The sequence below is a fragment of the Saccoglossus kowalevskii genome, chromosome 17, assembly GCF_978046115.1.
Source record: "Saccoglossus kowalevskii chromosome 17, keSacKowa6.1, whole genome shotgun sequence".
Classification (NCBI taxonomy): Eukaryota; Metazoa; Hemichordata; class Enteropneusta; family Harrimaniidae; genus Saccoglossus; species Saccoglossus kowalevskii.
This window is the reverse complement of record NC_140657.1, coordinates 18,512,616-18,656,794: the sequence shown is the minus strand read 5'-3', so window position 1 is coordinate 18,656,794 and position 144,179 is coordinate 18,512,616. Positions and strand designations below refer to the sequence as shown.

At 34.7% G+C, this 144,179-nt stretch overlaps 3 protein-coding genes across 3 annotated transcripts; 2 read left to right on the top strand and 1 right to left on the bottom strand.

The window, feature by feature from the left end:
- The first annotated feature begins 30,730 nt into the window (after positions 1-30,730).
- LOC100376014 (mucin-6-like) lies at positions 30,731-37,332 on the top strand. The gene is made up of 8 exons (XM_078009810.2): positions 30,731-30,868; positions 32,157-32,238; positions 32,723-32,829; positions 33,043-33,114; positions 33,606-33,741; positions 34,196-34,443; positions 34,739-35,055; positions 37,055-37,332. The coding sequence occupies exons 1-8, from the start codon at positions 30,830-30,832 to the stop codon at positions 37,065-37,067; spliced, it is 1,014 nt and encodes a 337-aa protein (XP_077865936.2). The 5' UTR covers positions 30,731-30,829; the 3' UTR covers positions 37,068-37,332.
- Positions 37,333-48,559: 11,227 nt separating this feature from the next.
- LOC144353215 (uncharacterized) lies at positions 48,560-51,301 on the top strand. The gene is made up of 4 exons (XM_085492073.1): positions 48,560-48,700; positions 49,124-49,371; positions 49,547-49,863; positions 51,098-51,301. Exons 2-4 carry the CDS (start codon positions 49,225-49,227, stop codon positions 51,108-51,110), a joined length of 477 nt encoding a protein of 158 aa, XP_085348199.1. The 5' UTR covers positions 48,560-48,700; positions 49,124-49,224; the 3' UTR covers positions 51,111-51,301.
- A 4,100-nt stretch (positions 51,302-55,401) lies between these two features.
- On the bottom strand, positions 55,402-139,733 carry LOC100375869 (ATP-binding cassette sub-family A member 2-like). The gene is made up of 45 exons (XM_085492111.1): positions 139,372-139,733; positions 130,609-130,702; positions 116,961-117,072; positions 115,059-115,216; positions 112,611-112,732; positions 111,437-111,691; positions 110,299-110,397; positions 108,995-109,096; positions 108,023-108,085; positions 106,439-106,918; positions 106,048-106,176; positions 101,861-102,125; positions 99,177-99,456; positions 97,906-98,020; positions 96,835-97,025; positions 95,566-95,716; positions 93,479-93,683; positions 92,396-92,578; positions 89,851-89,921; positions 89,437-89,543; positions 89,191-89,322; positions 87,518-87,598; positions 85,579-85,775; positions 84,357-84,563; positions 83,712-84,041; positions 78,270-78,650; positions 76,934-77,569; positions 75,210-75,405; positions 74,149-74,254; positions 72,567-72,742; positions 70,429-70,603; positions 69,613-69,728; positions 68,496-68,643; positions 67,426-67,549; positions 67,050-67,182; positions 66,742-66,862; positions 65,957-66,028; positions 65,244-65,350; positions 63,753-63,894; positions 63,043-63,177; positions 61,923-62,026; positions 60,935-61,136; positions 59,952-60,092; positions 59,668-59,826; positions 55,402-58,368 (listed from the first exon to the last, which is right to left on the bottom strand). The coding sequence occupies exons 1-45, from the start codon at positions 139,435-139,437 to the stop codon at positions 58,336-58,338; spliced, it is 7,602 nt and encodes a 2,533-aa protein (XP_085348237.1). The 5' UTR covers positions 139,438-139,733; the 3' UTR covers positions 55,402-58,335.
- Between the last annotated feature and the right edge of the window lie 4,446 nt (positions 139,734-144,179).

Below are 144,179 nucleotides of genomic sequence, written 5' to 3'. Positions count from 1 at the left end.
TCATATCGTGTTGTGTATAGTTATCAGCGTGAACAAACATTAAACCTATCATATCGTGTTGTGTAGAGTTATCAGAGTGAACAAGCATTAAACCTATCATATCGTGTTGTGTATAGTTATCAGAGTGAACAAGCATTAAACCTATCATATCGTGTTGTGTATAGTTATCAGAGTGAACAAGCATTAAACCGATCATATCGTGTTGTGTATAGTTATCAGAGTGAACAAGCATTAAACCTATCATATCGTGTTGTGTAGAGTTATCAGAGTGAACAAGCATTAAACCGATCATATCGTGTTGTGTATAGTTATCAGAGTGAACAAGCATTAAACCGATCATATCGTGTTGTGTATAGTTATCAGAGTGAACAAGCATTAAACCTATCATATCGTGTTGTGTAGAGTTATCAGAGTGAACAAGCATTAAACCGATCATATCGTGTTGTGTATAGTTATCAGAGTGAACAAGCATTAAACCTATCATATCGTGTTGTGTAGAGTTATCAGAGTGAACAAGCATTAAACCTATCATATCGTGTTGTGTATAGTTATCAGAGTGAACAAGCATTAAACCTATCATATCGTGTTGTGTATAGTTATCAGCGTGAACAAGCATTAAACCGATCATATCGTGTTGTGTATAGTTATCAGAGTGAACAAGCATTAAACCGATCATATCGTGTTGTGTATAGTTATCAGAGTGAACAAGCATTAAACCGATCATATCGTGTTGTGTAGAGTTATCAGAGTGAACAAGCATTAAACCTATCATATCGTGTTGTGTATAGTTATCAGCATGAACAAGCATTAAACCGATTATATCGTGTTGTGTATAGTTATCAGAGTGAACAAGCATTAAATCTATCATATCGTGTTGTGTAGAGTTATCAGCGTGAACAAGCATTAAACCTATCATATCGTGTTGTGTAGAGTTATCAGCGTGAACAAGCATTAAATCTATCATATCGTGTTGTGTAGAGTTATCAGCGTGAACAAGCATTAAACCTATCATATCGTGTTGTGTATAGTTATCAGCGTGAACAAGCATTAAACTTATCATATCGTGTTGTGTAGAGTTATCAGCGTGAACAAGCATTAAACCTATCATATCGTGTTGTGTAGAGTTATCAGCGTGAACAAGCATTAAACCTATCATATCGTGTTGTGTAGAGTTATCAGAGTGAACAAGCATTAAACCTATCATATCGTGTTGTGTAGAGTTATCAGAGTGAACAAGCATTAAACCTATCATATCGTGTTGTGTAGAGTTATCAGCGTGAACAAGCATTAAACCTATCATATCGTGTTGTGTAGAGTTATCAGAGTGAACAAGCATTAAACCGATCATATCGTGTTGTGTAGAGTTATCAGCGTGAACAAGCATTAAACCGATCATATCGTGTTGTGTATAGTTATCAGAGTGAACAAGCATTAAACCGATCATATCGTGTTGTGTAGAGTTATCAGCGTGAACAAGCATTAAACCTATCATATCGTGTTGTGTAGAGTTATCAGCGTGAACAAGCATTAAACCTATCATATCGTGTTGTGTATAGTTATCAGCGTGAACAAACATTAAACCTATCATATCGTGTTGTGTAGAGTTATCAGAGTGAACAAGCATTAAACCTATCATATCGTGTTGTGTATAGTTATCAGCATGAACAAGCATTAAACCGATCATATCGTGTTGTGTATAGTTATCAGAGTGAACAAGCATTAAACCTATCATATCGTGTTGTGTATAGTTATCAGAGTGAACAAGCATTAAACCGATCATATCGTGTTGTATATAGTTATCAGAGTGAACAAGCATTAAACCTATCATATCGTGTTGTGTAGAGTTATCAGAGTGAACAAGCATTAAACCGATCATATCGTGTTGTGTATAGTTATCAGAGTGAACAAGCATTAAACCTATCATATCGTGTTGTGTAGAGTTATCAGAGTGAACAAGCATTAAACCTATCATATCGTGTTGTGTATAGTTATCAGAGTGAACAAGCATTAAACCTATCATATCGTGTTGTGTATAGTTATCAGCGTGAACAAGCATTAAACCGATCATATCGTGTTGTGTATAGTTATCAGAGTGAACAAGCATTAAACCGATCATATCGTGTTGTGTATAGTTATCAGAGTGAACAAGCATTAAACCGATCATATCGTGTTGTGTAGAGTTATCAGAGTGAACAAGCATTAAACCTATCATATCGTGTTGTGTATAGTTATCAGCATGAACAAGCATTAAACCGATTATATCGTGTTGTGTATAGTTATCAGAGTGAACAAGCATTAAATCTATCATATCGTGTTGTGTAGAGTTATCAGCGTGAACAAGCATTAAACCTATCATATCGTGTTGTGTAGAGTTATCAGCGTGAACAAGCATTAAATCTATCATATCGTGTTGTGTAGAGTTATCAGCGTGAACAAGCATTAAACCTATCATATCGTGTTGTGTATAGTTATCAGCGTGAACAAGCATTAAACTTATCATATAGTGTTGTGTAGAGTTATCAGCGTGAACAAGCATTAAACCTATCATATCGTGTTGTGTAGAGTTATCAGCGTGAACAAGCATTAAACCTATCATATCGTGTTGTGTAGAGTTATCAGAGTGAACAAGCATTAAACCTATCATATCGTGTTGTGTAGAGTTATCAGAGTGAACAAGCATTAAACCTATCATATCGTGTTGTGTAGAGTTATCAGCGTGAACAAGCATTAAACCTATCATATCGTGTTGTGTAGAGTTATCAGAGTGAACAAGCATTAAACCTATCATATCGTGTTGTGTAGAGTTATCAGAGTGAACAAGCATTAAACCTATCATATCGTGTTGTGTAGAGTTATCAGCGTGAACAAGCATTAAACCTATCATATCGTGTTGTGTAGAGTTATCAGAGTGAACAAGCATTAAACCTATCATATCGTGTTGTGTAGAGTTATCAGGGTGAACAAGCATTAAACCTATCATATCGTGTTGTGTAGAGTTATCAGCGTGAACAAGCATTAAACCTATCATATCGTGTTGTGTAGAGTTATCAGAGTGAACAAGCATTAAACCTATCATATCGTGTTGTGTAGAGTTATCAGCGTGAACAAGCATTAAACCGATCATATCGTGTTGTGTAGAGTTATCAGCGTGAACAAGCATTAAACCGATCATATCGTGTTGTGTATAGTTATCAGAGTGAACAAGCATTAAACCGATCATATCGTGTTGTGTAGAGTTATCAGCGTGAACAAGCATTAAACCTATCATATCGTGTTGTGTAGAGTTATCAGCGTGAACAAGCATTAAACCTATCATATCGTGTTGTGTATAGTTATCAGCGTGAACAAACATTAAACCTATCATATCGTGTTGTGTAGAGTTATCAGAGTGAACAAGCATTAAACCTATCATATCGTGTTGTGTATAGTTATCAGCATGAACAAGCATTAAACCGATCATATCGTGTTGTGTATAGTTATCAGAGTGAACAAGCATTAAACCTATCATATCGTGTTGTGTATAGTTATCAGAGTGAACAAGCATTAAAACGATCATATCGTGTTGTGTATAGTTATCAGAGTGAACAAGCATTAAACCTATCATATCGTGTTGTGTAGAGTTATCAGAGTGAACAAGCATTAAACCTATCATATCGTGTTGTGTATAGTTATCAGAGTGAACAAGCATTAAACCTATCATATCTTTTTGTGTATAGTTATCAGCGTGAACAAGCATTAAACCGATCATATCGTGTTGTGTATAGTTATCAGAGTGAACAAGCATTAAACCGATCATATCGTGTTGTGTATAGTTATCAGCGTGAACAAGCATTAAACCTATCATATCGTGTTGTGTAGAGTTATCAGCGTGAACAAGCATTAAACCGATCATATCGTGTTGTGTATAGTTATCAGAGTGAACAAGCATTAAACCGATCATATCGTGTTGTGTAGAGTTATCAGAGTGAACAAGCATTAAACCTATCATATCGTGTTGTGTAGAGTTATCAGAGTGAACAAGCATTAAACCTATCATATCGTGTTGTGTAGAGTTATCAGAGTGAACAAGCATTAAACCTATCATATCGTGTTGTGTAGAGTTATCAGAGTGAACAAGCATTAAACCTATCATATCGTGTTGTGTAGAGTTATCAGAGTGAACAAGCATTAAACCTATCATATCGTGTTGTGTAGAGTTATCAGAGTGAACAAGCATTAAACCTATCATATCGTGTTGTGTAGAGTTATCAGAGTGAACAAGCATTAAACCTATCATATCGTGTTGTGTATAGTTATCAGAGTGAACAAGCATTAAACCGATCATATCGTGTTGTGTATAGTTATCAGAGTGAACAAGCATTAAACCGATCATATCGTGTTGTGTAGTTATCAGCGTGAACAAGCATTAAATCTATCATATCGTGTTGTGTATAGTTAACAGAGTGAACAAGCATTAAACCTATCATATCGTGTTGTGTATAGTTATCAGCGTGAACAAGCATTAAACCGATCATATCGTGTTGTGTATAGTTATCAGAGTGAACAAGCATTAAACCTATCATATCGTGTTGTGTATAGTTATCAGAGTGAACAAGCATTAAACCGATCATATCGTGTTGTATATAGTTATCAGAGTGAACAAGCATTAAACCTATCATATCGTGTTGTGTAGAGTTATCAGAGTGAACAAGCATTAAACCTATCATATCGTGTTGTGTATAGTTATCAGAGTGAACAAGCATTAAACCTATCATATCGTGTTGTGTATAGTTATCAGCGTGAACAAGCATTAAACCGATCATATCGTGTTGTGTATAGTTATCAGAGTGAACAAGCATTAAACCGATCATATCGTGTTGTGTATAGTTATCAGAGTGAACAAGCATTAAACCGATCATATCGTGTTGTGTAGAGTTATCAGAGTGAACAAGCATTAAACCTATCATATCGTGTTGTGTATAGTTATCAGCATGAACAAGCATTAAACCGATTATATCGTGTTGTGTATAGTTATCAGAGTGAACAAGCATTAAATCTATCATATCGTGTTGTGTAGAGTTATCAGCGTGAACAAGCATTAAACCTATCATATCCTGTTGTGTAGAGTTATCAGAGTGAACAAGCATTAAACCTATCATATCGTGTTGTGTAGAGTTATCAGCGTGAACAAGCATTAAACCTATCATATCGTGTTGTGTAGAGTTATCAGAGTGAACAAGCATTAAACCGATCATATCGTGTTGTGTATAGTTATCAGAGTGAACAAGCATTAAACCGATCATATCGTGTTGTGTATAGTTATCAGAGTGAACAAGCATTAAACCGATCATATCGTGTTGTGTAGAGTTATCAGAGTGAACAAGCATTAAACCTATCATATCGTGTTGTGTATAGTTATCAGCATGAACAAGCATTAAACCGATTATATCGTGTTGTGTATAGTTATCAGAGTGAACAAGCATTAAATCTATCATATCGTGTTGTGTAGAGTTATCAGCGTGAACAAGCATTAAACCTATCATATCCTGTTGTGTAGAGTTATCAGAGTGAACAAGCATTAAACCTATCATATCGTGTTGTGTAGAGTTATCAGCGTGAACAAGCATTAAACCTATCATATCGTGTTGTGTAGAGTTATCAGAGTGAACAAGCATTAAACCTATCATATCGTGTTGTGTAGAGTTATCAGAGTGAACAAGCATTAAACCTATCATATCGTGTTGTGTAGAGTTATCAGCGTGAACAAGCATTAAACCTATCATATCGTGTTGTGTAGAGTTATCAGAGTGAACAAGCATTAAACCTATCATATCGTGTTGTGTAGAGTTATCAGGGTGAACAAGCATTAAACCTATCATATCGTGTTGTGTAGAGTTATCAGCGTGAACAAGCATTAAACCTATCATATCGTGTTGTGTAGAGTTATCAGAGTGAACAAGCATTAAACCTATCATATCGTGTTGTGTAGAGTTATCAGCGTGAACAAGCATTAAACCGATCATATCGTGTTGTGTAGAGTTATCAGCGTGAACAAGCATTAAACCGATCATATCGTGTTGTGTATAGTTATCAGAGTGAACAAGCATTAAACCGATCATATCGTGTTGTGTAGAGTTATCAGCGTGAACAAGCATTAAACCTATCATATCGTGTTGTGTAGAGTTATCAGCGTGAACAAGCATTAAACCTATCATATCGTGTTGTGTATAGTTATCAGCGTGAACAAACATTAAACCTATCATATCGTGTTGTGTATAGTTATCAGCATGAACAAGCATTAAACCGATCATATCGTGTTGTGTATAGTTATCAGAGTGAACAAGCATTAAACCTATCATATCGTGTTGTGTATAGTTATCAGAGTGAACAAGCATTAAACCGATCATATCGTGTTGTGTATAGTTATCAGAGTGAACAAGCATTAAACCTATCATATCGTGTTGTGTAGAGTTATCAGAGTGAACAAGCATTAAACCTATCATATCGTGTTGTGTATAGTTATCAGAGTGAACAAGCATTAAACCTATCATATCTTTTTGTGTATAGTTATCAGCGTGAACAAGCATTAAACCGATCATATCGTGTTGTGTATAGTTATCAGAGTGAACAAGCATTAAACCGATCATATCGTGTTGTGTATAGTTATCAGCGTGAACAAGCATTAAACCTATCATATCGTGTTGTGTAGAGTTATCAGCGTGAACAAGCATTAAACCGATCATATCGTGTTGTGTATAGTTATCAGAGTGAACAAGCATTAAACCGATCATATCGTGTTGTGTAGAGTTATCAGAGTGAACAAGCATTAAACCTATCATATCGTGTTGTGTAGAGTTATCAGAGTGAACAAGCATTAAACCTATCATATCGTGTTGTGTAGAGTTATCAGAGTGAACAAGCATTAAACCTATCATATCGTGTTGTGTAGAGTTATCAGAGTGAACAAGCATTAAACCTATCATATCGTGTTGTGTAGAGTTATCAGAGTGAACAAGCATTAAACCTATCATATCGTGTTGTGTAGAGTTATCAGAGTGAACAAGCATTAAACCTATCATATCGTGTTGTGTAGAGTTATCAGAGTGAACAAGCATTAAACCTATCATATCGTGTTGTGTATAGTTATCAGAGTGAACAAGCATTAAACCGATCATATCGTGTTGTGTATAGTTATCAGAGTGAACAAGCATTAAACCGATCATATCGTGTTGTGTAGTTATCAGCGTGAACAAGCATTAAATCTATCATATCGTGTTGTGTATAGTTAACAGAGTGAACAAGCATTAAACCTATCATATCGTGTTGTGTATAGTTATCAGCGTGAACAAGCATTAAACCGATCATATCGTGTTGTGTATAGTTATCAGAGTGAACAAGCATTAAACCTATCATATCGTGTTGTGTATAGTTATCAGAGTGAACAAGCATTAAACCGATCATATCGTGTTGTATATAGTTATCAGAGTGAACAAGCATTAAACCTATCATATCGTGTTGTGTAGAGTTATCAGAGTGAACAAGCATTAAACCTATCATATCGTGTTGTGTATAGTTATCAGAGTGAACAAGCATTAAACCTATCATATCGTGTTGTGTATAGTTATCAGCGTGAACAAGCATTAAACCGATCATATCGTGTTGTGTATAGTTATCAGAGTGAACAAGCATTAAACCGATCATATCGTGTTGTGTATAGTTATCAGAGTGAACAAGCATTAAACCGATCATATCGTGTTGTGTAGAGTTATCAGAGTGAACAAGCATTAAACCTATCATATCGTGTTGTGTATAGTTATCAGCATGAACAAGCATTAAACCGATTATATCGTGTTGTGTATAGTTATCAGTGAACAAGCATTAAATCTATCATATCGTGTTGTGTAGAGTTATCAGCGTGAACAAGCATTAAACCTATCATATCCTGTTGTGTAGAGTTATCAGAGTGAACAAGCATTAAACCTATCATATCGTGTTGTGTAGAGTTATCAGCGTGAACAAGCATTAAACCTATCATATCGTGTTGTGTAGAGTTATCAGAGTGAACAAGCATTAAACCTATCATATCGTGTTGTGTAGAGTTATCAGAGTGAACAAGCATTAAACCTATCATATCGTGTTGTGTAGAGTTATCAGCGTGAACAAGCATTAAACCTATCATATCGTGTTGTGTAGAGTTATCAGAGTGAACAAGCATTAAACCTATCATATCGTGTTGTGTAGAGTTATCAGGGTGAACAAGCATTAAACCTATCATATCGTGTTGTGTAGAGTTATCAGAGTGAACAAGCATTAAACCTATCATATCGTGTTGTGTAGAGTTATCAGAGTGAACAAGCATTAAACCTATCATATCGTGTTGTGTAGAGTTATCAGAGTGAACAAGCATTAAACCTATCATATCGTGTTGTGTATAGTTATCAGAGTGAACAAGCATTAAACCGATCATATCGTGTTGTGTATAGTTATCAGAGTGAACAAGCATTAAACCGATCATATCGTGTTGTGTAGTTATCAGCGTGAACAAGCATTAAATCTATCATATCGTGTTGTGTATAGTTAACAGAGTGAACAAGCATTAAACCTATCATATCGTGTTGTGTATAGTTATCAGCGTGAACAAGCATTAAACCGATCATATCGTGTTGTGTATAGTTATCAGAGTGAACAAGCATTAAACCTATCATATCGTGTTGTGTATAGTTATCAGAGTGAACAAGCATTAAACCGATCATATCGTGTTGTATATAGTTATCAGAGTGAACAAGCATTAAACCTATCATATCGTGTTGTGTAGAGTTATCAGAGTGAACAAGCATTAAACCTATCATATCGTGTTGTGTATAGTTATCAGAGTGAACAAGCATTAAACCTATCATATCGTGTTGTGTATAGTTATCAGCGTGAACAAGCATTAAACCGATCATATCGTGTTGTGTATAGTTATCAGAGTGAACAAGCATTAAACCGATCATATCGTGTTGTGTATAGTTATCAGAGTGAACAAGCATTAAACCGATCATATCGTGTTGTGTAGAGTTATCAGAGTGAACAAGCATTAAACCTATCATATCGTGTTGTGTATAGTTATCAGCATGAACAAGCATTAAACCGATTATATCGTGTTGTGTATAGTTATCAGAGTGAACAAGCATTAAATCTATCATATCGTGTTGTGTAGAGTTATCAGCGTGAACAAGCATTAAACCTATCATATCCTGTTGTGTAGAGTTATCAGAGTGAACAAGCATTAAACCTATCATATCGTGTTGTGTAGAGTTATCAGCGTGAACAAGCATTAAACCTATCATATCGTGTTGTGTAGAGTTATCAGAGTGAACAAGCATTAAACCTATCATATCGTGTTGTGTAGAGTTATCAGAGTGAACAAGCATTAAACCTATCATATCGTGTTGTGTAGAGTTATCAGCGTGAACAAGCATTAAACCTATCATATCGTGTTGTGTAGAGTTATCAGAGTGAACAAGCATTAAACCTATCATATCGTGTTGTGTAGAGTTATCAGGGTGAACAAGCATTAAACCTATCATATCGTGTTGTGTAGAGTTATCAGCGTGAACAAGCATTAAACCTATCATATCGTGTTGTGTAGAGTTATCAGAGTGAACAAGCATTAAACCTATCATATCGTGTTGTGTAGAGTTATCAGCGTGAACAAGCATTAAACCGATCATATCGTGTTGTGTAGAGTTATCAGCGTGAACAAGCATTAAACCGATCATATCGTGTTGTGTATAGTTATCAGAGTGAACAAGCATTAAACCGATCATATCGTGTTGTGTAGAGTTATCAGCGTGAACAAGCATTAAACCTATCATATCGTGTTGTGTAGAGTTATCAGCGTGAACAAGCATTAAACCTATCATATCGTGTTGTGTATAGTTATCAGCGTGAACAAACATTAAACCTATCATATCGTGTTGTGTAGAGTTATCAGCGTGAACAAGCATTAAACCTATCATATCGTGTTGTGTAGAGTTATCAGCGTGAACAAGCATTAAACCGATCATATCGTGTTGTGTAGAGTTATCAGCGTGAACAAGCATTAAACCTATCATATCGTGTTGTGTAGATTTATCAGCGTGAACAAGCATTAAACCTATCATATCGTGTTGTGTATAGTTATCAGCGTGAACAAGCATTAAACCTATCATATCGTGTTGTGTAGAGTTATCAGCGTGAACAAGCATTAAACCGATCATATCGTGTTGTGTAGAGTTATCAGCGTGAACAAGCATTAAACCTATCATATCGTGTTGTGTATAGTTATCAGCGTGAACAAGCATTAAACCTATCATATCGTGTTGTGTAGAGTTATCAGCGTGAACAAGCATTAAACCTATCATATCGTGTTGTGTAAAGTTATCAGCGTGAACAATCTGTTATACACAATAAATAATCCCAAAGGTTTGACAAGATCTCCTAGGTGACAAGAAGAACGACAATATAATTCTTACACAACACCGGCGACCGGTTGCAACATATGTTGTACTAAACTAAATGTTAGTGCCACAACATCTCAATTGCCTGTCCACGCTACTGTGCACCTTATTCATGGTCATCGTATCTACCCGTGTGCCAATGCGATCCTTCTACCGGACGCAATATTTGCTACTCAGAACACGGTAATTCAGATATATGGCCACAACTCATTATCCTCTACATAGGAGCAGTATAAATGTTTTAGCCATTATTATTTGTTGATGAAACTAACAGACTATTTATACACAAAGATTGTGGACAGCCTAATCAAAAAACTTGTGTGTGTTTGGGCATAGGCATTATTTTTTTTTCATTTCATTGTTGGCCAAATCTATTTTAAATTTGCCAAATTGTGAATGTTCAGTCACTTGACATGTTATTTATATCATTTATGCAGAAGATTACGTCATTTCATTACATTGTAATCAATGAGCATTGTATACGAATCAAACACATACGTAAAATAGTTTGTAGCCGATAGTTTGTAGTTAAATTCCAGTCTTATTAAACCAGCGATTTTTTTCATTTAATCCTATTTATTTTATTCATTTGGTTCAATTGCTATAGAAACATTTTGTCCAGAGAGGGCGCATCTTGGCGTATTCCACGATAAAGTGAAATTGGGCAAGAAGATTTTATGCTTTGAACTAAAAATGACAAATATTTAATGAATATAGCACCGTTGCAGGCGGATATACTGCGATAAATTGCACAATTCACGTCATATATGGAGAACGGCGAATTGTGAAATATCGAGTGACATGACATGACCGACTGGTTCAATTGCCACAGCAAAACGTCACCTACAGAGGGTGCATCCTGCCGTATTTCACATTTAAAAATGAAATTGGAGCAAGATGAATTTAGTTATTCAAAAAAAGACATTAATGAAAAAAATAATGATTTGAGCACCGAAATTAAGCGTCATTAAAGCACTGAATGAGCAGTCGTCATATATCGTGTCAAACGCCTTTATAGGGTTAGGGCTACAAAAGCAGTGTTGGTTTTCTATATCCATCACCCCACATTTTTCAACAATTATTATCTCCTCCGAGAAGATATTGATATTTAATCGTTATTAAGGGAGAATAATAGCATATAACCCAAAATATATTGAGTTGGCATAGTATATTCTTTGACGAATCTGTTTAGGCGGGAAGTGTTGCCATACAAAAGACTAAAGGCCTTTCGAATGAAAATTCAAATGTTGGACTTTGGGATTTGGAATCCGTTTTCGTTTTGAAGTAAAAGAGATGAAATTATTCCCAAAAAATACCTTCTCCGCAGCGATGACTTTCTTTTCCACGACTGAAAAAAGTAATATGCATCTACTTATGAACCGATTGTATCATCTGTCGTATTTTTGATTGCGTTCCTGACATGTGCAGAGAGTCTAAACTATTGCACAGTCAGTTTCAATACTATGAATATATAATGAGAATACAGTTGTAATGTAACAAATCACAATAGACTACAATTAAAGAAAATCAAAACTTGATTCAGAAATAGAAATAGTTTTCAATCAGTCTAGTAAAAAAACACAAAAAAGTGAAAAGCAAAAACCTAGGGAATTAACTTAATAAAATTAACTAGGGAAAACATCAAATCTCAGACAAGCATTGGCAAATTACCCACCAATAAACACTGCCGAATTACTAGAGATGAATTCTAGGCATAGTGTCTAGATTACAGAATAATGCATTGTTAGATCAAGATGTAATTGACATGAATACGGAGAAAGATAAGTATTTTCTAAATCGACACCGATACCGATAAAAACTAGTTTCATATAATTATGGGCGGTTGGTTCAAGTTAATTATGCGCTGAATTTAAGTGATACATTTCTCGCTGGTCTAATTTTTAAAAATTGTCAAGACATTGTTAACACAGTACAAATTAAGTGTCAAGATTATAATTGTTATTATGATTCTTTAGATATATCAACACTATTAACAAATTCAAGAATTTAATATACGGATATATATATATATCAAAAAAGCTCTGCAACATGAGAGGGAAATCTGCACGAGCGCCTACGCATGAACATAGAATATGGGTTAAAAATTCAATGACACACAAACACAACTCATGGCAGACAATCATCATAATATTCGTCAGTAACAAATCTCAATAATATTCACTGATGTGTATCCATGTTTACAGCGTGTGAATAAATGCGTGTTAATTCTAGAAGTTGTTAAGATTATAGTAATAACAGTAGAGATAGCTATGGCACGACTGGAACAACGATACAACTGATGTTTTATTTTATATATATATACTTAAACACATGTCGCACTCCTGCGTACAGTAAATGTAAAAACAGTATAGGTAACTCACTGATTAAATACAAGTTATTAACCCTCTCTAATATATAACGAGCAAAATATGTTTACATTGTATATGTTAATAAGTGGTTAGATGCATGGCAAAATTAAAGACTGCATCAAAATGTTTTTCAGCCAAAATTGAAATATTTTCGAAACACATACAATGGTTTATGCTTAAGTTAGGTGGTTCATTTTATGATTTAATATCCGGTGGTGTAATATGCTGATCTACAAAATGTAGGTTGATGACCCTTTTACCTATTTATCGAAAATATGTGTATATGTATTGATATGTATTGTGCAAATCGAGTGGTATACCCGACTTTGGCGCGGAAGGGGGTTGTATTATATTAGTACTATTTTCACATAGGTTTTAGCTACGGAAACAAATCCAACCTGCAACGGCGCATTCCGGACGCATCCTCTGTAAAATATAATGGGCTCCAGAACTAGCATATCATCAATTGAGATACGACAAGCGGCGTGTTATGGGAATAATAAACCGTTTTTTTTTTATATCAGTTGCCTGCCAAACAGCTTCCATGGCCAGTCGCGGCCATCGCTTTAACTTAACACACCTTTCTACCCTTTCAACGTTTTACAAATCAGTAAATACAATATACATCCGTTCACTCCTTCGGACAGCGTCTCTCACAAATAGGATATTGCAAATTATACTTTCTCTATCTGTTATATAAACTGAAGTTCGTCGTCTATAAATTACGTACACAAAAGAGGAACCTTTAAATGACCATTCGTAGCCATGTTTTATTTGTTATAATAATTAATATTACATATTGGCGAACGGCGCGAGTTACTGCGCCCACAACGATGGCAAACTGATAGAACTATGTGTTCATGATTATGCCAGATCATTCAATTATGTGAGGCTCCTTACATGTAGTGAATCATAACCTTCGTATTTTTTTTTATTAAAGACAAACGAAATTATCCCTCTCGAACTGTTTCACATTTACATCGTTTGTTAATTAGCCACACTTTTCTAACCCTGTAAATCTATGTGTTTTAAAATTTTGCACACGTGTTTTTCATAAAATTGTTCAATATTGTTTGGAGTAAAACATTACAGTGCTTATAAGCTTGTCTCCACTTTATAAACACTTAAAGTGTAACTGAATTGGGCCAATTGACTTTTTTGTGTGCAAAAAATATTTATAAACAACATTATGAAAAAAAATCAAGTGAAAATGGTATATAAATTGGGTAAACAGTCAATGATATTCCAAAACCGGGCCACGCCCCCCTCTCCCGTCACCTTCGAGTTTTTTCGGCATTACGAGTGTTGCCGAAATGGCGCCACCAACGGGACCATAAAGCAGGAGATTGCTAGCAGACAAGATTGTTAACCATTTTCCATACGCAAGCGTTTAGTAAACCAGCATACAGTACAGTTCTCGCGAAAGCTTTGGCCTTTGTGGCATCATTGTCGCCTACGCATGGCTTCATTGTCGCCCCAGCATCGCATCATTGTGGCATCAGCTTCGCGTCATTGAAAATTGAAGCTGTGCTCGCCTCGCTTATTTTGTGGCATCATCGTGGCCTCAGGTTCGCAGTCTCATGGCATCAACATGGCATCAGCTTCAAAGTATTGTGACATGAGTATGACCTCATTATTTTCACACAGTAAAGGAAAACACATGTAAAGAAGTTCGATATATAATCGATTTGAAATTCAGGGCGGTAAGGGGAATAAAATAATAAAATAAAATAATCAAGAGTAAAATGACATTTTACTAAAAAGATATCTTGTTGAATTATTTTAGTGTTGCGAGTATTGGGCACCAACAACTTTGTGAAGTAAATTACAATCGGCAAGGTGACGAGTGTCGTATTGGCTGCAAGGAAAATTGTGATAAATTTAAATCACACGATGCAATCGTCGTTCGGATACAACAAAATTTGCTATATACGAAATGAAACTGTTCTTGTTATAAAATTACCTTTTTTTCACTCATTTCATTTGCTGGTAAGAGAACCGATCCCATGCCCGGACTATTAATACATGCAAAACCCACGTACGCTGCCTGGTGCGTCGGCGTTGTCGCCAGTCATCTTGATACAAAGTTCCAAAACAAGTGCGTACATTCCCACCTATGATTGGATGATTGTGATGGCGTCGGTCTTTGATAAAATTTGACATCCAATTTTCAAAATTAAGTCACGATCAGCATGGACGTATTTGGTGACCAGCCGATGAACAATTTGAAAATTATGATTCACACGGAAGTCCTTCGATACTGAAAATCGTCGACCCCAGCCTAGTCTGGTTTATCTTATTTCCCAACTCACAAAACTGATTTGTATCTCAGCCCTGTTTTTTTTTCTTTTTTTGAACTGAGGTCAAATCCCATCCGTTTGTCAAAACATGGAGCTCCATGGTCAAAATATGCCGAGGTTTTTTCAGTGAATAATTGTGAAGCCTGTCACAGCGCAAACAAACTTAGTGAATCGACGCCGGAGATTGGATGGTACGACGACCCTTCAATTTGCATCAAATATGCTTTGTTACAACACCATTGATTCGATGAGAGTCACCTGATCGGGGCACGACCTGGGTCACAGAACCATATTTGTCCGTATTAGCGACAGAACTTTGCGAGAGAATCACACCCACATTTTCATCCATTTTTAGCGCGGAAGTTGCCAACAAATGTCGAAAAACTCATGAATTTTATGGATTCGAATAAAATAAAGCTAGCGATTGGCAAGACTGGTTAATAATATATCCCCCGATGCTCTTCGATTTTTTTATTTCAAGGTGAGAAATGGATAGTTGAAGTTCCATCGATTTCAAGGCGACTATTCCACTGCAATAACTCTACGCACTGTTGTAGTTTCGAGAGGTAAAAAAATATATAATAAATAGTACTTGTTTCATTATTTGGTTTTACAGCAAATTACGGAACATGATCCCGGTGAATTGCTATAAATAAATGCTGATTGTGTTGAATGGCGGACGTCGGGACCGTTTGGAGAAACCAACGGGGATCGATATTCCAAACAAATTATTGGGACACGGTCGGTGGACCTTTCAAACAAATGAAATTATTAACGAAAGACGAGATTTTTCTAGATATATACGAACATATATATACCAAATGTATGCAAAATTGACAAATACACAAAGACGTGTAATATTATGCTTTTATGGTCCTTCGGCTTGTCTTCTCCTTGGGGGGGGGGAACAACAATAATTCGAATTTACGGCATCAGTGGACCAAAGCCGTCAAGAACACCAGGAAATATTGGAACGGACCTTCTCCTCATAACGTTATCTGCAGTGCCCGAATCATTTATCAGTACGTATCATTTACGCCCGAATCATTTATCAGTACAATTTCATTTGTTTCGATCTTGCAGTTGTAGGTATTCGCGTCCTACCGGACGCACACAAATTTACATTTTAGAGTGCAGATTTTCTAACATTATTGATACATTGTTCAGGTGGAGTTTAATAAAAATAACAACGTTAAGATTTTCGGTCACGATGTTCAAACTCTGTGCCTGTGCCTTAATCGGGTGCCTGAATCGTCATGGTCATTTTGGGGAGGTACACGATCACCCACATCGCGTATTTTCTCGCAGGTTCAAACCTGTATGGGCCACTTTGTCCCTGGCACTGTAAAACAAAATCGTGACATCTCTCGTTGTCATCATATTCCTCGATCTCATAACTCTCGTCAGACGATGATAAGATAGATTTCGTGTCGCTTTCCGAGCACTGCATGCGTATATAGCGGCCATTGTGAAACGATGACAAGTTCCCCCCGTGACGTCACAAATCACCCTTGCATGCTAATTAGGTTCTCTAGCTGAAGCCTCGTTCTGAGTCGGCCAAGAAATTGGACGTGGGCGTTTCCTTATCCAGAACATTATTATTGATCGTTTATTTAATTTATGTACATTTTTCACTTGGTTTTTTTTTCATAATGTTGTTTATAAATAAATTTTGCACACAAAGAAAGTCAATTGTCCCAATTCAGTTACACTTTAAGTGGTTATAATATGCACAATTACGAAAAGTGTATATTATGAAAATATTTGTAAATCAGTTTTTTGAATTGCAAAATTTTGGGGATGTTTTTGCATATAAGACATTATGTAAACTATTTCCACCAGTAACACGTATTGAAAAGTGTTCATTGTCACATCACTTCAAAAGTGCTTTTATTATACACATATTTTTGTGTTTTCACTGTGTGTTCATTATCACAACACTTTTAAATTAGTAAATAATTTATTGATTATAATTTCAATTTTAAAAATGCAAATTGTCGATCCTTATAATAATACTGCAACATTGTGTGAACCAAATGTGCGTACTTGTTATCATTATGGAGAGCGGTAAAAATCGAAACAAAAAATAGTGAGTAAGTCTATTTGTGCTTTAATCAAAAGTACGTCGGGTTATTACGCTTCAAACACTTTTATATGTTCCATTAATAGTTACCCCTAGCTCCAAGCGATCCTTCTTCCATAAGCAACGGCTCGAGAAACTTTTGTTTGTATTTAAAAAAAAAATTATTTTGTTTCAATAATATACATATACAACACAAAATATTATATTACATGGTGGTATATGGAAAGAAAAATTATAGAAAGAACAAAAGGAAAGAAAAAAAGTAAATAAATACAAATTTGATCTGATATAACAATTACATTTGCCCCCTTATCTAGTGGTTCTCATTGATGATAATGGATGGACTCTTTGTTTTTGTTTATTGCGATTTTTAGTTCAATATTTCTATTCTAGATGAGCGCTGCAGGTGCATACATATTTTTTAAATAATAAAATAGAATGATTCAGTGATATATTTCCAGTTTCACATAAACCTATCCTGGGGGGCGGTGCTACGTCACAGACGTTCCACGTTGCTAAGACGCGCACCACTGTACCACGTATTTATATGAGCGTTGTGCGCGCTGCTGTGGAACGCCGGTGGAGCCAGTGAATATTCGAGAAAACAACACAAACTCAACTTTGAAGTAATCCTGAACAACCAAATTCATATATGTTACACACGTAGGGCTAATCTTGTTACACTGTTCAGGGGACTCTCAACAACCATCGCAAAGTACCGTTTTCTGCGAGTTTTTGATCTTTGTTTTCACCGCGAGGGTTGCCAGGCGGTAGAAAATGCCCGGATGTCCGCCCCCGAGGATAGTAATATTTTTGACATTACAAAAAGTAGTAGCTATAAGTGAACAATCGCTTTGCAACTGTTTCCACATTCTTTTTACAACAATACAGTTAACAGTGGGGGAATTGATTATTTTCTATTTATACAGTTTTACATTAGTTGTTAGAACTCAATGTAGAAGTTCGTATTAGATTGCTGTCTTGAAATGTAGTTTGAAAATTACATTTTGTTTTATCCCATACAAATGTTGGAAGTCTTTGGCAATATTTGGCTCTTCAATAATGTTTTGACACAAAGATTCAAACACATTTTTGCTTGTCAGTGTACTAATTACAACATACTTAGAATTCCATTCAACTTTGTTTTGAAAATCAGACCACTCATGGGTATTAGCATGAATGTTCTCTCTTCAATATTCAGGTATTGCAGAGATTAGGCCTTGTATAGTATGGTATTCTGACAAAGTGATACATTTTCCCTTTCAATATTGCCAGTCGTGAGTTTCGATGGAAATCAATTAGGTGTATTTTCTTAATATATTTTTTCTTGCTAATAACTGTGCACATAGACTGTACGATAGCCAATTTTTAGAAATCTATTGTTCAATTTCAGATGTTGTTTTTGGAGTGTATGATGTCAAAAGATGACAATTCCCGGATAATATCATAGTAAAAAGGTGGGATTTCATCATAGTTGCAAAAAAAACACATGATCCCCAAACTTTTTCATTAGTCCCTTCAATATATCCTTCCATCCGGTTTGGCTATCAGAAACAAACCGTTTCATCCACATAATCTGTTGTGCTTTAAAAAAGGAGACCACCTCAATCATATTTAACCCACCCCTTTCAATATCCAAAATAAGGATGTTTCTTTTAATTGTATTCTTTTTTCATTCCAAATAAAATTGTAAATAATAATATTGATTTTTTTATAATTGATTTTGGCACTGGAATCATTGATGCTAAATATATGAATTGGGAAAGGTTTTAAGGATCTGTATTTTACCAAATATTAAGGGTTTTCTTAGACCGTAATAAACATACTGACTTTAGACTGTTAATTTTCTTTGTAAAATTTTCTTCAATAGACATGTCAGATGCATAGGTAAAAAAACTTTCAAAATTGTTATTCCATTCGGCCATTTAATATTTACTTTTTCTTTTGGTCTGTGACCATACACCAACAAAAGTACCTCACTTTTATCCTGATTTAGATTTAATCCTGAACATTTTCCAAATGTGTTAACTGTATTGAAAAGCGGTATCATTGAGGTAGGCTTGATTCATCACTAACTTAATGAATTTAAATCTTTTATAGCTATAGGATGATTTCGAATACTAATTGCAAGTAATTCCACCACTGTTATAAACAGACAAGGAGACAGGGGACCCCCCTGCCACACACCTTTTGCAAAATGTTTTACCCACTTTATTACCAAAATTAAATTTGTGATCAGGTGAATCAAAAGCTTTTTTAAAGTCCAGTGAAAACCCCGTGCCTATTTTGATATCTAGTTAGTCACATTACATCAAGAACTGTGCGAATTGCATCACCTATAAAACTGTCCTTCACAAACGCACATTGGTCTCGGTGAATGGTAGCTGGCAGGATGGCATAAATGCGTTCTGCAATTGCTTTAAAGGCCATATTAACATCAGTATTAATGGTCTGTAGGGATTGGTCTGTAATGTTTTATCTTTGCCTTTTTTGGCAATCCAGTCTTTGCGAATCTGTTAACCGTCTCTTTATATGAGAGTAATTCAAACTATTGTTTAAATGTGAACTAATAATGTTCCAAAATGTTAGATTAAATTCAGCTGACATCATTACCCGGTGTTTTATCCTTTGGTAATAATGTTAGAGCTATAAAACATTCTTTGAAAGTTAGTGCTCCCTCACAAAACCGCTTTGCTTCCTCACCTAGGCAAGAGATGTTCCTACTATATGAAAAATGTTGAGCACCCAGTTCTGATTCTATCAATTAATACAGGTTTGCATACAGGTTTGAATAGAAATATTTAATATAGGTAATAATGTATTCAGCATTTGTTTCCTCAGTATTGTTAATGTATAAGCGTTTCACAGTTGTTTTAGTTTTGTTTGATCCAAATGCAGAAGAAAATAACTGAAAAAAATAACTTGTAATGATTACATCTAGATCGTATAATGGAACCCTTTACTTTATCATTCCAGATTTTCTATCTTCAATTTTGTCGCATAATATTGTTCTGTTTTAATTTAATTATCAAGATGATTTTCCAAGTCCTCAATTAAAATTTCCAGTTTTTTTTTGTGTTTTTTTCTTGAGCTTTTTTTTTGAATAAGTCATTGTAAAACGTCTTATTTTTTACTTGAGATACTCCCAGGAAATCATTGGGTCTTTTCCTGACAGCTCAGACTCCCAATCCTTGATTTGATTTGTTAGATTTAGGACATAATTCCTATCTTCACACAAAGAATTATTAAATTTCCAGTAAGACTGCCCATGTCTGCCCCATGATTCACCCTGAATACAGAGAATAATAGCGGAGTGATCTGATGAGTGGTTTGATATCTACTGACCTTACAAGATCTTGAAGGGTATTAGAAATAAGGCGCTTAAGGTAGCGAGAAGGTTTTGTGACGTTTTTAAATAAAACATTCTCTGTCTGTTGTCTCGTTCAGAACAGTAATTTAGGTTATATATATCAAAAGACTAAGTATAGAGGTGCAAGTTCGCGCAAACTGGACAGACATTGTTTACATAATTATCACGTGACATCAAAAATGGCGAACCTTGTAAAAATGACTAAGTCCGCGATTGCGAGAGCACACTGCGGAATTTCCTGGTGAAATTTACGTCGTGCATTGTCCGTAATCAAGTCCATTGAAATGCGTCTCCGATAATCAAAAGACCTATTATTCCGATTTCTATGCAGGTTTGTTTTTTGTCCCCAAATTATTTCATACTTGGCACCTTTAACAGACTATTATTCTGTGACAAAGCATTTTCTTTAGAAACCCAGACATATTTCGCACCATCATTATCCTTTGAACGATAACTGCGAGTTTGATTGTCCTAGTCCGAACGCACTTGATTTGGCGGCGGTCCCAATGAGTCGTACTCGATCAAAACTTCAACTCGAGAAAAACGCGAAAAACAGTTTTGGTTAATAAAACACTGTAGATTTGCTGCATTATTATAAATATACACTAAAAATGGCCAAACATATTAACCACTGATATCATAGAACTCATAAAGAGTGTCAGATAATGAATAATTTCAAGCTCGAGCGTGAAAAATGAAGAAAACTGCTGGCATTTGAGTCCGTACTCCAGGAACGTTCGGGTTTTCCATTGTTATGCAAACGAACAACGAGGGATAATCCTCTGACAAACATTACTGTCCCACTGTACACGCTGACAGTTTACAAACAAGCTAATCCTTCAAGTGTCTCTGATAAGACATCTAAAACGGTTTTCATGGTGAAACAAAATGGCCGATGTTTGAAAAAAATTGCGACACTGAGTGGCAGATTTTTCTTTGCCTCGTCTGTCAACGCTTTTTTTCTTTTCTTCGCCATTGCGTTAGAAAAAAAATGTATTAGTAAAATAGAATATTGACTTGAAAAATAAAACGATCTAAAAGAAAGTTATGCAAAGTTACAGTACTCCTTCAGTTTCGCACAACCTCCCGCCCGCTTCCGCTTTCCAGTCACCTTTTTCTCTCGCTTCTGCGACTGCTTGTGAATTCGACCGGGCAATTTCCGCTTTATTTTCGACCGCGCAAACCCCGAAATATCACCGCCCATCTGCTCGCTCGCGCGCATTTAAAATTCGGACTAACAGAATAATTTCCGAGGTTCACATTGTCTTATAGTTGTCTTTCTGGTTTTTATAGATGTTGAACAGCTGACAAAACTTCAAATACTTTTTGTTTTAACTATATATAATTATATGCACGCAACCTGACCCTTTGACCTCGATTTGGCTTGGACTGAATATTTAATTTTAAAGAATATTCTGACGTGAAATACAAAATATATTTCAACACAAGTACGACATGGTTGTCTGGGGTTTCTTTCCTGGTTGTTGAGTCTTCGCAATGTGTTTTGTATAATTATTGTTGTTTTCCCCCGATGCTGAAGGACCGTAAAGCTAAATGGCAGTTACATGCATGAGCTGAGTGAAAGAAAATATTTCTAAGCCTAAAATAAAACCTAATATTACACCTTTTTGTGTATTTGTTAATTTTACATATGTTTGTCATGACAGTATGTTTGTAAATATCTAGAAAAATCTCGTCTTTCGTTGATAATTTCGATTGTTTGTTTGGAATGTTGATCCCCGTTGGTTTCTCCATACTGAGTTTAGAAAGGGCGTCGATCAACACCGTGACAATCAGCCGAGAGAAGACAAACATTGACCGTAATTCATGGGGATCATGTCCGTAATTTGTGGGCTGAAACCCCAAATAATTAATCAAGTATTATTATTTTAATATATATTTTATTTGACATCGCAAAACTAAACCATGCCCGAAACAGAGCTAGAGTTGTTCGCGGTGAAACAACCGCATTGAAGACGATGCAACTTCAACTAGCCATTTCTTACCTTGAAATAAAAAAAATAAAAATTCGAAGAGCATCGGGGAAAATATTAATAATCATCCTTATCAATCGTTTGCTTTATTTTATTCGAATCCATGAAATTCACGATTTTTTTTAACATTGTTGGCAACTTCCGCGCTAAAAAAGATTGAAAATGTGGGTGTGGTTATTTTGCAAAGTCCTGCTGATAATACGAACAAATATGGTTCTGTGACCCAGGTCGTGCTCCGATCAGGTGACTCTCAGCCAATCAATGATGTTGTAACAAAGCATATTTGACGCTAATTGAAGGGTCGTCGTACAATCCAATCACCGGCGTCGATTCACATAGTTTTTTGTGCTGCGACAGGCTTCAAAATTATTCGCTGAAAAACATATATTTTGACAAACTGATGGAATTTGACCTTAGTTCAAAAAGAAAATACTAGGCTAAGATACATTAGAGTTCACGCGAATCAGTTTTCTCTGCAAGTTGTGAAATAAAGTAAACCAGAGTAGCGTCGATGATTTTCAGCCCTGGAGGACTTCCGTGTGAATCCTGAGTTTTGAATTGTTCATCGACTGGCCACCAAATAGTTATGGCTATAACTAAATTTGACACGTTTTTCTTTTAAGCCCAATAAATTATTCATACATGTCAAGCTCTGATTTTTGCAGGGCATGTAGCCGTTCTTAGTCGAAAATATTTTTGTGGGAACACTTTTGCGGTACGTATACGGTATATACCGAGCTCATTCAATGATCGTGACTTAATTTTAAAAATTTAATGTCAAATTTTACCAGACGTGGACCGATGTGGATTTGGTATCGTTATTTTTGGAATTAATCACTAACATTTCCTCGTTTCTCTGCTCTGTCAAAAGGAGTTACCTAGGCTTTTTGCACATAACTGTCACATTAAATAAAAAAAAAATTACATCTAGAACAAGCACCCAAAACACGTAACAAGAGGTCCCAGTTCAGTTGCTTTCACGATACAAGTGTCATACAACTACTAGATTTGAAGTGTCGTACAGAATTTAATAATTGTTAATACTAGTTGTATGTTCACACTTTACTATCAAAACCACCATTTCGACCACCCATGTGCCAGTTTTCAGTGTTTGGGCGAGCAATCAATGTTTTCAATGAGCGAGCGAGCGAAAAAAAAAACGCGATTAAAATGCGGTCGCTTTCCGGTCGGACAAGACCGCGTGGTCGGAAATTAAGCGATAAGCGGTCGATGTAAAAGCGGAAGGTTGGGCGAAATGAGTACTGTATGACCATGTTTCTCCGACGAATATCGACTGACAATAATGCTGACAATGGACGTTAGATAAACACGCATTGTTTGCAACTGGAAGCTTATCTCCCGTTATATCACGGGGAAAAAATCTCTTTCTCTCGGGGTCTCCACACTTGCAGGGGGAAACTCGTCTCGTCTCTATATCTCGTCCCCTTGAGGTACGGGATCGGGAAAGTCACTTTAACTTTACAGTCAAATAAGACACATACAACGAAATACGTTTCAACTCTCGTCTTAGTCGATCTTTTGGAGCACTCTATAAGACACAGCGCCCTGGGGAAAAGTCCCCAAGACTCTCGCAAGGCTGAACCAAGACTCGCCCAAGACTGGACTCCGTCAAGGCTCGCCCCAAGACTCTCTCGGACTCACGACTGCCCAGGACTGCACTCGACTGCGTCTGTCGTGGAGTATTCACCAAGACCAACTCAAACTCTCTTTATTCATTTTCAAAACTCTAACCAATTACAAAGCAGTAAAAAGACTCTAAGGCGTAAACTTCAATCATAAAGCCAATCACACTAAGTACTGAATACGTCATATCTTTTGATTAATCGTTCACTACATTAATAACTACGGATGTCAGAATAGCGACGGTATCTTGTAATTAGTTCCAAATCACTGAGCCATGTTCCGTCCAAAACTTCAAATAGACCTGAACGATGACAGACATAACACAGCAATTCGCTAATAATCAGTTAATTAAGTCGACCAACAGATACGCGAAAACAAATTCATGACACATCCCTTCACCCAAACTGAGATATGCCTCTCGGCATTACACGTTCATAAATCAAAGATACCGTCAGCCACTCATCGTCATACAGGTTAAAAACAATACTAATAATAAAAGGTATAAATCAAAAAGAGAAAAACACACTAATTAAGTACAATGATTATAAAGTCTAAATACAATGGTTATAAAGTCACAAATATCAACGGTTATGAATCAAAAAACAGGGGAAAGGCTTCCAATCGACTCACTTTTCTCAAACAGTTCGCTGAGGTTACCCTTCGCTGCACTTTCTCCGTTACTAAGGTTACAAACTATATATCAAAAGGTCAAAAAAACTAAGGCGTGGCGGTGTAACCAAGCGATCAGCCAATCGCTGCAGTCGACAGCATGATCACGTGATTACCAGGGATGCGTCTCTCGGTTAAAGCATTGCAAAGCGGTAACTAATAAACAATGAATAAACAAGCTATTAATCAAACTCCTTTCATATACGCTTATAAACTTCAACTGAACTCAAAAGTCGTTAATCTAAACAAAAGTCATACGGCGTGGTAACAGAATGCAAAGACAAAGCCGCTATATAAAACACATTACTCCTCTGGCAAAAAAGACGGGAAAAAGACTAAAACGATAGAAACTACTGAATTACATATAATCCTGTCAATCATGAACAAAAGCTTGCGATATCAAACAATACGTATATAAGCGCACCAAACTCTCATCTCAAAAAGACATTAAAAAACGTTACAAAGTGCTCTCAACTCAAAAAAGCGTCAGAAGTATTCCGGAAAACAACACATAAACAAAAACAACTCTTAAAACGTCGATATCTCTGTACTCGACAAATCTCAAAACTCTGAAAAACACGTGGGGGCATTACTCTCCCCCTCATAATCCGTACTCATAAACTCATTAAAACACCATAAAAATTCACAAAACTCAAAACACTGTGTTGCAAATACTTGTCCACTGAGGCGCGCTTAAATCGTTATAAAGGACCTCGAACGTCACTAAATATCAGTTCAAAACAAAGATCTGGGCGCTTACATACATACAATTCAACATCACAAAAAAAAAACGGTAAAAACACTAGAAAAAACCAGCAATACATTACATTACTGAGCAATAGGGTTAGGGTTCTGGAAAAGAGTTCAACGTCCTGAGTTACACAGTGTCAGTTACAGTGTCCAGCGAGCGGTTCTCTAAGCAATACACAGATAGCTAAAGTCAAAGTCTATAAGCGTCTCCTCTCTTGTCGCGTTAGTCCGGGGTCGTTCTTTCTCTTCTTCCTGCCTTTAATGTCGCTCAATCCTTAATTATACAGTCCTATCCGGTACTGGTCCTTCCGAAGGGGTTCTGAAATCTTCATCTCTTCAGCGTTGTACATCGGTGCCATACTGGTAACGGTGTTAGTCGTCGAGCGCGGTTTCTGAGTCGTCTCTGCCATGGAGCTGTTAGTTCGGTTCACAAGAAAGACACCTCTTCGTCATTTCACTTTTCTTCACAGGATGTCAATGTGTGTTAAACACCTGCCCGTGTTCATCCAAAACGTATCACGGGGAAAAAATATCTTTCTCTCGGGGTCTCCACACTTGCAGGGGGAAACTCGTCTCGTCTCTATATCTCGTCCCCTTGAGGTACGGGATCGGGAAAGTCACTTTAACTTTACAGTCAAATAAGACACATACAACGAAATACGTTTCAACTCTCGTCTTAGTCGATCTTTTGGAGCACTCTATAAGACACAGCGCCCTGGGGAAAAGTCCCCAAGACTCTCGCAAGGCTGAACCAAGACTCGCCCAAGACTGGACTCCGTCAAGGCTCGCCCCAAGACTCTCTCGGACTCACGACTGCCCAGGACTGCACTCGACTGCGTCTGTCGTGGAGTATTCGCCAAGACCAACTCAAACTCTCTTTATTCATTTTCAAAACTCTAACCAATTACAAAGCAGTAAAAAGACTCTAAGGCGTAAACTTCAATCATAAAGCCAATCACACTAAGTACTGAATACGTCATATCTTTTGATTAATCGTTCACTACATTAATAACTACGGATGTCAGAATAGCGACGGTATCTTGTAATTAGTTCCAAATCACTGAGCCATGTTCCGTCCAAAACTTCAAATAGACCTGAACGATGACAGACATAACACAGCAATTCGCTAATAATCAGTTAATTAAGTCGACCAACAGATACGCGAAAACAAATTCATGACAGTTATATCAGAATCGTCAACAACAGAGTATTATCAGGGGTAAAATCTTTTCCTCTGGGGTTCTCCACACTTGTCAGGGGGGAAACTCGTCTCGTCTCTCTATCTCGTCCCCTTGAGGTACAGGATCGGGGAAGTCACTTTAACTTTACAGTCAAATAAGACACACACAACGAAATACGTTTCAACTCTCGTCTTAGTCGGTCAATCGAGCACTCTACCAGACACAGCGCCCTGGGGAAAAGTCCCCAAGACTCTCACAAGGCTGAACCAAGACTCGCCCAAGACTGGACTGCCTCAAGGCTCGCCCCTGGACTCTCTCGGACTCTGTCTGTCGTGGAGTACTCGCCAAGACCAACTCAAACTCTCTTTATTCATTTTCAAAACTCTGACCAATTACAATGCAGTAAAAAGACTCTAGGGCGTAACCTTCAATCATAAAGCCAATCACACTAAGTACTGAATACGTCATATCTTTTGATTAATCGTTCACTACATTAATAACTATGAATATAAACTGTCAGAATGGCGACGATTATCTGGTAATTAGTTCCAAATCACTGAGCCAAGTTCCGTCCAAAACTTCAATTATGCCTTGACGATGACAGACATAACACAGCAATTCAGCTAATAATCAACTAATTAAGTCGGTCAAGAGATACGCGAAAACAAATTCATGACAGTATACAGATAAGATGTTATCATTTAAACCCTTTCAAAGATAAACATTATGCAAATATCCACGAAACGCCAGTTGCAGTCTTTTCTGCTAGTGTTTTAAAACACTAATTTGAGCAACGTTATTTCGCAATTTCGATCTTTTGTAAACCTGGGGTGATGTATCAAGGTCTAAAGTAACCGTTTTATCAATTTTTGAAAAATCAAGAAAAAAGTGAAAATTTCCCTTCTCGCTACCTTAATTGGATAACAAAAATAATCGAGATCGACACACATACAGATAAATTCAGAGTGGATTCGAGTTAGCTTGATCCATGGCGTGATTGTCATAATTATAACATCGTATTAAAACTTTATTTGGTGGAAACCATTAACCATAGAGGGTATATGGTGGAAACACATTGACCAAGCTGCAAGCATGGAGGTAAAAAAGAACAGAGGTGTGAATTCGACATTCAACACCAATCACCAAACAATTCAGAAACTTTTAGCCTTCGAAAATGAAAACAGTTAGCAGTGTGTAAGGGCTGTGTAATTTCCTGTTTGTCCGACGCTTCGTTTTCGTGTCACTGTCAAAATTAGTGCTACCTTTTACTTAACAGGGACTAAATGGTCTCTATAAAACGATAATCAGGATCGCAAAAAAAAAAAACTGATTTGAAACACTTGCCGGACGTCTCTCTCTCTCTCTTCTGAAATCCGCCTCGGTGATCATGGGCTGGTCCGGAATCTATTTCTTTCAAAAGTGTTGCGCCATGTTTACATTGTCGGCGTTTCTCTTTAAACCTAGTCGTTTTTTTATCGACGAGGACAGTTGAATGAATCTAAGGTTAAGTGATGTCGCACCTTTGGATCGATTAGAAACGTGTGAATACATACACTATGGCTATACGTTTCACTGCAACTGCCCACATCACAACATCTAAAAACTCTCTCTCTCTCTCAAAAAAAAAAAAAAAAATAGACAAAAAAAAAAGAAAAAACGCCGACCGAAAAATGTATATCGTTTAAAAGTATACTGAACGACCAGTGTTATTACGGCTCAGGGGTATGACTTCCTCCCACATTTTGTCATTTGGTGGCGCACTTTCGGCGAGAGTCGGAAATCCGGAAACAGTCGACCGTTTCACGATAGGTGGGCGTGGCTACACTGCCAGAAATATCCCAAATTTACTTGGATACGAGTAATCATTTTCAGCAACAAAATCAATAACTACCCTTTTCAGTGTGACACAGATCTAAAATGGGAAACGTGAGGGTTGGCATTGCACAGGCACTTTAAGTGACGGGTCGTTTTTCAAGTATTGATCGATTTTCAAGCAGCGGATCCTTCTACAACGGGCCAATAAGTATGTATATATGTATATATGAACCACTGAAACATAAATTGGTTTGATCATAGAGCTCAATGGTTTGACAGTACTGGGAATATAATATCGGTTTTTCCATAGTCCCTCTATCCAGCCAGCCGGCAGCTCGTATGCAAATGAGGTTTTACAGCCAAAACAAAGTAAGCTTGGACTTTCAGTTGCGAGACATGACAAAACAAACGCAGTCAGTGACACATTGTCTAAGTGACAAAACAGTGGATTTTAACCTCCCTGAATACGTCTGAAATGCTAAATCAGTAAAAAGTAAACCCAGTGAAAATTAGTCATTTTACAGTACTAGTTTATAATAAGAAACGTTATTGCTCCTTTTAAATTATCATAACAATAAACTTGCTCACTGTACACATATAGGATTCTATTTAACACTATTTTGTTTGTGTTTATTATTTTGTTGATGATGAAGTGATGAACTATATCAAGGCAGAACAAACAGCTTTGAGGAAAAATGATTTAGATAAATTGTTAATTTATATTTAATGTAAATAAACACTTCAACCTGATATATACTGTGTATGTTATTGTTCACCTTGGGAACCTTTTAGGAAAAGATATGGTAATCAAAACATGGTAATAACAAAATGCATGGACCTTGAAGAAATACAAAATAATTGACAAATTCATTTAAAATGGAAAATTTAATGCCAAATTCAAGGTCAGTGGCGGATGACCTTGGAGGTCATGGGCCAGTTGTGTGAGACCCTAGTACACTGTTTTACACCTCCTGACTCAAGAAATATGGGTATAGACGCAATTTTTGTCACTCAGTTTAACAAATGATTGGTGCTGTTCGCATATGTCTGCGGCTTCTCAGACTAAAATTGTGTCTTGTTAAATTTGCAGCTGAAACTAATTGTTGAGAGTCTTATTTTGTTGTGAACTTTGATTCGAACAGTATCCTCATAAATTGTATATGTGCTTGTAGCCCATGATCTTATTTTGCTACCACGGGATAAGTGTCAACAAAAACACCACTGCCAGCTGGTTTGTTTGCTTTCATTTTTTATATTATTATGATCAATATGTGTTTATGTGCAGGCCTGCCCACTGACTGTATCCCCGGTCCGAGTGACGGTTAGCGTTCTTTTGTCTCGAATCGTGTTGCGGGTAAACAAACCTTTCACACCCGGGCCAGAGAAATTAGGAAGACAGACAGATAACGGTACCGTCCGAATATCCGGTAATATCCATAAAAATTACGTGAAAAGTTGTAAAAACAAAGCAATGACGATGTCAAAAATAGTGACTGACTGCGTACTGATCACGTGACAATGCTTCGCGGATACCCGCAACGCGCCTTTGCCAGCGAAGAAGACCAATTCACACATAATGCAATAGCCGTTCCCGGACCGGGAATAGACGGACTGTGGTTTTACAAAACAAATATACTGCAATTATCAAGCGCCACAAGTGAGCAAAATTTACGTCGGTTGCAAGTAATGCGGTCGATATCAGACAAAATATCAATTATAATGGAGCATGATAAATTTAGTTGGTCCGCAGCCATTAACGACATGTACCCACCCAAATATAGAGAAGTTATTTTCCCTGAATACAAATTATAGAATACTAATAACCAGTTGTTTGTGTAGTTAAGCACATGTGCTCGTATTTTTCAATGAAACTGAAAAGAAAATTACAATACGTTTCGTTTTGGTTGAGCTCGTCGTCGCATATATTGCAAGCCTCTACCCAAGCACAGGAAACCTATTACTCTCAATCGGTGGTCTTAAAAAAAAGATGACACGAAATTTGGTTATTTACACAGGGTGTGCACTGCAAGCCATAATTGTATTAATCCGGCTATATAAATTTGCCAGACAGCATTATATATAACTGACAAAGAAACATATGTACAGCTGAATATGCCAATAAGTATATAAAGAGAATTATCAACAATTATTCTCATAAGATACGTCGTCGATTCGCAGCACTACGATAACAACCATGGTTCGTTTTATAGTGTCCATCGTCGTCAGCTTTGCGGTAAGTACCGTTCAGATCTCAGATTATTTTCATCGTATCCATCCATGTCATCTTTGCGGTTAGTAGCGGTCGTATCTCAAATTATTTTATCTTGTCAAACCTCGTCATCTTTGTTGTAAGAACGTTCATTTCTCAGATTTTATCGTCTTCAGTCTTGTGGTCTTTGTGGTAAATAATATTTGTATGTCCCAGATCGTTTCATCGTTTCCAACCTTGTCATCGTTGCGACAAGAACATTCAAATCAGAGATTATAGGCTGACAACATTTTAGATTTGGCATTTCTATGAACAGCGCTCATCACTATCATTCGATTTGCGCTTCATCTTTTTGTGTTAAGCATTATTATTATACATCTGTCACCGTAAGTTACAGTGTGCCGTAATTTTGCGGTATTTTACGTACGGGGTGTTTTCATCTTACCATAAGAAAATGCGAATTCCAAATATATAAGCGTAAGCGTCCTCTAATTATAAAAAAACATGGCTGCCATCGGGGATTGACCGGACTCAATACAAAGAAGTTCGCTGATTTTGTTCTAAACATTTAGAATTTCGGCATTCCCATGATGTATCCTTGGAAGGAAAAGATGTATAATAATAAGGTTATCACGAGAATGCCTCAAAGTATGCACTCAGACAGTACGCCCCGCATCGATCTCCGCTGCACGATAATCCAGCTGTACTGTCTTCGTGCCTACTTTGAGATATTCTCGTAATAACCCCATATTCACTGAAAATATTGATATATTCTTTATGTTTGTTGGAGATTGTTCCCTATTGCAATAGCATAACCGTATCGTTTATATTGGAACCACAAATTATGTTGTAAAGTGGTATCCGATTATGCATACTTCATGCATATATTCATCGGAAGATTAGTTGCTCATTCCGTCATACTATTTTCTATATTAATGGTTGTGGGTTTGAAATGTTTCCCCTTTCCGACAAGAACGCAAGCTAGTTTGTTCTTAAATTCACCATCAATTGACAACAATGTGGCGTGATTCAAAAAAAATCACATTAGTAAACGATTACTTTCAAGTTTCATTGTTCACACAAGACTACATACATATACTCCTCTCCTATATTTGAACATTAGAAACAAGCTCACGTTTGCTAACTACTTGCGAACCATTTGTTTATTGCCAATGCTAAGCGTTTTCATGCTCTCGATTAACAATACCGATATCTGAAATAAAGAAATAGGTACCATCAAACAGAATTACATTGCCGCGTATCCGTACCACCACCAGTGCAACAGTTATTAATTATTTTTTCTTGTTTCCAGATTGTTTGTCATTGTACAGCGAAAGTTGTAAAACGTGCGGAAGGAAACCCGCATGACCTCATGGTCCCCGGCCAGGGACAAGGTAGTACATCTCTGGTTATGTTTGTTGAGAGTTGTGCGCACTGGCGTTTACCTCAGTCTCCGAAAACCTCAGTTTGATTGAAATATTGGAGCTCCGAAGTTAGCATGCAATGGAAGAGGATGTGTTTAATCACTTTACGAAACACGAAGTTCATAGCTGTAATCTCTTGTGTTGACTTTACTTTATAGTACAAGTGTACATGTCTTCCAAAGTTCAGTATGCAACTAGAACTTCAGATAAGAATAAGCAACCTTGTGTGTATGTTTACTCATTTCCCCATTGCTGCTCTAGTTCCAGGATGCTTTCATATAACACGGATAAAAGATCATGTCCAGTTTCAAAATGCAAAACATTGCCTGATATATATCACCATGTGTCGTATAGTTTTTGGTGTTAATATTTTGTTTATGATATATTACCCTTGTGTTTGTCGTTTTTCACAAATTTCAAATTGCAATCTCTTATGATTTGTTCTCGGTTACAGCTAGCAAGTGTTTACAGTGTAAACTCTCTGATAAAATGAGCTTAGCAGAATGCTTGATGAAACCAGCAACTGATCCTGATAAATATGAAATATGTGCAACCTCACGTGTGAGTGTTTTGAATTCAAATATAACTATTTATTTGATCCGCCGATTCGTCTCGACAGTGAGCAAGGCCTACGGCAACCTGATAAATTCTGAGTTCAAGCAAACATCGCTAAATGGAAAAAAACACCATATTCCTGCAATGCATACTTAAAACATAATATATTATGTCACTTCCCTCTTCTGTTGGCGTTAAATAATACTGTTTCTTTTACAGCCTGAATGTATGACTCAATTATGGCAACAGAATACTGGTTTGGTATTTATATCTGAATGTGAACAAATAGAGGTGAGTTCTATATTTGGTATTATTATGCATCTGTCACCGTAACGCCATAATTTATTTTACGGGGTATTTACATCCTACCATATAAAGAAATGCGAATTCCAAATATGGAATGATTACATTGCTGCTACCAGGGTTCGACCGGACTCCATACAAAGAAGTTCTCTGATTCTGTTCTAAACCTTTTGAATTTCGGCATTTCCATGATGTATCTTTGAAAGGAAAAGATGTATAATAATAAGTTTATACGAGGATACCTCAAAATGTGCACTCAGACAGTACGCAAGTCGTAGTCAAAAACTGTCGCATCAATCTTCGTGCAAAGTTGACATTTAAATCAATCGACGAACGCCATTTTATTGACAAGATTGAACAGCAGATAGTAGAGTTTCAAATACAGTGCTGGCATTGACTTGCAAACGATTTAATCTCATTGTTAAGTAGCGAAATTCGAAATCAGTGCTAGTTGCATCTCAGTCACTGCTTTCTTTCAGGCTTGTATCGAAGAATCCGAAAATGAACCACATTTTAATGAATGTGATGAAGCGCCAATCTACGTGAAGACCAAGTGTCGATATTGCTGTGATAACAACACAATCACCCAAGGGTATTACTGCCCACCACCACGAGGTAATTATATTATGTTTATTCTTTATTGGAGTTTTACACTGAATTTGTGTCCTTTTGTAAGTAATTTATAATTTTCACGTTCATACGTTATTTCTTCTTGTGAAAATTCAACTATATTGCTCATTCGTCGCAGTCACCAATACAAACCGAGGGGTATATGTCGTTACCATATCCTAAATAGCGCAAAGCATTATGGGTAACCACAGTCTTGCCATACAATGCAGATAGTTGAACAACATGTGTAAGGACAATGTGTTTATAGTACGCGAAAACATAACCTGGTGTACAATTACCCACAATGCATTGTTGTATCGCAAATTATATATAGAATTTGTATACAATTACCCACAACGCATTTGGTAACGTGTGTTTACATAAGGTTACCATATCATGATTTGTTAGTCACTGTAAGTAGCCAATAATCTCTGCCAACTTCTGTACTCATTTTTCATAGCTGTAGTCAATTGTACAGTCTGGGGAGATCCACGTTATAGTACCTTTGATGGATACCGATACCACGAGGGCGGGGACTGTGATGAGTATACGCTGTTGCATATGAATTGTAGTTTGCATGATCTCAAGGTTAAAATAACCGAGTTAAAAACCCGAGAACATTATCGTGTGGAGACCCTCATACTAGAACAGCATAATGAACGATTAGTACTTGGTGTTAATAATGGTGTAGACCCTGTCACATTCACGGTGAGTATTTCCCTGTATCCACACAAAATAATTGCTGCAGCTTAATGATTATTGTGAGCACTCATTAAATTACACATTGATCCATTTCTGCGTATAAATGTACTTTGTACTATGTATAGTGTTATTGGCATTGCACTTTGTTGAAATCTGTATGCGAGTATGGATTTGGATCAATAGTTGAATATGTAAGGGCTTCTTAATTTGTATCACCATCAATCGTTTTGTTCAGAACTATTATGAACATTTACATTCAAGTTCACAGCCAAGCTTATCTATCCTCTATTGTTGTGTTTAGCTGTTTCCTGATAACGGTCCCCCAATAGATGAGGACGATTTCCCAGGTTGGCATGGAGATTACAACCAATTCTTATTAAGTAAACATGGCGACTCTTACCACGTGACAATGGATGTCGATTATGATGGTTTCTACGATCTGGTCGTCAAATGGGGCGTCAGGAACGTGGAACTCGAACTCTCGCAGCCCTACAGTGGTTGCTACAACGTACGAGGTTTATGCGGAGATTCCAATGGTACACCAGAGTATGAATTGGTAACACCAGCTAATACGAATGCAACAGATGATTATGAATTCCATGAAAGCTGGGGACAAGGGTATATATAATTTGGTTGATATTTCTGATTAAGTTTGTACAACAAATACACGATGTGCAACTACGTTGACAAATGTATTTATATAATTCATATTTACCTGAATTTTTTCTTGTTTACACACGTTTTTCAGTTTGTGGAAAATGATTTGGTTTTGACTTCATGCTTGTCTGTCTTAAGAACTGACAACCTACTATCACGTATACAAGCTTTTGGAACATTCCAGTTTCCTTGTTCACTCAAAACACTTATTGCGCCTAGTTTAATGGCTAGTATGCAAGTAGTCAATTTTTCTCATCCACAGTCAATTGCACGAAGGGTACAACTAAGGATACTAAGCACAAAAACAACTTATTTGTATAATTTCTGTCCAATTTGTCGCCACCATGGCATTTGAATTGGAAATTGCCGAAAAGCTGTAAACATTAATCACACCATCTTCGCTAGCCAAGGTCTAAGTTTATTATTCGGCCAAGCCTCTAAACAGACCTTGGCAGAACGACCATCAAATATGCGTATTCTAACAGCGCCCCCAGTAATCAGTTGCGGCTAATCATTATCCAATCAGTTTGTGTGTTATAAATCCCTCTTTGGCATTTCATTTTAAATAAAATGGCGGCGCCCATGAATCGTGATATTTGTGATGATAAAACTGCGAAGGTTTTCGGTGTTGGTGCTCTCAAGCCTCATCAGGTACAGGCAATCGACTCAGTTTTGTGTGGGAAGGATGTCTTCATAGCGACAAAAACAGGAAGTGGAATTTTGTTTTATAATTTGGTACGTCCAAGCTGATTGGGCGCCTTGTTCACTGCTTAAAGGCCCAATTCACTTGCCCTGGGCAAGTGTGAATTGGAGGTGTGATTATGCTAATGAGTGTTGTTAATCACTTGCATAGCCTATGATGCATCCTGTTTCAGCGGTCCAACATCACGTGACTTTGATTGACAGTAGTTAATTATTCAAGATTAGTAGCGCGTCCCTTTCCCCGGTTCGAGTTTTTGACTTTTATCCGCCAAAATCTCAGCTCGTACACTATTTATTGTCATAAATACTACACACAGTCACTGCTGTGATATTCATAGTCGCATGCATCCACTTTGGCATGACATAATCGACCTGTAAGTTCGAGAAAACGCGCTATTACCGGGGCTTGGCTGGAGCTGTTTACTACAGTGTGACAAGCAAGGAAATAATCCCTCTATTGTTTAGGACCGTATTTATAGTATATCTGGGCCTTTAAGATACGCAACTAGCCTATGCGATCCCGCACGGTATCGTGTAGAGGCCTATAGGTCGAAGACACGGGACCGTGCGATTCGGACGATGTGATCACACATATACTGAAATTTAGTTCAGATTGCTGAAGCTATCTCATCGACGAATTTTTGAATTTTCTGAAAACACCATTATGCTTTCCACCTGACCGCAGTCACCACTGTTGCTACAACCACAAGATGGTGGATCGCTACAAACTGTGTATACATATTCGGGAACTTTGTCAAAAAAACTACGATACGATTTTTAATTCAAGCCTCAAGCATTTGCTGAGTAACAATTGATAATATAAATCGTCGTAGAATTGACTATGAAATGGGGGTCGACAACTGACATGACAGCACATATTTAACTGTTCAAAAACTTACTCTCACTCCCCCACTAGACCTATGTAGTCTGGTTTAAATGGTATGTTCAGCTGGGATCACAGTTTCGAGTACAAATACAACCTTGTGCCCAGTTCCCCCATTACAGCATCACTCACCACAATAACACAGCTGACATCACATTGTAGTTAACTCATATTTTTATTTTTTTATTGTTTGTGTCTAACCGTAATCACATGAATTCCTATTACATGTGCAATGTGTTATAGACTCATTCTATTGACATTTTTAAAGTCTTATTTCCTTGCACTTGAATTCATCCATGACTGATATATATATATATGATTTGTGTCTTTATCTTTACGATGACGTAAACATAACAGTTGTTTCATTATTTTCAGTTGCCCGGTATAAAGATGAAAGAACAGCGCTATGATGTTCTAAAAGACCTGTAATTCGGATTTCGATACATACAGTCAAATATTAGAGCTTAGTAACGTGTAGATAATGTTACGTTTGACGAAATATCTGGCCTAGAATGAGTGTAGAAATAATAAAATCTGGAGAAAAAATTCTACTTTATTACCATTTATGTGTTCCTGGTTTGTAAGTGTTTGTGGTGCATGTTACATATATAATGAGTTGAGTATAACTATAAATTCTGTATTCAACACTTTTTTACCATTGTTCAGTGGTATATAAGATTATATATGTTGAAGGTTATATGTTCCAGAAGATATCCTTGTGGAGCCTTGTATATAATAAAAACATGTACATAATTTAATCCCAGCATAGAACAATAATCTAAAGGAGAAAAATCCATGGGTCGCAGACCATTATCTGCCGCTATTTCGATTTTAAGAGTTTTTATTATCACGTGAAAACCGCGGTCGTCACTGGATCTCTGGATTTGAGTAAATCTGCCCATGACTAAAGTAAAATGCACAAAGACTCAAGATGGTCTTTGTATACACTTTGTATAAAAGTATACTTTTTGGATTACAATAAAACGTATGGTTCGTATGTGGTAGATTTTTTAAAAATATTTTACAAATTTCTATAAACGCTCTCTTGTAATTAAATTCACAATTATAACTATATTGTTTCACTATAAAGCGTAGCATTATATTGAACTGTAAGCAAAGAAGTAGCTTTTACCAAATGTGGGTTGTAAATCGAATGAGCCTCTACTTGACAGGTATGCCTAAGAAAAATATATGTGCACACAAGAGACCATATACTCGTTTAAAATACTGCAAATACAAAGAAATATTCAGTCTTGAACACATTATCCTAAAGTATATTTCTGACATGTAGAAATTATAAAAAACAATAATTATTCGTACGCCAATGGACTCATTCCATATATTCTTAACAACGTGACACTCACTATAGTCTGATATGTCAGAGCTACATTCACACCAAGGGAATTGTTAGGAATATCAGAACTTTTTATTTAACTCCTTGAAAGCTAAAGTCAATATTTCGTCACTTTTCCCCTGAAATAAATATAATTGTTTCGTTTGTTAGTTCTGTGACCAGACAAAAATTATGCCCATAATATCCACAAATAGAATGAAATTATGAAAGAATATTAAAAAAATAATGGGCTAAATGTTTCACCAACATTTTGACAGAAACAATCATGTTTGGATGCGATAGTTTTTTTTTTATATCACGTTTGATTCTCTAGATATTCAACATTTACTAGACAACATATATTGTTAGAAAGTAACATGAAAATGCTTCTGAATTTGTGGAGCTTTTTTATTTATCATTCTGTTACATGTAATCACAAATACATCTGTAAACCCAAAGTCATTTTAAATTTCCGGACACAATGATAGCGCCCTCGAATGGCATATTTAATTAGTTCTTTCGATGACGGGCATCGAACTAACAGTACTTCAGAATCTGTCAAAGAAAAGTAGAAACTATTGTGGAATTCCAAAAATTAACTCCATTTATCTGTTACATAAACACACAAACACATACTATTGCCACGATGTTACCGCTTTTCGATACACATAACCTGAATGGAACCGAGATGCTTTAAACTAATTATAATATAGTTCTTACTTTATATTGACAGATTCAGTTGTACAAATGTTACAAATGTCTCTTTATCGATAATTTAATACATCATCTCAAATGTATACATTCGGAAAGGATTTTATGCCTGTCATGGTCAAATATACATACAAACAAATGAAATTTAATTTTCGCTGCATGAGGGCATATGGACCTTTTTTTTCAAATTCGTGTAAAGATCATTATTTTATAGTGATATGATTCCCGCTTTCAATTAAGCAGTCAGTCAGTCAGTCAGTCAGACGACAGTCTGTACTGTATAGTAAATTGTTTAGTGTCACCAAAAAATACAGATGCCAGTATTTTGTAAAAAAAATCTATATCCATGGAACATAACTTATTTTATATTGAGCTGTGTACACGTTTAGAGACCGACACAATTAATCTGATATTGCCGCATTGCTTATGGCTATGTAGAATTAAGCTTAGTTTTTTTCCCGGGAATTGAAACAGACTTCAGTAATTCAGGCTTCGTTCGTACGTGCATACGCATCTGTTCGTCCGTTCGCCTGGACTCATCTCTCGGGTATGTTTCTCGGACGTGCCTTGACCAGTTTGGTTATAACTTACTGTAATTACAAGTGAAGATAGTTTGCATGTGACATGGTTTGAGGATTTTAATTTTAGTTCCACAAATCGTATTTCTTACCTGCCATTTTCCATTTTTCAAAGATACCTGGGCCATTTTCATGAAAGTTGTATATATTGGCTAATAGTTGCCCAACTAATTGTTTTGTGATTATTCCAAATATCCGACTTATGGCAATTTTTATCTTTCAGATTTGTATGTCTGCAATCATTTATGTAATATGTTTTGACCAATTTGGTTTACACAAGTATTTATTTTTTTATTTTATACGTATACCTCATCCTTTGTTGTTAACAATAGGGGAAAATGCCTTGTCACATTTTTGCGAGGTCTTCAATAACATTGTTCCTATTATTACGTAAAACTTGTATTCTATTCGAATCAATGCAAAATATAAAAAAAAATGCTGGGTTTACAAACAGTAATTTCAGTACCATCATTTGTTTTAGAATTTTGTCAGTTTTCTCAAGAAAATCAGTCATCTTTTTGAGACAGATGTTTCTTGTATTTTCTGAATAAAAATGTTTACCTAAATGTTAAATGAATGACGTAACTACTACATGTAATTATTTTCCTGTTGGGAACAAAATTGATAATTACATTAAAAGGATTTAAGAAAAAAAAATGTTTTTTACCAAGAAAAATAGTGATTAAAATCTATCAAATATAAATAGCAAATATACTCAATGTAATCCCTGAACAGAACAATAGACGAAATAGAGAAATAAACCTTCGAAGAATTTGATCGCTCCGCCTTGAATTTATTTGAAGGCATATGCTAATAACGTAACACATCATAAAACGCGGTCGTCACTTAAACTCGCGCGATCTTAGTACTATACCTGACAGCAAGTATGACAACTGACATGACGTAGTATGAAATATTTATGAGCTGATTAAAATAGTAATGGCGATCGTATTTTGTAGGGTAACACAACACTACCGGAGATTGAACAAACAAATTAAACCCCCTACCCTCTAACTAAATTTTGATGTAACCGTTAATCTCAATTTCCTATACAAATAACCACTAAATACATTTCCGTTATGGAGTAAAGCGTCCATGATTTGTATTTCAATATATATTTAGCGATGATGGTTTGGTATCTAAGGTAAGCAGCCAAGTGACACATATCATGGCATTAACAATTCAACGACCTCTAAATCACACCTGAACAAACATATATTGTTACGTTTGATTGTTGTTATTGTTTCAGTTGTGTGGCAACTATCTCCACTGTAATTACTATAATCGCCACAACTGGCAGGATTAACAGGGATTTAGTCACACGCTGCTAACATTTTATATTCATCAGCAACGATTTTTTGTGGATTAACCACATATATGGCTATGGAAAAATAGAATGAATGACAGCTTTGAGTGGCGTTGTCATGACATTGAATGCAGTAATATGTGTCCGGTAGAAAGGCGACAATAGCATGCAACACCAAACTGGTGGAGCGAAACAGTCTCAACGTCAACAATATTCACTTTATACTCGCATATAAAATACTAAAGCAATCGTGTTGGTTATTTTCGAAAAAAAGCAAAAAAAATCCATCTATATGGTTAATGTGAATTGGGCAAGCCATTTGCATTATGTTGCTCAATAAAAAAAGACTCAAATTCCTTACTGAAATATCTTACGCTGTTGTCACAATATGTATTCATATGATGGAGACTGGCCCAAGGTATATATAATATTTTTTTTATTTGGTTTTCAAGAAGAAATATGTACAAGAACCACCCGAAAATAGCATCACTATCACATGGCGGACGAGTAAAATACGATGACCACGGAAAATCGGCATTACGAATACTAGTAGTATCACTAGACTATGTGAATATTGGAGCTTAAAAGTATGTTGTGATGACAATCTTATTGAAAGTGCCGTATGGAATCTACTTATTCTGCATTCACTAAATGTATTTGTTCAAATGTCCCGGTCGATCGTTTTTTTTTTTGTTTCGGTTGATATTTTTAACTACCAATGATAACAATTCCCACCTAAAAACCTTAAAATATGTTTCTGTTCATAAATTATATACAAGAGAGGACAATGGTGACACTTTGGGGACCTTTCACAATGATTTATTCCCAGGACAAACGAATCTATCAAACAAAAATATCTATTGGTGTTGTGATGTGACAATTATAATTGGATGACAATGTCAGATAAAACAATACAGAGCTTATTTACCCCATCTCTTTCAATCACTCAATGTAAAAAAAAATTGGCGTCTGAACGATGGAAAATGAATTGTCTTTAGATGCTTTATTCATAATGTGTAATGTATTTATGGTGTGAAATTGTGAACATTGATATATGTATACACTATGTCACCATTTCTGACAATCAATGAATGCTCCGGGGAATATATACTTGCCCATTAACTTTATTTTGTTCAAAATTAACATGCATTGGAATGCAATTTAAGGTATCCTGCTCTATAGTTTGATAAGTATAATAATTTATTCAATCAAAGTATGTTATTTTTATTGATTTAGATGCAATTTTTTTATTTATTTAGTTGATATTGGATATTAACATTCTGCTAAAAATGTTAACCATGTAATCACGTGTTAATTAAAAATGAATCGCCTTTTAAAGCTCAAAAGACCTAGTTATTACAGAACATTCTTTAAAATAAACAAATTAGGTCGTTAAAACTAAATTATTGATATATTTCGAAATGCAAACACAAAAAATAATGAAATGTCGACATTAGAACAAGCTATTCGTGATAAATTCCCTTGTAACAAATTTTGGAATTTACGTGTAAAAAATATAATTAAAATGCAAATTAGGTCATGAAAATAATGATTTTAAAACCAAAAGTCATCTATCAAAGTCATTATAGTGTATTATTTAATTGCACATATGTTCTAAATTAAACTTTTTCAAGTTTATTATTCAATACAATATAGAGACTTTAAAATAGGATTTACATAACATTAATTTATTGGGGATTTTTTCGTATATTATAAATATATTTTCAGTCTATCATCTCTGTCACTATTCGGTTGTTTGTCTAATAGTAGGCTATCAACTGACACTTAATAATGATTTCTTAAATGTTAAGCTGTCAATAGTGAGTAACAGGGGTCTGTCAGATCTAACTATTTGTAAATATTTAGTATTTTGAATTTTGGCAACCAGTGTCAAAAAACTGACACATGTATGTAAATATGAAGTCACATTCAGTCCATTATCTAATCACGTGAATTATAAATCTTTGCGCTCTCGTCTCCAAAACAGTACGTAACACTCAGTTATTTGCCGTCAAAAAAGCATTGGCAATGTCAATCACTGATACACTAAAGAAAACAAAATATTTCTTTCTAAAGTTGAGTTTTCGTAGCTTTTGTTGCATGACTTGTTGCATTTTACAATCCATATACAGGCCGTCGCACTTGTTGACAATTTGCTCGCGACCAGTGCACAATGCACGTGACTGATCAACAACTGATCGTTCGCACGATAAGATAAAAGAACGGCGTTGTGTTGTTATTAAATATACATATATGTACGTTATTAAAACAGCTTATGGAAAACATTTTGTCACAATAGATCTTATGAGTTAGTATGACCGACAATTGTTATCGGACTTGACGTCATAGTACGATGGCCTAAAATGTTTAATTTCATGATTTACTCATTAGAATAATTAAAGCGTCCAAAATTACGATCTTACATGAACAATGAGCCATGGAACTATGGAACGTAGTAATCTGGAGGATTGAACGTATTTAAAAAAATAGAGAGGTATGAAATGTCTTGCTCGTAGCATCACACATGCAGAAAATCACATTAAAAAGAACTTTCCATGTATGGAAACAGTGTATCTTAAACACAGATTGAAGAAGTTAAACCCTTTGCAATTAGTTAATAAGCTTAGAGACAATACATGGCCCCAAACTATAAAGCTAAAACCAGCTCAACAACGACGCTTGCTGTTTGTTTGGTTTGTTAAAACAATTAACAATCACAAGGTCAGAATTGTTGCGCCGTGAACATGGTGTTCTGGGTTTAGAAAAGGATAGTGTGCAAGAATATAGTAGATCAAAATAAATAGGGCAGACATGTAGTAGTTTCAGTAATAGGTGATATTTGGTCACCATATCCATATTTTAGGTCAAATAGACTTGGTCGAAATAATTTTTCTAACCTAACCTATTATTTGTATTGAAAATAAATAAAATGAATGGATGGTAGAATATATCACATGACCACTGGAAACATTAAATGTCCCTATCCGTAAAATTGTCAAATAAATTCTTCTTCTGTGTGCAGGGGCTACGCGATCCACGTCATCATCTTCAACTTGTTTAACCGAAACATTAACAAAATGTATTGTCCCAGGTTACAATCGTTTTTACAACTGTCACTTTTCATGGAGACATGGTCAAATATAACAGCTTTACACACGGTACAGGGTTAACATAGAATTATTTCTATACGTCGAAAACAGTCACATATGGATGGCACATATACATGCGTCATCCCCTAAACAAGGACAGAAGACTGTCAATGAGACGTGGGTAACTGTAACCTGCAATGCATATTTCCATGGTAAAGTTGAAATGCGTGCATGGCCTTTACTATATGTGATACCTTCAACTCCATTGTATGAATTAACAAAGCTCAATAATAAATTGAATACATTAAACCATTATTACCATTGGGTAAGGTACAACATTTTAAACAAACTATATTGTTTCTCATTCTCATGCATTGAGATGTAATTTAGAAATACGTTATTAAAATTGTTATTATAACGCAATATTTGACATAATAAGTACTATATTGATGAAAATTTCACGACTGACACTGGTAAATGCAAATTAGCAAGGTCGGTGCTGGATTACACTGACGTGAATGGTTTCAATGTGATACATGGCAGTCGGCAGATGTTGGTCCATGCAACAAATACGTAGAGAACTGCACGTATGTTCAAACATGCATCCAATCTGATACCATGCAATGTTCTTACTATGAAAATACTGTGTATCTGTGTAAACCTAACGTCCTTAGGGGTAAAAATGTGCGTTACTGACTGTTATATTGCCAAACCGATCTCACTCTAATAATTATTCCAACTCCGTCATCTTCTTCAAATTCACAGAGTCAACACGTATATGGTACCTTTGATCGTGGATTACAACATAATTTACTATAGATAAGAATACTTTACATTTGGAAGACAAAACACGCTTAACTTATGGATTGCATTCGGTCATAATATTACTATTAAAGGTCAGATCGAACGGTTAGGACACTAACCCCCCTCTAGTCTGATCAGTATAACCAATGTGTCTTCACATATTGGGATGAGAGCATTACGTAACATTGTGAGACGATACCATATAATATCAATACAAATATAAAATATGTTTATCAATATTTACGACGTTTACGACTATGACTGTCCGAGAAGACATACATAAATGTGAACAAAATTCACAGGAAAGAGAAATCGTTCTACATATTAATATATGGCACCGATCTCAACGATTTAGTCCCACACTGCAAACGCTATATATTCACCTGATATTCACATATGAACCATTGACACTATAAATGAATCGGGTCAAAAGTTTACGAGAGTTGACTTGCGTTCGTCATCCCCAAACAAGGACGGAAAGCTGCCAATGTGATACATCACACATGTGAGTCTCTGTAACCTGCGATATAAACTTGTGTAGTGGTTCAATTGAATTACACGAAACGCCGTTCTATTTTATTTTACGTTTCATCGTGCCTTATCTCCTAACTTCACTATATCTTTGTATACCGTTCTTCTGTTCTGAGAGTCACGCCATTATATGATGTCATAATTCCTTTATATGATGTTCCCGTCCTTATATTATGATATCCCTCGGTGATTTATAATGTGCGCCCGTTCTTAATATACATTGCTGGTTGAAAGAATTAGAGGATTTTACCCACCATGCATAGCGACTGTATTTTTGTTACGCCTAAAATTAAAGCTCGTTATAGATTTATAGATTGTGACATTAAGCTCAAAACACTCAGATTTAGTCACACAAATTTTATTAATCACACACATTAATAATCAAAATATTATGTGTAAAGTTGTTGTGATTAATTCATATGTCTGTATTTCCCAAAATATTTTCAATTAATTTGTTCTGCTTCCACAAACTTTTCAAACATGACCACTGTATACTGCTATGCCACTGTATTTAGGAAATTCGGGTCACACAATCTTATATTGACAGGATAGTTGCTAAATAATTAAGTGACACTGGTTATAAATTGCCGGGTCAAACCGAGTGGGAGTCCTTGCCATTTGCATTCATAAATTATATATTTAAATTAGGCAAAAACCCGGGACAGACTTTGATTGACACATTTTTGGCACGCTCTGCCAGACCATATCCCATATAACATGGATTATCAACAATTATTCTCATTAGAACCGGCATCGACTCGCAGCACATCGTTGTCAATCATGGGTCGTTTCATCGTGTCCAGCCTCGTCATCTTTGCGGTAAGTAACGTTTATGTCTCAGATTGTTTTATCGTGTCCATCTTTGCTATTCTGCTGCAAGAACGTTCATATTTCAATTCCTGTCCTGTCTCGTCCGTTCGTCTCGTCATTTTTGTGTGAGTATTATTGCTATCCCAGATTTTGTTAGTGTACTCGTCAATGTTGCTACAAGAACTCTCATAATATCATATTGGTTCACCGTGTCCATCATTGTCATTATTTCGGTAAGTAATGTCCGAATTTCAGATCGTTTCACCGTGCCGGGCCTCGTCATCCTTGTGGTAAGTAAAACTCATATCGCAGATCGTTTCATCGTGACCAGTCTCGTCATCCTTGTGGCAAGGATCATTCATATTGCGGATTTTTTCATCGTCACCAGCCTCGTTACAATTGTGGTAAGTGACGTTCATATCGCAGATCGTTTCATCGTGACCAGTCTCGTCATCCTTGTGGCAATGATCATTCATATTGCGGATTTTTCATCGTCACCAGCCTCGTTACAATTGTGGTAAGTGACGTTCATATCGCAGATCGTTTCATCGTGACCAGTCTTGTCATCCTTGTGGCAAGGATCATTCATATTGCGGATTTTTCATCGTCACCAGCCTCGTTACATTTATGGTAAGTAACATTCATATCCCAGATCGTTTCAGCGTCACCAGTCTCGTCATCCTTGTGGTAAGTAACATTCATATCCCAGATCGTTTCAGCGTCACCAGTCTCGTCATTCTTGTGGTAAGTAGCATTCATATCCCAGATCGTTTCAGCGTCACCAGTCTCGTCATCTTTTTGGTAAGTAACATTCATATCCCAGATCGTTTCAGCGTCACCAGTCTCGTCATCCTTGTTGCAAATAACGTTCATATCGCGGATTGTTTCATCATCATTAGCCTCGTTACATTTGTGGTAGTAACATTCATATTGCAGATCGCTTCATCGTCACTATAGTCTCGCCATATTTGCGTATGTAACATTCATATCATTTAGTTCCGCCTCGTTGTCTTTGCGTTGTATTGTTAACTTTACCTTGGATTTACTGACAGCCATACGTAATATTGTCACTTTTTTCAAACCGTTAATTAGCGCTTCTTCCGTTTGTGTCAACACTCCATCAATTGACTGAATATATATATTTAATTGTGTATTGTGAATTCTATGTAATAACGTAACCATATTCTTTAGATTGGAACCACACACTATGTTGAAAAGTTGTATTCAACTTCATTCATATTTTCATTGAATTTGTTGCCATTCCGTGTTACTGTTTCCTATAATTGTGATTATGGGTTTGAAAAATGTCTTGGTTTCCGACAAAACTGCAAGGCAAAAAATGTGATGTGGTTCAAAATGTCTCTCAATATCTATAGATAAATGGTGTAACACTACTATTTTTTGGATTGTTTTCACTATTTCAGTTTTTGCTATGTATGCTGATATTCTCACGTCATCGTTCAACAATACCGATACCTACCTGCAGTGCAGTTATTTATCTTTTTTTCTTGTTTCCAGATTGTCTGTCAATCTACAGCGAAAGTTGTAAAGCGTGCGGAAGGAAACCCACACGACCTCATGGTACCCGGCCAGGGACAAGGTTGTGCACCATTTTCTTAATGTTATCATTATATTTGTATTGATTGTGCTGTTGCTTTTAGTAATAATTCAATACTTATCGTGCGAGCCCGCGTTGAATTTTCAAATATATCTCTGTAAATGCATACTGACTTACTTCAACTTGCATTGTCGTGTCGGCTACAATAAAACGATCTCATATGATATATGTTCTCGCTTACAGCTAGCAAGTGTTTACAGTGTAAGCTATCTGACAAAATGAGCTTAGCCGAGTGCTTGATGAAACCAGAAACTGATACAGACAAATATGAAATATGTCAAACTTCACGCGTGAGTAGTGATTATTTTATGTGAATGCCGTACCTTAGTTTCGCAATGGTTGATGGGATACATTCATTTTTAAATTAGTCAAACTTCTTCAAAATTTAAGACATTGCTAAATGGAAAAAAACACCTTACTCCTACAATGCATATTTAAAACATAATATATAATGTCACTTCCCTCTCCTGTTGGCGTTAAATAATACTGTTTCTTTTACAGCCTGAATGTATGACTCAATTATGGCAAAGAAATACTGGTTTGGTATTTATATCTGAATGTGAACAAATAGAGGTGAGCTCGATATTTGGTATTATTATACATCTGTCGCCGTAACGCCTTAGGTTACAGCGTGCCTTAATTTTGCGGTATTTTACGGGGTATTTTCATCCTACCATATAAGGAAATGCGAATTCCACATATGGAATGATTACTTGCGTAAGCGTCTTCTAATAATACAAACAAACAAACATGGCTACCACCAGGGTTTGCCCGGACTCCACACAAAGAAGTTCGCTGATTTTGTTCTACACCTTTTGGATTTCGGCATTCCCATGATGTATCCTTGGAAGGAAAAGTCTATAATAATAAGTTTATATGAGGATACCTCAAAATATTCACTCAGACGGTACGCAAGTCGTAGTCAAGAACTGTCGCACCAATAAAAACATCAATCGACGAACGCCATTTTGTTGACAAGATTGAACAGCAGATAGTAGAGTTTCAGATACAGTGCTGACATTGACTTGCAAACGATTTCATCTCATTGTTAAGTAGCGAAATTCGAAAAGAATGTTAGTTGCATCGCTGCTTTCTTTCAGGCTTGTATCGAAGAATCCGAAAATGAACCAAATTTTAATGAATGTGATGTAGCGCCAATCTACGTGAAGACCAAGTGTCGATATTGCTGTAATAACAACGTTACACTATCACCCAAGGGTATTATTGCCCACCACCACGAGGTAATCACATTATATTTTATACACTGAATGTGGGTCTTAAATGCGAGACAAACAATATTTTCATATTTCACAATGGCAGATCAATATGAGTACTTTGACAATATTTTTTTATTTAACACAGATTCACCAATACAAACTGCAATATAGATCAGTTATCTCTTCACAAATAGCGTGATGCCACATGGACATCCATGAGCCCACAATGCACTGCAGGTGGATGAACAACACTTGTACATACCTTGTTTCTCAATGGCTTGGTGGACTATGGTTATTCCTAACATGAAAATGTCAATCGCAAATTAGATATATAATCGCACACAACACATTTGATCACGTGTCAATACATAAGATTAACATAGTGCATTATGGGTAACTGTAAATAAACAAGACTCATGTTTCATTTCTATCTTTGTTTTTTCACAGCTGTAGTCAATTGTACGGTCTGGGGAGATCCACGTTTTAATACCTTTGATGGATACCGATACCACGAGGGCGGGGACTGTGATGAGTACACGCTGTTGCATATGAATTGTAGCTTGCATGACCTCAAGGTTAAAATAACCGAGTTAAAAACCCGAGACCATTATCGTGTGGAGACCCTCATACTAGAACAGCATAATGAACGATTAGTACTTGGTGTTAATAATGGTGTAGACCCTGTAACATTCACGGTGAGTATTTCTCTGTATCTACACTGCTATTAATATTCAAGCACTGCTCTACTATTTCATGGTGATTGTGAGAACTCTGAAATTACATTTTTATGATCATCAATTTTTTTGAGAGAGAGCACATTCAAGTTCACAGCTGAGCTTCTCTAACTTCTATTGTTGTTGTTGTTTTTAGTTGTTTCCTGAAGATGGACCTCCCATAGATGAGGACGATTTCCCAGGTTGGCATGGAGATTACAATCAATTCTTGTTGAGTAAACATGGCGACTCTTACCACGTGACAATGGATGTCGATTCTGATGGTTTCTACGACCTAGTCGTCAAATGGGGAATCAGGAGAGTGGAACTTGAACTCTCACAACCCTACAGTGAATGTTACAATGTACGAGGTTTATGTGGTGACTCGAATGGTTCCCCGGAATATGAACTGATTACACCAGCTAACACAAATGCAACCGACGAAACCGAATTTCATCGAAGCTGGGGACAAGGGTAAATATAATTTAGTTGGTATTAAATTACAAATACGCGAAGTTAGGCATTAACCAGTGACTGCAGTGACAATATTTAATAACGTATTTTTAGTAGTATAATTCAACTGCAGCCGCACACACATATTTGCACAAATCGCCTGTACATATTTTTGGCTTTACTGCAAGTCATTCTGTCTTAGTAAATGCCAGCAGCCCACATGCACGATTTGGGACAAAAGTAGTGTTGTTTCCTTACCCTACAAGGAACCACTTATCACTCCTCGTTTAAAAAATAGCGGGCAATTTGTCTCACCCACAATCCATTGCACGAACAGGACAGATACGCCAATAAAGACGAGGTCAGTCTCTTCGGGATTTTTCAGACCTATTTGTTTTCACCTTGGCATTCGAATTGAACCACCAACAGGATCTGAAATTGACTACACCTGTACTTTCATTGAGTGCCGGTGCTATTCATCAGCAACAGTTTTGATTAATCTTGGAACACCAATATCTCTCCACCGCCACCACAAAATGGTAGATACAGACCGTGTACAATGATTCTGGAATGATGTGTGTCGAAAAAAAAACGATACGATTTTTATTTCAAGTCAGAAACATTAGAAGTGTTGCACTTGCTACGTTTCTTCCGTTTACAAAATGTCATCGTTTCCTGAAAATAAATGCGTTGACAACTGGTGGTTTGCGTTCGAATAAATCTCACCTATTTGAGAGTCTGACTTAATTTATCACAGCAAAATGCTGCAATTGAGACCCAGTCCCATTACGAATAACACCGTGTATCTATTTATTCCATCGAATCATCACTAGCTACAATAAACACACGAATTTCATATTAGGGTTAGCTCGTATTTTTCATATTTTTAGTTTTTTGTGTTAAAAATGACATATAAACTCCCATTAATGCAAAATTTATCCAATGGCCATATCAAATGTATACTGTAGAATACTATTTTTGCTTGGAATTATTTTTCGCTGAAGGAATTAAAGATTCAGTAAAAAATAAAACCCAGCAAATATACTTTTTTTATATTTTACATTCAACTCTTGAAATATCAATGAAAACAAAATCCACACAAAACACCCAAAACGTTTTTCAGCGGAAATTAATTTCAGCTAAAATAAAGTATTCCACAGTATTCATAGAATATGTCCATGAGTGCTATTCATAATTTTTGTGTCTCTATCTTTGTGGTGACGTGATAATAACATAGTTCTTTCATTATTTTCAGTTGCCCGCTATAAAGTTATTCAGCCAATTATCAGAAGGAACAAACCATTTAGGTTTTACCTCACCGAGTAATTCGAATCAATGCTTACAACCAAATATTGAGTATTAGTTATATGTCGTTAATATTAGATTTCAGCAAAATCTGGTCCTGAGCGAGTGTACTGGGTGTTATAGAAATTATAAAATTACAATTTGGGAAAAATAACCGCCTCATTGTCATTCATGCATGTTTTGTTTGTAAGTGTTTGTGGTGCATGTCACATTTATGGTGGTGGGATATTAATTTATATTCTATTTTCCAGATTTTGTCAAAATGCACACATACTACTAGGGTTGAACTGATTTTCTCCTAGTTGGAAGTGAGTTTGTCATTTCCCGTTTTATACCATGTTCTGTAGCCTCATGGCTACCTTCCTAGTATTTGTTTGTTCATTCCATAGATCGTTGAAAACATAACAACTAACTGACAAAAACAAATACACAAAAATAAAATAGGCGACTTTTCCATTAGTGCATCATTTTGAATAATAATGGGTCAAATGTCACATGAGCAACAAAAGCATCTCTAAGGAATATTGACTTCCCTCTAGCAAACAAACAAGCTCTAAATATACTAGCATATTTTATTTATACCAAAATAAAGGAGGTAAACACTAGTTCTTCGACATTTAACTTTCTTAGTTATAAACACCCAAGCTGTTTTGAAGTATGGTAACCGTATAGAAGCCAGTGATAAGAATCACTACATGCTGCGTTTAGCAAAACACCACCGTTACAACACTAGGTTGCAAGAATAGTGGCTTTGTTTGTTTGTTGAGAAAAGGATGATTTTTCGAGGAGGTAGCCCAGATGAATTACCCACAAGCAGGGTTGTTGGAATGTAAATGTCCAAACTTGTGACTGATGAGGATGAATGAAACTTTAATAGAGCCAATGTACAAAATCAGAATCAGATAATGTTGACGAGTGTTGACCTTTATTTCGGGCAAGGCAAAACAAATATGTCACAAGGAAAGAAAGTCACTCGAGAGACATTATGCAAGCCTAACATTGGGACACACAGGAAAGTGATAGAAGTGCACTGTTTGAAAACTTCTGTCACATAAAAAAAGAAATTTACAAACACGGAGTTGCAAAAAGGATCAAAAAGTGGAACAAACTTGCATTTTCGAAACTTCAACTGGGACATGTGAGTGGAGCTCTCAATAAACGATGAATTGTTGTGCCACTTTGTTATAGAGTGGTTACCGTAGTTGTCATTGTCATTGTTTCGTTTCCTATCTTGAGCACTGCATAACAGTTTATTAGTACTAGTGTGTTTTATCATACCTGCCTGTCCTTCGGAGACTAAGTACCTTCCAATGCATTTCTATTTTAAAGACAGTACACACACACACCTACAAACAGATATTTACTTATCCATTTACAGACTCCTAATCGTGAAAAAAAGCACAACCTGTCATCTGAGAATACAATAAATGTACGTTTAATAATCGCAAGCATACTAAAGTCTTTATTTGTATGTGTTCAGAAAAGTTTATAATGCTTGGTACTCACAAAAGGATGACCTTAGGGACAATCTTGATCTGTAAAGTTGACTATATTACACAGGATGAAACTCTATTTGGCCAAGACTAGTGCTACCCCAGAGTTGGTCACTGCGCATAGAACACGCCTGGTGCATAGCACAAAGCTAAACATTCCACAAAGGGGAGTGTCTGTTATTATAATGGAACAGTTAATACCAGATAGTTGTGCTATGCTTTTTAGATGGGTCTTAGAGACTAAATTCTGCTTGCTCTGTTGAGTTTCTGGATGTGTAGTTTTTAGAGAATCTGGATATCCCAGACCAATGGCGCTAGTGGGGGCAGGGGCCATTTCGTACTACAAAGACCTGGAAAGGTAATAACTTCTCCCTAACAGGGATTCAACAGGGCACCAGACATATTTCTAATCTCAACCATAGTTTGAACTCCCCGTGGAATTGGTTTTATGTGTAGTTACTATAGATATTATTATTTGAGCAATCAGTCTGATTCTTATATGACGATGTGTACTGCTATCAATTATGTCAAATGAAAATAGTTTATCATTTCAATATTGAGACATTTTAGGTAAGATAAGTAACTAATTATCTGTCATACTGGGAAAGTGACTTGTTTTATCACCCTGCCAATACTGCGAGAGAAGGATAGTAATATCTGCATCGTTCAGCTCATGGTTCGTTCATTATTTATCAAAAAAATAACTATATTCAAATAGTGGTAGTGATTAGCTCGCGACAACATAAACTAGTCTAGTGTAATTTGGTGTAATAAGTTAGTCGAAATTAAATATGAATTAAATATGAATTTCCATATGATTAAGAAGTTTTGTGGGTATAAGAGTTTGATTGAGTTTGCTGAACCAAAACAAATATTATGGATGAGGAAAGTTTATAAGAAGTTCGCACCATTTCCCTGGAGCCAATGTGATCAGACAATATGGCAACTCACCCACACCATTGCAAAGTGTATGATCTCTATATAAGAGCATAAAACACACAATTTGTACAATACATAAGGCTGTGGAGATGATAATTTGCGATGATTGTAAAAATTGGAAAGGAACTTGGAAGGGGAATCATCACTTAAAAATCATCGTGCATCATCTAGAATCTTTCACTGATGAACCAGGCGTAACTATAATTACTATGTCGACACATTTATATATGGCGATAAAATAAAACTTTTTCTAATATATATTTTTTTTTAGTTGTGACAAATATATTTAGTATATTGTTTGTAACTTTGCAATATACAGCACAAAGTTCTAATTTATAGATATCACTGTAATGCACTGTCACACGCAACGTAATATTACCGTAATTGGTATAGTACAGGTGTGATGGTTCAAATACCAAAATGGCAACAGTAACAGAAAGACTTCCCTGGCGTCGATGATAAAATACGAACACGAAGCCAACAGATGAGGTTTCAACTGGTACTGGTAGTATTATACTCTGCAAACATCAAGTACAATAACGCGGTAAAACTCCACTACTCCAATAACTAGATACTTAAACTCCAATACAATTCAACGAGATCTCCGATCTGATCTCAGTGCTGAACAACTCCCCTATATATACCCACACTGTCTATAAATAGACCATTACATCGGCATACATAATGAGTCTGGAACTTACTACAAATTTCTAGAATGTTCCATTACCTTCTATTGCCTCCTACAGTGTTCTATTACCTATTCAATCATTTTCTAAAAAAATATAGAATATTCCACCCAGACATAGTACGGTTCTAGAACATTCTCAGTGACACAAATAAGTCGTACGCGACATGCACTTCTGATATATTATCATATTGTTGGAAATGTTAATATCTCGGTATCAACAAGGAAGCTTCATAATTTACAATACATGTAGTTAATGTAACTCACAAATAAGTACCATGGGTCAAACATTATGTTGTATTACAGCTAACAAAAGCTTTCTTTTTATTGTTAATGCAATATCAACACTAACATTTACGAATGCTCCATAAAGTTGTAACTGACTGCCTCTGTTGTTACAGCGTCATGAATAAAATTAAGTATGCTTTAGTGGATGCCATAATAACTCAGGCTTTACCTGAAAACCAGATCCTTAGGCAAAATGGTAATTTAGGAACTGTGTTTTTCTTTTGTAGTTATCTGCAGGTATTGCATAATCGCAATTATTACATAATCATTTCTCTGTAATGATGGACGAAACAGATGTTGCAATTCTCAAACAACTCATTACTTCCATAATATGCATTGCTTATATAAATTTAGTCTAATTTAAATATGTGGTGCATGGAAATTAGTATTCATTAGTAATCCAGAAGCTAAATGAATCCCTACCCAATGGTAGGTGCTGTCTTTAGATACCCAGGTCATGTAAACCAATCTATATAACCAGAGAGATTTATGAATCGTCCTAATAAACCTTAATTTGACATTAAACAAATCTAATACAAACTAAGTAGATTTGTACTTGCATGATGGAAACTATTATATATGCGGTATTGCTGCAAATTCTATTAAACAGATTTTTTTTATCTAGAGTTGTGTGAAAATCTTCAGCAACTTAACTATCAATCTGTATCCTATGTATGTGCAAGGCAGCCACGAGCAACCCACTTTTCATTGCATTTGCCAATAGTGAGCACTGACTGTTTCTGTGTGACATACTATTTTGCATATGAATGCAAAAACGACCAACATATTATTATTATTATTGGTACTCATTTTTTCTCAGCTTAAAGGAAGATGCGTCAGAAACAAAACTGAATCAGTGCATATAGTTTATTTATTGAAATATTAAACACAATAAAATAGTACAATTGGTCAATAGGTTTTAACATCAAAATATACCACTTAAACCCAAATATATAGAAAACGAGTTAAAATGTGAAACACATTAAGTATCAGCACTCAATATGTATTTGAAGTTTCTCAGAATATTATACAGAATGTTATTTTTAAACAACTTATTTAAGTAAGGTGAATTTATACCAATGAACGCCCATGAATGCTAAATATGCTTGTGAAGCTTAAATAATTGTGTTACCAAAATAAAAGCTGCATAAATAGCAAAGCTGTATATTCTTTCTCTGGAAATTAATCACAATAAGCTATAGATATGCTATTTGTTCTCATGTAACAAAGAGCTAAATGTAAATCAATACCAACTTATTGACCATTCAATACTGCAAATGTCAAAACTTAAATCACATGCTATTCAAAAGCAAAATAGTGTTGCATGGGAACAAATAATTTTTTCTTATGTAAATAACCATCTGCATCCAAAATAGGCAGATAATTCCCGAGTTAGATACTCACTAATATATTTTACTCTAAGCAACTTTAAGCAATGTATTCTGACCAATCAAAATGAGTGTATCAGCAATGAAAGATAACAATAGTGCTGCCTAGTTTTCAATCTATAAAGTTCACATTGTTATTAAGATAATAATAGTAATAATTTCAGTATCAGTATTTATATCAACCCACTGTAGCCAGTCAAATTCCAGAATCTTACCCTGTAAATTTAATACAATTTAAATACAAAATGTAAAATTGTTCATAAAATCATTTCAAGTCGTTGTTTTAAATATTCTAGAACCAACAAAATAATATACACAAAAACAAATAAAAGTCAGGAACAGACAAAACAACCAAAATTATTATTAGAAATTTTAAATATTCATTATTAAATTATATATCCAACAACAGACTTGTACCCCTTTAACAAATAAATTTATGATGCATAAATCTTACGTCATTGGTTCAAAATAAATATGAAATTTAAATTACTTTTCCCGTTTATATACTAACATTGTTAATTGTTTCAAAAAAAGAGTTACATGTGAATTTATTCAAATGTGCAGTTGGTTGACAATTGGTTTAACCTCAGTGCCTCCATCACTATGATGAATAGACTGAAGTAACATGAGCACATGTTATTTGTAAAACACAAAGGCGGCTTTGCAAAGTTTTAAATTTTATACCTTATTACTCTCAATATTAACTCATAAATGAACTGTTAATTATCTGTTTAAAACAATAAATTGAATCAATCAGGTATATATAGAGTACATCAATTCCCATAATTTACAAACATGATAGGTGATGTGACCTCCCCAAACCCCGCCCCCATCTGAATGCAAACACAATCCCAACACAGCTATGTGTGTGGTAACCTAGCAACCAGACAATTTTGTATGTTGTGAATAGCTATTGTCACTGCAGTATTTTAATATTACTGTGTGTTCTGGCAGTTGCCAATAACTGTTTTGATTGAGATATTTTATGACCAACAGCAGTTAAGGCTGGTTATAAAAGTGTAAATGATGCAAAATAACATAACTTGAGATTTAAAAAAAAATGGAAATATGGCATATATTACAAAGTCTTATCAACAATCCAACACTATTTAAAACACTATAAGATGGTAACAGATAAATTATGAAGACTCTAGTGGTTAAATATTGCCACAAAACTGCCTGGTTGAAAAATATTGTTTTGTTTTTTAGAATTTCCCAAATGTTTTTTTCTTTAGCAACAGTATAGCTGTAACTATCAACCTTTTTTTTATAAAACATTTCCTGTGTCATTAGTGCCAATCTGTAACAGTCATTGCCGAAATATGAACATTGAAAACATACATATCATGTATGCTGTGCCATCTATTGAAATCCAGTTTTGTCGAGTGAACATCAAAGATTACAATACAAGATAACAACATATCTTTGTCCCTGGTGAAATTCATCGCCTCTCAAGTCTCTCTCTGATGGCCTCTCACTGATAATTTTATGTGTCGTTTCAGATAATAATGGTGTGCATCGTGCATCGTAATTTTCCACAATCCCCATCACGTGACGTATTTCAAAAAAATGTTGATTACTAGACCCTTAGTATTGCATTCTATGTGACATATACCTTTGCTCATGAAAAAAAAAAACTATTGCCGCCTTCAGCAATTCTATATAATTTCACCTGAAATGCACTATTATTCAGCGATTTTTAAATGGTAATTTTGACCCCTATTTCAGTGCAATTTTCTAATATTGGAACTTTACAAGTAATTGAAGCAACTATCAAAAATCAAATTTGGTATCAGTGTTGTTGCTGTAATAAGTTGTTGGTTTTGAAAATAAATCTTAACACCTACATTACAGCTATTAGTTTTCATGACTTAAAGAAGTTTTATCCGAATTAAAGATTATATATCATACTTTAATTCAAGTTCATACCATCAGAATAACAAAAATGAAAATAATAATTAAGTCATCGGATGATTTTTTGAGATACAAGAGTCCAAATATCATGGAAAACGATCAAAATTTGTCATTTTTACATTGGTTTCTATGGTGAGATTATTTATTCATATCTCAAAATTATCTCAGTGATATGGAATGAAAAAAGTTGTACATTATTAATGATATGTAATCTAACATTATGAAGTCATTTCAAAAACTTGACATATAATTTAGAGAGTTTCCAGGGTGATAATATATTTCTATTATATTATAGGTGTATCTCCCATAATGCATTGCAGATATGTGTAGTGCTCAGATTGTTTGAATTCAAATTGAACTGGCCTAATCACATTATATGGTTGTGAGTGAAGCTGCTGATACATAGTGGTTTTGTAGACATGTTGATTTATTCTTGTTTACTCCTATCTTGAACAGCACAGAGGTGTGTATATCTCGGTAGTTATACAATTTCCATATTGAATGCAAGGTGACTCTGTAGTGGAAAAAAAGAATATTACAAATTAACAGTAAAATATTATCAAAAAGTCATTATAAAAATGATAGTCCTTGTCAATACTTTAAAGTGTTAGATGGGATCTATAGCAACATATACATTGTTTATTGACACAAAATTGTAACATGTGCTATGCGGTGAACTTTGAGCACCTTGAAATCGTATATGAAGTCACCAAGAATGAATCTAAAGTAAAGGTTTGAGATGTAAAGCTTGATACAGAGAAACCAGTAGGAACATAGTAAAATAATAAATAGCCACCAGTCGGCTATTTTGAAACTGATCTTAAAAAAGATAATTATGTGCAAGTATTGCCACAATATTATTTTTTATTGTTATCAGCAAGTCGTCTCTGAACATAGCATAAATATTACAACCTTGCCTCTTGAGAGTCTTGATACAAACTGAGATGAAGACAAACTAATGATTAACAATCTTTTTTATTGCATGGCATAAAAGTCTTGAAACAATGCAATAATATATCATAGAACATACTGCTAAAATTTAGGTGGGAACAATTCTGACCAAATATGGACAAGAACAATATGTCATTATAATTACATAAAAAAATCAATTTTTATTCATGTTTCTCAACTCTGGTTCTCATTATCAGCATTATCAATGTCTTTATTCTGTCCACTTATTTCTATGTCTAAAGATGGGTTATTTCAACCAAATTTCACCCATTTCATCCCATTCCATGCCTAGTGGGATTGCAAAAACTACAAAATTCTTTAGACGAATATCTATCAAGCACACAACAAAATTGTTCATTTCATCAATTTCAAATTCTGAAGAATTTGTAATCATTTCGGTGCTAATTGATAATGTACAAGGTAGAAGTATCAATGTGCATCGTCAACCAAATTTAAACAACATCCTGACAGCCGATGCACCTCTGACCTGCAAATGGTCATTAGATTTAAAGCAGGAGGAGCGGTAAAACGCAAAGGCTCATGGGTAGACGCTTGTTTGTAAACAATGACACACTATGGCCATCAGACGCATGCGCAGGTAATGACTCCCCCGCTTTAATCAAAATGCAATACACATATAAACTTGTTTTTGTCTTTCTACCAGTTCGGACATTAATATCCATTAAATAATATCAGACACCAAAATTTGTTATGTAGCAAAAAATGAAATTTCTGTTTTTTCCATGACTGACAGATAAAGAACCTAAAAACAACAGCTAGATCATATTTTTAACCTAGCAGCCAGAAGGACAAATTTTATTCAAGTAAAATCTAGAATAAATTAACTTAAATTTCAACTAACCTCACGTTCATCAAATCTGACTGTAAAGTCTTCACTATCTTCATCTTGTAAGTATTCTTCATTCAATAAATCTTGTAATTCTGTCGGTACTCTTCGTGTTATGACAGGTGAGTCATCAGCACCACCTTCACATTGTAATTTAGCAAAGTTAATAAATACCTGAAAATAAATAAGAATAGGTAGTGAGCCCTCTAGGCACTTGGCAAAGTATGCTTTTGTTTTTATGTACAATGTAACCTAAAAAGAGCATACCGCCTAGGATGTTAGGTTTTATTGATACTTACATTATCCAGTGTTGTTTGACTAACTGAGTAGTCTTCAATATTCAATAAATCTTCCATAACTTTCATTTGTGAGAATATAGTAGCCAGAGAAACATTATCTTCGCTTTTCAAATCGTATTGCACCATATTATGATGTTTTTCCTGTAAACAATATTAAATAGTATACTGTAAAATACTTTATTTTTGCTTGGAATTAATTTTCGTTATTTTCGCTGAAGAAATGATTCAGTAATAATAAAATCCAGCGAATATACCTTTTTTTTCCTATATTTTATATTCAACAGTAAATAAATCCTATACAAAACACACAAAAAGTCTTTTGAGCAAAAATTAATCCCAGCTAAAATAAAGTATTTTACAGTATTAGTTTTATAGACATCATATCATAATCACACTTTTCCAGTGGAGGGATATGGATACAAACAGTAGAGTCACCTTATAATGTCTTGAGGGGTGTGGTGGACTACTACAAAATCTCTAATTTAAGCATCACTCTAATTTAAACAAATAAATAAACATTGGTAGTACACATAAATAATTGTTGTCATGTTGAAATAAATTCCTCAAGGCTCTTTTCAGACAATAAACTTCCTTGGAATTTATAGCAAATCACCAAAAATCTCAGCAAAGTAACTCAATTGGGGCTGGAAATGTTTTATCATCAGCACACATTCTCCTTATTTTATGAGCTGTATTATGTTCTATGATTATGTCAGTTGTTGTTTTAGTAAGATCTCGTAATCATAAGAAGTGCTATAAGGATTGTGGGGCTATACTATATAAAATATTTGAATGTCTGATGTTACTGTTTATATGTCAGCAATGTTCAAACTCCAATGATTTTCAGGATGTTTGCCGATTGTATCTGCTTCCCGTTCACAAACATTCCTTCGCCATTCATCACCATGCTTCAATCTTATATATGCTTTGTATACTTGAATTGTTCAAAGCTGCACACTATATGCATATTTCATTTGTCTTACCTTCAGTATGGCACTGGGGAAGTTCCTAGCAAAGTATCTGACAACAGGCTGTAAATTAGGCCGGGATCCTCCTTTGACTCGAATAGTGATAGTGTAACCATCACCAAATCTATTCTTTAAATGTTGAATACTGCCCAGACATTTAAAATGACCATTGACCATAATAGCTAGACGAGTACATAAGGCTTCACACTCTTCCATGCTAGAGACAGACACAAACAAATGCATTATTCAGACCTAATCACAAATGTCAATGTGCATGCATACAATTCTAAACTCACTGGTGGCTTCCATTATGGGGAATAATTCAATAATTGGAATCTATGTAGTCATGTAAATAACATGTTTTTAATATTTTTAGAATCCTCATCCAATTCTCACTAGGAAGTACAGATGACATTTAAATAATGGTGTAGATAGAAATATAGATAATGAATAAACTGATCAAATTATTTTTTTTTTATATTCTCTCTCTTAATTTTCCTTCCTTCCTTATATGTAATGTAATATTTTGTGTTGTATGTTTATATTTTTGAAACGAAATAAAAATATTGTTTAAATATAAAAAAAATAAATAAACTGAATAGGGAATCTTCAGAATATGTTTGGAAAGTGGAACACAGTAAAGAAAACACTGAAAATATAGTCACAAGAAAGCCATAGAAGTATCTTAACTATGGTTTTTCATTAAATTTTTCCCTATTTTAGCAAGTTATCAAATACAGTTTAGTTGATTGACTGGTAGTTTCATATAACCTTTTCACCACCAGACCTTCGTGCCCAAAATTTTTCTGCACTTTTTTCTTAATATATTCTTCAATATTTCTGTAAATGAACCCGAATTTTGGAGCCAACAGTCAAAATTTGAGTAAATTTTCTGTTTTTACTCAAAAATAAAAAAAAATGCAGACTATAAACTGGATTATTTTGTGAATTTGTGATGAAAAGATGGTGAAGATAAACCATAAAACTTAAATTACTAACATACCTGTGTGACGTCAGAATGACGGATCTGCCACCTTTAATGATATTAAGTATTAAATCCCATAGAAATCGTCTAGAGTGAGGATCCATACCAGTTGTAGGTTCATCCTATGGAATTACATGCAGGATAAACATTTAAAATTATGACAAAATGTGTATTCTTCAACCCTTTGAGCGCCGAATTTTTCCAACCAAAATTTGTATGCAACATTTTGCCTATTTTCAGGTATTTTTTCAGAATACTTTCAATCATTTTGGACAAAATACACCTAAATTTCTATTAGGTATGGGTCTAGATCAAAATTTTTAAAAAATCATATTTTATTTTATGAATGGTTTGAATGTTGACTTTAGCACCTGGTTGACTTTGGTTAAACTGAGACTTTTATTAACAGCTAAATGATGCATGTTTAAATAATACTTTTTTACTGAACACTCATGAAATAAAAAAAAATGAATATGAATTCAACACTTTTAACATATTTTTCCAGTTATTTGTGCATTTTTGTTATTTTTTAAACTATACATCCAGTAGAACTGAAGTGATAATTCAACTCTTTGAACACTTAAGTTATTTATCACTTTTCACAAAATAAACCTGCTTTTGTCCAAAATATAGTTTTTTTTTTAATTTTGATTAAAACTTGTGATTAATTGTCATTAGGTTCAATATACACTTTAAGGGGAAAAAATTTGGAAAACGATGCACCATGATTTTAGAAGGCAAAGATGATGGTATCACAGAATTAATCCTTTGACTGCCAGATATTTTACCCTCTCAAAATTCAATGCAAATATTTTCACATTTTGTAAAATTGTCAACAACTTCCTCATTATTTTGTTCCATACTGACAGCTTCATATATTACTTTTAGTTTTTGACCAAAAAGTTTGTCAATTCTTGCCAACATTTCATGTGGGGAGGAGCTCACTGCACACAAATTGTTGCTGGTGCCCAAAAGTTGAAAAACGTGCTCAACTGAATAATACAACAGTCAGTTCATCAATTTGACTTGTTACCAAAAACAAGGTAATTTTTATAGAAGTACATACTAAACCATATCTCTGCACAAAACGGTGACATGACTTTCAAAAAACTTGAGATTGTTAGATTGTATTACTCACCATAAATATAACAGGTGGATGTCCAAGTAAAGCTATAGCTGTTGAAAGCTTTCGTTTGTTTCCACCACTGAAAGTACCTGCCGGCTTATCAGCGTATTGCAACAATGCCAACTTACGTAGTGCCCAGTCAACCACCTGATAAATAAACACAATATTGTCAATTTTCAGCTTTTTTTGTTTGTTTTTTGCTTCAACACTAATAAATATATTTAAATTCTATCCTTACACAGCAGTATGTACTGTAAAATACTTTATTTTCACTGGAATTAATTTTTGCTGAAATAACTTTTTAGATGTGTTGTATGGAATTTATTTTCACGAATTTTTAGCGGGTTGAATGTAAAAGATAGGAAAATAGGCATATTCGCTGGATTTTATTTTCACAGAAAAATTCCTTCAGCGGAAATAGCGAAAATGAATTTCAAGCGAAAATAAAGTATTCCACAGTATTAATTTGAAAAGTTTGTTTACATTACACCATACTGGAAAGAAAAAGTCAGTTCAGATATATTGCCAAACATAAAAAAAAATGAGAATATTGTCACTTAACATTTTAACCAGAATAGATTCAACCGAACGCACCTACAAACAAGATACCAAACAGAAAATATCAAATGAAAAGTTGCGTACTTATCTAAAAACTGAATATAAAATATAACTATGCAATTCTGATAGGCCAGGGTCATATAGGACAGCAACATAGTTATTACCTGTTTTTGTTCATGATGGGGAATTCCACGTAGTCTGGCATACAACATCAGATGTTCCTTAGCTGTCAATTCATCAAACAAGGCATCAAATTGCGGACAGTAACCAATATTTTGATGGACACTATGGATTTCTGTAGCTATGCTGTAAAACACAAATATACAAAACTGTAAATCTCATTTTTTGGAAACTGCTAGCAAAGATGGTCTGTTTTCTAATACTATTACCCTTGTGGGCACCATCATTTTTTTTGCCAAAATTTGAGTGTGACATTATGCACATTCAATTTGGATTTTTATAATTTTTTTGGTAATTTTGGACAAAATAGACAAAATTTTTCATTGGATACATTTCTTCATAACAATTTTTGCAAAAATAAGGAAAAGATTATGCAAATTTACTTTGTGTACAGTGACAAAAATTTTCAGATAAAAATTCATCTGTAGCTCAATAGAATAGGTCAAATTTATGTTATATTTTTTGAAAAATTAAAGTTCATTTTGTTGGCACTTTACATTGACTAAAAAATGCTGTGATTATTGAAGCATTGACGACTGCAGTCATACTTGGTCAGCCATGATAATTGTGAAATCTCTAACGTTGATACAAAATTTTCATGACTAGTCTAAACTGCCCTCTATAGTTAACTGATACTTTATGCTAATGATAGTGTGAATTGTAAGCTGCCAACCAATGAGAAGGCAGGATTTCTTGTTGATAATTTTTCAAAGTGACACCAGACATCCCCCAAAAAGCAGGATTGATTATGAAAGGAATGATTTCAAACAACTGCTGAAGAAAGCAAAAACCTATTTAAATGTTTCAATTGAAGTTGGTGCATGGGGTTGGAATGATAGCCAGTAGAGTGGTGTTCAGCTCTTACAATACAATAGAAGACAATAGAAGACATTCATGTGTTTACTATCTGTTATGACTGACACTCGTATGACAAACATGCTACAAACTGGAGCCAGTTTATTTGTGTATTTTTGTTTTAAATGACATCAGTCAAGGCATGTCAGCGATATGGCCCTGGAACAACATTTGTTAAAATAAAATGTCTACCAGTCGGCCATTTTCTATCCAATCTGATAAAAAATGATGTGCATTGAGGATTCATTATGTTCAATGAACATACCAAGTTTGAATGAATTACGTCCATTCACAGCTGAAATCCAGTTTTCGATTGGCAGAAATGCTCAATGAATTCAATGAATTTTTAGCACGTAACTATTTATTGTATACGATATCATGAGTGTGTAAGATTTGAATGTAACTGAATTGGCACAGGCATGTCTGTGATACAGCTGCATGGACGGACGGACACATGCACAGATGTGAAATTTTAGGTCCCCGTTTTCAGACTAAGCGTAGCGAGGACTAAAAAAGAAATATCATAAAAAAATAAATAAAAGTATATATACTAAAGTATACATTAAGCTTTTTTAAAAAAATAAATGAAATACATAACACAACAATTTGTTGTTATTTACTTGTGTCCATTGAGAAAAGCCTCTCCACGTGTTATGAGTTCATCACCAGTTAACATTTTGAACGTAGTTGTCTTGCCAGCTCCATTTACACCCAAAAGTCCAAAACACTATAAAAAAAATAGCAGTTCATGAAAAAGTGATATACAGTATTGGTATTAAATGCAAATGTATGCCTATGAGATGCAGTCAGGAGTGTGCCCTAAATATTTGTCCTTAGAGTAAGAAGTGAAACATCAGTGCAAATAGCATGTCTTTAATGAATGAAGTGCGCCCTCAGTGCAAGAAATGTGCCTTTAGGGAAAGTGTGTCTTCAGTGCAAGAAGTATGCCTTTAGTGAAAAAAGTGCGCCCTCAGTGTCAGAAGTGTTCAGTAAATGCATCCTCAGTGCAAGAAGTGTGCACTCAGTGTCAGGAGGGTGGAATAAGTGCATCTTCAGTACAAGAAGTATGTAGTTAGTACAAGAAGTGTGCCCCCAAGTGTAACCTTCTTTAAATATTCAGAAAACCGAAAAATAAACAGAATTCATCACCAATAATCTGGGATAAGTTGAAATACCAAAAAACTCTACAACTAAATACATTATTTGCATGGTATTTTGTATTTATTATGTTCAATGATTATAGATACTGCATTGTTAGTGCCATATATAATGTCAAATATTCTATCTTAATATACTCAACAAAGTGAAACAAAACAGATAACTGTATACACACCTCTCCTTGTGGCACTCCTAGACAGACTCTGTCAACAGCAAGATGTCTACCAGACCTTCTGGTTTTATAAACCTATTAAAAAGGAAATAGAATCAGCATAATTACATTCCTAACTTACATCTAATATGGTTTATGGTATGTGCTAATTGCAAAATGAGCAGAAATCATTACAACAGAGCTCATTGTTTCCTGTCAAGTTTGTGAACTTAAGTACAATTGCTCAAGGCACCAAAATAGTGAAATTAACTGCCAGTGAAAATAATTGATTTTACAGTACTATAGACCTAGTCAAATACAAGGCTAACAGAGACCAAGTCTTGTATTTAACGAGGATCACCTTCACAAAGCAACATCTTTATAAAAAAACATATTATAACAATTATTATTATACATCTGTCACCGTAACACGTGCCGTAATTTACAGGGGTATTTTCATCCTACCATATAAGGAAATGCGAATTCTAAATATGGAATGATTATGCTCATAAGCATCCTTTAATAATAAAAACAAACATGGCTGCCACCAGGGTTTGACCGGACTCCATACAAAGAAGTTCGCTGATTCTGTTCTAAACCTTTTGGGTTTCGGCATTCCCAATATGTATCCTTTGAAGGAAAAGATGTATAATAATAAGGTTATTACGAAGGTACCTCAAAGTATACACTCAGACAGTACGCTGTCGCATCGACCACCGCTGTGTGTCGGTCGATACTTCCTCTGTACTTTCTTCATGCATACTTTGAGGTATCCTCGTAATAACCTCATATATTTCAATATACCCTACCTTTGTAAGATTGTGAAGTTTGAGTAAATCATTATCGGCATCTCCTCTCATAACACGCTGTCGTTCCTTAGCAACATCCTCATCTTCATCAGGTAATGACTGTCGACTCAGTAACAATTTTCTACAAAAACAAATGATCAAAGATTTGTTGTTAGCAGAGCTTTTTGTGAGGGGGATAAGTCAACAAATTATTTAAATTTACTTTATGATTATCACATCTCATAGCAGAGACACAGATATTTTATGTGTTTTTTTATATTGTTTTAAATACAAAACAGTAATGCTTAATCAAAACTTCACAGACTTACCGTGGTTTAATGAAAAATCGATACTCAATGAGCAGCGTTAAAACAAAGAATACAAGTCCTTCTATTGCCATGACAACCAGCATACGAGAAGTCAATTGCCATTCAAATGGTGTATGCATTTTATCAAAAGCCCCTAAAATGACAGAAACAATGGTGAGTCCCATACAACAATAATTTGTACATTACAAATATTTTTAGATGGATGCACCATTGCTGGTGTGCATGTATGTGTATTATTTTATTATATATGTATATATATTTATTATATGTTAAATATATACGCAGTGAATATAGTAAATAGTAACATAAGTTATTTATCTTCTAAATCCTCTTTTTTTTAGTGACTATGCATGGATGTGAATTAAGTTAGAGATACCTATTCTGTAGTAGTATTCATTGAAATAATCGTTATAAGCAACATCCATCAATCCTCTTCCAAGGCAATAGTTAGGAAACATCAAGAATATAGCATTTAATGTGGTCCCAATTTGCTTTAAATCCTACAATGAAACATACGCATATCAGGAAAACAAGCAAGTATGGGAAGAAAGCTATTGATTGAGTCTTTGTACTGTGTTTTTGTGGTAGCATAAAAAAGTTTCTAAATTTTTTCTCAGAGTTCCGTACATGAATTTGGTTAATGTACAAGTGCTAACTGCAATGACATACTATAATTTCCGAATGGTAACACCCAAGTTCCCCTAGTGTTAGCGAAAACACTGTTGTAGAATTGAAAGAAGTCACTTTTCCACAATCTAACATTATTTTATTTATAATATCGTTGCTATTATGAAAATATGTGTTGGTTTACATGGTGTATCAAGTTTAAGTATGTTTGTATAGTGTTTTTGACTTGCCAAATGATATAAAAATATAACTGACTATTGCTTGCAGTATATTTCATCTAAGCATATATCAGGCCTTATGTGGTCAAGTCAATGTAAATGTAAAAATACATGGGGCTGATATTGAAAGCATAGTTTTTGGCTGAAATTTTTCTAGTGTCCAGCAACAGCTTTTTTAGATACCATTATTTTGGGTATAGATTTCAATACACATGTAGATATTTGAACAAGATGAACCCAGTATTATGATATTCACTGGCTGGTATTTTAACTATAGTTTTTATTACATGCTTTCATTACCATGTAAATTCGATACATGAATTAGAATAGGGGTATTTTGCAGTCAGTGATGTAATTGACTGTAATCACTTGTATGGACGTACAACAATCGTTGGATTCTGTTAACCAATGATGCATGTGATTTTGTTATGGAGTAAACTTCATGGACAATGTATATCCTCTTCAGAGGCACATACTACATACTACATCGGGCAAATGATCTGCGCTTCGCTTAAGACACCTGTACTTGAGATTTCAAACATAGTAAACCATTGCTAGAAGTTTTTGGGGGATTTTAGTATTTTGTGCCAATCATACTAACCTTGTCATCTGAGAATAATTCGAGAAAGAACGCTGCCACCACAGTTGTTATCCCAGTGAATAGGTTAATAACAATCAAAAACACATACGCAGTACTGGGTACATCAAAATAGAATGAAGCAGTGTACATCATGGGTGTGATAGACCATCTGAGGGCAAAGAAAAATCAATTTAAATGCGGTCAAAATATATTCTCAATTCGCTATAATTCAAGAAAGCAAAATTACATTTAGGTAAATTATAATGGCTGTTACAAACTATTACAAAGCACACTCAATATAACTTAACTTATATATTTATTATGTATATGTATTTTTATATATACTTTATATACGGTAATAATTGCGAACAATCTTAGAAATGCTAGTTTTCATTTCTCGCTTGAAAGAATGTATGTGTTTTTGACTGTCCGAAGAATTGCTTTTTTTTTTTAATAATCAATTAGTCAAGTTATTTTAGGGACGACGTCAAAAGATCGATGTCGGATAAAAAACTTATTTGCTTTAGTTTGGGGGTGGGGGGTTTTGACCTCAAAAAGTTTCTATCCAACAAAAACGATTTTATTTTTTAAGTCAAAAAAATCTTGGAGTATTTGTAATTCGTTTTTTTCTCTATCCAGTCATGGACAAAAATAACAGAAAATGAAAAAAAAAAACATCCAAGACGAGAAAATGGGTTGGTCCGAGTGTAAAGTTTGTTTACACCCACCCGACACCCAACTGCTATGCCATACTACTGTCAGATTATCAATTTGTATTTAATGGTCAATGTAGTCTGACGCCATGGTCAATATTTATCAATTAAGTTTCAGTGGGGGGTAGGGGGGTTTGGGAAAAAAATAAAGGAATTAAGTTTTTTATCCTACATTGAACTTTTGATGTTGTCCCTACAGCGCTACAGTCGTCATACAGTGTGTGTTCGTATTTCATGTAAACAAACAATGTATTTTACACACGTTGTATACATTGATATGGGTCCCATAATGAACACAACGCATAGCGAAAACTGTAGCATTTTAAGAGGAGAGTGGACAGCATAAAATACTTTTCATTATTTGACAAACAGAGACAACATTGGTACAGCAGAAAATTGTATAGGCTAACAGTAAACAGACTTACCCATAGAGTAAAAATAGGAGTATAACTGCTGGTAAGTTGGTAGACGATGTGTAGGCTGGTACATCAAAGAGAAGTAGAATACTGATACAGCAAGCAGCAGGTACTAAGTAGTTCAACTATAATGGAAATGTGAAAAGATAACAATCGTTGTTGACATATACATTCAATATTACTTCTCAAGTTAGATGTTTAATACACCATTGGATTTCCATCACTCAAAACCTCATACACTCTCTAAAAATATTTTCAATGTCCTAGTATAATTTGATGTCCAATATACCACTAGATTTACATCATTCATAACCTCATACACTCTCATATTGCTTACAATATCTCATGTGAAATTAGATGTCCAATATACTAATGGATTTACATTACTCATAACCTCATACACTCTCATATTGCTTATAATATCTCATGTGAAATTAGATGTCCAATATACTAATGGATTTACATTACTCATAACCTCATACACTCTCATATTGCTTATAATATCTCATGTGAAATTAGATGTCCAATATACTAATGAATGTACATTACTCATAACCTCATACACTCTCATACTGCTTATAATATCTCATGTGAAATTAGATGTCCAATATACTAATGAATTTACATTACTCATAACCTCATACACTCTCATATTGCTTATAATATCTCATGTGAAATTAGATGTCCAATATACTAATGAATTTACATTACTCATAACCTCATACACTCTCATATTGCTTATAATATCTCATGTGAAATTAGATGTCCAATATACTAATGAATTTACATTACTCATAACCTCATACACTCCATCATAATACTTACAATGTCCCAAGTATAATTAGATGCCCAATACACCACTGGATTTACACCACTGACAAACTGCAGATGTTTGGCTTTAGTTGCTCTCTCCGACACCAAGAATACAACAAAACTAGCCGGCACAAAAGACAATGCCACTATGATAAAGATAGCAATCACTACATCAGTTCCCTGGAGCCTGAAAAATGAGGCAATAAACAAACAATTAGATACTAGTGCAGATGTAATTTTTTAAAAACAAAAAAAACTGTTAGTCAGGCATTGTGCAACAAAACAAGATGCATTAAGTACCCTGTCAAGTCATACTGTATCATTGCAGCAAGTTGAAACCGATGATCCCATGGGAATGTTTTTAAATTACATTACGGTGATACTATACAATCCCATAGAGCATTACGCCATTTCCCGGTAAGACTATATCATCTCACAGGGCATTATACTATTTCCTGTTAGCACTATAGCATCTCATAGGGCATTATACCATTTCATGTTAGCACTATACCATCTCACAGAGCATTATACCATTCCCTGTTAGCACTATAGCATTTTATAGGGCATTATACCATTTCCTGTTAGCACTATTATAGCATCTCATAGGGCATTATACCATTTGATGTTAGCACTACAGCATCTCATAGGGCATTATACCATTCCATGTTAGCACTATAGCATCTCATAGGGCATTATACCATTTCATGTTAGCACTATAGCATCCTATATGGCATTATCCCATTTCATGTTAGCACTATAGCAACTTATAGGGCATTATACCATTTCATGTTAGCACTATAGCAACTTATAGGGCATTATACCATTTCATGTTAGCACTATAGCATCCTATAGGGCATTATACCATTTCCTGTTAGCACTATAACATCCTATAGGGCATTATACTATTTCATGTTAGCACTATAGCAACTTATAGGGCATTATACCATTTCCTGTTAGCACTATAGCATCTCATAGGGCATTATACCATTTGATGTTAGCACTACAGCATCTCATAGGGCATTATACCATTCCATGTTAGCACTATAGCATCTCATAGGGCATTATACCATTTCCTGTTAGTACTATGGCATCTCATAGGGCATTATACCATTTCCTGTTAGTACTATGGCATCTCATAGGGCATTATACCATTTCCTGTTAGCACTATAGCATCTCATAGGGCATTATATCATTTCCTGTTAGCACTATATCATCTCATAGGGCATTATACCATTTCATGTTAGCACTGTAGCATCTTATAGGGCATTATACCATTTCATGTTAGCATTATAGCAACTTATAGGGCATTATACCATTTCCTGTTAGCACTATATCATCACACAGGGCATTATACTATTTCATGTTAGCACTATATCATCTCACAGGGCATTATACTATTTCCTGTTAGCACTATAGCATCTCATAGGGCATTATACCATTTCATGTTAGCACTATAGCATCTCACAGCGCATTATACCATTCCCTGTTAGCACTATAGCATCTTATAGGGCATTATACCATTTCATGTTAGCACTATGGCATCTTATAGGGCATTATACCATTTCCTGTTAGCACTATAGCATCCTATAGGGCATTATACTATTTCATGTTAGCACTATAGCAACTTATAGGGCATTACACCATTTCATGTTAGCACTATAGCATATCATAGGGCATTATACCATTTCCTGTTAGCACTATAGCATCTCATAGGGCATTATACCATTTCCTGTTAGCACTATAGCATCTCATAGGGCATTATACCATTTCCTGTTAGTACTATAGCATCTCATAGGGCATTATACCATTTCCTGTTAGTACTATAGCATCTCATAGGGCATTATACCATTTCCTGTTAGTACTATAGCATCTCATAGGGCATTATACCATTTTCTGTTAGCACTATAGCATCTCATAGGGCATTATACCATTTCCTGTTAGTACTATAGCATCTCATAGGGCATTATACCATTTCCTGTTAGTACTATAGCATCTCATAGGGCATTATACCATTTTCTGTTAGCACTATAGCATATCATGGGTGCATTTGAACCTCACATAGAGTGGTATAATATCACATGTGGAGGATGCATGTTCACCAACATAAAGAATAGTGTGGAATTATGTCAATAGTAAGTAATAGTACTCACATATATTCTGTGGATAATCTTGTAGAAGTTTTATTCATTGGATGATTAATAACAGTGATACCATATGCAGAAGGATTTCCATGGACAGCAGGATCCAAGTTGGCTCTCAATATAGCATTATTGAGGGCATTCAGATAGGTTGGCATACTATGAAATCCTTTATGGTTGTGCCATGCCTGTCAATTAAAAGGCCAATAATCACTAATCATGTTGGTCCACAGCGCTAATTGAATAAGTTACAGCCCCAAGTCATGCAATAGTACAGTAAATACAATTATTTACTGGATTTTAATTTTGCTATTTTCACTAATAAAATGAATTCAATGAATTAAATCAACATAAACATGCCTGATAATTTGAAATCCAGTGAAATGCTCACAATATGAAAATAATGAAATTAAATAATGAAAATAAATGGTTTTACAAGTTCTCAAAGTGTAACATGAGAGAGATGTGGTCAGCATGTAAAGAGGCAAAAATCAGCTAGTATGGGGTCATATGACACAGGTCTGTGCTGAGAAAGCACTTACTGTGACAACAGGCTTGTACAGCATTCTTTAAACAAAATGGCCACCAGTCAGCCATTTTAAATTAAATTGGGGAGAAAAAAGACAAGTCCTGGACCAATTATGTTTAACATTAAGTTTGAATTAATTATGCCCATGCATGACTGATTTCTAAGCAAAATTAGCTTGTGTAAGTACACACACATTCACACAAATTTATGGCAATAAATCTATAACCGTTTCACCACCAGTTCTCTCTTTTCATCACACATTCACAAAATAGTTCCATTTAGAGTCTGCACTTTCCTTTAGAAGATTGGGATAAAAATAGCTAATTCTGACTGTTGGCTACATGTTATGCTTCATTTCCAGAAAAATTGAAGAACACATGTATATAAGAAAAGTGCAGAACAAATGTGAGCGAGAAAGTCTGGTGGTGAAAAGGTTAAGTCCACGTTTTTGACTTTGTCCAAATACTGATAAAACAAGAGGCTTAGATAAATGCACAATTAAATCAGTTTGAGTATTTTGGTGTGAGACAGTTCTAACAGTTGTTTACATGTAATGCACATCACGGGGGTTTAAAGAACGCTGCCTCCGCCACATCCTCAAGATCTGCTGGGAACAGTATGTCACCAACTTAGAAGTCTACAGGCGCACCTGCACCAATAGCATCACAGCTGAGGTGAAGCAGAGACGCTGGAGATGGCTGGGGCATGTGCTAGGAATGGGCAGAACCAGAAATCCTCACGCTGCATTGAGATGGACACCACCTGGGAAGAGAAAGAGAGACAGCCCTCTGGGCACCTGGAGAAGGACTGTGGAAGAGGAGTTGAAGGCAGCAAGGAAGGCCTAGAATGAAATAACATGGCTTGCACAGGACCGTGACGGCTGGAGGAGATTTGTCGGCGCCTTATGCTCCACCCGAGGCAAAGAAAAGTAACTAACTAATATATATCAATCACCTGTCTGCTGTATACAATTTACAATAGGCAGGATCATTGTGTACTGGTGGTGTGTACTGCATGACAAGATTGACTACAAATTTTGAATGTATACATATAGTAATTACTCACCACAGCTGAATTTCTGACTGCAAGTTTGCGGTATATCACAGGCACAACTCCACCAAAATCAGGAGGTACAAATGGTCTGACGTTACCAAAGGATAAAGCACCATATCTATTGAAAAGTGAAAATGATTAGAATTAAATGATATAAAAAGCAATAAACAGTCATTAGTTGTTTTAGAACAGCGCTTGGATCTTCTACTTTTTCTGTAAATAGAAATACATTTCGTCATGATACTGTAGAATACTTTATTTTCGCTATTTTCGCTGAAGGGATGATTCCATGAAAATAAAATCCAGCGAATATACTTTTTTTCCTATATTTCACATTAAACTCATGAAAATAAATAAATTCAATTCAATCAATCAATGAAAATAAATTCCAAGCAAAACGCCCAAAAAGCCTTTTCAGTGAAAATTAATTCCAGCGAAAATAAAGTATTCCGCAGTATACTTTTTTTAAGTAAAGTGTACTGATGGTCACACAGAAGCATTTCAACTGACATCATGTAAAGTCACTGATGGATTTCTTGTTGTAAAAGGAAAAACATTTGGCCATAATAAGGTGTTAACCTTTTCTTTTGGTAAAGTAAAGTGTACTGATGGTCACACAGAAGCATTTCAACTGACATCATGTGAAATCACTGATGGATTTCTTGTTGTAAAAGGAAAAATATTTGGCCATAATAAGGTGTTAACCTTTTCTTTTGGTAAAGTAAAGTGTACTGATGGTCACACAGAAGCATTTCAACTGACATCATGTGAAGTCACTAATGGATTTCTTAATGGTACAAAACAATTTTTTTTTTAATAAGTCATTTGTTTTCCATTATAATTGATTAAATAATTATTTGCTCTGAGATTAAATAGACTGTAAAGCAATACAAATGTTCGGCATATCACAGAATTGTGTACAAGAGTACATGTATGATTTTGAATGCTGAAATAGTATCACTAATCACAATGTGTATTCAGGGGTCCAATTAAGAACACAAAAACTATAAGCACAGGTTGTATTGGACCAAATTAGAAGCACATGCAATTGGATAAATGGCAGATGTGATTACCTATGAAGTTTATATTTGTCCGATGTATACAGGAAATACTCTGATACATTCCTACCGGAAACATCTAACATTATGTCGGCAGTAATTACCCGATGTGTCGGGGGTTCTGGTTCACCTACTTCAACGGGACAGATAAAACCATGCCCATCATTAGCACATTGACAGGCTATTTCTGTTATCTGGATGGTTTCATTATCTATAAAAGAAAAAATAATTTGGTTGATAAAAGATGATAAGGAATGCACATCTAATGAAACTTTGTAAGTAGTAGGGTCTGTATTGCTTTTACATTACTGTAAAATACTTTATTTTAGCTGGAATTAATTTTCACTGAAAATACCTTTTGGGTGTTTTGTATGGAATTTATTTTCACTGATTTTGGACTAGTTAAGTGTAAAAAAATAGGGGGAAAGGTATATTTGCTGGATTTTATTTTCACTGAATTATTCCTTCAGCGAAAATTAATTCCAAGGAAAAATAAAGTATTTTACAATATAGCTAAAAAGACAATCTTTTGATTATGAAAAATTGGTGCAGTGATTGTCTTGTTGTTGTTCATTTTTTTTTTTTTTTAAATATTTTGACAGAAATTAGGAAACAATTCGACAGATGTGCACACTGACCAGAAAACGATGGCCTTATTAGCGAGTTGTTTCCATGCTGTACTATCTATAATTTTTAAAAAAAGCCAAAATGATCAGAGAAATCTAATTCTGTTTCAGATATATAATTGAATTACATAATGTGACAGCAGGAAATTATAAGATAAGCAACTGTTGTGATATAAAACAAAGATCTGAATATTTGAAAAAAATCACATGAACTGCCAGACAATCACAAAACTATAAGACAAACATACATACAAGACCGTTGTGTGTCTGTGAGAAAGCTTGTGTTCATCTTTGTTTTTGCTAGAAGTGTCTATGCTTATTCGCAAAATGCATTTAAAAGAAAATTTGTTCCTCATCATCACAAGCATCGGTTTAGAACATACACCACACACATTTTTTTTTTTTGCAATTTTGAATACCGGTAAAGTACACCACCTGTGGTAGAATGGAGAATTGTTTTGTTTTTTTTATAACTCAGAAGAGATTTTGTCAGTCCAAATTACTCTTTAATGCATGAATTGGAAAGCATTATTTAGAAATATTAATCATTGAACATATAATATCAGCTTGAGACTACCGCACACGCTGGAGAACTGTCATCGATGGCCTATGTTCCAGGAGGGTCGACAAGCCAAAGTGAAGTGATATATATCTTATTGTTATGGAATTAGTACCAAATAATCTTATAAAAATCCACACCAACAAAAATAATGAGAACATACATTGGTCATTATACGGCCAAGGTAATAAAATCAACCTTCCAAAAATTCATCTGAAAATTCATCTTTTTTAGAAATATGTTTTGAATATAAATAATTATTATTAGAAAAAACTTTTGTGATATTTATACTGACCAATAATATTACCAAGTTTGAGATTATTTTGATTGAAACGTCAGCTCAAATTTCATGTAAATTAACAATGTACCATATCGAATACAATGCAGAACGACGATTGTAGCGTTTTGAAATTACTATCGATATCAAAGACATGAAAGATTATAAATGTCAATGACCACAACACTGTCATATCACACCATTATAATGCACAGCAAAAAATAATCATTATAAAATTCTCATAATAAAAAGAATAGATTACTTTAAAATGCCTTACTATTGGTATTATAATCCATATAATCTACTTCATAGATGTTATCTTCAGGGGATGGACCCAAAGGATGAACCACGGGAGCTGGTCGACTTGACAACGATACATAATCAGAACTCAATATACCATGATGATAGAACGACTTCAAACACATACTGTCATAGTCGCTAAGTACTTTGTCAAAATACAAAGTAGAGTTTGCTTTCAGCACTGAATAATAATTGGTTTTGTTTGTGTCTGCTAATACACACGTAGCCCCCACGCTGATTTCTAACGTTGACGCCAGCTTGGCAGGTCCAGCGTCACCATCCGGGGATTTGTACACTGTATAATGACTCCCATATTTTGCTTCATTGTTGTATGGAATGTAGTTGCCTTCAGGGTGTTCCAGCTGATGGTATTGCGATGGTGATAATACCAGTGGGGGTAGATCACCAACTTGGGGAGCAAGCAATGCTACTGTCATGGCAATGCAGATGAATAAAGCTGGCAGTAAGAGCTGTGAAAACAAGCCTTTCCAGTTTCTTTTGGAATGATGAAATCGTTTTAATAGTAGCCCAACAAATTGGGTTATTGTCAGTGAGAATCCAGTCAGTTTGTAGCTGCCAGCACCTTCCAAGCACTGATTGGATCTTGAATCACCTGTCAATACAAAAGTGTTACAGTTCCTGAACATATCAATGCTTATGTGGAGTCATTTTAACCATTTGAGCGTAAAATTTGTTTTCCAATCAAAATGGGGGGAATTTGCTCACAATTTTTGTAGTTTTCACTTAATTCAATCTTAATTTTCGACTGAACAGACAAAATGAGATATTAGTTCTTGTTTTTGATAACAAAATTTGAAATTTTCGTCAACATTTTCTGTGGAAAAAACTGACTACAGTATAATTAGAACCATTTTGTGGACAGTCCCTGAAGTTGAATTTGGCACTTGGAGGGGTAGAAAATATCCTAGTTGAATTTGATTGGATAAAAACTGTTTTTAGTTACCATAACCACATGCAATGTGCACTAAAAAAAAACGGTGCAAGTGCTACCAACTTTGACATGGACAAGATTTTTTTTTATCTACAATACCTTTATTTTGCATGATAATAAAGACAACTAAATTGTATCGTTTGTTACACTATGAATAACTAATGGTAATATATCGATAACCTCTATTTTTCTATTCTTGAAAATTCAATTATAGAAATTCAATGAAAAAACTGGTGGGAAAGCACATTTAAACTTGTTGTATTTAAAAGACCTGTGATAAAAAAATGACTGATTGGAACAAATTTCAGCGATAAGGTAAATAATACATACAAATATACTACATTTCATTATCTCTACTTACCACTAGAATTATCTGAATTGCTTTCATTAACAATATCTTGTGATAGTGATTCACCAAAATTTAACAATGGTTCAACTTCACCCAGTTGCCTTTGGTACACTTCATCCAGTGTTACGTCACCAGTATCATCGGTAGGTTCCACAACATTCTCGCACATTTCCACGTTTACTGGATGCACTGGTGACAACGACAGGTCACTAGTAGAGAGTGATGAAGCATTCGGTGGAGAGTATCTAACAGACTGGCAGAGTCTAACACTCCTTCCCAGAGTTTCCGGAGTTCCTTGGGCTCTAGATGAATTGACAGCAATGCAGTTCTGAGGAGACGTCGCCATACTATTGGACAATAAACTAAACGTTTCTTTATCCATTGCATCTTCATCTAAAACAAATATATATATATATATACATTAGAGGTACTTTTCAGATAACAGTTTATTATCATACACGAAAGTGGGATACATGTATCCACTCATTCCTATTGTTAAAGAAGTGACAATATCACACGTTATTGCAGTGTTTAAAATGAAAATATCAGTCCTGTGATTGGTGTTATTTTATATTTTTACTGATTGGGACTACTTCACGATTGTCATGAAAACAAAACAGCTAGGCAGTGTAAATAAATGCAATTCACTCAGGATGAAACATATTAAAATATTGTTCCCTAATTATATTTCAGATGTTTTTCCATAAAAACTAAATGTAAATATTGCAAGTGTGTCGATGTTGACTAGCTCTTGAAAAGCTATTCTTTGTGGCTCTCGCTGCGGATGATAATAATGGGAGCGCCGAGAAAAGTGTTTCACAGTGTTTCAATTATGCTGGAAAACAAAACAAGAGTAACAGATGATGGCCAACAGAATTTTGGGAATTTACCAATAAAAAGCCTGTGTTTCTTGTAGGCTTAGATACAATAGAGCACAATAATGAATATTTAACTACTCAATCAATTATGCATGATAAAGATTTATTATTGTGAAAGCGCCCATTTCAAATGTACCTGATCGCTACATATAAATATAAAATGCTACTAAATTCCAAGATGTGTTTGCAATCATGTAATTCGAGGTCAGCTTTATGAATTCATGCCTTATTTTAGTTTTACCTCTATATGAGCTGTTGCATGTACAATAAAGAGGTTATACTGCTTTAATTATTTACTACTTAATCATACAACAGAGGTCTGTGATCATACTAACCCAATTTAAGAGAGAGAATATGTGTACATTGTATGTCTATGCATAAGTAAATAGTTGTAATAATTCTTTTTAAGATTAAATAGATCTGGAATAAACCAATTGATAAATTCATAGCACACAACATATTTCCATGTCAAATTCCATATTAAAAAAAAAATTTTTTTAAGTAAAAACAAAGCCATCAATGCTTATTTTGAAGTGTCGTTGAGGTGCCATGACTGAGTGTATTATATTTAAATCAAAGAAAGCTTAGAAAGAACTCCCATGTGCTGAGAGTATTGGAGACACATTAAATATAATTCGAAATTACTTAGCTGAAAACTAATTATGCAAATCAGAAAATTAATATGACCAGATTTGAGTGTAAAACTAATGAGGTCTGCGCAATGTAACAGAAAATCTATGTCTCCAAGTTTAATTGAAATGTGATTAGAACCAAAAAATTATGAATTATTATGCTTATTAGGGAATTAATATGAACAGATTTTTACCCCAAACTAATTAGGTTTGTACATTGTCCTAGAGCATCTTTGTACTAAGTTTCATTGAAATGGAATAATTAGCACCGTGAAAACTCCAAAATTTCGACCCCTCTAAAAATTTGACCGCCTATTTATTTGCCGGGTTTCGGTGTTTTATTTACCTCCAAATTTTCGACTCCACTAAAAATTGCCGACTCATTCTTATTCGAAAATTGCGACCAGTTTTAGTTTTCCCCCAAACGAAAAAAAAACCGATGTGAGCGTTCAAACGGGACCTTCCTCAAAGGCATGAATCCGGGTTTCTGATTGACTGAGAGATTTTTATTTTATTGGTAACGAAAATATATTCTAAATAAACGAAGTTTCAAATAAAAACGAACACAAAAATCTCGGCATGCTGCGTTTCTGAATTGTTGATTATTACTGTACTCAGTAGTGATTATAATAATGTACACAAAATAAATTTGTTGAATGGTTATGAAATACAAATAAAAGTCAACTTAGTTTCATCGTAAGCGAATGATTCCGGTCTCGTATAAACGTTTGATGCTGTAGGATATCCGCCATGTTCTCTTAGGTCAAATAGGTCAAATCGCTAATTAACCAATCAAAAAGCTGGATGATGCGAAAACGGCATGATTTTTTTTAAATAAAAAAATTAGTTGTTTTTAAAAAATAAACTGGTCATCTGAAGAATAATTTAACATTGTTCACAGTGATAACAGCTCATTCTCGAAAGGAAGCTTACCCGCTCACGCTAGTCACGATAAAAATCATACACGTGTACTCTTGAATAGACAGACGTCAATGACTACGGTAAAACTTAGACTCTATTTTAGCCGGCAGGATTGATTGAAATGTCCGAAAAATGACGCCAAAATACACCTTAAAAGTCCCATTTTATTTTCTTAAATCCCATTATATTTTTTAATCCAAGGGCGAATTTACGGCAGAATTTGGTCCCTCAAATCACCGGTACGGTGCTCAAATAAGGGACACGTGAGCTTTGATTCTAACCGGATACATTGCACTGGGTCGGGGAGATCGTTTGCTAAACTTCCATGTATCTTTTGTCCAATGGGTACCTGTACTTCGAACATTCGCAAGTTTTCCTAGGTAGTGCGAGACAGCTTTGTCTTTTGACCTATTAGTTTTGTGCTGACCTCTTCTCCGCGTCTTGATGTTTTGTTTTGCTTGTCATAATACTCACTGATTGATGACTTTGTTTAGATTTTGAGTTACAACTCGGCCACGACCTTTGCTTTTACCGTGAAACATGAGGAAGTTTACGTCAATTGACGGACATTGCATTTTTTAAAAACTAATGAAGCACACTGTCTATCATCCCCATTTTTTTTTGCTGATTTCTATTCTGAAAAATTCGACCGTCCGAAAATGCACCTTAATTTTGACTCTAAAAACACGTCACATTTCTAACACAAATTATTTAAAACCAGTCGAAATTTTGGAGTTTTTACGGTACTTTAGATATCAGTGTGAAAGATTAAAATTGGTTAATTATGCAAATTAGGTAATTAATATGTACAGATTTTAACTCACAATTATTCAGGTCTGTCTATTGTCCTACAGCATCCATGCACATTCATTGATATGTGATGTATAGTACCTGAGATATCAGTGTGAAAGTTGGTTAATTATGCAAATTAGGTGATTAATATGCACAAATATTTACCGGAAACTAATTGGGTCTGCATAATTCTAGATTCATTGAAATATGATGATTAGTACTTTAGATATCAGTAGAAAAGCTGAAAATTAATTATGCAAATTAGGTAATTAATATGCACAATTATTTACCCTAAAACTAATCAGGTCTCTGCATAGTCCTAAAGGATCTATGTACCAAGTTTCATTGAAATGCGATGATTAGTACTTGAGATACCCGTGGAAATGCTGAAAATTAATTAATTATGCAAATTAGGTGATTAATATGTACTGATATTACCATAAAAACTATCAGGTCTGTGCAGTGTCGTATGACATCTATGTACCAAGTTTCATTGAAATGTGATGATTAGTACTTGAGATATCAGTGGAAAAACCGAAAATTGACTAATCATTATGCAAATTAGGTAATTAGTATCCACGGATTATTACCAAAAACTAATCAAAACCTAGCATTAGTTCAGAGCATCTATGTACCAAGTTTCATCAAAATCCAATGAGTGGTTGTTTAGATATCAGTGGAACAGTCATGGAACCACTAAAAAATAGCTAATTATCATGCAAATTAGGTAATTAATATGCACGGATTTTTACCAAAAATTAATCAAATCTGCGCATATGTTCAGAGCATCTATGTACCAAGTTTCATCAAAATCCAATGAGTGGTTCTTTAGATATCAGTGGAACAGTCATAGAACAGCTAAAAATTAGCTAATTATCATGCAAATTAGGTAATTAACGAGCATGGATTTTTACCAAAACCTAATCAAATCTGCGCATTGGCCCAGAGCATCTATGCACCAAGTTTCATCAAAAACCGATGTATGGTTCTTGAGATAGCAGTGGAACAGTCGGACACACATACACACATACACACACACATACACACATACACACATACACACATACACACATACACACATACACACATACACACATACAGACACACTAACTGCAAAGACTCCCATTTTGTGCTTCGCACATGGGAGTCAAAAATTACATTGCCAGCAACTAGGGTCTATTACATGTAGCTGTAGATTATTGGACGTATCCATGTAAACTAACACTCAGGGGTTATCTCTCTGAATTTTTTTTGCCGAAATTTGACTAACATATTCAACTTTATATTAAATATTTTTGATTGGAAGAGAAAAATTTAGCAACTTTGATTTATCTAAACAGTGTCAGTAAAGTAGTCACTGCTTGTTACTGTCAAGTCATATAATGAAAACAGTGTCAGTAAAGTAGTCACTGCTTGTTACTGTCAGTCATATAATGAAAACAGACTACAAGTCAGAATGTTAGCTGTATTTTCTCAATCCCTTGGTCAACATCATGAGCTAATATCACAATACCTGCAAAGCATTATGGGTAATGATGTCATCGAAATGGGGAAACCCCTTAGTGCATACACATTGATGATCGAAGAGAGATCTCATAGAACTTACTGGAGTTAATAATTCGCAAATTTATGTATTTGTGCATGGTTCAATCAATGGAACTATAACAGTATATTTGATACATCAAAGGTAATTTGGGTTTAGTCTTTAATACAATGGATTAATAAGACATGAATTAAACATAGACGTTTATAAAATTACTAATTGATAAACAATTTCAATCATTTTTAAGGGAATTCTATACTTTAATTACTTAGTCTTCTTCTTCTTCCAGTTGCTGGGGTCATCGGTACTGATAATATCTCCGCATCATATTTTTTTTGGCATGGGGTTTTACTGCCGGATGCCCTTCCTGTCGCAAACCACTGTTATCAGACATGTGCCTAGCCTTGGCTGAAGAGGCAGACTAGCTGCCAACCAAGGCTATGAGTCAAGTCAACTTCGCATGCGTTAGTGAATGAATCTCGGCCAGTGGATTTGGCCTTCCCATTGAGTATGTGGCATACTCACCCAGGGTAGGGGGGTCGACCTTTTTGATGAGGTAGGATTTGAACTTTGGTCTACCAATCATGAGTCTGATGCGACAACCACTACGCTACCAGTGACCGGTTACTTTCATCACTTAGTAAGATAACTAAGTTTAAAATAAATATATAAAAATTGAAATAAGCACCTGAAATTGAGTTTGACCCTTGAGTCACTTTCATGAAGACTTCTTCCAGAGATGTATCTGTCAGACCATAACTTGATATACACAGTTCACCAATATGATCATTTAGATTATCAAATAACTTCTCAAAGGTTCCTTTCTTGGCAGCTTCACTTGGCAAGACGTATGACAATTCATGGTGGTTTTCGGCTGTAAGAGTTGCACTTGGGATATCCTTCTGGATGAACTCCGTCACGACGGATTCGGTACAACTGTTGTAAGATGTCAAGGAACTGACATCAGGTCTTCGTGATTGGCTGTTGTCATCATCAACATCACTGGAGTCATCAAGTTCTGAACACATAAACAATATAATGAAAGTGAAAGTTACACATCTCTCTTTGGTTGTAGTCATAGTTTTGTGATAATACCGGCACAAGCAAAAAAAAACGTTTTTAAGAGATTTGTACGTGCCTGCGTGCGTGCCAATATTCTTTTTGTATCACAATGTAGCTGCATTCAATGTCAACAACTTAAAGTATTTGAATTTAAGGATTAGTCATCTTGGTGCAGTAAATCTCAAATAAAAAATATATTCAACATTTGAATGACATATTTATGGAAAACTAAATTCTATTGTTTTCAACACCTAATGACATCAATACGTACCAATCAGGTTTTCCATACTTGTATTATCAGCAGAAGTATAATCAGTCGGTTTCTTTACTATCGTTAGTTTGTACCCGTTACCATAGTTACTCTTCAGAAATAATGATGAGCCACAACATTTCAATTGTCCATTAGCAATAATTGCTATCCTATCACCCAGCAGGTCTGCTTCATCCATATGATGTGTGGATAGCAAGATGGTACGACCTGAAATTATATTTCAATAATTTAGACGTATTTCTGCCTCTGTATAACATTTCTTTGAGATTTCCATTCATGTATGAAGTGAAAGCTTCGAAAGTACAGAAAAGCTAAGATGGCATAGGTACATGTATATACTGTAAAATGATTAATTTTCACTACGTTTAAATTTCGCTGATTTAGCATTTCAGGGATATTCAGTGGGTTTTAAATTCACGGTTTTATCATTTAGATAATGTGTTTCATGCTCAATTTTACATATTCACCGAGTTTTAATTTAGCACATTTTCCAGTCAGCGAAATAAGCAAAATTAAAAACCAGTGAATATTCAACCTTTTTACAGTACAGCACACCAAATGTAGCTTCCATGTATACATTGTGAACATTGATATATATACATGGATTTCTACAGATGTAGTGTTCATGTATATATCAATGATACATTACTGTGAGTGCAATATATCTGAATATATCTTGTCAGTTACATGTCTTCTTTATGTCTGTGTCATGAATCATTCAACAAAGTTGTTGTAAAATTGGAAAATGAATGGCTGACTAGGGATATTCAGAAATACATGATTGTATATATTGTAAAACATGTCGTTTTAGCTAGCATGCATTTTTAGCTAATTTAGCTAACCTGTAATTTCGCTAATTTAAGATGTCGCTAATTTAGAATAAAGTACATTCTCACAATGAGATTGTTGGCATTTTAGCTAAATTAAAATTTTGTTAATTTATGCATTGAGTCAAATTTGCTAGAATAACATGTAGGTATTTCACAGTGTTTTACAGTATACAGTCATTTTTTGCAACATTATTCACTTTTGCATCGTTGCATCGTTTCATCCTTTGCAAACATACCATGGAAAAATGATAAAATCGTAAGTATTCTTAGTAGTTCCCACATTTACAGTAGACATATTGGATACAATCAGATAAAGGAATTAATCAAAGGTTGACCTCAAAGCGCACTGACATGATATATGTGGTCAAATGGCACATAATGAAGAAACTTACCATGTTTGTACTTCATCAGCAAATCCCAGATGGCTCTTCTAGCATACGGATCCACCCCTGCGGTAGGTTCGTCTAAGATTACCGTACGTGAACCACCAACAAATGCTATAGCCACAGATAATTTACGCTGCATTCCACCCGACAAGGTTTCCACATTGTGATGCTTCTTGTGATATAATCCTATGTCCTTAATAAGTCTGAGGTAATAAAACACAATTGGTGATTATATCTCACGTAATGCATGAACGGCAAAGACAGAACGTCTCTCACAAACATTCAATAATTTTGATTTGAACTTGTGTTTAATATCTCAATGTTAAAAAGGCCAACTTTCAGATGAAAATGTGGCGTTGAGATACCCTTACTTCATCAAAATTAATCATCAAATGTGAATAGCATATAGGTCCCAAAATACTTTTAAAATGTTTGTTGAATTCCACTGATGTCTTGATATTACTACAACGCTTTGACCTTCGTTTGTCCTGTTTCAAAGGATTTGATTTGAGCTTGTTAAAATGCCAATCTTTCAGAGGGAAATGTTGTGTTGAGATCTTAACTTCATCAAATTTCACCATCATCAGATGTGTATATGACATAGGCACTATCCCATAGATGTTTTGATGTCATTTTGATGCTTTGACCTTTGTATGTCCTGTTTTAAGTTCAATTTCATGCATAACATGGGATTTAAATGGAATCATTAGTTTTCCATGTATTATTTTGTCTATCAGAAACAGATACATTCACAGTGACTTTAAGATATGAGTATATTAGACATAGTGAATAATATATCATACAAACTGAAAACAATTTGCTGTTCCATAAATAGCTGTATCAGCACTTATTCACATATGTATTAGCAAATTTCCCCTTATTTGGATGGGGTAAACTAAGTCATCAGCATCAACAATATGATATCACATTTGAACACTTATTGATATCACATTCGAACACTTGTTGACATCACATTTGAACACTTGTTGACATCACATTTGAACACTTGTTGACATCACATTTGAACACTTGTTGACATCACATTTGAACACTTGTTGATATCACATTTGAACACTTGTTGATATCACATTTGAACACTTGTTGATATCACATTTGAACACTTGTTGATATCACATTTGAACACTTGTTGATATCACATTTGAACACTTATTGATATCACATTTGAACACTTGTTGATATCACATTTGAACACTTGTTGATATCACATTCGAACACTTGTTGATATCACATTCGAACACTTGTTGACATCACATTTGAACACTTGTTGACATCACATTTGAACACTTGTTGACATCACATTTGAACACTTATTGATACCACATTTGAACACTTATTGATATCACATTTAAACACTTATTGATATTACATTTGAACACTTATTGATATCACATTTGAACACTTATTGATACCACATTTGAACACTTATTGATACCACATTTGAAAACTTATTGATATCACATTTGAACACTTACTGATATCACATTTGAACACTTATTGATAACACATTTGAAAACTTATTGATATCACATTTGAACACTTACTGATATCATATTTGAACACTTCCCTCTGTTTAGATTGCATGCAGAAGCACTACAGTGCACATGAAAAATAGAATCCTGTCACTGAACGCAAAATTTCATGCAACGCAAAATGTTTTTGGTTGACTTTTTCAACTTTAATCATTAAATTAACATTACAAGCAGAAAAGATGTACAGTAACCCCTCCCTAGCTAAGTTGTGCCTCAATAAGTCGCGACTTTGGCTAAGTCACAGGTAGTTGGATAGCGAGGGGTTGCTGTATAATAATAAGATATCATGAGAATTTCCTGAAGTATGCACTCAGACAGTGTGCTCTGTAACAGATCAGATTGTTTTGGAATTAGAGGGCACACTGCTCCTGAGAACACCCCATGTGACCACTCACCCGTTCTTTTCTTTGTCAATATCAGAAGATGATGTGCCTTTTAGTTTGGCGTAGAACCAGATATGTTCCTCTACAGTTAATCTGAAAATAACAAATACAACACCTTTGCTTCATTTTATGAAATACATAATCATAAATATTTGTTAAATGAAGACCATTTTGATATGTCAGCTTTAAAGGATGTAATACAGATTTTCAGGAAGTAAAATTAACAGTAATTATTTTCATGTGAGAAACTCTGTCAAACTATATATTTTTGAATTTATAATTTACACTAATTAAAATCGATGGTATGTTAAATGCAAACTGCATCTGATATTGACTCACATCACTAACTTACTTGGCAACATCACCAACTTACTTGGCAACATCACCAACTTACTTGGCAACAGCACCAACTTGCTGACTGACATCACCAACATGTTCAGTAACATCACCAACTTACTCAGCAACATCACCAACTTACTCAGCAACATCACCAACATACTCAGCAACATCACCAACTTACTCAGCAACATCACCAACTTACTCAGCAACATCATCAACTTACTCAGCAACATCACCAACATACTCAGCAACATCACCAACTTACTCAGCAACATCACCAACTTACTCAGCAACATCATCAACTTACTCAGCAACATCACCAACTTACTCAGCAACATCACCAACTTACTCAGCAACATCACCAACTTACTCAGCAACATCAAGAACTTGCTCAGTGACATCAAGAACTTGCTCAGTGACATCACCAACTTATTCAGCAACATCACCAACTTACTCAGCAACATCACCAACATACTCAGCAACATCACCAACTTACTCAGCAACATCACCAACTTACTCAGCAACATCACCAACTTACTCAGCAACATCATCAACTTACTCAGCAACATCACCAACTTACTCAGCAACATCACCAACTTACTCAGCAACATCACAAACTTACTCAGCAACATCACCAACTTACTCAGCAACAGCACCAACTTACTCAGCAACATCACCAACTTACTCAGCAACATCACCAACTTACTCAGCAACATCAAGAACTTGCTCAGTGACATCAAGAACTTGCTCAGTGACATCACCAACTTACTCAGCAACATCACCAACTTACTCAGCAACATCACCAACTTACTCAGCAACATCAAGAACTTGCTCAGTGACATCAAGAACTTGCTCAGTGACATCACCAACTTACTCAGCAACATCACCAACTTACTCAGCAACATCACCAACTTACTCAGCAACATCACCAACTTACTCAGCAACATCACCAACTTATTCAGCAACATCACAAACTTACTCAGCAACATCACCAACATACTCAGCAACATCACCAACTTACTCAGCAACATCACCAACTTATTCAGCAACATCACAAACTTGCTCAGTGACAACACCAACATGTTCAGTGCCATCACCAACTTGCTCAGTGACACCAATTAATTACTTAGTGACATCACCAACGTGCTCAGTGACATCACCAATTTACTCAGTGACATCACCAACTTGCTCAGTGACATCACAAACGTGCTCAGTGACACCAATTAATTACTCAGTGACATCACCAACTTGCTCAATCAAACCCATTCTATGACTGAAACAGCAAATAGATCATAGCAATCTGAATTCAAGAAAACATAGATTGATCACATGATTGAGATACTTACTTTTCAAATAATGCATTATGTTGTGGACACATTCCTAAACTTTGTCTAATCTGTAACATGTCAGTTTTTATATCATGACCATAAATAACGGCAGTACCAGAGGTGGGAGGAATAAGACCAGTCAAGATAGACCTATAATGATAAAAACCACAAACAACAATTTGAAAGGAATTGTTATTAACGGTATTACGTCCACAATTCTGTGACGCAATAAAACATAAAGTAATATCTATGTGACATACTTACATTGAGGTAGTTTTACCAGCACCATTATGACCTAAAAACGATGTAATCTGACCTTCATAAAGATTCAAACTTAGTTTGTTTACAGCAAGTTTACCAGTCTTATAAACCTTTGAAGACAAATTAGATCAAATACAAATTAGATCAATATAATTGATAAGCATATAAATATGTACTTGACATTGTGAAATAGATACAAAATAGCTAATTTGTAAAATGTTAATTAAACTGTGATCTCCCTTAAAAATCCCTGTTCCTAATTGATATTCAAGAATGAATAAATTAGGCTACCTTCATATAAAGACCACTTGGCTATGAAGGATGGTTTGGCTCAGTTCAATGACTGTTCTTTCACTGTATATCTTCAAACCATCACAAACATTGTTCATGGACTAAGACTGTCAGATTAACATTTACCTTGACTAGTTTATCTATACATACTCCAAGTGGTAAGTGCACTGGTTCCTCTTCCATTTTACTGTCCTCATCTAAAAACAAATCACAAACAGATGATAAACAGATAAATAAGATGATTATTCCTGTCTATGATTAGCAACCCAACAACTGTGTACACACAGGGTAAGCCACCTTCTGTACATCTGTCTATCCCACAGTAGCCTTTTGCATAACTGTCTACTACAGTTTATACCTAAAGCACCTTTCTGTACAACTGTCTACACCTAAGAAGCCCCTTGTACAACTGTCTACACCTAAGAAGCCTCTTGTACAACTGTCTACACCTAAGAAGCCCCTTGTACAACTGTCTACACCTAAGAAGCCCCTTGTACAACTGTCTACACCCAAGAAGCCCCTTGTACAACTGTCTACACCTAAGAAGCCTCTTGTACAACTGTCTACACCTAAGAAGCCCCTTGTACAACTGTCTACACCTAAGCAGCCCTCTGTACAACTGTCTACACCTAAGATGCACTCTGTACAACTGTCTACACCTAAGAAGCCTCTTGTACAACTGTCTACACCTAAGAAGCCCCTTGTACAACTGTCTACATCTAAGAAGCCCCTTGTACAACTGTCTACACCCAAGAAGCCCCTTGTACAACTGTCTACACCTAAGAAGCCTCTTGTACAACTGTCTACACCTAAGAAGCCCCTTGTACAACTGTCTACACCTAAGCAGCCCTCTGTACAACTGTCTACACCTAAGATGCACTCTGTACAACTGTCTACACCTAAGAAGCTCTTGTACAACTGTCTGCACCTAAGAAGCCCCTTGTACAACTGTCTACACCTAAGAAGCCCTTTGTACAACTGTCTACACCTAAGAAGCCCCTTGTACAACTGTCTACACCTAAGCAGCCCTCTGTACAACTGTCTACACCTAAGAAGCCCTCTGTACAACTCTGTACCTAAGAAGCCCCTTGTACAACTGTCTGCACCTAAGATGCACTCTGTACAACTGTCTACACCTAAGAAGCCCTCTGTACAACTGTCTACACCTAAAGAGCCTTATGTACAACTGTCCACTCCTAAGAAGCCCCTTGTACAACTGTCTACACCTAAGCAGCCCTTGGTACAACTGTCTACACCTAAGCAGCCCTCTGTACAACTGTCTACACCTAAGAAGCCCTCTGTACAGCTGTCTGCACCTAAGCAGCCCTCTGTACAACTGTCTGCACCTAAGAAGCCCTCTGTACAACTGTCTGCACCTACGAAGCCCTCTGTACAACTGTCTACACCTAAGAAGCCCTCTGTACAACTATCTGCACCTAAGAAGCCCTCTGTACAACTATCTGCACCTAAGAAGCCTTCAGTACAACTGTCTATACCTAAACACTCCTCTGTACAACTGTCTGCACCTAAGAAGCCCTCTGTACAACTGTCTGCACCTACGAAGCCCTCTGTACAACTGTCTACACCTAAGAAGCCCTCTGTACAACTGTCTGCACCTAAGAAGCCCTCTGTACAACTGTCTGCACCTATGAAGCCCTTTGTACAACTGTCTACACCTAAGAAGCCCTCTGTACAACTATCTGCACCTAAGAAGCCCTCTGTACAACTGTCTGCACCTAAGAAGCCCTCTGTACAACTGTCTGCACCTACGAAGCCCTCTGTACAACTGTCTACACCTAAGAAGCCCTCTGTACAACTGTCTGTACCTAAGAAGCCCTCTGTACAACTGTTTACACCTAAGAAGCCCTCTGTACAACTATCTGCACCTAAGAAGCCCTCTGTACAACTGTCTACATCTAAGCACTCCTCTGTACAACTGTCTACACCTAAGAAGCCCTCTGTACAACTATCTGCACCTAAGAAGCCCTCTGTACAACTGTCTACATCTAAGCACTCTTCTGAATAATTGTCTGCACCTACATGTAAGCAACCATCGTCCGAATCACATGGTCCTGTGTCTTCGACCTATAGGCCTCTACACGATACCGTGCGGGATTGCATAGGCTAATTGCGTATTTTAAGCAGTGAGATCAGATTGGGCGCGCCTCGAAACAAGGCGCCCAATCAGCTTGGATGTACCAAATTATAAAACAAAATTCAACTTCCTGTTTTTGTTGCTATGAAGACATCCTTCCCACACAAAACTGCGTCGATTGCCTGTACCTGATGAGTCTTGAGGGCACCAATACCGAAAACTTTCGCAATTTTATCATCACAAATATCACGATTCATGGGCGCCGCCATTTTATTTAAAATGAAACGCCAAAGAGGAATTTATAACACGCAAACTAATTGGACAATGATTAGCCGCAACTGACTACTGGGGGCGCTGTTAGAATACGTATATTTGATGGTCGTTCTGCCAAGGTCTATTTAGAAGCTTGGCCGAATAAACTTAGACCTTGGCTAGGGAAGATGCTAAGCATCCCTCTGTACAACTGTCTACACTTGAAATAGCCATTTTTAACAATTCTGCATTTCCTAATATGTTAGGATACTGTCAATACCGGTACTACTATAGCATATGAATTAACACTGGGAGATATATCACCTTGGGATGCCGTTGCCATGGCACATGCTTGGTCTTCTTCCATCACAGACAAAGAGTTATAGTTATTACGCTTGAATTGAAAACATGATGTGAATGATATCTGGGTACTCTCTGTTGACCCATGACCAAACCAGTAGGATTTCTGGAAGGGGAAGTACCAGGGTCTTGGCAAACCATAGGAACCTAAAATGAATTGACATGATGAGATATGAGTGTACATGTGGTTTGTAAAGTATGTATTAGCTGAAATGGCTCCATTCTTACTGGTAAACATGTATTTCAACACCAAAGTCAAGTATGATGAGATATCAGTATACATATGGTTTGTAAAGTATGTATTAGCTGAAATGGCTCCATTCTTACTGGTAAACATGTATTTCAACACCAAAGTCAAGTATGATGAGATATCAGTGTACATGTGGTTTGTAAAGTATGTATTCGCTGAAATGGCTCCATTCTTACTGGTAAACATGTATTTCAACACCAAAGTCAAGTATGATGAGATATCAGTGTACATGTGTTTGTAAAGTATGTATTAACTGAAATGGCTCCATTCTTACTGGTAAACATGTATTTCAACACCAAAGTCAAGTATGATGAGATATCAGTGTACATGTGGTCTTGTAAAGTATGTATTAGGTGAAATGGCTCCATTCTTACTGGTAAACATGTATTTCAACACCAAAGTCAAGTATGATGAGATATCAGTGTACATGTAGTCTTGTAAAGTATGTATTAGGTGAAATGGCTCCACTCTCACTGGTAAACATGCATTTCAACACTAAAATTCAGTATGATGAGATATCAGTGTACATGTGATCTTGTGGAGTACATCAGATGAAATGGCTCCACACTCACTGATAAACATGCATTTCAACACTAAAGTCCACTTTCGTAATTTTTCACAAAATGGACCCTACATAAATTTCTTTCAACAATTTTGATTAAGTCTTGCAGCTAATGGAAAATACTCTTCATTTGGTTCAAAACTAAAACTGAAATTGTAGAAAAATACAACAAAATATTCAAAATGTTCACAACAGTTTCACCGAAAACATTAAGTCATTCATAGGATCAACTCACCAGGATGTACTGCCTCCACATACCACGTTACAACAAAATACAAACTTGCATCACCAATCATTATTAACATAATATGCAATAGATTGAATTGATCTTGTTCCAAAGGACTGCGTCCCAAATTACTCCACTGCAGACCCACACCTTCCTCTTCATACAGTGCAAAATATTTGGCACCAATCCCAAATGCTGAAGTTGATAACATGGACTGAAAGATGCAAAATCAAAATGATTGACTGATGACGAATCTGATTCAAATTATCGGTAGATCCTAGTTTTGAATTTTTCATATTTTTTGTTTAAAATATGTATTTAATTATTACTCTTTTCATATATTCTATTTCTTTAATATGAATTAAATTATAATTCTTTCATATATCATAATTCATATATTTTAATTTTTTTTTTAAAAAATAGTATTTGCTTTATTAGAAATACATCTTCAATAGAAATGCATTAAATCAATAGTCGCTTTGGCTGTTTAGAAAATTTTATAATATTGTGTATTTTGACTATAGAAACATCTGTAATTGCCCTTCAATTAAATGAACAGACTTGTGACGCATGACACAAATGGCCAAGCAATGATTCAATAAATTGAGTGCAATAACCTCTTCTGCAGAGGGCAGCCATCTGTTATAAAAGTGAAGCGATTTAATATACATTTTCATTGTAGTCTAACTGATAATCCACACACACCAGTTATGGTTTCAAGGCTCAGTACAACACGTTAATAACAACAACAAACCAAATGATTTGAGGTGTGTATTAAAATGGTTTCTACCAACAGTTTATATAACACTGATACTCCAAACCATTTAGAAGCAAAAAAATAACTCATTCTTCCACCGAAAAAAAAAACAATAAATCAAAACAACATCCTATTTATGGATATAGGAAATGTAATTTAATTATTATTTCATTTATAAATATTTGATACATGTACATGTAGGAGTGATAATATTAGCTTATCACCCATGACAAGTTCTGCTCCTGTAATTTCCTACCTACTGGGTATGCACAATATCTTATAATACCTGATGTTAACTTGCCCATGTTACATTTTCTAGGCCAAATTGTCTATAGTATTGTTACTATAATCTTGATGTTTTAATACAAATTTTTACATTAGTATTAATTTTCATATTACATTTTTACACATTAACTATTTAATATTAATTTCCCTTCTCACATATGTAATTAATAATAATTTCTTTCACATTGTATATCAGTTAACATTGACTTTACCATATTTGTCCATATTTTTAAGATAATGTTTAATTTTCCATCATATCATTTTCTCAAGCAGATTTAGCTATCACTCACATGTAGAGAAATAGACATGTCCATACAGAGTGAACAGATTATAGCGCTGAGTGAGTGAGTCTTAGGAAATAAAAAAATGTGACAAGTCACCTGGGTTCTTCCCACAAATTATTACAAATCATTACGAACACCCACAGAAATTTACTGACTGTAATATAACAATTTTCCAAAAATGAGATTCAACTTTTCAATCATAATTGCCATATACACCACGTGAGCCGAACATGTTTATACCGGTATTGTTTGAATTTTAGGAACATTTATCAAATTATGGTAATTTTTCATACAGATTATTTTATATGTGAGCAAATGCAGCAAACACATTTAAATTTCTACAATAAAACACATGCCTAATATACAGTGAAAGGCATAAAGCTGGGGATGTTATAAATGTTTTATAAATCTCAATTTTCAGAAAACAAAATGACTGGTAGAATTCAAATTGACCAAGTCGGAAATGTTAAGGTTACGCCAACATGCATGCCAATTAAACATGATCCAATCAGAAAGCTCTCCATTTTGAATAAGCGGGTAATTGCAAAGTCCATATCACTTAAAGGCTTGCACGTACTGTAGATCTCTTGAGCCAATCATAAATTAACAATAAATTTGAATGAAAGCTGAAGATCGGTATTTACAAATTTTTATAAATATGTTTACAAAGTAAGGTACAGCTTTCTGCCCTTCACTGTATAATTTTCATAAATATAAAAACATGAACAACATTATAGAATTTAAGTTATTTTAACAAAATTCAAACTTACAGCAAAACTTTTACTGACGAATGGAATAGCCTCTCCTACCACTTCCTCCCTAAGTGCTATGTACAAGTAGGGTACGTAACTGATGAAGTACAAGATTCCGGCACATGCAGCAGCTAGCTTGGCTTTGGAAAATAGCGAACTCACCATGAAACTACAAAAACATTTAATAAAATCAGTAAGTTCAATTTTACTTTTTTCCATCAGAAACTGCAGCTACAATGTTGTTCATTCACACACATGTAGTAGTCACACGGCAAATTAATTACAGCAAGTTTCCAAAGTATTGGTGCTGTAAGTTTACAAACTAGATTGTGAATTGGCGATCAGCATTGGATATTAATAAACAGTTCCGTTATTCCAGACTTGATGATGCCAGTTAATTGCCATGCATCCTGTCTTGGATTCACCACATCATAAGCGGTTTGAACTGGTTTGAACTGGTTGGAGCAAATTACTATCATCAACATCAAGCTGGGTGACCATAGTTACTTTCTATCTCACTACCATCATTAAATTTGAAAAGCACATACCCTGGTACAAACATGTAGACAATTTGTATTAAAATGATTAAATTTAAATCACTTGTTTAAATTCTGCAATGCGAGGTATGTACGACCTAGAAATAGTGCCGTATGCGAGTACCAAGTTGCGAGTCGCAAGTAGCAAAATATGCCATATGCTAGTGGTAAAAACGGCATATGCGAGTGGTAAAATGTATCGTTTGTTAGTAGCAAAAAAGCCCTATGCGAGGGGTAATACAAAGGCTTGTAACGTTTGCTTATAATATAACAACGTACGTTCAATTGTGTTTTATCACAGTAAAATCATGGAGCTAAAAAAAGACCCTTCGGTGAACATGCACCCGATTTTACTAATGCACATACATTGTCTGTTGCAATATAGATTCATCATTAGTGGGCATGATCATCAGTGGGCGCAAGCATGACTGTTTAACCCTTTCACCACAAGATTTTCCCACCCAAATTTGTCTGCACTTTTTTCCTATGTTCTTCAATATTTCTGAAAATGATTCCTAATTTTGAAGACAACAGACAAAATTTGAGTCAGTTTAAAGTTTTATACTAAAATGTTGGCTATTTTTTGTTCCAAACTTCTGAAGGAAAGTGCAGACTATAAACGGGACTATTTTGTGAATTTGTGATGAACACACAATCAGTTTCCCACTTGCTGCCCAGTATTTCTAAGAGTTGCTGTGAGTTGATGGATTAAAAATAAATTACGCAAAGACAAGGATGGTTGCACACTTACCAAAACATGATAGTGGCTATAGCGAATATAGACAGAAACATCCATATAATGACTGGATTACTGTATGTTAACACTTTACCATACTTCAATATGCACACCAGTGATATAATAGTAATAGACATCTCAAGAAAACTTGTAATAAACCATGCAACCCAATGCACTGCATTACTCAGACCCATCATCTTCATTACCTATGATATATCACACACATAATAATAATTATGAGATTATTGAAGACTTAATATGGATAAGAAAATATTGTGGTTTGATACTGTATATTTATAAAGACATTGAAGTATGATTTATCATGACATGAAAACGTTGTTCTAGAATCTTGTTTCATAAAATAATGAAATTCTCTGTTTTGGTAGGTACAATAACAATCACTACACATGCATATAGTGGTTTTGATTTCTCATCTAACAAATATTGATGTGATGTCATTTTTAGTTCATGATAAATCATAATCTGATTCGGTCTACAGTATGCAGTATTGAACAACAATATAAAAAAAATATTATGTTTTCATTCATATTGCATCTTTAGGAAAATACTACACAGTTTGCATGAATGTAGACAATACCAGGAGTATTAAAAGAAGGTGGAGTAATCATGTACTCTCTGAATGTATGAATACAGTGGTTGGATATGTTTGGATACAAAGTTCTACACAAATACAAAGGCAGAATAGCAGAGGTTGATGTGTACCTGTACTGCCTGAGTGTATACTTTATGGTATTCTTGTGATAACCTTATCACCTTTTTATTACGCAATACGTAATAATAATTTTGTGAAAGCTCAAAATGCTATTAAAGTATGTTATAAATTTCTTGCCTGTGGAAATGTTTCTTTTCATGAACTTGCCAACAAGGCAGTATGTGACTGAACTATAGTCACATCAATGATTCAAAGTGTTTAAATGTGAATGTGTGATGCACATTTCCAGCATAAGAAAGTAATCTATGTCTGTGCATAGATTTTTCTCTTTACATAGTGAAAGAAAGCCTAACCCATGATTCCACAGAAACAAACAGTTAAAACAATATTGTTTAACAACTTCATAAAATTACCTCTTTAAGTCTCTGTTCTTTTTCATATACAATGCTTTGTGTTAGCATCGCCACGTAGTAGACCCAGGATATTATCATGACAATTGGAAACATGTGCTCAATTACAAACAAAAATCTACAACAAACAGATTATACAAACTGTTAATGATGATTGAAAGTAGACTTCTCTTACTTAAGAACTGCAATGACCAGGCCCAAACTAAATTATAAATTACAATTACTGTAAAATCTGTATTAGAAGCTGTGGCTTTTATTAAAATGGTACAATGCAACAGAGGGGATGCAGCTTCTATTAGAGCATCTACACATATGAGAAATGGTGAATTTTGGTAAAATATGTATTAGAAGCTACGGCTTCTATTAAAATGGTACAATTCAACAGAGGGGATGCGGCTTCTATTAGAGTATCTACACATATGAGAAATGATGAATTTTTGGTTATCAGTTGTTCAAAAAGAATGGGTGTGGCTTCTATTAGGGATGCGGCTTCTAATACAGATTTTACCGTATTTGCATTGACTTTATACAGTCAGGTAAATTATTATTCAAAGTGTAGGACTACATGTCTGATCCATTTTCTCATCTAATAGGTAATTTTCCATTTACTACAAGATCTCACATATTTGCATAATGTCCGCTGCAAAAATTAAATAATTTGAGTTTGAAATTGCTTTTTAGAACTCGTCGATCTTTCAGAGAATGGAATATTGCCTTAAGATACCCTTACTTCAGCAAAATTTACCATCATCATATGTGTACATCACATTATCAAGCATGGAAATACCCCCAAAATACCTTCACACTTGTTGAATCTCATGCAAAGTTTTGACGTTACTATGAGCTTTGTCCTGTTTCACGTTCAATTTCATATGTTATCTCATAGTAAACAGTAAATAAGCTACAGTAAAATACTTTATTTTTACTTGGAATTCATTTTTGCTATTTTTGCTGAAAGAATGACTCAGTGAAAATAGAATCCAACAAATATACCTTCTTTCCTATATTTTACATTCAACCAAAAATCTATGAAAATAAATTCCATACAAAACACCCTTTTTCAGCGAAAATTAATTCCAGCTAAAATAAAGTATTTTTTAGTATCATCTATCTGGTTTATAATAGGGTTTTGGAAACCCTTGTACTTAAATTACAATCCTACTCATCTCTTCCCAAAATAATATTATAACATGTGAATTATAAAATCCATTCACATTTATATACTGCAAACCACGCAAAGTATAGCATGCAAATTTTCCCCATAATAAATTTACCTGTCCTGTATGTAACATGGGTAAGGGAATTCTTGCACATAACTACCAGGTTCCACCACAGTTCTATTGACTCTTTTATCAATGATAGCTCTTTCTATGATGTCCTGTATGAGTACAAATGCGAACTGGTAATACCGGACAGATCGTGCATGGTTTGGTCCAGGTGTCCAGTACTTTTCTCTCACCAAGTTAGTATTATCCGTAAAACTACTGTTTTGTCGGATTTTGTAGATAACATGCGGTGGTAGCTTGCCATGTTCATCCACTTTAAATACCAAACCTACACACAAAGTAAGAGTGTACATGTAATTACTAGTATTAAACACATGGAATCAGTCAGTATCATTAGGTATGGTCTTAACAGCATGTATGCCGGTAATAAATTAGGTAAATAGGCAATATTATTATTACCTATGTGACAGGTCAAATGTATTCACATTCTAATTAGCCTTGTAATTTACTTTGCGCATGCGCAGTGGTGCTCAACTTGACATCCAGTCAGTTGGTCACTGAGATTTGCGGCGTGAACATCGCTTTGAAACCACTGAGGGACGACAACCCGTGCAGTACTTCCCCATCTACTTTCCACATTTATGAATTCACTTTCGGTAAGAGGATAGCTAATATTTCAAACGTATTTTGTAGCAAATTTAGTGTAAACATTGTATATTTTGTTAACTTGTAAAACACGAGTAGGACCGTGTACGCCACGTATACCCATTGTTTGCACGGAACAACGTTGAAAGCCCATTACACTTGTTCAAACAAACAAACACTAGTTATTCTTAATATGAAGTGCCAATAACAGAATAGGTATAGAAATAAACTTCTCTACACAGTTTTTAGTGGCAATAAGGCTACACCGATTTAATTTTATGGATGACATCCGCGCGCGCATTAGTTTTCGCCTGTTCTCAAAAAAAAAAAAAAAAAAATCTCCTACGACGAGTCTCCACAGATCGGTTTTCTGTCCGGAACTTGCCGACTCATATTGTCGCAAAGCGCCGACTTGTTGTAAAACTCGTTTTGGACTACCTCAAAACTTCGCTGGTTCCCGGCGTCCTTTGCGAATGGTAGGTAGGACGCAGGTAACTAGTAATTGCCATATTGTTCCATTTGGGCCGGAAGGCACGTGACTGAGTGACATAATTTGAAAACATTTCAAGTTCCGTTCTGCGTAAACATGTCTATAATACTACAATAAAGCCATGCTCAAAAATACTGCCTGCTTAGATTTACACATTTGAGATGTTTCTGATATTCCTCGCTATTTCTGTGAAAATTTATAACAAAAGAAACAGTTTTTTATTCACCCAACTTTCGAAAGTAAAAGGAAACCCCTGAACGGCCACGAGCGTAAGCGCTGCCGTCAGGTAACCAAGGGAAATAGAACAAGCAACGAGAAAGTGACGGACCAATCAGAATGCCGGATTCATTACTAGTTACCGGCCTCTTGTGGCTTGGTACGCCATGACACTTGAGGCGGGAACCAGCCAACCTCAAAACCAAACTCCGCACAGTTAGATGCGCGTTACGTAAAGCGCAAAGACCTATGGGAAAGAGATTGCCTCAAAACATGCAAATTTTGCCATAAATGATCCAACATGGCGACCACACAACCAAAATACGTGAGCATAAAAGTTCAGAGGTGAAACGGAGGGATTGTTGTAGATTGGTACGCAATTGACATTGGCCAAGGAGACGTTTTTACAGCTATACGAGAGGTCGGTAGCGGCAAGCGAGTTTCGCCCAGACAACTTTGAGAACATATTGTCCAGAGTGGCTGTCCCGCGTTTCTTCTGCAATGATGAGAGAAATGGGAGAGAAGTGGAGGTGTATGGTGGCCTAAAATTCGGTCAGGCGACAAATCAGTTTGGTTGCTTTGTCCGCATTGAAGTCAACAAAACTGCAACGAAAGCATTTTCTGATTCGGATAATTTGCTTGCACACACATTCAGTAATATTTTGATCATATGACGCATTTTCATCAAGATACATGTACATAATTTTCTGCATCCAAATTTTTGTTGACTCTCTGTTGGTGTTTTTTTTTTTTTTTCAATATCGAGCCTCTTATAATTTGTTACATAGTTGAAGTAGTTCTAGAGCATTTGTGTCTACACTTAGTCTATCTGAAGTGTCACTTTAAAATCTGTAGTTTGAATGTCAAAGAAGTTAATTTCCAGGTTGATGTTGACAAACTTATTGTTCATTTTTAATTATTTTTTTTTACAATACAACACAGTAAGTTTTTCTTTATTATTGAGTTGATGTATATGCCTTTGACAAAGCTAACATCTGCCTTACCCTATTGCCTTTTCAAAATCAGTAATACAGTACGAAATGTGTACATCAGCATGTGCCTCCTACAAATAAAGACTTGTTTTTTTGATACACTGTGGTTAAATTCGTAATAATAGCTCCGTAGTCCTGTGGTTTTAGCCGATTTTTTTTTTTTTTCGCCCTCTTGCATTAGTTTTGGGGTCTTCAGAGGATGTCATCCATAAAATTAAATCAGTGTGGCCTAATAAAATGTACATCAGAAGTTAATGTCAATCTCTTAAATATGGCTGACTGGTGGCCGTTTCCGTTGTTCAGCACACTTAACAAATCATGGTCCGAGACCATTTTGTAAACGTCAAAAATCAAATTTACATATGAGCAAAGAACGTTGAGGTACTTACTAGCAAAGACAGTCACATTTTCAGACAATGCTTTATTGAGGGTATATTCCACTAGCGCTGATTCATTTGGGAAAGGTTTGAATACATTGCTATTAGATTTGGACACAAGTTCAATCCAGGCACAGGCAGCGTTGTCTATTATGTCCAGTTTTTCTTTCATCAAAGTAATATCAGGCTTACTTCCGTTCACAATATAGTCATTTAAATCATTATGAACAGACTGGTTGACAAGTATGTTGCGATGTTCGTCAAATTCAAAGGTCATCTATAAGATAAGTTAGACATACAGTACAGTTCTCGCGGAAGCTTTGGCTTTTGTGGCATCATTGTCGCCTACGCATGGCTTCATTGTCGCCTCAGCATCGCATCATTGTGGCATCAGCTTCGCGTCATTGAAAATTGAAGCTGTGTTCGCCTCGCTATTTTGTGGCATCATCGTGGCCTCAGCTTCGCAGTCTCATGGCATCAACATGGCATCAGCTTCAAAGTATTGTGACATGAGTATGACCTCATTATTTGCACGCAGAAGGGCAGTAGACAAAAACATGTACAGAAGTTCGATATGTAATCGATTTGAAATTCAAGGCGAATAAAATAATATGATCAAGAGTAAAATGACATTTTAAAAAGATATCTTGTTTAATTATTTTAGTGTTGCGAGTATTGGGAGTATTGGGCACCAAAAACTTTGCGAAGTACATTACAATCGGCAAGGTGACGAGTTTCATATTGACTGGAAGGAAAATCGTGGTAAATTCAAATCACACGCAATCACAAATGCAATCGTCGTTCTGATACAACACAATTTGCTGTATACGAAGTGAAACTGTTCTTGTTATAAAATTTACCTTTTTTCGCTCATTTTATTTGCTGCTAGAAGAGCAGATTCAGATTCCTCATTTCGGTGGTATTTTTCTGTGTTTCGTTTAGTTTTAGCCGAGTCCGACCCCATGCCCGGACTACTAAAACATGCAACACACGTACGCCGCCGGGTGCGTCGGCGTCGTCGCCAGTCATCTTGATACAAAGTTCCAAAACAAGTGCGTACATTTCCAACATATGATTGGATGGTTGTGGTGGCGTCGGTCTGGTAAAATTTGACAACCAATTCTCAAAATTAAGTCACGATCAGTGATCTGAGCTCGATCAATACGTACTTTAAAAGTATTCTCACAAACATATTTTCGAATGAAAACGAGCCATGCCCTGTAAAAAATCGAATAGCGCTTGACATGCAGGAATAATTTATTGGGCTTCAGAAAAAAAACGTGTCCATTTAGTGTGGCCGTAAATATTTGGTCACCAGCCGATGAACAATTTGAAAATCATGATTCACACGGAAGTCCTTCGATACTGAAAATCATCGACCCCAGTCTGGTTTACCTTATTTCCCAACTTGCAAAACTGATTTGTATCTCAGCCCTGTTTTTTTTTTCTTTTTTTTTAACTGAGGTAAAATCCCATCCGTTTGTCAAAATATACCGATGTTTTCCAGTGAATAATTGCGAAGCCTGTCACAGCACACAAAAAAACTTTGTGAATCGACGATGGAGATTGGATGGTACGACGACCCTTCAATTTGCGTTAAATATGTTTTGTTACAACATCATTGATTGGCTGAGAGTCAATGATCGGAGCATGACCTGGGTCACAGAACCATATTAGTCCGTATTATCAACAGGACTTTGCGAGAAAACCACACCCACATTTTCAACCATTTTAGCGCGGAAGTTGCCAACAAATGTCGAAAACTCGTGAATTTTATAAATTCGAATAAAATAAAGCTAGCGATTCGTAAGACTGGTTAATAATATATCCCCCGATGCTCTTCGATTTTTTTTATTTCAAGGTGAGAAATGGATACTAGTAGTTGAAGTTCCATCGATTTCAAGGCGACTATTTAACCGCGACAACTCTACGCTCTGTTGTAGTTTCGCGAGGTAAAACAAAAATACAATAAATAGTACTTGTTTAATTATTTGGTTTTACAGCCCACAAATTACGGGACATGATCCCCATGAATTGCGATAAATAAATGCTGATTGTGTTGAATGACGGACGTCGGGACCGTTTGGAGAAACAAATTACGGTCGGTAGACATTTCAAACAAATGAAATTATTAACGAAAGACGAGATTTTTCTAGGTATTTACGATCATTCGGTCATACCAAATATATACAAAATTGACAAATACACAAAGATGTGTAATAGTAGGTCATTTTTATTTTAGCCTTAGAAATATTTTCTTTCACTCAGTCCACGTCCATGCGTGGGAATTCTATTTAGCTTCATGGTCCTTCGGCTTGTCTTCTGCTTGGGGGGAAACAACAATAATTATACAAATCGTAAACTCAACACAATCAAGAAAAGAAACCCAGACAACCATGTTGTACTTCTGTTGAATACATTTTGTAGCAGTGAGTCACGTCGGAATATTGTCTAAAATAAAATATTCAATCCCAGCCAAATCTAGGTCAAAGGGTCAGATTGCGTGCATATAATTATAGATAGTTAAAACAAAAAGTATTTGAACTTTTGACGGTGGTTCAACATCTATGCACGGTTACTAAACTAGTAACCGTGATCTATGAAAACCAGAAAATTTTTAGTAGTCCGAATTGTTGCACGGTCGAAAATAAAACGGAAATTGACCGGTCAAAAGCGGAAGCGGTCAAGAGGTTTGGGGGAAATGAGTACGGTACTTCTTTGTTTGATGAAGCGATGCTGATGCCACATTGTCGCCATAATGAGGCCACAATGAAGCGAAGCGATAATCGCCTAACTTTTTAATGTCGCGACATTGAAGCGATGCTGAAGCCATAACAATGCCATAATGATGCGATGCTGAAGCGAAGGTGAAGCTGAAGTGAAGCCAAAGCTTCCGCGAGAACTGTACTGTATGGTAAATAACTTAGGTTTTGTTTTTTTCATAGTTCACAATTAACTGCTACAATGATGTGGATTTATATGCAGAAAAATTTACTTTGTTTATTATCATAGTGAATATGTAGTTTAACCTTTTCACCACCAGTTCCTCTTTTCATCACAAATTCACAAAATAGTCCCATTCACAGTCTGCACTTTCCTTCAGAAGATTGAGACAAAAATAGTCAAATTTTTTTGAGTAAAAAACAAAAATTGACTGAAATTTTGTCTGTTGGCCCAAAAAATTAGGGTTCATTTCCAGAAATATTGAAGAATATAAGAAAAAAGTGCAGAAAAATTTTGCCCGGAAAGTCTAGTGATGAAAAAGTTAAGGTTGCATGCATTTCACCTAAAAAAAGTGGCAAACAAAAACTTTTTTTTATTTCAAAAATTATTCATTTAGACACGTGCCATCAACTTATGGTTATTTTTACGAAGTACAAAATGTATTTTGAAAAAAAAAACTGAAAATGATGAATAAATTAAAAAATAAATGTTAAAAATAAATAAATAAATTATTTAATGAAAAATATACTGTAAAGTATTTATCAGAATTTTTTAATAATTCTTGTCAACTATAAGTACCCATCATAGTAAACACAAAAAAATAATTGACCATGTAACCATAGAAACAAAATGGTAAATCATCATTTTTGTAGATGTTTGACCAGTTTTTTGTTGTTACTTTGTTTTTTGCAAAAAGTAGAACAGCATGAAATAAACCATATTAAAATTGAAAAAAATCTATTTTATAAAATTGAAAAAATTCTGATTATTAGTTTAATGGTAGCCAACCTTAACTGTACCATTTAATTTTTGTGTGTGACCATCAATTTTATGCAGGTATCCAAGTTGTCTTTGAAAGTTCACAAAATATTCATAAAACAAATGATAATTTTAACACCTTAGTAATCATGTGCATTTTGTAGGATATATTTGAAAAAAAAAAACATTCAAAGAAATATGTTGAATTTAATGGCTTAAGAACGACATAAAACAAAGCCTGCCTTTGACAGATTTGAGACTGGTCTGTTCTCAGTACATGTAAGAGAACTCAAAACAAGCAAATTGATACATTGCCCCATTGATTTTTGATATGGCTGTAGAGGTTTTCACCAGTATTAACATTCATCTGACAGTGTGTGGCTCACACATTCCAAAGTATGGCATTATTGATGCAGCTGATGCCTGTTTTTTTTTTGTTTTTTTTTTGATGACTCATCAATTCCAAGGATGATTATTGATCGCGCTGTCAAACTAACCTGTCGTAGCCATCGGTATGATTCACCAGTTGTGTTCCGTCGCAAATGGTCTCTTATTTCATCTGAAATATTCAGCCAACTATGAGCAAAGTAAGTGATATTCTGAGCAAATTGCAGCATATCACTAGCCTAAAAAGATATAATAATATTCACATTAAATAAACATTCTGCTACCTTCTTACTGTGACATATTTTGCATATTATTACACGTGTACACTAAATTCGCAAAAAAAAATATTTTTGTGAATTTCATGAGTTTTGCTACCAAGTCATAAGATTTTTTCAAGACTATTGTAGTTTATGTACATGTTAAAAAAAATATTCATATGCATATTGAGTTTAAAAAAACATCTAATAAAATATAAACTTTGTTAAGTGAAAAGACCCTTACCTTATGTATCAGGTCATTGACATCTGTAGTATTTGGAGCATACAGGATCTTTGGGTTATTGAACAATAAATGCACTATGACTTGTAAGTTTCTTTCCTGATACCATGTAAATCCAGCAGCTTTTAAATCACCGCCATCAAGAGCATTTTCATCAACTGTGCGATTGATCCCACATAGCACATACTGCATGTTGCCCCACACCTTGTATAGCTTAACCATTTTTTTTGTCTTATCGTCTAAGTCTGCATCTAGGTCCGGTTCTAAAGCTATATCTGGGTCCGCAGTGTTATTCACCTCAGCGTGTTGGTATTCATACGCTGACTGATTACGGAAGAAGTATCCACTCTGGTTGTAGAAGACGAAAGGTTCGTTTGAATCATCCGTCTCGTTTTCATTACCAGGACAAGAATCTCTTGGCAGAAGAGAAGCAAACGCACTGATGTCTCGCACATTCTTTTCAAATGTTGCAAATTTATTCAGCTACAATAAAGAACAAAATAATGGAAAAAAATTAGAAATGATAGTATAGTAATAAGTGTCAAGTATGGAAAACCCACTCTAGCTACAAAAAAAGCTTCGCACACTCGGCTAATTTAATCAAAACCATCGCTTCTAATTATTTGCAAAAAAACATCCTCCGCTTGGGAGCTACATAGTAGATTAACTATTAGTCAGATATGAAAAAGGCAAGAAAATTACACAAATATTTTGCTTTATCCTCATAATGAAAATAAACATAGCAGTTTAATACTCTTATCTAATTGACAGATCTTGGAAAGCATGTTACATACTAACATCTGGTTCTCATTATCAGCAGTGTAAAGATCTTCATTCTGTCCACTTATTTCAAGGTCTCAGCCAAATTGTCTCTTATATATTAAAATATTGTACTTTAAATACACCAACAAAAATTTGGTTGACATTTCAAAGTTATTGATAAAATTCCCAAATTTGAAGTTGAATAGAGACAAATTTGTTGTTTTTGTAACAAGGAGACAGTTTTGTATGAAATTTTTAGCGAATTTAGTGAGAGAACTAATTCGCTAATTTAAGATGTTGCTAATGACTTCATTATACATTCAAAATGGCGGGCAAACAACGTCTTTTTCTCCATACACACACACTTTGTAAACAACACAGAAAACGTAATAATCTGGAGTGCTTCCTTGTTACACTTGACAGTTTTTCTTTGTTTTTATGGAGGTGATAACTGTGCATTTGTTTTAGCTGGCGACAGAAAAGTATTGTGAAAACAGGAAATCAACAAAGACAAGAGAGATTCGCTAAATCAACATTTCGCTATTACGTCATTTTACCACAATTCGCTGAAATAATATGTCGCTTTTTCAACATGACAGTATACAACACAACACAAACCAAACCTTGGCCGAGGTCATAATAATAATAACCAAGTTTGAATGAAATTGGACAAAAAACATTTGAGTAACCATGTGAAAAAGTTTTACAACAGAGTCACCAATGACGAAAACAGCGAGGACAGACATCCTCCCCTCATATACCTTAACCATTATCTATGATAATACAGACACGGTGATGACGCATAAAAAGTACAGTTAAACTTACACCCTTAAGTAGAGCAGCAGTATTTTTTCTGGAACTGACAATATCCACTGTAGACAAATTCAACTGTCAAGAAAGTAAACAAATTACTAAGTATTAGGCATCTTTTATACGACTAATTCTGTAGCTAAAGAAACGCTGTTCTAAGGCACACCATCAGTTTTATATGCATTCACGTTATGACGCATCACAACATTATATGCGCTATGTTTGTTGAAAACCATACAAATACATTTACAGGTTTATATAGAAAGATAATTTATGCTTTTATCGATCAACGACGAACATCAAGTAATACGCTTGTGTGTACCTAGCTCAATAGTGATGTGAGATGGAAGTCTGCTTTAGTGCAGCATTGGACAAAGATAGTCTACTGAGTTTACTATGGTTTTCAAATCTGTATGGTTTGTAATTTTATTTTATTACATATTTGTTTGTATCTTTTTCTTTATATATGGACTATGTCTGAAATAAAACCATAATAATAATAATATGTTGCATTCAAATTATTATACACATTATACCAGAATGCACTTGTGCCATACCTATGCAGTGTGCATGTGCTGCTGTATTTCAAATGATCGAGTTGTCTGTTATTGCACAGGTATTGAATCCCTAAAGCAGTATCTAGGGTAGGGAGCCCTGGCGCAATTCTTCAAAGATGGGGGGGGGGGGGGTTATGTGGAACAGAAACTAGAGCTAATAGTCATGCTCGTACTAGTATTAGAAAAGGTGCATGTCATGGAGAAGCTGAAATTTTAGAACATTGTTTCTTACTGCTCAATCTACCCCTTGATATAGGACTTGGACATGCACTTTCATATCACTGTCACTTGAGGATTGAAAATCCAAATAAATCGATTTTTATTAATAATTCTTCTTAATTTTTTAACACTAGTTATCCCTAAAAATGTCTGCTTTACCAATCATGTTCTCTCTAACACACTATCTCGATCAGTGATTCATTCATCTTACCTTCTTGGCTATTTTCTCTGCATCCAAATCATGGAGTAACTCCTGTGTTATATTTGCAAGAACTGAAGATCCACTTTTACACAGAATTTCTTTTATCATATCCTAGTAAAATACAAGAAATATACTGTATTTGCCATATTAGAAGTACTTCCCCAATAGAGATGCATGTACCATATTTGCTATATTAGTAGTGCATCGTCAATAGAGATGCAAGTACCTGTCCATAATTCCCATATATGGTAAAACATACCACATACCAAAATAGTTTGTCGAGTAGTAATTCACAACAAATTTTCAATTTATTTGTTATTTTTATTATATTACCCTGTCGAATCAATTTGAGATAACAGATTACTAACATAAAGTCATATCATGACATCTTGGTTATCAGAGTCATTTATAATATTGTTTCCTTATTCCCCCTAGAAATAAGTATTAATGTCAGTTTTATTAACATATACTTGTTTTTACATGATTTATATATTCTGGTAAATATATAGTTAACGAGTCTGACACCAAACTCGTTTTTTTGGTCAAAATAACAAGTTTTTATCGATGCATTGTTGTGTTTCAGCTAATTCACATAGATCAATGTAGTCGCCATATCTATATGTGTAAATGACATATTATGTAGTGTCCTCAAGCAACTGAGTGGTGCATTAGAGGATTCAAAAAATTTCAATTGATATTTGAGAATACTTCATTGAAACCAAACACACATGGTACACATATGCAAACCAATATGTGTTGATTTCATACCAAGTTCATCAAACTGTCACAGTGCTGACAAGTCAGGTATTGTGTTAACCCCATATTTTGCTTCCCAGACTCCAATTATTGAAGAGGGACCCAGTTTTTTAGGCAAGCTGGGGTCCAATCTCTAATAAATTTATCCAGGGTAAATTTTCAATTTGTGGGACTCGTCTTGCCGAGACACTAGTGCAAACCCTGCAAGTACATAATTAGGTGATCGTCTTTTTAAAGTCAACATGATGATAAACACTGTGTTACATATGTGCAACTATCTTTTATGAATCACTGGGTCACATCCAGCAGTAGGCATCACAGTTTTAACACATGCACGCAGTTTGACAACATTGCAGTACGAATAGCGTTAAGCCCGCTGCAGATCACCCTTAAGGATGTGATACAACACAATCATGGAAAAATTGTGTGATTAGCACGACTCATGGCGAAGAACGCAGAGCGGGAACGACCAATGCATTGTACCGTGTCATAAAGAGTAATTTGAGGCCTGCTTTAAGGTTTGCCTAAAGCTGCTACACTGATACGGTAATACTTACAGTAGCATTTGTCTGTCCGTCTGGTGCAATCAAGAGTTGTGCTTCAGTATCGTTGGCACATAAGAGTTGTTGCAACACTTTCTCTGTGATTAGCATGTTCTAAGCAAACGATGATGAAAACAGAAAATAATGTAACTTTAGTATTAAGTTCATGCTAAATTCAAATTTTCCTTGATAAATTTACCCCAACTTTTTCTTTTCTAATGACATTATCCATAATTTTGAAAGTATGAAGATGATGACATATACATTGCAATCTTCAATTAATCATTAATACTGTACTGTGAAATATTTTATTTAAGCTGGAATTAATTTTCGCTGAATAGACTTTTTGGGTGTTTTGTATGGAATTTATTTGTACTAATTCTTGACGAGTTGAATGTAAAATATAGAAAAAAGCTATAGTCGCTAGATTTTATTTTCACTGAATCATTCCTTCAGTGAAAATAGTGAAAATTAATTCCAAGCAAAAATAAAGTATTTTTACAGTATCTGATATCTGCTAATTCATACGAACATGTAAATTTACATTCACTCATAGTTTCACTGAAAAATCTGTGAATTTTTGAACCCAGTGAATATGATGTAATGACAAAATAGTTAAGTAAATACCAATGAAAATGAATGTTTTTACAGTTATTCCATGATTATGAAAATGGAGACTAAATATTATGAATCTGTATATCTACTGGGCATTTTTATACTTATATTTTATATTTGTCTATCCTAATTTTGTAGTTATTGTTATGTTGTTATATTGTTATTCCCAGCAGCTAAGGTTCAACAAAATGCAACAGCGTTCATGTTCTTGTCACTATATGATTGATTTAAAAGACTTGGCCCAGCATGCAACAGAAACAGGAAGTGAACACACGCTGCAGTGGTCACATTTCAATTTGGGCACAAAATCTAGTCAAGATCAGATTACCAAAACCCTATTTTATTTGGCCTTAATCACATCAAACATTTTGAACTTTCTATGAACCAATTTGCTTCACGAGGTAAGAATGGAAATTTCCTTTCGAGGTGGGCAAATCCAATAAAAGCATCTTGATGGAGAAAAATTATGAATTATTTCCAACATAAATTTGCTATTTTTATGATTCAACAGCAGTTTTTTATATATAAGTACATGTACCTTCAATGTCTCTACAAACTGAGTTGAATTTGTACTGAGTCCATCAATTAGTCCACCTGTCTGGGATAATACACCAATCAACTCAGATTCATCTAACACTCCGTGGTCATCAATGAGATCTTGATATAATAATCCCTCTTTTAGCCCAGATAATCTGCGATGGAGCCATCTTTGTAATGACATAGAGGTAGGCGAATCAGCTTGATCACTGTCATCTTTCTTCTCTGGTGTCACTCCATACAGTACTCTATACAGCTAATTATAAAATCAAAATGTTGTTTTGTTACCATAGCAACCAGTGCCATTATTTTATTGTCAAGTGCCAACCAATCAATATACAATATATGGGGGGAATATGTATAACCGTATTAAGTGTTGTATGTTGTAAGTAAAATTGATAAACATTTTCCAACACTTTTAACACTACAGTTATTCATCTCCTTGGTACAGCCTAGTAGGTCTACACTCATGCAAAGTGCTGCAAGCATTTCACTCACTATCACAGGCATATTGTATTTGCTCTATTATAAACATCTCATTTGACATCACAAACCAATGTACAGTATTTGCTCTATTACAAGGATATCACTTATTATCACAAGCAGACATTAACCATACTGTAAAATGACTAATTTTCACTGGGTTTAAATTTCGCTGATTTATCATTTCAGGCATATTCAGGGGTTTAAAATTCACGGTTTTGTCATTTAGATAATGTGTTCTATGCTAAATTTTACATATTCACTGGGTTTTAATTTAGCACATTTTCTAGTCAGCGAAATAGGCAAAATAAAAACCCAGTGAATAATTAATCCTTTTACAGTATTTGTACTAATACAAGTACATCTCAACAGAAGTGTACATACACTTAACATTGCATTCAGTGTATACTGGATCATTAACGTATGACATAATGTAGTTTGTCATTTACGTAATCAAATTTATTACTAATATCTAGAGCAAATACGGTAGATAGAATACACACATCCTCACCAACTCTTTCAAAAACCAGTATACTTCCTTCATAAACCAAACTCACCATAAAGTCGCTACAAATTGAAACCTTACATCATGGCTGATTGTACTTCTATTTCACACTCTGATGACCACATATCCATTTACTAACAGTACGGTACATCCAGACTTGTGGACAGTCAAGTCATTGTTCACTTACCTCTTTGACATTAATCTGATATTTCAATAAGTCATCAGCTGACTCGGAAGGCACTGATAACTCATGCACCAAATACTGTGTAAATACTGTTGTATTTTTTAATATTGATTCCAAGGAAAAACCTGCAAATTCAATATGATGAGGTTATTATGAGAATACTGCAAAGTATGAACCAAGGCAGTACAGTGATCGGATCGACCAGCATGTAGTTGAGGTTGATGCACTCCTGTTCTACCTTAGTGCATACTTTGCGGTATTCTCATGATAACCTTATTAATATACATTTTTTTCCCGTTTAAATTTAACAAGATAACAGCCCAAAATAACAATTACATGTAATAACATTTTGTGCTGTACGAACGCTTGTGTTCAGCGACGGGATTCTATTTCCATCACACGCTGATAGCATTTCTGTGTTTGAAGTAAACAAAGTTCAAGTGTTTGAATGTGATGTATGGTATACGTGATGCACAATTTTTAAATAAAAAATTCAAATGCATCTGTAACATTTTTGAACATGCCTATACGAAGTTTTACGGATGGTCAAATTCTATTGTTTTTGGTGTCAGAGGTACAATAATATTTATTTTCAACAAACAAAGAGCCTTGCATAAGAAATCAGTACACGGTACATGTACTATTAATTATAACAATAATGACACCTCTCCTGTCATACCACCAAAATTACATGATTCGTGAACAGCATATGCATGTAGTATTATAGTGTAACTGGTGATAACACTGGATTTGGCATGATTTCAAGTCTGAGATTACCCTGAGGCTCTAAGATTACAGGTTTACTCTTAATCAAAGATATACAATGTATTTGTCAGGCATCTTTGAGCACAGTAGTTTATGTTAATAACATTTGACCACTTGTTTTTTTGATTTTTTTTTGTAAAATGTCTCTGGAACCCCAGTGAAAAGGTACTTTGTTTCCACAGAAAAGAATGAAAAAAGAACACTGATTACATTTTTAATATTTCTATTTACATGTATCCTTTTTATAAAACCACTTAAATTAGTAAATACAATTTTGACATTTATTTTCAGTTGAAACTAAATAGACCATAACATTTTTGTTCTATTAGAAGCACACAAACACTGTAAGCTGGATCATTAAAATAGGATTCATTTTGTCCATAGACACAGCATTCTTCCCATAAATTGAAAAACCCTTGTTGCAGTAACATAGTATGTGAAATATAGTTCTGTCACCTATATTAGCACTAACAACAAGGTTATGTTGTACTATAAGGAATGGATTCTTATTTTCATTTTGCTGAAAAAAACAAAGTAATACATTTCCTTTTAAATTATTATCTTTAATTCTATCATTTTACTTGAGATGCGAGTGGCATTTCATTTGATATTCTTCGCACACTTTAGCAAACATGTATTTATACGAGCATGAGCTTTGATATTAAAATATAATCAGATTCTATTGAACCTCTTTGTGTAATCTTCATATACATTATCTAAGACAAAATTTATTTATGCCAAGACAATGAACACTTCTGTGTTTTATAGGTGCCCTTTGCCCACTGTGTAATACCTAGTAAACCATGTTCTTAGTCCCACTATTCACACTAATAATACCTTCAAGTCAATACAATGTTTGTTTTTTTAAATTAAGTACTGTAAAATCTGTATTAGAAGCTGTGGCTTCTATGCATTGACACATACATGTATGAGAAATGGTGAATTTTTGGGTCTCAATTGTTCAATAAGAATGGGTTTGACTTATATTAGAGATGAGGCTTCTAATACAGATTTTACATAGTGGAGTGGGGGACTTATGTAAATGTAAGTCTGAGAGTAACATTTTTTTGTTAAGCCATTAAGTAATGAAAATAGAAGTTACAGCATTAGATCCACATTTTATATTGTCCAGAGAAGAACAAGTCAATGCCAAAATATTTCATGTTGAAGGCTGTCCGCAAACACCTACTCTTTTTTATGAAACAGAAAGTATCAGAAAGTAAAATTTCCATGGTAAAAATGAAACAGAATTCTGTTGTTTGTTACAGTTCTGTAGTTTGTGAGAAAATTAGCCAAATAATATTCACAAAAATCTACATGTAGTTTTAGAACAGTTCCATAAAACAAAATTTTAAAGCAAAACAGCTTTAATGCTTTGAAAACCAATATTTTTAAATAATTCCGAACAACAAAAAGTACCCCACAAGACCAGATATATATATTACTGTAAAACATACCTTTTTAGCTAGCATGTTATTTTAGCTAATCTGTAATTTCGCAAATTCAAGATGCAGCTAATTTAACAGAAAGTATATTCTCACAATGAGATAGTCGACACTTTAGCTAAATTAAGATTCAGTTAATTCATGCCAGCGTCAAATCCGCTAAAATTGCATGAAGCTATTTCAACATGTTCTATAGTATATTGTGTTATGCATAGGACATAAAGTGCTGAAGTCCACTTACCCTTAGCAGTAGCAAACTTCTGCTCAACGCTATTCTGATTATTAATTACATCTTCAAACACATTTGGTAATATTTTAATATCATCAATAGTAAAATCCTCATTAAACAGGTGGTTGTCCATTACAACAGTACTGGTTTTACTAAGGAATTGGTGCACCCTGGAAAAAAACACAGTAATATTTGATAAGACACTTACTAGTACAGTTTCTATATAGTTGGTGGTGCCTTTACAAAAACGGTCTAAGAAACCACAGCCAAGTCACATTATTAACTTAGCAAATGTACCAAAGCGACAAACGATTATATGACAGCATAAATACTGCATGTGCAAAATATGTGATTGACACCCTACTTACATGTGCAAAATATGTGATTGACACCCTACTTACATTGAAGTTACCTTCAATAGTGGATATGGTACATTAGTTATGATTATGAGTAACAATTTTTTCTTTGGGATTTGATTTGGTTATTAATAATGTCAATGTTGAGTCAAATAGAATTTGAAAGCCTTGATGCAATTCTGATGCAAATATGAAAGAAAGTGACCAATGTTGTCAAAGCATGGAGAGAGAATAATTACTTATTATTAATTAGTGTCTTTTTTTATACTTTTTAAAAATTAAAACACAGTATTCAGCAATCTACACCATACATATTGAAGTCAATAAATAATTTGAATATACCGATAATCTATTTCAAAACAGATGATTCATCTTAGTGTCAGCACACTGTTTAAATTTTCACTGACTTGCGACATGATCTTGCTTTGATTGTAAGTACACTTAATTAATCTTTTCAACAATAGATGTTCTCGCCCAAATTTTTCTGCACTTTTTTTATATTCTTCAATATATCTGGAAATGAGATCTAAATTTGGGGCCAACAGACAAAGTTTAAGTCAATTATCAGTTTTTACTCAAAAAATTTGGCTATTTCAATCTTCTGAAAGAAAGTGCAGACTATAAAAGGGACTATTTTTTGAAATTGTGAGGAAAAGAGGAAACTGGGGTGGAAAGTTTAAATAGCCTCAGTACCTAATAGATATGTTTTGAGTTCCCTGGGTGTGAACCTAGATTGCTATGTTGTTAAGCATTATTGTGACAGACAAGAAGAGGAATTGTGCAACTTTTTCACATATTGAATATACATACTTGTACGTTGTCCCTCAGACATATATTTTGTCCAAATTCATTGTGTGTCTAAGCATTAAAAACATATTTTTTCCATATTTTATTTTTATAAAAATTTTGTAAACTTTCAAAAGTAATGTTGATACTTACATACAAGTACAACACTAAACTCAGTACCAACATCAACTGAAGCTGGTTATATAGGTAAATGTCTGGACAGAATGACTGTAGTATTGGGATGATGTTAACTGATAGCAATGAACTGTAATTTTATACTTACATGGAGTGGGGATACACAGGGAATCCATATGAATCTCTCTCACCATCTGGACAGAATGACTGTAGTATTGGGATGATGTTAGCTGATAGCAATGAACTGTAATTTTATACTTACATGGAGTGGGGATACACAGGGAATCCATATGAATCTCTCTCACCATCTGGACAGAATGACTGTAGTATTGGGATGATGTTAGCTGATAGCAATGAACTGTAATTTTATACTTACATGGAGTGGGGATACACAGGGAATCCATATGAATCTCTCTCACCATCTGGACAGAATGACTGTAGTATTGGGATGATACCAGCTGATGACAATGGCTGTGCTGGGAAATGAACTGCAATGCTATACTTACATGGAGTGGGGGATACATAGGGAATCAATATGAATCTCTCTCACCATCTGGACAGAATGACTGTAGTATTGGGATGATGTCAGCTGATGACAATGGCTGTGCTGGGAAATGAACTGTAATGCTATACTTACATGGAATGGGGATACGTGGGGAATCCATATGAATCTCTCTCACCATCTGGGCAGAATGACTGTAGTATTGGAATGATACCAGCTGATGGCAATGGCTGTGCTGGGAAGTGAGCTGCAATTACAAAAATACAATAACAATGTATTTAAAAAAAAGTTTTGTGAAAAAAAAAGTGGGTTGCTAGTTTTATAGTTTAGACCATGTTTAATTCTGGGTGCTTTAAGATAACAACAGGGAAAATACAAGTTCAAAAATGTATCTGTATTTCATTCTCTATAATTTACTAAGCTACTTTGAAACAAAATTTACATCAACTTAAAGCTTAAAGGGGAAACCTCCAATCCCAGGGATTGCACCAAAGAATCATGGGACACTATTATTTATGTTGTTTACAAAGTTAATCTATCTTTTGTTATTGATTGTCATTTTAATCCAAAAAGTAAATTTGTTGTGAGATTAGGCTTAACTGGAAGTGCTCCTTTAAATATAGTGGTGTTCTCACTAGACAGAATGAGCCGTTGTCACAACGCCTTTTATTTGAGAACTTTTTTGACACCGTCGTAAAAGAGGTGGACCAGACCCTAAACGCTGTTGTCACACCAGTTCTTGCACAACGCAATGTGTCGTGTGAACACAATATGACGGCCAAACACCCTCTGTTGCCGACTAATTTATGCTTGTGCATTACACAAGATGGCGTTATAGGTCGAATGTCAAACTGGAGAATCAAGATTACTGATATCTGTATCTGTATGGAGAGAATCGAATATTCAAAGAATGATGGACGGAACGTCTAGGGATGCTAAAGTATATACTGTGATTGCAGAAAAAGCGGCTGAAAAGGGGGTGGATAGGACATCATTACAATGTCAACGGAAGATCAAAACTTTACGTATAAAGTACAGAGAAGTGACTGAGCACAACAACAGAAGCGGCAGAGATCCGAAAACTATGCCATTTTGGGATGAACTACACAAAATATTAGGTGGAAGGCCAATCCTCATTTACTGGCGTTTTTACTACCGGTAATAACACGAGCAGGCAATTCAGCAGATTATCTATTATTTGCACAACAAAAAAACAGTGTTAACACCTGTGATTTTTCAAACGAGTGAGAACGTAGTTTGTATATTCTTCTCTAAAATTTACTAAGCTGCTTTAAGACAACATTTACATTATCTTAAAGCTTAAATATATGTGAATACAGTAGTGAGTATGCCTTACTGTTGTGTAATCCCAGAGACAAACATTGGTAAAGCATATTCACTACCATTTTAGTCTATATTTAAAGCGAGGGAGTCGTCACCTGCGCATGTGTCAGATGGCCAAAGCGACTACCCATGAGCCTTTGCGTTTTTAGCGTGTGTTGATATCATCACTTGGGACTCAATTTCCCGCATGTGTGCAGATGACGATCCTCTCGCTTTAAGCTTTTAGATGGTGTATAGATCATTTTGTAAGATAATTGGCATAAATTCCATAGTGCAAAAAAGTTTTTTTTCAAAGAAAAATTATCATAATTTGATCTCATACATGTACATACAAATTATACTAGTGTTCCCATCTGACCTTTTGATTGTTCACATTTATTGATGGAACACAGATATTTTTATTGAAGGCATTAGTCAGTACATGTATGTCTGTCTAGATACGTACGTGTATAGAAATAAAGCTTTATCACGCAATAAACACTATGTCTCATCACTACATGCACTGAATATTAATACGTTTTATCTATCTCACAGGCTACATGTATTATCAGTGATTGCACAAAAAAACCTGAAGGTTGAAAAAGCTCTGCTGTTGTGGTTGTGGTTGTCATGTAATGTACACTCACAAAACTAAATACAGCTCATCCACAGAAAAGTAGTCTAGTTCGGCTTGTTAAATGTAAGCACAAGGTCACTTAACATTAATCACCAATTATATTGATGTATCCAATTAGTAGCACAGCCAAGAAAACAAATAATAACGAGGTTACATGACCCCCACCCTCCCTACACAAACAATTACCTACAGTTAATGGTTTTCCCTAAAGGTACATGTACCTTTGTATTGAATCAATTGCGCTGAGACATGTAGTTTTTAAGAAGTCATCAATAATATTAGTTTTTACCCAAAATATTCATTAAAAATATGAAATTAATACATGTAATATTGTTGTGAAACCTGCCAAATATCAAAGTAACCAGGCAAGTGGTGTTTAAAAAGAAGTTGAAAATAGCATTTAAGAAGAAATTAAAAAAATAAATCTAGAAATGAACAAATCTGAATATATCAAAGTAGTTGAGTTGGTGAATTTCAGGAAGAAATCTAAAATGTAATTGTTGATGGAATGATGATGACAGACAACAAACTACATGTACATATGAATAACTCTGCTGTGTCATTTTCAAAGAAAGCAGAGCTAACAATTAAAGATTTTATTTGACAACTGAGGGTATTCAGTAGTGAATGAAGTAGAGATAACATAACCATAGATCTTCAGACAAAAGTTCAAGAATATAAAGCAACAGACTGACAATGATTGACAAAACAATTCAAAAGAAAAACAAGCAGCCTCTCGGCTGAAATAGCTCCGCTCCGCTGAAGATATCATTAGAAAATGAACAAATCTGTGAAAGGTCTACCTGACTTGCGTTTTTTAACGAGAAGTCAAAAATATCACTTTTTACCAAAAATGACAAAAATATTCATCAAAATTGAAGAATGGAAGATATGTTTAAAGATATTGAAGAGGTCTACCTGAAGTAATTGGATGTATAAAAATCAAACTGTTTTTACCTTTTACCAAAAAAAAAAAAAATATTCATCAAAATTAAAAATTAAAGATATCATCATAAAATGAACAAATCTGAGAGAGGACCACCCATAGTACATAAATGTACATGTGTGTATAGTATCAAAGCAATCAGAATTGCGGTTTTCAACAAGAGGCCAAAAATATCACTTTTTACCAAATGCTTTCAAGTATGAGAAAAAATATATGAACTCTATCGTACACATTAAGTAATGTTCATTTCCAGTGGGGGGGGGGGGCGGGGCAAAAGAACTTGAGGGAGACAATGTTGTATATATCTGCAGTCGTTGTGTGTGCAGGTAAGTGTTTCAACTGAAAAATCAAGTGACAGAATACATTTAAACAGAACAAAATTGCTCGGTGTGGGCCAGGCTTTGTGGAAGCATGTACTGTATTTACTCTATTGGTAAAATTAGTAAAATAATCAAATTTTCTTAAAATTAGTAATATTTTACTGACATAGTATACAGCCAGTCTAATTTCTTATTTATATGTGCTTCTACATGTACATGTAATGGAGAAAATGCTGTACAAAGAATTTGGTCAATGGATAAAAAGGTTTGCAGTTCACACAGCTTGAGTGTTTATTTTTGACAGCTGTGTGTGAATAATAAGGCTCAATCCAGCCAATTTGACAAACAGTACACATCACAAAATGTTTTTCATTTAGAAAAAAAAAATAAGTATAATTTTATAAATATTACACATTAATTTACTCCACCACTGAATAATATCTTAAAATAACCTGCATATTTTTTTTTTAGAATCCAAGACATGTATGTTTATTTGCTCAGAAATTAACAAATAACTTATGGATATTAGATACAGTTAAAAATGCAAAATATTGATGAAAAATATATGCCAAAAATAGTCCATGGGTGATTAATTAATTCAGCAATTTCTTCATCTAAAATGCAAATTAAATGTCAGTGATCATTAGAGGTTATAAACACATATACAGTAGGTACAGGTATGCAGCCAGGTCCCAGCTAGAATAGAATCCGTATTATTTAAACTAATGTTTGCACTACATGTATATGTACATGTATAATAACATTTCAGACAAATATTAATTGTATACAATGTACTATTCATTGAACACTCTGATATGACTACAACAAATAGTGAAATAATTCTAGTAATTTGAAATGTTGGGATTTTTATATACTGGCACATGTACAATGTAATGACAACACATATTCAGAAATCTGGGTAAGTGTCGTCTGAATTAGTGCATACAAGAGACACAGTGGCATGTAACTTTATTTCCAATTATAAGTACATTGTATCAGATATATGTCACTACACATAACTCAGTTCATTTATGCCAGCATTAATTCCAGACAGTAACATCTTCTGATTTTTGTTTTGTTTTGTTTTGTATGACCATTTTTTATTTTTTGGGGGACCTATTATGAGTCAATAATTATTATTATACATCTGTCATCGTAACGCAATAAATTACAGCGTGCCATAATTTTGTGGTATTGCACAGGGTATTTTCATCCTACCATATTAGGAAATGCGAATTCCAAATATGGAATGGTTACGCGTGTAAGCATCATCTAATAACAAAAACAAACATGGCTGCCACTAGGATTTGTCCGGACTCCACACAAAGAAGTTTGCTAAATCTGTACTAAACTTTTTGGATTTCCGGCATTCCCATGGTGTATAATTGGGAGGAAAAGATGTATAATAATAAGGTTATTACGAGGGCACCACAACATTTGCACTCAGACAGTACATGGTTGTATCGAACTCTGCTACTTGTCGGTCGATACACCCACTGTACTGTCTTTGTGCATACCTCGTAATCACCTCATAGTATTGATTGACTGCACAGAGAAACGTGTTAGCCAAACGTAATATGAATATAATTTAAGGTTGAGTAAAAGCATGGCTATATACATGTAGGACATTTCTAATAAGATTCGTAAGACGAAAAAACATGCATGCCTTGGGTGTTTTACCACCAGCATGGCTGCCAGTCAGCCATCTTGAATTTGATTTTTTTCAATCAAGAAAATTAATTCTATCTATTTTCAATGTGATCAAATCAAATGATTGAAGCTTTAAAAAGGTGGTTAAATACTTGTATGTCCTGTTTAGCATTTTAGTTATGCAAATACGTAAACAACATGAATTCCCATAGCACAAGCCTTCATTTCTCAATTTACAATAAAAAAGTTACTGAATAACAGTTTAGTTTTCATTGCCATAGTAAACTTATGGAAAACGCCAATGTGATCATAGTGGTTGTCATAGCTACATTAATAATTCACAATTAGGCATTTTTTGAATCTTATACAAATGTTTAGAAGGCTAAACACATAACACGATGTAAGCAAGGTACAGTTTTACCTTCAAACCTTTATGTTACATACTTGAGAAATGTCAGGATGGACAAAAAAAAATGGACGAGGGCACAGTTGAATTCACCTGTAAAGAAGACTAACAAAAATTTATTTCTATAAACAGCTCCTGTAATAATGAATATTGACACAAGATATGAATAATTCACATATACATGTATATGATGTGAGTTGTTCCAAAGGTTATCCCATCCCATTTTATTCAAATGGAAAGCAGACATGAAAGTAGGGATTATCACTTCCCCATGAAATAATCTTTAGTTTAAGATGGACCATCCCATTTTATTCAGATGGAAAGCTGATGTCAAAGTAGGGATTATCACTTTCCGTTAAGATAATCTCTAGTTTAAGATGGACCATCCCATTTTATTCAGATGGAAAGCTGATGTCAAAGTAGGGATTATCACTTTCCGTTAAGATAATCTCTAGTTTAAGATGGACCATTCCATTTTATTCAGATGGAAAGCTGACGTGAAAGTAAGGATTATCATTTCCTGATGAGATAACCTCTAGTTCACGATAGATTAGATAGTCTGTTGGTTCAATAAAGCTTATACTAAGTACTTGCAGACACTGTTCGTCACTTGTCACTGGGACAACCTGTTTTTTTAAATTGAAACATACTGTAGAATGCTTTAATTTCGCTTCAAATTTATTTTCGCTATTTTCACTGAAGGGATGATTCCGTGAAAATAAAATCCAGCGAATATACATTTTGTCTTACATTTTACATATATCTCATCAAAAATCAGTGAAAATAAATTCCAAGTAAAACACCCAAAAAGTCGTTTCAGCAAAAATTAATTCCAGCGAAAATAAAGTACATGTATTCTACAGTATACAATTTTACTCAAAGTGTATACATACAACTGTACAACCAGCTGGCTAAGTTTAAAATACAAGCCAAGGAACACAATGTATGAAAAGAAATCATTGGAAACCCCATATACAGCAGGTGTATTAGAAGCAATCCAAATACCTACTCTGTGATAGTATTTGAGAAAAACTGATCTGAATGAAAAACAACTCATTAAAAGAAGCTTAAGAAAGATTTCTAATTTTAGTATCACTCGATGTGTGTATTTTGCCATTACTGACAAACCCATATATGTGCTCAAAGTAACCTCATTCAAATAAATCCGCATGTACAGTATGTAGCATGGAAAATTATATTCAATTTTTAATTTATCAAAACAGAACCTGTCTGATTAATACTGTTTATTTATTAAACTATTGGTTTAAATGAATAATTTAATGAGTCATCATTTAAATTATTTGTAATAAAACATTTCACCTGTGTTGTACATACTACATGTCACATGAGACCTATCGAACAGAATGTGTTGCCATAACTACTGCCTTTTAAGATTCATTTTTTATGATACTATAATAAATAAACATTATTATTTCATCATGATTTATAACAATATGGGGTAAGTTCACTTGTCGCTTTATGAAGTAATACTTTATTTTAGCTGGAATTAATTTTCGCTGAAAAAACATTTTGGCTGTTTTGTATTAATTTTATTTTCAATGATTTTTAATGATTTGAATTTGAAATTATGTAAAATACTTTATTTTTGCTTGGAATTTATTTTCGCTATTTTTGCTAAATAGGAAGATTTAGTGAAAATAAAATCCAGTGAATATACTTTTTTTCCCATATTTCTCATTCAACTCATCAAAAATCAGTGAAAATAAATTCCATTCAAATCACGCAAAAAGTCTTTTCAGCGAAAAATTAATCTCAGCTAAAATAAAGTATTCTACAGTATATGAAATAAAGGTATTTTTCATAGATTTAATTTTTGCTGATTCATACTTCAGCCAAAATAAATTTCAAAAGAAAATAAAGCATATAGTATATTCATATTACATGCAATAATTTGGTAAATTATTTCGAGGATATCCAATGAGTAACACATGATATCAGATTTATTGAACAAGCGCAGTAATTTTCAGGTTTTGATTCTGATGAACATATGAAAATTCATCACGAGTTTGCAGCTTATGTAAACACAATAATTTTGTTTCCGCCAAGACTTTGGTGAACCATTGTGTACATTATTCTACAATATTTAATTTTGCTTTTAATAAAAATAATTTAAAATTGGTCACAAATCTGGATTAGAATTTTGATGAAAATAAAGTGAAATTGAAACTGTAAGCATACTGCCATAAGGCCATATTACATGCGACATATATGATTCAATTGGCTTGATAGGTTTAAGTATGGTAACCCCTATTGGTTGCTAAGGCTGAATTGCTTCTTGTCACAATAATCTTCTACTACATCAAATCTCAGGTGTGTGAAGTGATGGAAAGTCACTAGAGCAATGCAGCATTCTTTCATTTGTAACCAATCAGAAATGAAGACTACACCACATGACGATGCACACTGCTGATGTATACTGTATTTGTCTGATCCAAAACCTCACTCCGTTCAGCAGGTGGGATATATTTTGATTACAAATAAGCAGCCTGTCGGCTGAGATAGCTCCGCTGTTAGCAATGCACATTTCAATTAAAGAAATGAAGATTAGATTAGACTTGCGGCTTTTAACAAGAAGTCGAAAATATCACTTTTTTCCAAAAATGACAAAAATATTCACCAAAATTAGAGAATTAAAGATATCATTACAAAATGAACAAATCTGAGAGAGGTCCACATGTAGTACCCATATATGGTATATCAAAGCAATTGCACTTGCGGTTTTTAACAAGAAGTGGAAAATATCACTTTGTATCAAAAATGACAAAAATATTCACCAAAATTAGAGAATTGAAGATATCATCATGAAATCTAAGAAAGGTCTACCCAAGGTACATATACACTAAGTATCAAAGCATTCAAGAAGTCGAAAAAGTAAAACATTGACACGGACGACAACGGATAATCACTCATATGATCAGCTCCGCTCGACAAAGTTGACAGCGAAGCTAAAAAAGCTGTCCATTTATTTGAGTCACAGAAAAACAAGTCATTGAAAATGACACAGTCCCCATTAAATTTTTGAAAGTTCTCTTTGTGCTCGTCATATTAAATCAAATGGATTGTCGCGAGTTTGTCCTTGAAACTTGAGTTCCATGTGGCGTATATAACAGATTGTTTATTTACAGCAAAACATGTGTTCCGTCTAGTAGTAATATGGCCAAAAATAAAAACAGTCATTATTCGGCCATCTTTGATTTGATTATGAAACACACTGATATATATGATGTATATATGATGTGCCAAATACGAATGAAAATGGTACATAAATTGTGGAAATATAGTAGTAAGGCCAAAAAGTCAGATGGCTGTCAATCGGCCATCCTTGACTAGATTTTGAAACAAATTGTCATGGACATGCATCCTAGCATGTATAAAGTACATGTATGTGCCAAATTTGAATGAAAACTGACAGAGCACGTCCAAGATACCGCATAAAAAAAAAACAAGATGGCTGCCAGTCGGCCATCTTTGATCCACTTGCGAGATAAATCATCATGGACATGTATCCTAACATGTATAATCTATGTACCAAGTTTGAATGACAACTGACAAAGCATGTCCAAAATACAACATTTAAAAAACAAGATGGCTGCCAGTCGGCCATTTTGAATCGAATCGCTAAACCACTGCATGTGCATAAGGTACTCGACACATGCAAAGAATGAACGGAATTGGTCCACAGGATTCTGAAATATGACTCTGGACAGACGGACGGACACACGGACGGACAGACTCAGGAACTCTCGGACGGTCAGGACATGTATCCTAACATGTATGATCTATGTACTTTGAATGAAAACTGAAAAAGCATGTCCAAAATACAACATTTTCAAAAAACAAGATGGCTGCCAGTCGGCCATCTTTGATCCAATTGTGAAATAAATCGTCATGGACATGTATCCTAACATGTATAATCTATGTACCAAGTTTGAATGACAACTGACAAAGCATGTCCAAAATACAACATTTTCAAAAAACAAGATGGCTGCCAGTCGGCCATTTTGAATCAAATCGCTAAACCACTGCATGTGTATATGTCTCACATAAAGTACTAGGCACATGCAAAGAATGAACGGAATTGGTCCAAAGGATTCTGAGATATGACTCCGGACGGACAGATGGACGCACGCAGACCGAATTATAAGTCCCCGTTTTCGGACTTCGTCCGAACAGAGACTAAATATCTAGTGCAGATCGAAGTTCTGAAGTATTTAATTTAGGATTCCTTTTTAAAACATTTCAGTCTTTTCTGGCGCCTAAATTAGAGTAATTTTAGTTTTTTTGGACAACCAGCTGGCACCACTCAGTGTTCTGAGGTCAAATGAAAGTTTAAGGACAACAAAGATGGCAAATATATTTTCAAATCACATGTTTGTGTACGAACATTTGCTTACGTTGAAAATAAGTTATACTTGCATTTTATAACAAACCAACAAACAGATATTTTGCACTCTCATTATAATTATTACTGAAATATAATCAACGTTTGTAACTCTAAAAATAAATCAATTATTTACCTGTGAAAATAGAGTGATCAATTGCTACACGTACTAAATGGGTTTGTGTTTATTTTTATTTGAAACTTGTTTTATACAAGTAACTTTAATTTACCAACAAAATTAAAGCCAATGCATATACAGATACTTTTTTTTATTGTAAAAATTTCAACTGTTTGTGATGTATATATTAGAACCAATTGAAGATCTTTAATTTGGTGAGAATTAAAGGTCTTCAATTGGTTCTAAAATGATGACTGATGGCAAAAAAGCGTTGACAGCAATATTCTTGATATTTTGCAGACCCTATTGTACAAATGATTGAAACAGGGATTTAAAAAAAAATGGGCCAAAAGATCGCTCTGTGCAATGTTCTGAATCCAAAAAATAAATAATGTGAGCACTGAATATAGGTAGCCATATGCTACATTTTACAACAACAACAAAATCCAGAAAGAATTCAAAGGTCCACTTTCAGTTTCCATTAATGGCCACAGAACCACATTACATGCCCCAATAAATACGTCAGGTGTACATTTGTACCAGTTCACAATGGCCCCTTATCAACATTAAAAGTGTCTGAACATTCCATTCAGCGATTTTCACAAATGGCGAGGATACGAAAATTTAAATAATAACAAAAGGTGTTGAAACAAGCCCCACAGGCCTAGACCTTTAAATTATACCTGTTTAGTTAGTTTGTAAGGAACATAAGTAGTCTTAGTCTTTAAAGGTTAAGAGGTTATCGGGCCAGACTAGAATTACTGCCACGTACATGTACATGCTTAGGCCCATCTGACGTTATCTCAGACTGGTGATAATATGATGTCACACAATACATAGATGAAACTAAAAGCTTTGAAATCAAATGGCAAAGGTTCAAATCTAAACAGATAAAACAAAACACTTTAGTTGTCATGGCACAAATGACATTTACTGTTACAACATTATACAAGTGCAACATAGAATGGTTTAATACAACTGCAAACCATTAAATTCATGCTGCCTGTAAGTGATTTGATAAATTGATTGCGTTCATGAAAATTTATTATTGCCAGCAACATGTCGCAGCTACAACATTTCATGATTAGTTTTTTAAAACACAGCATTGTAATGATCCTATTACAATAAGAAACTGAAATAGTTATTTGAATTTTGAAGGCCATGTTAGTCACCAGTGAGACAATATTGAAAGGCGGTCTAGCCATGCATGCATCAGATATGTGTGCATTGTATGTGTTGTTGAACAAATCGGTTTTCCCAAAACGAACGTTCGTGGCAAGTACATGTATGTGCGTGATCTAGGTGAAATGAAAAGAGTACTCCTGGCGATTAGGGAACATGCAGCAAATCATAATTCACAAACACTTTTCTGCAGTAGGGGTTCCCAACTGTTAAATTTTTGATAAACAATAGAACCAATTTAGTCAATAACATACTGTAAAATACTTTATTTTAGCTGGAATTAATTTTTGTTGAAAAGACTTTTTGGGGTGTTTTGTATGGAATTTATTTTCATTGATTTTTGATGACTTGAATGTAAAATATAGGAAAAAGGGTATATTCACTGGATTTTATTTTCACTGAATCATTCCTTCAGCAAAAATAGCGAAAATTAATTCCAAGCAAAAATGAAGTATTCTATTCTTATGCAAATTGGCCAATACTGTATGCAATTTTTGATGGGGAAAACACTGTCAGCAGAACTGTGAGAGCATTTGTTTTGTAGACATATCTAACACGTGCATGGCATGATGAACACCAGCATATAAAGGGTAAATAGAAATAATACAATTGAACTGTGTTTAATATCAAAGATGAAATTCTGGGAAATCTGCAACCTATCATAGCATCATAAGAACCCTACATAACATGTAGTTACCTCTTTACTGCTGAAAAATGTAATTTTGTCTGACTTTTTGAAATTTAACTTACATGAAATTGTAGCATTTTGCAAATGAAATTTATGAATCAAGTGACCCACTCCACAATGTACATGTTCATTGAACTGGGGGTCATTTTATTTTCTTTGATGTTATATTGTTACATAAGGATATTAACTATCGGTAGATTTAAAATCACCAGTTTAAGAAAACGATATACTCTATGATTAACTACATGTACATGTAAGTACATATTGCGATTGTAGCTTTCTATTTACCGGTAACAGTACCGGTAGGTAACAATGAACTGAGAAAAAAAAATTCTGATGCTGAAAAAAAAAATTAAAAACTGTTTCAGATCCAACAAATTTGCACAAACACAATGCATGTTTGGGGAACCATGCAGAATGAGGTTTACAGAAGAAAGAGTCATGAAGCAAACCATATACTGTGATATACTTTATTTTCGCTGAAGGAATGATTCCGTGAAAATATAAACCAGCGTATATAATTCTTTTTCTATATTTCACATTCAACTCATCAAAAATCAGTGAAAATAAATTCCATATAAAATGCCCAAAAAGCCTTTTCAGCGAAAATTAAATACAGCTAAAATAAAGTATTTCACAGTAATCAGTATCTCTCAGTCCCAAAGCATTAATCCAGCTAGGGATTATTTTAGGGATCCTCAAAAAAAAGTTGAGGTCCCTGTGATAAAGAACCAGGATTGAATTCTTGCCAACAGAATTTCCTCGTTGAGATTAAAATGAGCTACAAGACTTGTTTTTTCCCATCAATTCTTTCCCAGCATCCCACCTACTGGTTCTGAATGTCATGGTTACATAGGTGAGGAGAATAGTAGACATGATGACACGAGAGAATGGAATAACAAATCTTGCTGTTTCTTACTCTCAAGATCTCTGCCATCTATGTCTAAATTCTAATTGAACACTCGTAGCTGTGTTTACATGTATTAAAATGTGCTACAGGTAAATCATGCTTCACATCTAATGAGACTTAATTGCTTTTCGTCAGTTGTTAGTACAGAGTACTCCACACACAAGAATAATAGAGACAATGTTTTCTTCTGCAGTGTTACTGATTACATTAGCACAGCAATTTTATCCATAGATGTGCATACTGAACATTTCAGTTGAGGAAATGCACTAGATAATAATAATTGATTCAACAAAGTAACACTGACAGGAAATAAGACAATTGAATAGATTTTTTTTTAGATAATGAAATTTGTGTTCGAAAAACTAAGCAAATTAATAAACACTTCAATTATTTACAAAATGTACAATCATACCATGTATTATACATGTATGAACAGGTAAATATACATTATATAATCATTTTTTATGAAGTAAAATTATTGATCTTTTCAGTTTGATTATGGATTAAGACACCAAGCAAAATAATCAGAAGGAAAAAACAGATGTTATTTTTTTTATGAATAAGTTACAAATGGTTTTTATACAAATGCAGATTCACTCTCTCTACTTGATCAATATTGTTCAACGATCATTATTTGACTTGATTGATTTTGAATCTCATTACAGATGAAGAAGTGCTGTCCACAAATTTGTATGTGCAGAAAGGCAAAACAATAAAAATAAGCTTCTATTTGTATAGTGTAAATGACATTTTCAGTTTAATTCAAAACAATTTTATAATAGGAGTGAAACAGTATATATCGTAGTTGCCATATTATTTACATTGAAGCATAAATGTAGGTGCTAAGTTTGTTTATTGCAAGCCTCAAATGTTAACCAACAGTTCCATCTTTCCATCACAAATTCACAAAATATATGTATGCCTGATTATAGTCTGCACTTTCTTTCAGAAGATTGGGACAAAAATAGCCAAATTTTTTGTGAGAAAATTGACTCAAATTGTTGGCTCAAAAATTATGGTTTGTTTCCAGAAATATTAAAGAATATAAGAAAAAAAGGAAGGAAAATTTTGGGTGAGAAAGTCTGGTGGTGAAAAGGTTAACAAGAACTATGAGTTAAGATACTGTGAGATGGCAGGTATTTAAAAAGCATTTATCAAGGTGGACACATTTACATATAGTAAATATAATCAAAACACTTACCTTGGTGTATTGGTTGTGATGGCTTCTTAAAACGAATGGCAATAAGAATGAAAAATAGCACCAGTGGTATAACCAGCTCAGATGTGGTAACAATCTGAAATTATAATAAGACAAGTCATGTAAAGTATGAATCTTACAAGATTATTACGAGAACACTGCTAAATATGCACAAAGGCCGCATGACGATCGTATCAACAACAAGTTTGCCGTGGTGAATCAATGTCTCATCAGAGAGACAAATTTTTATGCACCTCAAAGCTTACAGTTAATAATTGTTTTGTCAAATTGAATTTGGGAGTTTACTTGTCAAAATCATATGTCTGTGGTCTCAGCACCAGGTATTGTAGTGCTGCAACAAACTGACACAATATTCTAGGGGACAGTACAAAAAAATATTTATCCTATTTTCATCATGTTTATCAACAAGAATATTTTGGATTTCATATTGTCAATTTCTGACCTTGTTTGTTTACGTATAGAAATTGTGTACTTCATTTGTGTTGTGTTACTAGCGATTGGCATATGAATGTGATATTGTCAGCTACTTATGCCACAGAAGATCATGTGGTTGTTTGCATCAACAATATTGTTACGATTATGGCAGTAATCAAGCTTGCCAAACCTGTTCATACTTGAACTTTCAACGTTTCGCATTTTTATGTTCAAATTTGGCAGCCATCAGGTGTGTCTGCATGGTTGTCTTACATCTATGCACTGACGCCATTAGAGTTGCATGTTGTACAATTTGCATAAACAGAGATATATTGTGATTTAATCCATTCCATGTGACCTGCTTTCTTACAATCATCTTGGCTTTGTTCTAACTTTTTTGAAAAAGCATGAAACACTTTGGATAATACATAATTATACTCAAACTGCCTGTAGTGTAATTCAGTTGTGTTTTCGTAATTCTGTTGATACCTGTGATAGTATATACATGTATACTGATCAAAAATTGATAATTTGGGTAGCAAATTTTTACACACGATAAAAATGTTAGAATATACAGGTTATGTAAACAGCATCTATATACAGGTGGAAGACAAACAAGAATTCATTTGTATGACATGAAATATACCATGTGTACTCATTTGGCACATGTACCACTTAGCTCAGGGTTCAGTCAAAGTCTAATCTAATTAAAATAAGATCCTGGTTGGCTTAATTTTTTAAATTTTATTTTAATATATTTGTATTATTATTATTTTTTTTACTATTATTAATATTAATTTTATTTATTATTATTCATTTTAATATTTGCTGCACCCGGTGGCTTCTAAAACAAACCAATTCTCACACCAAAATAATTGTAACGTAAAAAAATAATTAAAATAAATAATAGTTATATTTAAAATAAAATTTAGCCAATCAGGATGTAATTTCAATCAGATTGGTCAAAGTCATACATCTAAATGTCGAAGTATGGTGGCCAATTTGTCTATTATTATTATTATCTAATTAGCATATGTTCTCTGCTATAATTAAAATAACATGTGGATTAGGACTGAACTATATTATGGCATGTTAAAATCGTTGTGCTTAGAGAGACTCAAGAAAAAAAAAACACATACATTTACTTTTAAATTTTTCTAATAATTACATGTACATAAATCACACATGATATATTTCATGTTGGAACATTATACATGTTCCAGGCCTAAATACCAAATTTGGTCTATTGTAAAAATTGTATTTACTGCATATGCAGAAAAAATAATAAAATATGACTTTATTTTGATCATAAACACTCATAATATTAAAGCAAAGGCAACGCTACCATCAAATAAGGACATCAATAAATGGAGATAATGAATGTCCACCTGAGTATACACAATGAAATCACACCATATGGTGATAACAAAATTATAATTTTCTGTTGTTTTTTTTCTAAATTTTGTTGAAAACATTGATTACCATACTAGATTTAAAAAAAAAAGATAATTATTTCCATGGTAACCAAATTGGGCATTTACCCACATCAGATTCAGTTTTGAGTCATCAAAAACAAATACAGTGACCCAATTTTGGAAGATGCATTCACCATGATATTTGTTACTGTTAAAATGTTGTTACTGTTAAATTATTCACTGGGTTTTAATTTTGCTTATTTCGCTGACTGGAAAATGCGCTAAATTAAAACCCAGTGAATATGTAAAATTTAGCATAGAACACATTATCTAAATGATAAAACAGTGAATTTAAAACTCACTGAATATGCCTGAAATGGTAAATCAGCGTAATTTAAACCTAGTAAAAATTAGTCATTTTACAGTAACTACCATTGGGAATTTTGACATTGTCTCATCTGCTCAGATGACCATATAGCACAGCAAAACACTTTGCAATAACTACGGTACATGCAATTTTACTGAATTTGACTGCAATGCACAAATTATCTAGATAAACAGAATCTTGATTCGTGAAAACATACTTTTAATTTTTAATTAGCTACATCTAGAATTAGCAAAATTACATAAATGTATGTATATCAGATAAAATAACATGCCAGCTTAAAAGATATGTTTAAAGTACATGTACATATACATGTAGCAATGACAAAATTTGTTGAGTTTTTTCTAAAACACAGATACATGCAGTACTGAATTAATTAATTAATTAATTAGAAGGTCTATGATTATACACATGTAGTCATTAATTTATTGTTTAGTTTGATTTATTTCACTATGGATAACAGATAATGTGACTAATTACCAAATTGTACGAGTAATTATGTTGGCATACATTACAATGCATTACCTTTCAATCACCTATACATGTAGAAACCCATTAAAGCCAAGATACACATGGATTCAAAAACATACATTTTTGTGAAAACCGTTAATCATCAAAATAAAAGATCATTAGATGCAGTGTTTCCATGACTACAATACAAATCCTCATAAATGTTATCTCAGAGCACAGTAATTCAAATTTGCAAATTGACATATTTATTTCACATTTCTATGGCTGTGTACAATATATAAACGAGCAAAGCTTTCGAAAAACATGAAATTATGAGAAAAAATGTTGTATCATCTATCACAAGTGTATAGTCAAATCTGTGTTAGTGACCACCTCTATATAAAGACCACCTGCCTATAGTGACCACTATCTGGCAGCCCCCAAAGCATATTAACTTATTTAATTTTGATCAGCTCAAGTATGTTTTTCTTGCAACAACATATCATTATTTTTTGGGGACAAATATTACGTCAAAAGTAAGAGGTGTGATCATTTAATGAAGTCCCTTGGATGGTCGCTATATACAGGTTTAAATCCCTTGGATGGTCGCTATATACAGGTTTAAATCCCTTGGATGGTCGCTATATACAGGTTTAAATCCCTTGGATGGTCGCTATATACAGGTTTAAATCCCTTGGATGGTCGCTATATACAGGTTTAAATCCCTTGGATGGTCGCTATATACAGGTTTAAATCCCTTGGATGGTCGCTATATACAGGTTTAAATCCCTTGGATGGTCGCTATATACAGGTTTAAATCCCTTGGATGGTTGCTATATACAGGTTTGACTGTATACAATATAGAGGGTTTTCATAAGTTGTAATCAATTGTTTTTATTTTCGTAAAAATGGAATTTAAATAAATAAAAAACGTAAACTCATAGACATGGGCAAGGTGTAAAATGTAATCAGCTATTTTATTCGTTCGTAATTTTTACAAAGATCTTACGCAATTTCCAATTTTGATTCTCAAACACCGTTAATGAAATATACCCCCCCCCCCAAATACAAAACTGTATAGCATCAGGTGTTGTAATTGACAGAGCCAATGATAGAATGGATACCCAGGCTGTTAAATATCCAGACACTCCATGATTTAATTTCACACTCAAATACACTTTTAATTAATTTGGGCTTGAAATTTAGTATCTCATATTACATATGGTTGTATACATGTATTAGGTAAGTTTATTCAATTATTATGTTGTTCGTACATGAGTGTATTGCACTCTGAGATCAATCATAAAGCAGCTGTTATGTAGTGCTCTCTTCAGGAAAATAATCAAGTATCGCGGCCAATTTGTATTTTTTGGCTATAAAAAATGAAAATTGTCAGGTTTTTAATATATTAGATGTTGTTGACAAAATTCAAGCTTCAAATGATGGTGGTCAAATGATCTGAATTTGCATTGAATTGTAAGGAAATATTCTGCAAAACACTTTGAAATAGCTAAATATCATTTTAGCAAATTTGACTCAATGCATGAATTAACAAAATCTTAATTTAGCTAAAATGCCAACAATTTCATTGTGAGAATATACTTTATTCTAAATTAGCGACATCTTGAATTAGCGAAATTACAGATTAGCTAAATTAGCTAAAATAACATGCTAGCTAAAAAGACATGTTTTATAGTATGTACTTGTAGTAAACAATCAAATTTCAATCATTTTCAAAGGTTGGAGATCTTTTTTGCTTCCTGTTTAATTTTACAGTTTTGAATAATGTTCCAATGCACATAGATTTACAAAGAATTTACTTCTGTCCCGAAATACTGCAGCCTTATAATTTCCTATAATTTGTGCATATTTAGACAATCAATTATGTCCGAAGATCACAATAAAGCTCTATGAATGCTATCAATTAACTATACTTTGTACAAAAAAATGATTTATGATGACAACAAATACGGTAAACATGATTCTAAGAGGTAAAATCAGATTTAAGAATTCCACAAACATATTTGAGAAAAATAAAATAAGCGGATTGAAAATAACAATGTCTGTGAGAATCTATGTGATATCGTTTCCAGAAAATTGTTACTCAATACTGAGAGAATGATTAGAGTACATGAGCTGGTCAATAGTTGAGCAGTATGTACTCATATGTAACGACATCATAGTACTAGCAATAGTACACCACCATAATTATAATATGTCTGGGTTATATTACAATCTACTAACCAAGACATGAACTTTAGAAGTGTAACAAATTGTATAATTTTGAGTACATGCAGTACTGTACAAATGTACATACCGGTATTTAAGTGAATTTTTCAATTCCATGATTTGTTTAGCACATTATTATTAAATAACTAATATTAATTTCAATTCCAACAATTTGACCATTTTTCGTCTACTGTGAAATTCTGTAAAACAGGACAAACAAAGGTCATGGTGCTGTCTAAACATTGAATTTGTTTTGACAAATGGGAAAGTATTTTTTGGGTATTTCCATGCTTAATAATGCGCAATACATATTTGTTAATGATCAATTTTGACAAAGTAAGGATATCTCATCGAAATATTCCCCTGTCAAAGATCAGCATGATGATATTGAGCTATAACAAAAAATTCAAAATTCGTCCAATTTTTGCAGAATGTATTCAGTCTACATTTTTCACACAATACACAAGATCTTGCAATGAACAAAATATGACCTCATCTCAATTTGTTTTTCAAATTCTGTTTGCAATCATACACAATGCAAGAATGAATCAGTGTATGAAAAACTGAATAAAAGGGAGTTTACATATCATACCAATCCCCGAAACTGTATGTACTATAGTACTCACTTTAATTTCCTATTTATCAAAATCCATTTTTATAAACGGTTTTCATTTTCCTTGGGCCATTTATAGGAATTTTAAAAATAAATTCGAAAAAATAAGAATTAATAAGTCAAGCTGAACAAAAAAAAGCATACTGCAAATAAATATAAATCCTTTGTTACCAAAATCTACCGATATTAGTCATACAACCTAGAATTATAAATGTATAAATTAATTTTAATATGATGAGCAGCAGTCAGTTTTAAAAATAAAAGTGCGCAATAAGCATCAGCTGGTGTTTACACAATACCAGGGTACAAAAATATATAAAACAAAATTACAGTGAAAAGATAATTTGATGTAGTGAGGAAAATCAAGGATTTAAATTGACTGTTTTGTGTGCGAAACAATACAACATTTGCTGTCTATGGACACACCTTACTAAGAGCGGGATTTACAACATGGGTGGTACCTGGTGAGGAAATGAGGGAAGAGTGGGGGACTGTGAATAAATAATGGGTGATTCGAGGAGCTTTAAAATTTTATAACAACTATCAGAGAGATAATGAATTTTTTACATGTGGCTCTTTTTTGATATTTGCTTACTACTGTAAAATTGTATTAGAAGCCGCATCCCTAATAGAAGTCGCACCCATTGTTTTGGAACAATTGACAACCATAGTATTTTTTTCATAATTAATCAAACATAGTGAAACTATTGACTACCTTGCCCATGATTTGTGAACTTCATGTATATACTGTGATCTACATGCATGTACTTTTCCTGAACCCATACTAAAATCAATACCGGGAATCAGTGGTTATCCAAATAACTTTATCACAACTAGAGAATGATGATACTTCCTCAACAGATGGTTATTAAAATTAATACTGTGATTGTAACTACAATCTACAAAAATTTTGAAGTTTATTTTCAAAACATACATACAGAACCATCCAGGCGTCTTTGTTTTGAAATATTTTTGTTGCACTCGTTCAGTTCCATCAGTCTCTTCATTTGCATGAAAACAATGCTATCAAAGTTAATGAGCTGCCTGTGTTAACACCGCGTTGGCATGGTCATAATGCAGCGTTAACAGGCATTAGCGCATTATTGAGTATGTAAGTTTTTAGCTGTACGGTATGATGAAATTCATGTCATACTGGTTACAGACTCAAATAACATGATGTGTGACATCATACCCCTATTGTGGAGCAAGTCATGATTTATTATACCCTCTGTATAAACTAAATATGCTCTCTAATAAACCTTAAAACATGGTGTATTGTGGGATTTACAGTGAAATAATACTTGAATACGCTGTCAAAGCAACATTCTGAGGGCGTGGCTATAAATTTTAAAAATAGAATGGTCATCATTCGACCACCTTAAATTGAATCATTAAATAATTCAATTGGTATTCTATAAGAACAAGTCTTTATGAGTAATTATTTATTAAATAATGAATCTCCTTGTTTCTCAGTTAATATTAAATGTACAGTATAAATCTCAGGGTTCTGTAGTATTGAATATGTCATGAATTGTATGAAACTCTTGAAATAGTAAAACAATTACATCTCAGCAAATTTCAGCATGTAAATACTTGTCAAAATGTGCTGGGAAAAATTGTAATTACTAACCCTAGATTGATTGTTATTATGTGTTCATCACATGGGAGAATATGACTCCATGGTGATAAAAAATGAATAAATGTATTATTATTACTTGTATAATAAAATGTTATACTTTTAGTAGTATGTGTTACATGTGTATATATTAATCCCAAGGTTCTTTTTGGAATAATAACATTAATCCCATGGCCCCTTATAGAATATTACGACTTGAATTGCATAAAAAATTCAAATCAGTATTGCAATATACATTGTATAAAGCAAAATTTTGGCAGGAAAAATATACAAGCTGTGATTTTGACTGGAAAATAGAATAGTCTACTTTGGCATCAAAAATGACTTGAGGAAAACATCATGTCTGGTTACTACACTACATGTACGTAAATAACATACATGTATCTTGGAAAGTACATGTATAGTTAGTAACATCCAGTTTTCATAATCAGCAGTTCAGTATTCTTATGTCCAAATGTTAGCCCAATTTTTCACATACCGATATATCTTGAAAATTATACATGATAGTAGCATTAAAATTGAGCAATTTTAGATACAAGAAACAATGGTTTGAGACAAAAACAACAAAGCAGACAGACACCTCCTCATATAAAACTTTCCTTTGTTTAATGATACAGACAAGGTTGAAATAAAAAGGATTATTATCCACAATCTTAGTTTATGTGTTTGCTTGTTTTTATTTTACTTCATTTGAACTCTCAAGCTAAGCCAATCATATCAGTATTCAATTGCATACACTTGTGTCTAGTAATGCTTCCACTTAGAGACAGACATCTGTCACATTCGATTACAAACTTCTCATCCTGATTAGACATGTTTCCATTGATATTTCGAAAAACTCAGCTATACTAACTTGAATTGCAACAAAAACATTGGTTGATTAAATTTCAAAGTTTTAAAAAGATTGAAGAAAAACTACTTGAGTAAATCCTGAACACAAGAAGTGATACTGACATCAACGACAGACACAATTTTAACCACTATTATTAGTATACCTCAGCACTTCATTATTATTATTATTATGAACATAGTAAAAATTAATAACACTTCAATATTTATGGTAATTTATTGCATATCTTGCAAATCACAAAATAAAAATAAAAAAAGATATTTAATGGAAAGAAGCTACTTCACGGTAAAAATAGGTCTGCTGTGGCAAATTGTCAAAAATTCAATCGTGGAGCTAAAACGAGCTCCATGATTCAACGAATACCAAACAACGCGAACTTGGAGGCATTACTTAAAAAGCATTACTTTCTAAGAAGTCAAAAATATCAATTGTGATAGTGGCGTACGACGTACGATTTGTCGATTTAGCATCGCTAGACATCAATGACAAAGAATATGTTCAATATTTGCAACTGTTATTAATAAACAGTCTACCCTCTATTCCTGTGACGATTATATTTAAAGAATCGTCCAAGGACGTTGGAAATAAGCTAACACTCCCCACGTGGGTAAATAACAGTCCTTGCATTAAAGACTTGGTGAATATGGAAGTTAATATGAACCCGAATCTATAGACTCGACCAAAAAGCACCGAAAACCACACATCGAAATATTGCAATTTAATGAAAAACAACAACACCGTTTTTCTACTCACCGGGCTCCGTTTTTTCAGTGATAAATTTTTCCATAGTAAGAGACGAAGTTGAAGCAAGAAGCCCATATTTCCTATGCTGTAGTAGAGTCAGCTGACAATACAGTTTGTTTTTGTGATCAATAGTGTGACTTGACCTGAGGCGACAACGGCGGTCGGCAGAACGACCAGTCTTCGATTTTGCCACTACTTTCAATACTCATGTATTTTGAAGATCAATTCCTACTTCGCGGGTTTTCTATAAGACTATACATCTCTGTAGTCTGAGCGATGATCACGACGCGAATGAGACAGACCAGAATATACAATTGTAGATGTTTTGTTCAGCGCTGACGAGCATCAACTTTCTCTGATCAGCTGCCGACCGGATGTAAATACTAGATTGATCACGTGACTCCGTTATTTACATTTGTTAAAGTGCGCCAAGCACGGACATGTGTCAGTTTTGTGTTACTGTCAAGAAAGTAAATGTTTCGTCCGACAACAAACAGTGACGTTGTGTACAACTGAATTGTGTCCCTGGTAAATTCGTGAACTTAAAACCCAGTTAGAGTAAAGAAGCTGAAAACATCAAAATGGTGAAATTAAACGTCAGGAAAAATAAATAGTTTTACAGTAACTCGTGTCCGATGTGTTGATAGTACATGTACTACAGTGGCTAGTAGTAACTAGCAAACACAACTCCTTGGCGCGTGTAAGTAGTTGTTTTATTTTCACATCTACAAGTGAAAATAAATAAATATGGAACCATAAATATTACAAACGATTGTTCGTTATTGGTATAGTTGTTTGCGTCTTCATAAAATTGGAGGACGTATTCTTGGCCGGTAACTCTTTGACCACACGGTCATACACCACAGTACCGGCTAACCATTTTAGTTATATTGGTAGTATAGTGTTGATAGAATTTATTTTTTGGACGCTGCATAGTCAATGAGTTATAATAATTGTATGCTCATTGCAAACAGATATACCAAGATATTCAATGAAGTCAACGTCTTATTTTCCTCTGTTCAAATTCTGGGTTGAAACCACAGTCACTTGTTACCCATAACAAGTTTTTTATTAACAATCGAAGGTCCGTACCTCCTCCACTACGAATGTTTCACTGCAGCGTTGTCAAAAAACAACCATAAGTAATCCCCGGCAAACGCGTGGTGGCGCTCTTTAATTAACGTATTTCAATCTCAAATAAGATGTATAAGATATATACTGTTTCAAACATGTTTGGCTATCGTTTATTATAGTTGAATACTGCTTCATAAATAAATATCCTACCAACTTCAAATTTTGTAAATTTTACTGATTATCAAAAATGGTTTATTAATGGTTGGGCAAAAATGAGATGCACCTTTTTCATGCACTGTTTGATTGAAACTCAAAAGTAAGTTATTACGTTATCATGATGGGAAAAAATGAACTCTCTATTTTCAGTGATTACTTTTGTTGAAAAATGTTAATTTTAGGACTTTATTCACGTAGATGTACGGTGGTTACTTAAAAAACACTTTCAAAATTGAAGATCTTAACGAAACCCCCAGACAGACGTACAGAGTACATACTACACATGTGTCTCCAGGCATCGACCAAACGGCTTAGCTAGCCCTGAGATGAGCGTGATAATAACAGTCTGAAATATCACGCTCCATGGTGATGAATCTGGTCGGGCGAACCGGTTGTAAGATCATCTCTGTATAAGTTGGTGAGGCATTTCCTGTTTGTGTATTTTGACGTTTCGTTAACAAAATTTCCACGCCTAGGAAATTTATTATTAAAATAATTGAGGCATAAAATCACTGTAATATTCTCACTAGAAGTCACGTATGTCTAGATTGGGAATACTCACTATATATGTGAGTGACCTATAAGCCGACGGAAAACGATTTAACCAGAACTTGATGAAAGCTGTTTAAGATAGACTTGAAAAATGAAAAACATTCAGATTTTTTATAATGCTTAGCAACAGTTAGAATGAATACATTACTGCGAGATTTTCATAGGATATTAGGACATTTGTTTATGCGAAGGACTTTATTGTCCATTTTAAAAAAAAAAAAAATTTGCAATCCATTGATTGTAAATACATTTACAGAATTTCTGGTAAAAGTTGTACAAATTATTCAGTTCAACAAAAGAATACACGTGCATACAACTCAAATGAAACAAATACATTTGCATGAAAGAGTGCGATGACGATATTAGATCACTTTATTTTGAAAAACCGCTCAAACACGGATCAGTAAAAGATAATTGGTGCCAGGAGTCAACTGAGTGTATAGCCAAGAAAACTTTAAAAAAAAGCGTCATACTACAAATTTAAACATTTCAAGGCACCTCAATTAACGGTATATCGTGAGACCGCACCCCACTGCTTAGCTTAGCAGCGAGATGCAGGTCAAATAGAAACCAAATATTAAATGTATTCAGAAAGAAAAAAAAATGTAAAAGAAAGAAACCGAGCAAAACCAATGATAGTTACTTTTCAATTGACACTTAAACACGCATTATTCAATTCAAGCTACTACACCGTATATTGTGTGAAAGTTATGCGAGCGCCATCTTGAAAGTCAGCATATCAAGAATGTTTATGTCGAGCTTCACCTCTCATGCGGTATATTCCTCCGAGTCCAAACTTTTTGCCCAATGAGGTGAGCTGCCCGTCCTACTACAAAGCATCCGTGTCCAGTGTTACAGATGGAGTCGATGAATTGATCTATGGTGATTAAGCCCCACCACCACTAGAGGGCGGTCAGTCTCAGCAGGCCCGTCAATCCGAACGGTCACAGGTCAACTCGCACCAAAACCAACTCGCACCCACAGTCAGCTGGCGCACACGTGATAATAACAAAAATACGATATGTACTATATGGGGGCCGCCATTTTGAATGACGCATAAAACTAAATAAGAGACAAGTTGTGAAACGCGTTTTTCAGATTCCTACAAATCAGGACAAAAATACCAATCTTTCTGGGGTTATATTAAGCCAACCGATAACAAAATTCGGCCTAATTCGTCGTTTTTGTATGGAAAAATCCTTTGCATACGAACACCTAATTACGCGAAGAACCTGGAACACTAAGCCGGGGTATTTGAAACCGAAATTGTCATCTAAGCGTTAGGCCGTCGCTGATTGGCTGCTGAGCTGGAATGCCAATTTTTAGTTAGTATCCGTATAAACAATGGACTTGTTTACATACCCCGGCTTAGTGTTCTAGGTTCTTCGCGTAATTAGGTGTTCGTATGCAACAAAAACGACGAATTAGGCCGAATTTTGTTATCGGTTGGCTTAATATAACCCCAACGGACCGTATTTTTGTGAAAGATTGGTATTTTTGTCCTGATTTGTAGGAATCTGAAAAACGCGTTTCACAACTTGTCTCTCATTTAGTTTTATGCATCATTCAAGATGGCGGCCCCCATATAGTACATATCGTATGTATTTTATTATCACGTGTGCGCCAGCTGACTGTGCTCGCACCATACCAACTCGCACCAATGCTAACTCGCACCAATGCCAACTCGCACCACCACTAATGTATTGGGCGATTTAAGAGGCATTCAGCTTTGCAGTTAAAAATAAACAGGTCGATATGTCTAACTATTCTCAATACAATTAAATAAGATTTCCCACCAGGGTCGATAAAATCGACAATTTCCAATGTCAACCGAAAACATACGCCGCCGTCTTGTTCTTGGTGTAAAACTAGTTCCAGTACTGTAGGTTCATTTTTCGGCCAAAAAAAGGTATTTGTGGTCGCTATATAGATGTTTTAGCTGGTTAAAATTATGAAAACTGCAGAACGCCATAAATGTGTAGGCGGGTGTCGAATCCTCGGTCTATGCGACTTTTCAGGACTGTGGGAACCGAATGAACAGCAGAAGGAGGCCAACCTACAGGACTGTTCTCGGGCTATCCTTGTGTAAGTCGCGCATTACCAAAATTGCAGTTTCAAATACCGACGTCTGAGACGATCTACGCCAGTTATGAATGCTACACATTACCGAACCGGCAGGTTCAAATACTGACGCCTCCTACAATGGTAAAATAGCACAATACTTGCGCAAGTCACACATTACCAAGTCGGCAGGTTCAAACGCTGACACCTTGAACAATAGTAAATCCACACCACGTTTGGTGCCGGGTTCTCTCGTACGTATTGTGGTGCCAGGATCTCTTGTGACCAATCCGAATTCAAGTAGGGAATAGACTTCAATGTTCAATAAACACATTAACACATACATATATTTTTTAAATAATAAAGATGCAAAAACAATAATAGAAATAGCAAAATACAAAGAAAACTGTTTCAAAACAAGAGAGGTAAAACTGAAAACAATATAGTCAGCTAACTCAAGATAAGGTCATGTACATGCATTAGTAAACCAAACATTCACCAACACAAATATGGAAAAGATTCCAAATTACTTTACCATTCATTTTTTTTCTACTTTTATTTGCTTGTTTGATTGTGTGTATTTTTATTCTCATTTTAATTGTTTGTTTTTATCCACATCTATATTGCATTTTAGTCAAAATCCCAATAGGGATACGCAATTATTATTATACAGCATTGCATAGACTAAGCTTATTTCGTATTTTTCATGATCGGCATGAGGCCGATTGGGTACTAGGACGAACGTGAAGCTTTGGACAGCTTATCCACGATATGAAACTGTCTAGTAATCATGAATGTTGTATTAGAGAATTTACTCCGTTTTCATACACTCGTATACTACAAGCAGAGTAGGAAATCAGCAGAGTAAACTACCATGCAACCTGTGAGTAATTGCTCTTGCCGCCGTGATAATG

Excerpts from the sequence above, each read along its gene's own strand:
- LOC144353215 (XM_085492073.1), top strand. The coding sequence starts at position 49,225 with ATGAATTGTAGCTTGCATGACCTCAAGGTTAAAATAACCGAGTTAAAA. Across the intron at positions 49,372-49,546 it reads TAGACCCTGTAACATTCACG|TTGTTTCCTGAAGATGGACC; the intron begins GTGAGTATTTCT and ends TGTTGTTTTTAG.
- LOC100376014 (XM_078009810.2), top strand. The coding sequence starts at position 30,830 with ATGGTTCGTTTTATAGTGTCCATCGTCGTCAGCTTTGCG. Across the intron at positions 32,239-32,722 it reads GGTCCCCGGCCAGGGACAAG|CTAGCAAGTGTTTACAGTGT; the intron begins GTAGTACATCTC and ends TCTCGGTTACAG. Across the intron at positions 33,115-33,605 it reads CTGAATGTGAACAAATAGAG|GCTTGTATCGAAGAATCCGA; the intron begins GTGAGTTCTATA and ends GCTTTCTTTCAG.
- LOC100375869 (XM_085492111.1), bottom strand. The coding sequence starts at position 139,437 with ATGGGCTTCTTGCTTCAACTTCGTCTCTTACTATGGAAAAATTTATCA. Across the intron at positions 68,644-69,612 it reads CTCCTATTTTTACTCTATGG|ATGGTCTATCACACCCATGA; the intron begins GTAAGTCTGTTT and ends CTTTGCCCTCAG. Across the intron at positions 60,093-60,934 it reads TCCCCAGTGCCATACTGAAG|GAAAAACATCATAATATGGT; the intron begins GTAAGACAAATG and ends TATTGTTTACAG.